Source organism: Raphanus sativus, chromosome 7 (genome assembly GCF_000801105.2).
Source record: "Raphanus sativus cultivar WK10039 chromosome 7, ASM80110v3, whole genome shotgun sequence".
In the NCBI taxonomy this organism is placed as follows: domain Eukaryota; kingdom Viridiplantae; phylum Streptophyta; class Magnoliopsida; order Brassicales; family Brassicaceae; genus Raphanus; species Raphanus sativus.
The window spans coordinates 1,960,057-2,090,036 of record NC_079517.1 but is presented as its reverse complement, the minus strand read 5'-3'; the positions used below and the strand labels follow the sequence as shown (position 1 = coordinate 2,090,036).

The window sequence follows — 129,980 nt, the reverse complement described above, 5'->3', positions numbered from 1 at the left end:
CTAATTTACTCTCATTGTTTTCTTTATTTAATTTCAATTCATCTTATTCAATTTATATTCTTTGCTCAATAAACGCAGGTTCAAGTCAAGTCATAGCTCAATACTACCAACTTATCCGACTGGGCCACGAGGTGAGCCAGTCTAGTCCTCCATTATTTAAAATGTTGTATTATTTGTATATTAAGAGCTAAACTAGTAATAGTCAAGATACTTTTAATAAGTAAAGTTGTAGTTAATAGTCATGCTAGCTAGTAGTTAGAAAATAGTCCAGATACTTAATAATTAAAGTTGTATAATTGTATTTAACAGGGTTATAGAAATGTGATGGAGAACTGCAGAGAGAATATGATCGTGTTAAGGGAAGGACTTGAGAAAACAGGAAGGTTCAACATTGTATCAAAGGATGAGGGAGTGCCACTTGTTGCTTTCTCCTTGAAAGATAGCAGTTCTCACACTGAGTTCGAGATCTCCGACATGCTTCGCAGGTCAAGATTTCAGATACTCTATGTTATCATCTAGAAGCTTTCATTGTGTTAATGATTCATGCATTTCAGAGTAAATAAGTAACTAGACCTTATTAATATTTACAAGATTATATATATTTATGATAAAGATGTACTGAATATAAATATTTTATAATGTAGGTACGGATGGATTGTGCCTGCATATACTATGCCTCCAAACGCACAACACATAACTGTTCTTCGAGTGGTCATCAGAGAAGACTTCTCAAGGACACTCGCAGAGAGACTTGTGATCGATATTGAGAAAGTGATGCATGAGCTCGATGAGCTTCCTTCGCGAGTAATCCACAAGATTTCGCTAGGAGAGGAGAAGAGTGAAGCTAATGCTGATAACTTGATGGTGACCGTGAAGAAAAGTGATATGGAGAAACAGAGAGAGGTCATCAACGGCTGGAAGAAGTTTGTTTCCGACAGAAAGAAGACAAATGGTATCTGTTAACTAAATATTAATGAATATGCTTGGACTGCTTTATTTAATAATGCGTTTGCATTGATTCGGAGATTTGAAGTTTTTTTCCTTTGTTGTTGTTGAAAAAAGTTTTATTTGAGTAACTTGTCATATCTTTTGATATGATTGCACCATTATGAAAAAATTTCTGCGTGTTTTGTTACTTGTTCATCAACCATTGCATATAAGATTAGTAAATCTAGTATCTTAATTGATCTTTTTATCCCGTAAGTTCGAAGATAACATAAGAAATTGGGTAATAAATTTTTATTGTCATAAAATTTTAGTACCATTTAATTTATAAAAACTAAATAAGCAAACACTAAATTTAAATTGTAGAAGAAAAATCAAAGTGAATTAAAACCCAAAGACGGTCTTCTCAAATAAATTTTAAAACAAGAAGAAAAACTAAAACTCCCTAGGACATCCAACACTTGAATAATTTTAACAAATAGCTAAAATCCCTGAGCCGGTGAGGGAGCCTGAAAAAGAGCCGGTGATGGAGCCTGAGAAAGAGCCGGTGAGGGAGCCTGAGAAAGAGCCGGCGAGGGAGCCTGTGAAGGAGGTGAGGGAGCCTGAGAAAGAGCTGGTGAGGGAGCCTGTGAAAGAGCCGGTGAGGGAGCCTGTGAAGGAGCATGCAAAGGGGCAGGCAAAGGAGCATGTGAAGGAGCAAGTGAAGTAGATCCAACAACGGTGGAGCAATGTAGCTTGACATAGCCGGCGAAGAAGGGGTTATGGAAAGATCCAAAGACGGTTTTCTCACAATCTTTGTTCATCTTCTTGATCACCGCGCAACATTCCGATCCAATAGCGGCTTTTCTTGTGAAGAAAGTCTTAGCGATATCATCGAAACATGTACCTACCTCCTTCTTGTCGGACAAGCATCTGGTGACTTCCTGTGGCGGGAAGACTCTTCTATCGCCACTGAACGGCCAATGTGGCTTAGGGTGAAAGCGAGGTAAGACGTGCCGCGATAGGAAGAGCTCTTGGTTAGTTGATGACTCTAGTTCTGTTGCTGTGACTCCGGATATGACACAGCTTAAGAAGAGGATCACAGCAAGAACAAGTGTGACATTCTTCATTGTTTTTTACTTTTTGAAGCTTTGAGTTTGCGGACGAAAGTATTGATGGTTATATTGAATGGTAAGGCGTTAGGGTTTATATATATAGGTGTTTAGGCAGGGGTTTTGATAATACCGAATAATTACGTATATAAATAGAATATACATATACATGTAGTGTTATGAAAATATGAATTTATGGTGATGATTATCGGATTACGAAAATTATTTATTTAGATAATCATATGGTCTGGTATATATTAAAATTATCACTATCTTAAGAAATAACACATATTTTTATGTATGTACATGGTAACTTATTTTCCGTTAATAAGAGTGTTTTAGTATAAATAAATAAGTTTGTAAGGATTTTGATAAATACAAGAAAGATTTAATTATTCGCTTAGTAATTTTTGAATATTCTAATACTATGATAATCATGTGTTAGGTCTATTAACTCTAAATTTGTAAGGATTTCGATAAATACAAGAAAGATTTTGATGACTTTGGGCCATCGTTAGCTTTCGCCCAAAACTTCGAAGGGTAATATATCACTATTAGTTTTTTTCTATTTAATTTTTGTTTTAGTTTTCATGTGTTAACTTAAGTTACATATCAAATATTTTACTTTTTGAGAAAAGGCAAGTTCTCAAATATTTTTCAAATATCTTCTACTCGCGTTCATACTACATCAAGGAATTATATTTTCTCTATTGAACATATTAAAGCGAAGTAAGTGCCGCGATAGGAACAAAGTTTGATTTTATTAGCTTGTATATATCTTATGATATTATTGCATTATTATGAAAAAGTTTTTTTTTTGTTACTCGTTCATCAACCATTGGATGTAAGGTTAATAAACCTAGTAAGCTCGTAAGATAACCTAGTAATTTGGATCTTTTATCCCGTAAACCCTTAAGATAAGATAAAAATTTGGTAATCACTTTTGTTATGATAAACCAAACTGAAAAAATAAACTCAAGCATAAACGTTGTTATCGAGAACTTTGCTTTTTTGTACTTCGCTACTCACAGACATTATTAAGCGGTTTATATCATAGGTTATAGGCGTATAGCGGCTGTAGCCGTTTACGTTTCTGGTACAGTCACAAAACCGGTTAACAGCAGTTTCGTAACCTTTAATTTAGAATGGATAAAGTACTAAATACAATTTTTGTAGAAGAAAAAAAAACAAAGTTCAGTGTAAGCAAGAGATCAAATTGAAAAAAAAAAAACTCAACACTTGAAGATTCTAATAAATAGTTAAAATCCCTGAGCCGGTGAAGGAGCAGTGGTGAAGTAGATCCAACAACGTCGGTGGTGCAATGTAGCCTGAAATAGCCGGCCCAGAAGGGCTTATTGTAAGATCCATAGACGGTATTCTTACAATCTTCCTTCATCTTCTTGATCGCGGCGCAACATTCTGACCCAATATCGGCTTTCCTAGCAAGATCATGAAGACATGTTCTTATCTCATGCTTGCCAGACAAGCATTTAGTGACTTCAGGTGGCGAATGGAACGAGATTGGTGGGAAGTCGCCTGCAGGGATCCTCGGCAATACTATTCTGGGGGCACGGACGAACCAATTTGGCTCTTCGTTAGTTGAAGACTCCAGTTCTCCTGCTGTGACTTTGGATGTGACACAGCTTGAGAAAAGGATCATAGCAAGAATAAGTGTGACATTCTTCATTGTTTGACTCTTTTGAAGCTTTAAGTTTGTAAAACGAGAAGAAAATATGATTTTCGGATGGTTATTCAATGGTAAAGCGTCAGGGTTATATAGGTGTTTAAGCAGGGTTTGATAATTTCAAATAATTGTGTCTAAATATTGGTTCTTCCTCTATGTGATGTGATGATGTCATAGTAATGATTATCGGACTACGTAGAATTTTTTTACTCTAATCATTTAATTTGGACTCGTATATGTTCACTATCTTAAGAAATAACTTATTAATATATATATATATATATATTATATATATATTATTTACATTTATGTACATATGGTCACTTATTTTCTTTTAATTAAGAGAAATTTAAGGATTTCGATCGATAAATATAAGATATATTTTAACTATCCGATAAGTACAAAATTGAATAATATGTGATAGTTTGGAAAATATTCCATTTATGATTTAACTTTTAAAAAATGCATTTTTTATTTTTGAAAACTACACTTTCTCTTATGTAAAAAGACATTTATATCCTAGTTTTATATTTAAATTACAAATTTAGTAATTAATTTATAACTTTGATTTTTTTTGGACAACAATTTATAACTTTGATTATCATCTTATAAATTTATAGTTTTCGATAATTTTTCATGTTTATTCTTTTGTGAAGATTTTCTATGATTTTTGTTAATATATTTTCTCATTGTTAAAGTTATTAATATTTGATGTCTTCGTAGAATAACAGAAAAATAGATTGGATATTTATGTTTTGAAAGTTCTATCATTTTTCACATCATAAAAAGCAAAAAAAAAAAAGTGAAAATACGCAAACTTAAAATTACATCATATGTTACTTTGTTGGACCAACGATAGAGAACAAAATGTAAGCTTATTGAAAATTTAATCTGAATTATGGTCTATCAACCTGACTATGCGCCTAGCGACCATCCATAAACCATGATTATCACAACATTTATTAATAGAAATTAATATTCTAATTTTAAATACTTACAACTACACTTAAATTATACAGCCTTTGACAGAAAAATAGTGTACATGAATACATGATGAAACTAATAATGTGTAGTTTATATGCCTTAATCTGCTTAGGTAAAAACTTCACTAACGGGAATTGGATTTTTTTTAATAACTTCGAAAGTTGTCAGAATAGTTATATACGATAAATTTTAAATTATTATTCACTAGAGACCAAAATCATGAAATTTTGGGACGATCTCGTGGCACGCAAAACTCAGTGGAGAAAATCACGAGTGGCAACACAACTAGACAGATTCTAGGGAAATGTTGGATGAGAATCATTATAGAGAAGTACATATCTCTAGTTTGTTATTATAGAGAAGTACATATCTCTAGTTTGTTATTGTTGCTTTTGGATTTGGTACACATAATTAAAATTAAGACATCTTAATCTCACAAAAGTATGCACGATATGAATTATTTATTAAAATCGTTTACCTCTTTCGAGAGATCCCGCACTGAATCTCACAACATAAGAAATGCTTCGCAGCCGTAATAAGAAAAATGTTACCAATGCAAGTCTGCAGTTTTATTTTGATTTTTGGATATGTGGTCGAGAACCCCCATGCTAAAGGGTTTACTGAAAAAAAAACTCCTTTCATAATCTGTTACATGCATTGTGATTTTAGTATCATGTTTTGAAAACTGTTAATATGACCTCGGGAGGAAGAATAGTGTGCTTAAAAAGGGTTAGTTGAAGTTGTTCATAGGTCAGAATTGTTGCAGTTACGTAGTAGAATAACACATTCATTTGTAACCAACTAAAGCTTTGAAATGGAGATACTGAAGTTAAACCACATTTACTTGTGTCAAATTTAGTTTCAAACTAGTTGATTTGAATTTTTTAAAATCAGCTATGCAAAGATCATATTACACACAATGGTATTCTGGAAAACGTATTAAGATATGAACATAAGTTATTGACATAAATTTGTTAGAAAATATATAAAAACGTTAGAAAAATGGAAAGCAAAGATCAGAGTCCCATGGGTATGGGGAACAGTCGTTCTGTAAGTCAAAGGATCCTCCAAATCAGACGAAAGGTTCCGTAGAACAATCAACCAAATCGAAAGTACGACGGAAACGAGGGACAGGTCCCACACGCAACTTATGTAAGTGGATAGAAACCTTATTGTTTTATATCTTACCATTAATTTCGCATTACTATTACTCCCTCCGTTTCATATTATATGTCGTTCTAACCTTATGCACACAGATTAATAAAACATTTAATTTTACATCTTTCCAAAATAAAAACACTATTACCAATACACATAACCATGTATCAACCAATAGAAAAATAGAAAAGAGAATATTGTCAATAAATTTTGCATTGAAAACCGAAAACGACACTTATTTTGAAACAAAAAATTTCCTCTAGAACGACATATAATTTGAAACGGAGGGAGTACTAGTTAATATTATATATATAAACCTAATCATTTCAAACTTGTAACTTGTGACATATCATCAACTGGAAGTAATAATACTATTAAGTTGCGTCGCGTCCTTCCTTCCATACTCCCAACCGGGCGGGTATTTATTTTATGTTTTTAGTTTTTTATTTATAAATGATATATTTGTAATATTTAAACATAAATTTAGATTGAAAATTAACATTTGTAGTTATAATAAAAATTAAAAGTTTAAAAAATATTTTTGATATTAATTTGAAATTCCTAACTAAAATAATATAGAGATGAGTCATAATTTTTTCCAATTCCAAAATCTTAGCATTCTTAATAACAAATAAAATAATTTATAAATACATAAAATATATAAACATATTTGAAACAAAAATAAATTGTTTTAAAAAAATCTTACGTGTTTATTTCTATAGTTTGATCCGTGGCCGTATAAATATTTGCTTTCACTTCAATTTTTTTCTTTGTTCTAATGATAATATATATATATATATATATTATATATATATATATGTAAATAATATGTATTACATAATTGTTAGTATAACATTTTAAAACAAAAATTTAATATATTACTTTAAATAATTATATTGTGATTTTAATCGTCTATTATATCACAGTGTATCATATAAAAATCTAATATTTATAACTAATTGGACTTATATTATAAAAGTGTTATACTAACAATTTATAAATAAAATATTTTATATTTTATTTATATGATATATAAATTGATTTTGATGTGTGATTTTTATTTTATTATTTTTATTAATAAATTTTGAATAATATTAAATGTTAACTAAAATCTATTAGGAAATTTATTATGGTTAAGATTCATTCTATTAAAGAAATCTATTATTTAAATTAGGAAATGACATTAAATATTTAAATCTATCATTTAAATAAGGAAAAAAAATCTCTACTATCTTTGTTACCAAACACAATTAATTTTTTTAAAGATTCCTATCCCTATTACCAAACAAAAGCTTAAAGTACTTCTACTTTAATAAGATAGATGATATGTTGATGCGAAAGCATAGTTAAGAAATTATATGTATGTGCGAGAAAGAGAACGTAACAAATACCTTTGAGTTTAATAAATTGATTATCTGAATTTAATGCCTATTTTTCCTGACATTGAAGAGGATGCAATAAAGTTGAAAATTTTATTTGAGATAATAAACACCTTAAACCAAAAAAAACAATTTCACATAAATGGTTAAAACGTTTTCGATTTACCTTCCTATACCATCCATTAACTCTTCTTCAAAATCAGTATCAGCTTTGATGCCTCTTCAGAATCCCGTATATGTCTGCAGCAAATTAAAATAATTTCAAAATTATACAATAGAAATATTTATCCTACAATTTTACTTTGATTTTGCAGCATAAATTTCATATGAACTCCGTACACATTACCATTAATACACGTACATTCTCCAAAATCACACCAGTGTCAATTTCTTCTCTACACAATTTTAAACTCGACCTCCACAATCCATGACGCAAGCAAATGACTGTATCAATTTAAAAATGACTGTATTCCGCTATGTCAATCTAAAAAATTGTTGATGGTGGGTTTTGAAGTATTAATCCAGGCAATGAACAATAAAAAAAAAATTGATCCAGAAAAAGTTACAAAGAAACCTATTTAAGATCAATACTGAAAGTTTAGGAGAGATTAAAGGATTAGTTGTTTTGCGTCGCTGAACAACTGGGATTTGTAGAAGAAAGCTTTTAATGAACATCTCTTGAAGAACTGATTTAATTTTTACCATAATTAAAAAAAACAGTTTATATGAGAGAGAAGTGGAGATCGTGGCTTGGAGAGAAACAATTTAGAAACCGATAATACAATTTCGTCTGAGAAAAAAACAGTATTAATGATGCTTTTAATTTGAATTTTAATTATTTTAAAGCATAACTACACATGTCAAAATTTTGTTGGCCATGTGACTTGTGCTTTAGTATATAAGGATTCATATTACGTGGTATGATTCTAATTTTAAAATCTTTGCTAAACCTAGTTTATGAAGTTATCATTATGCCAAGATATCTAGTATTGTTGCTGCAGTTTGGATTCAAATTCACGTAATACATAGCTTTACTAATACTTAGTATGTAACTTCTTTTTCCATTTAAATACTTCATTATGTTACGTAAGTCTATATGTAGTCGTAATGTAATATTGATTTATTTTTTGGTAAACGTAATGTAATATTGATGATAACCATACAGGAATATAAAGATTACAGTTGGATATATAGTTAACTTCTTAACACACAAAAAAAGTTGCATAACCTGTAACTTCCGTTGACAAATATTTGGTCACATAGGTAATAAGTTAGAAACTTCGTTTCGGCCGTTTACAACTTATAACTTCCATTTTTTTAAAAAAAACTTGTATAGTCAAGTGTGGTAAGAAGAAACAAAGAATGTGATGGCCATAGACTAAGTGAAAACACGGAAAATAGATTTGAATATAATATAATGGAAAGACGCGCATTCAACCATATGATGTCAACCTGTATACGCACAACTGTCTCTCCACCTTACAAAAAAAAGAACATTATAATATACTTTTCCAACAGTACTCTTCCACGAACATTCTCTTGTATATATAACACTCATGTCTTCTTGGATCTTGTCATAACTCATAACACACTTCTTTTCTCTTGTTTACAACCAAGTTCTCCTTTTCTCTCAAATAATAAACTTCAAAACCTTTCTTCACGTAATGGGAAACTACGTTTCTTCAGCTCTAAGCAAAACAACACCGTCCTCTTCTTCTTCGGCGGCGAGAGTGATTCTCCCAGACGGCGAAGTCCGTCATATCCACGAGCCGACTAAAGCCGCCGAGCTAATGCTGGAGATTCCTAGCTTCTTCCTCGTCGACGCAAAATCTTTAAAAATCGGCCGGAAGTTTAACCCGTTAGCCGCCGATGACGATCTTCAAATCAAAGGCTGCCATGTGTACATCGCTTTCCCCATGTCGCGTGCCACGTCAGCAGCTAACGCTTCGGATATGGCAAGATTATTCGTAGCCGCCAAGAAACAGCACCGCCAGACCAAATCTTCCGGTGTCGGAACAGCCGTGAAAAGCTGTCACAGCGGAAGAGTTTCGCCGGACGGAGGAGAAGATGACGTCAAGATGGTATCGGCGGGATCAAAGCTGAACTTGGAAGATATAGAAGAGTTTTCGGCGGCGGAGTTTATGCATAGGATCTCGGTTTCGAAATCTAAGAAGCCGAAGTTAGAAACTATAGTTGAAGAATCTTTGTCTTAACCAACACAAAATCAAAACATAAATGGAAATTAGATTTTTTTTTTTAAGTTATCTTCTTTTATTATTTTTATGTTCATTTATCCTCTCTGCGCAAGTTGTTTCTCGTTTGTGGTATTGATGAACAGAAAGAGACACTAGTTGAGAATGAACATGTGATCAATCGCTTCATTTTTGTGTCCATTAATATGAAATATTATTTTTAGCTACTCAAATTGTTTTTTCTGTTTCATACTTTTACTCAAATTGTTAAATCACGCATAAACTTTTCAAAGTTTGTAATCGGAATTATTCGTTGTATAGCACAGACAAGTCTTGCGACTATGTATCATTTGAACATTTAAACTTCAAATTTACGTCTAAGACTTTTTCCGTTAACAGATTAATGTTCTTTTTCTATCATATGAACTTTGATGGTATCTTAAAAAAAGAACGATCTCCAGGGATGATTTTGAGTAATATTTTAAAGAATTAAATAGTATAAAACTGTTTCTGTTGATAACATAGATAATATACGAATCTGTGACCTGATAGTATAATCATAGTAGTCATATTCACGTAGAGATGTGTAATACTAATCAGTCGTGTTGGTCATGTCGGTTAATATTTTTAGTTGGAGTATAGATTAAGTCCGTTATGTCAATTTATTAGTACAGAGTATTATTCACATTAAAGTGATGTATATATATATATATATATATTTGTATATATTAAAGTGATTCGATAAAAGAACTGTGAATTCTCACCGAGCTAAGTTAATAAAATTCATATTTGTATAAATATTAAACTAATGTATAGTCATTTATTTAATTTAGTATTGCAAAAACATAGATAGTCACATATCTTAACAATTAATATACGTAACCTATTATCTAATTTGATAAAACACTCCAAAAATTATGGTTTTTTCTTTTAACCACGCCAAAACTTATGGTTATTTAGCTAATTCAATAATTATATATACTATAATTAATAAATTTAATAGATTTTTTTTTCCGACAAAAGTACAAACACCACCGAATCGTAACGTGCGCATTGGTTTGGTCTCTTCGACACCACGCCGTCGCCGGTCGCCCCTGTTCGTGGGTTTAATAATCGGTGGGTCAAAGCCGTACATCTTCTGATTGCTACCAATTGGAAGATTCTCTCCGTAGATTCAGTTTGCCCTTAGCAAAGGTTCGATTTTTATCCTTCTAACGAATCGGTGTTGTATGGAAACAACATCGGTGACGATCTAGGGTTTTAGGAAGCGCATTGGTCAATCTTTTTAGAAGTCAAGAGTCTTACCCTATTCGAGAGGAAGAAACTATTGATTTGCTTGTGACGTTAGGAACAGTTTGAAGTATACTTTTGCTTCAGGACAAGTCTTCTTTTGAGGAGATCTAAAAGATGGGTGATGAGAATCTTGCTGACAAGGTTTCATTGCAAGGGTCTTGTGGTAAGGATGAGATTGTGGAAGAGCTTAGATACTGTTTGCCTAAATGGGTTACACAAGAACAAGTAACAGATATGGTTAGAGGGACGTGTAGGAACGTAGTTGAGATAGTCGATGATTTCTACGAACACGAGACTGTATTCTACGAGCAAGTCCCTACTGATGTTATATCTTTCACTTCTAGAGATGGGTTTGGTTCGGGTAACCACGAAGCACTTGTTTCGAAACTGGAGCTTCTAAACTGTGAAACCGAGCGAGATGAAAAAAGTTGTCAGTCATCGCAGTTTCTTAAGCTTAAGAGCATGACTAGTTCACAGAAGAGCAGCCTTTCTCCTGTGAAAAGGAACAGAAAGACCAAAGCCAAACCAAAGAAGAAAGGAAAAGCTTTTTCTAAGTTTGAATCTGCAGGTCCAAAGCAAGCTTCGATTACTAAGTTCTTCAACAAGGTTCCTTCAGATGATACCAAGACTTAAGAAGCGCGTTTTAACAACATTTTGGAAGTAATACTTCTTACTGCATCAAGAATCTTGGAAGATCTACAGGGAGCAATGAATCGTGGATTATAATTGTTTAATCGTATGGACATCTTGCTCTGGCACGTTTTTGCATTGTAAGGAGCTTTGGTGTTTTCTCCACTGGCCTCTTTGCGGAAGCTATAATCATATAAAGGGGGAAAGATTGCCATTCAGTTGCAGAGTTATCAGTTTTTGAGTTAGTGTAGATTCCAAAGAGCATTCATTGCATTTGAACGTTATCTGGTTCCTGCTTTTCATTTCCTGATCTTAGTTCTGGTAATGAACGTCTGTTACTTAATCCAGTTTTTGATTTAAGTTAAACTCATTAGCATCGCTACAATTTCAGAGATAATTCATACTATTACTGTTATAAGGCTAACAAAATAGAACTTTCTATCCTCAATATCATGGTTCAGCTACAATCTATAGGATATGTTTCCACTATCTTAAAACCTGGTCTCATATTGTCTTCTGTTCTGTGTTCTTCACAGACTCAATTAAAGATAAAACATGCGCAGTATACTTCAACATCCAAGGAAGAACGAGAAACGGTGTTTTTTATTCAAATTTGGTAATAGTGAAAAACGAAAATGCTTAAACGTTTTTGTTCCAACAATATAACTTCAACATTTACACACCATAAGAGCTTCTAGTTCTTGTGCTGCAACCTCCCACTCTCAGCACCGGCAAAAGGATCTATAATAACATTAACCACCGCAGGCTTTCTCGCAGCGAAGGACTCAGAGAGAGCGGACTTAAGCTCATCGGGCGTACCCACTATATACCCTTTGCCTCCAAAAGCTTCAATAAGCTTGTGATACCCTGCATTTGGAACAAACGATGTTGGTGCTGGATCTTCTTTATGAGGACCCGAGATCTCTTCAGGACTCCTCCTGTCACCTCCATAGACACCACCATTGTTGAAAACTATCACCACCACAGCAAGATTGTATCGAACCAATGTCTGCATCACCAATATTCAAAATACTCAGACAAAAAGACAAGTCCACACATTATATAGAGGTAATAATTACTGCGTTACTACCTCAACTTCCATGGCGCTGAATCCAAAACCAGAGTCACCTTCAACAGCGACAACAAGCCGATCAGGAGAAGCAACGGCGGCAGCAATACAATAACCCAAACCAACACCCATTGTCCCCCAAGTCCCTGCATCGAGCCTCGTCCTCGGCTCTCTCTGAACCAAAACAGATCTTCCCACATCCATCGTATTAGCTCCTTCCGACACCACAACAGGACTCGGTCCTTCCACCGCCAAGATCGCGTCTCTGATGATCCTCATAGGAGTCAAGAAGTTGAAAGGAACCACATCTCTCGCGAGCTGCGTCTCCATCTTCTCCCCGTTCTCTTTCGCCTTCTTGGAGATAGCCTCCACCCACGGATTCGTCTTCCCGAGACAAAAAGGATCGTCCTTTATCTCTCTGTTCAACAAACCCACCACCGTCTTAGCATCCCCGACGATCCCCAACCGAGGCTTCCTCAGCTCGATCTCCTCCTCGGAGACATCAACAAGCACAAAGCTCACATCTTTAGACCATTTCGGAGCCTCCCCGAAGTGTAGAAGCCAGTTCAGCCTAGCTCCAACCACCAAAGCGACGTCGCATTTCCCGATCGCAAGCGACCTCGCCGCCGTCGCCGAAAGCTCGTGCGTGTCCGGCAGCAAGCCTTTCCCCATCGGAGTAGGGAGGAACGGTATCCCCGTGAGCTCCACGAGCTTCTTCAACTCATCCTCCGCTCTCGAATACGCGGCTCCTTTACCGAACACGATCAACGGCCTCTCAGCTTTCCTCAGAATCTCAACCGCAGATTCAATCTCAGATCTTAATGAAGCACGTGCCTTCGTCACGTGCGTTCCTCCCACTTTACTCACCAGATCATCCGCCTCGGACTCAACGATCCTCTGCCTCAACACGTCAGAGGGAAGATCCAGATAACACCCGCCGGGTCGACCCGATAAGGCCCGATTCAGAACCCTAGAAACGCAATCGGGGATCTCGCGGACGTCCCTCGCCTTCTCCGAGAGCTTCGAGAAGGCCCTGACGGCCTCGATCTGATCGAGCTCCTGGAAATCGCCGCGCCCGGCGTCACGCTGGTCGCAGGAGCCGGAGATCATCACCATCGGCCACGTGTTGGCCCAGGCGTTGGAGAGCCCCGCGAGGCCGTGGACGCAGCCCGGGCCCGAGACGGTGAGGAGGATCCCGGGCTTTCCGGTGAGGTAGCCGTACGCGGAGGCGGCGTAACCGGCGGACTGCTCGTTGTGGAAGGCGATGAAGCGGATGCCGAGAGACATGGCGCGGGTGGCTAGGGAGGTGACGGGGATCCCGACGACGCCGAACATGTGCGTGACGCCGAGGTGGGATAGGGATTTGGCGACGAGGGCGTTGCCGTCTATTGACGACGGTGGAGTGGCTGCTGAATCCTCCGCCATAATTTTTCTTTTTTTTTTGGTTACAGATATTTTGTTGGATTGAGCTCAAACTTGCTTTCTCATTTTACTTAGAGAGTCTCTTTATATTAAGGCTTTCGATTTGTCACTGTAGTTATCTGATTAGTGGTAGTCTGTTTTTGCATGAAGTGTCAATTAGTACTAATTTTAAACACAGTCGTTTCTTCGCTTGTTTAGCAATTTTATTCAAATAAAAAAATGTGTTATTTATCACCTTTTTATAAACAATATAGCAGGTTCAACCATCACTGAACCAGATTAGTTAAAATAACTTATTCGCATAAACCAGTTAACTAGTCAGATTAGAACTTAAAATTATTGAAAACAATTAAAAATTATAAACCAATTAAATGAACAAAATAAAATTTATGTATATAATGTTTTATATTTTAATTATGTATCATATTTACTAATTTTATTTTTAAATTTATATATTTTAAAAATATTAAACTAGATTACTGAATTTGGTTTGATCCGATTAAATTATATTGAACCATTCAATTTTCGATTTGGTTTTTAAAACATTAGTTATTATGCTTTATTATGAGAAAGATTATCTAATACCAATAGTAAATTCAATATAATTATCACCAAACTATCCATTAAGTCTATCAACTTTTTGAGTTGTACAAACAAACTTTAAATAAAAAATGGGTGGTACTGTATGCATATCTTTGGTCACTAGCATAGCCTCCTCACCTAATCTTTTCAATAATTGATTCGAATGTGATAAAATGATAAGAATTTTTTTTTTTTTATGATAAGAAAAATTACTAAGTTCGTTTTGGTTTGTATACTCTTGTTAATGTTTGAAAACATTGTTCTGGTGACAACTTGTGTCCCTCACTCATGATGATTGATTGAATTAGTCTATGAGGTTTGCCAGTTGCCACCATAGTTAGCAAAAGTAAAACAATTCGAAATTGGATTTGTGCTTCTACACAAAGGTGGAGGATTTTGACCACGACTGAACAAAAAGCCACCTAAAGATCAGATACATGATCTTACACGCGACTCTAGAGAGACACAATGACACAAACATATTTTCTCAAACGATAGTAAAATCCTAAAATCCTAAAATTATTTTACTGATCTGCATGGTCCATGCAGCAGCATGGATAGACTTTCGGATATTCTAACTCCATACCTCCAATTCAAATACAGTTTTAAACAAAAAAATCAAAGTGGAACCTAAATAGACTTGAACTTTTTTTTTACAACATAGACTTGAACTCAAGAAAACATATAAGATATTGTTTAATAACAAGCAACGTGTGGAACCATTAACAATCAACACAGTGGCACGCACGTCTTCTAAATTCGTCCTCACGTATATTCATATATACAATACGCTCAACACATTCAATAACCAAAAGTTAGTCGTTGCAGAATCATTACTCCATTTTTGAGTTTTTTTTTTGTAACAAAAAACATGGCGAGATCGCTCAAGAAATCAGCCAAGCTGAGTCTACGACGAGTCCGGATCAACTCACCGTCGATTAGGTTCAAACCTGACTCGAGTTCCATAGAGAGAGACCAAAGAATCGAGTTTCTTGGCCAAAATGCCGATGATGCTGGATCAACAGGAGAAGAAAGCAAAGTCGTCCAAAACAACCAAAGTGAAGAGACTGAAGACAAACAAGAAGAAGAGATCGTCAAGGTAATAATACTGAAAGAAGAAATAGAAGAGGAACAAGTACAAGATGATTGCAAAAGCTTTAAGAATGGAGGCGGAGAAGGGAAGAAAGAGGCGGTAGTAGCGGTTGAGGCGGTTAAGGAGGAGGAGAGCGAAGGCGGAAACAGAGTAATGGTGGTTGTGGATAAAGCCCTTGCTTCCACGGGAGCTTTGGAGTGGGCTATAACACATACCTTACAACCACAAGACACTCTTTTTCTGCTTTATTTTGCAAAACCATTCACAAAAGGTCCTTCTTCTTCTTTTTATATACATCTTCTTGTTTGTTTGTTTTGGATTAATGAAGTTTTGGTTTTAGGCAAAAGGAAGAACCGAAAACGCGAGGTGAAAACTGATGAACTAGTCCATACTCTGAAGAAACTGTCCCAAACAAAACGACCAGGGGTGAGTTTCACTCTCACTTGTTTGTTATAGATGTGAGTAATTAGAGATATTGTTATGTAGATTTGTCTAATGTATGACAGATAGAGGTGGAGATAAGGAGGCTAGAAGGGAAGGACAAAGAGAAAGGAGCAAAGATTGTTGAAGAAGCAAAGAAACAACAAGTGAGTCTTCTAGTGGTTGGACAAGAGAAGAAGCCTCCTGTATGGAGGCTACTGAAGAGATGGGCTTGGAAGAGACGCCGTGGACACGCCGGCGTTCTCAAATACTGTCTCGAAAACGCTTCTTGCATGACTATAGCTGTTAAACCAAAGAAGCGCAAGCACGGTGGTTACTTAATCACCACCAAACGCCACAGAAACTTCTGGCTCCTCGCTTAAGGACCACCACCACCACTGCAAAGTCTTCATCCTTTTATTTTGTGTTTGAATCATCAAAAAGCTTTCAAATAAATTTTATCTTTTTCATCACAAGAATTATCAACAATTTTCATCTGTTTAAACCGTTAAATGATTCAGAGTTTCTCTGTTAATAATAAACGCAACACATTGGGATGTAAGTGGGACTTCTTGGTGTTTTACTCATCTTTTCTTTCTTGACCTGTGTTTCCATTGTAACTACTGAACCCAATGCGTATAAGCAATACGGTGAAGCTGATCGTATCCTGCAAGGCACTCCTGCTCCTGCTACTCCAAGAAGCATGTTGGCAGCAACTACTTTATACAGCGGAAAGAACCCTTCACACTTCACTATCTCTCTCAATGCGTGAACAGCGTTCCTGTACTTCACAGGCTGTCCTGATGTAAGCATCATTCTCCTCCTAACTGTGTTAAAAGGGTAAGCAATGACGCCTGCAGAGGTAGTAATGCTCCAACCCAATAAAAAGCTAGCCAAGAAGTTCCCCTGCCACAAACTCAAAGCAACCATTTTTTGTAACTATCGTTTGCTCTTTAGATTAAGCAAATGATAACATAGAAAAGATGATATTTACCTCTAAGGAACCGACTAAAACAATAGGTTTTATTTTTTATACATCCCAATAGGTTTGGCAACGATGGCTGCTGCACCTCCCATCATGAAATCTCTAGAGAATTTCTCGGGTTTTCCGACAAGAGCTATCCTTATGCGATCAAGACTGTTGTCGGAGGGATAGGCAGAGAGTTGTCTATTTGAATGCTTAAATTTCTCCAAATTCATCATCATCTGTTGCTTTTGACGTGACTCTGAAGTTTGTGCCAATGCCTGCTAAGTGCCAAGATTTTGAGAGGGCCTTGTCCAACCGGCAAAAGAGCTGAGCTGAGATTGCTCCAATGACCCATAACTGCTCGTTTCTCAACCGTTCTCCCATTCACCAACACAACAACGCATAAAACGAAGATCTTTCAACTATTTTTTTCTAATTGTCGTTCCAAACTGTAAACGTTGGAGCCCCTTCTCCATGGTAGTACATATTAGAGCCAACATTATTCGACATTACCGCTGAAAAATCTGCTTCAGGCGACTGCTGAATATACGTAAATCTCAGCAGTAGGGAAAGTATCACAGTTAACCGGGGCTGCAAATCCTTGATAACCAAGGAAATTCCCACAAACAGTAACCGAATCATCTGAAGCAGAGCTAGAAATGTCTATGCCCCCAATATATAAGCTAATATACACAAACTAATGTTAGGATTATCAGTAAACTAATGTTAGAATTATTCTTTTGAAAGCTTAACCGGCAAGCATTACAGCCTCTAATAAACCAACAGTTCCGCACCCAATAGCAGCCATGTCTTCTCCAAAAGGGAGCATGGAAAAGACGGAAAAAAACACGCGAATGAAGATTTATTACAACATGGAAAACAAACATGGAGCTCGGTAGTGACAGGACATTAAGTGGTGAAAAAGGATGAAAGGATGCTAGATTAAGCCTGGGGTTGCCATCAATTCATCACTGATTACTTGATAAGCAGTGTCTTTGGACATGGAATTGTCAGGCATCTTGAACCCTTTTCAAGATATGCAAAATAATAATGCAATCATAACATAAAGAAGAAAAACTAAAATGAGGAAAGACTGAAAGAGTTAGAGACTAAGATGCAATCTCAATTTTTGAATATATGTATATTTTCAAATGAATTTTTGATATAGATAAATTTTAAATTATTATTTTGATTTGAAATATGTATATCAAGTAACATAAAGCTCATTACGTTTTAATATAATGTAATAGATTTCTAATTTTTTTTTAATAACATAAGTTCATTATTTTTTTCTTTAATATACTACTATTTATGTTTTCAAACAACATTATAATCCTCTTTTATTATTATCCATGTTTTCAAACAATTCCTAAAGATACTTCTAATTTAATAAGATAGATATGAGAAAGATAGAGTGAAAAATACAGATATTAATAATCATCAACTTTTTTTGTTATTTTTTATGTTTTGATGTCCAAAATAAAGCCATTACAAACCGAAGTAAACTCTTCAGAACTGGAGAAGTTCTCTCCATAAGATTTGAGTATAAATGTAACTCATCAGCTCATACACATAACCCTCATTGTAAGCTACCATGGTGTTGTGAACATTTCTCTCCAAGTCCATAAGTGTCGAAGCAAAATCTTCATCATAGTAAGATATAAGGAGAGCCGTAACAAACTCCTTACAAGTAATGATGAAGATTTTGCTTCAACACTTATGGACTTGGAGAGAAATGTTATCTCTATCACTGGCTTGTTTCTGGTGGGTGTTTAGAGGGAAAAATGTATTCCACTCTGGTACAATTCTTGTACAAAGAAAAGAACCTACTAGCTGGTACCATGCAGTTTTCTATATCACAGAAAACCACAATAAGAGTGAACCAGTAGTGAAAAGTGGGCGTACCATTAGCATCCACAGTACCCACCTACAAAAGATTAGAGTGTTTATAGTGTTTAGACATGACATGTAACAATTTGAGTGATCCAAAAGAAATTACTCAAGTATCCATTCTCTGGTGTTGAATCAGCATCTTATATGATTGATCATATAACAAGCTGGAGCAAGGACATGAGAGCATTGCATGTCTTCCATAGATGAGACAACTAAAGTAGCGAAGGGATAAGAGTAGCTTGCATATAGTGCAGCGGTTGTACTTCACGATATTTCTTCATCCTATTGAAATTATCTTCTTCACACTCAGCAACTCCAACAACAATTGATTTTGGTGGAGATTCTTGATTTTCTGCTGACATGGCTGCTAATTTGATCTATCTCAATGAACCTATCTACAAACTTGAGAGCATGAAACACACAAAGTATAAGAAACAATGCTTCAAAAGACAGAAGTGAATGCAGTTTAAACTATAGTTTTTTACAATGGACCATGGAGCCATGGAAGGCACGACAAGCGGCTACAGCAGATTGTTGTGCATCAAACTGAACGTAGCCAAAACATTTTCTATGACCATCCTCTTCAGCAAGAAAGTATGGTATTAAAGGGACTAAACATCCGCTCTAAGCAAATGCTAGTGATTAAGCTGTCAAGATTCTGAACAGAGAGTTGGGCAAAATGTCTCTCATCAGACCACTGACCACTTTATTGGCATTCGATGCTAATCCCAAAAAAAATACATCGATCAGAAAGTGATTCATCAACATAAAAGAAGAGTATATCGAAGATATAAATGATTTTGACTTTACCGTTGATTGGTGAAACGACGTAAGCGCATCCATGGATTTTCCGGTGACAGAGTTGCCGGAGACCTTTATGAGGAATGGGTAGAGATGAACAATGATCCAAAAGGAGAAGAAAGAGTTTACCAAACAGACGTCCCCAAGACTGATATCCATTGTTCATAGCATCTGAGATGCATGCAACAACTCCGACAATGTTTATGATCAAGAATGTTGTCCGAGGGACAATCCGAGTTGTCCATTTTGAATGCGTACAAGTTATCCAAAGTCATCGTCATCTGTTGTTTTTGATGTCACTGTAAATTTTGTGTCAAAGCTGCTGTGATTTAGAGGAGACCTTGTACAACCTCACAGATATAAGCTGAGATTCCTCCAATGACCCAGTACTGCTCGTTTCTCCACCATTCCTCAATGCTCAATGCATTGATAGACATGAACAATGCTGTGACGAAACTCCCAAATGTGCTTTCCTAAAAGGGAAGTACACCACTTTGCTTGCCAGTTTGTAAGTTTCTTGGGCCAATGTTGCAGATAAAACAATAAAAAAAATAAGGAGAAAGATCATATAGGGCCCTGATTAGTACTACGTTACGTAGTATCTAAATTTATGAAAACTTTTCTGTATTAGACAGGAAAAAAAAAGACAAAAGTGATCTTTAATCTGAAAATTTATCCAAACTAATGGAAACTAAATCTAAGTCTTAAAAAATCTTACCAAGAAGAAAAAAAACAACTAAACAGAATCAAAAGTATCACCAACACACAACGCATACAACTAAAAGATCTTTGCCAATGATTTTTAAGTGTCGTTCCAAACTGTAAACGTCGGAGCTCCTTCTCCACCGCCACCACCACCTTCCCCATGGAAGTACATATTAGAGCCAACATTATTCGACATCGCCGCTGCAAAATCTCCTTCTGGCGACTGCTGGATCTGATGCTGTTGCTGAGCAAAGTAAAACTGGTTTCTTGCGGTATAAGCAATCTCAGCACCAGCGTAGGCGTCGCAGTTAACCGGGGCTGCAAATCCTTGATAACCACCATAACCAGCTACATTTCCACAAACAGTAACCGAATCATCCGTAGCAGAGCTATGATGATTGATATTAGTCAAGAAACGGTGCTGATCCTCCTCTTGTTTGAAACACGCCCTAGCACTCTCCGAAGACACGTTTCCTCCGTTGTAATAACCATTGTAACTCTCTTGATGTCCCTGCAATAAGCTCAAATCTACTCTCTGATGATGCTGAACCGCAACGTTTTGCCAACCGCTACCATTGTTCTCACTCTCTGAAACGTTGTTTCTGATCCTCATCATACTTGGAACCGTATGGTTAGCTTCCTTGAGACGTTTCGCGGCGCTGCCAATAGGAAGACTAGGGCTGTCGAGGATTGCTTTAACGTTGTATCTGTTCATGTCGAAGTTAGTCACTGCGGTTAATCCTCTGAATTTGATGGCCGCAATGTCGTATGCCTCAGCAGCTTCTTCTTGTGTGCCTTCATATTTAATACGTACAACTTACTTAGACATATGTTATAGTTTTTAGTTTATAATATCACTGCTATAGATTTGATAATGAACTGTGAAGTTTAGTAATTAAGAGAGAAATAAATTTACCAAAAGTTCCCAAGTAGAGGTCTTTGTTACCGGCGACTCTTCCTATCCTAGCTTGCCATCTTCCATGTTGGTGATGTCTTTTGGACCCATTAGAAGAAATATTTGTTATATGAAAAGTGATATTTTATTACTATATATACGTAACAAAATAGGATTCGTTCTCTCTAAATGAATACCTTGTTACTCCACGATAAATCGATGCACCACGAGAGAAACCACTACTTTTCCTGCATATTTAAATGTATATTATATATATATATATATATATATTGGTTTATACTGATTATTTGACGTGAATACGGAAATATTTTCAAAATATATACGTGAGTGTGATGGGTTCTTCATATAATACTATGATGTGATTGTATAATAATAGATGTCATATGCAATAAATTCAGCAGTCCATTATATACCTGCGCAGAGAGGCAACATACTCTTGCCTCGTCATGTGCTTCATATCTTCTACCTCTTTCTCATATTCGCTCATCTGCACATTATATCAACCAAAACTACTTTTTATTGTAATATAAATGTAACGATATAAACATGGCAATTAGTAATAAGGTAATATCTTATAAATAACCGTATTATATAATAAGACCAAAAGAATAAAACTGGTCAGAAGTTATGAGATCTTGTACTGCATTGATTAACTTACGGGGAAGTTAGTAGTAGTGGTCGTTCCCCAATACTTGAGAGCGGCTAAATCATAAGCCCTAGCTGCTTTTTCTTCTTTGTCATAACCTCCTGTGTGATCACATAACAAATGAATTAGATTATAGATTTACTTATATTATTAAAAGATTATATTATTTTTTCATCATAACTTTATCCAATTTATAATAAACTACTTACCCAAATAAACTGAGAAGACAACCACCAGGTGCAAATTTTGATAGCACAGGGAAAATAAACTTGATTAGTTGGAGAGTAAATAGTGTATGAAAATGATCAAATTATCGTAGATTGAATTATATACCTTGTCTTCCTTTGCGAGTTTGGCCTTCTCTTTTGCAACTATTATCCCATAAATGTGCCTCGTATCTTCCTGTCCACCGATGCCTGATCATTTAATACAAACATAGATGTCATCAAGAACAAACCATATATGACATATGTAATACTACATAATTAATTAGCTTATATACCACAATAACAGTCTCTCTTTTGATATATATATACTATCAAGGAACATTCCGTAGCACTTCCCAACAGAGCCATTAGAATGTCAAAGACTTTACCAACAAAATCACGATTCAAGCACATTGTAATTAAATAAACGAAGGGCACCTTGTAACACCGCGGTATATAGACGTTCTCTGTCCAAAACTCTCAATAGTTTTCTTCGGTGCAGCTTCTACGCTATCATTCCCTTGGGCAACAACAATACTATTGTTGTCGTTGTTGCTATCACAAGAAGTAGTTGAGTTCATTGAGAGGGACAGGCCTCTTGCGCCATTTCCATTTTCTTGATTATCAACATTAGCCACGGGTTGATTCCTCAGCCATGTATTTATCATCGAAAGGCCTAGTGAGCCACCACTACCGTCGTCTTCTCCATAACCTCCGCTTCCATCGCCACCGTTTTCGTTGATGTTGTAAAGCGTGGTGGTGCGGCCGAGGAAATTCTCAAGCTTTGGTCCATCTTGCTCATTATTGTGGATGTTATTGCATGCACTACCATTGATGTCCCAATCTATAAAGAAAAAAGAGTCAAAATGTTCTATCTTAGCATGGTTTGTTGCTTTTAATTTTCATCACCGATCTAAACTACACGAAATGGGTACTTGCTTATTATACCCATCAATCGTAAGATTGATAAACTATAAAAATTAAAAGTATTTATTATGTGATCATATTATGATACTGAATAAAGGAAATAATGTCAAATTTCACTTCATATCTATATATAATTGACAAATATGTTTTGTTTGATGAGATTTGAGCGAAGTAGCAAACACCAAAACCCACACATGGATATCCTCAAAAGAAATGAAATCGATAAATTAGCCCGAGAAAGAAAAAAATACAAAATAGGGCTACGTGCGTGCGTGAGTCTTGGTCTTTGTTCTACGCATTGGAAGAAGTGGAAAACTTAACATAATAAAATAAGTAATACTGAAACAATAACCTCGGGAGTGACTATTGGTGTCTCTTGTGAAGGCATCGAGGACGACACCGAAGGGAGAAGGAAACGATGTTTGAACGGCTGAAGTCCCATCGGAGGCAGCGGTCAGATTGTAGCAGAACTCCCCCGTGACATCTACGGCGGTTATGGGGGTGGAAGAGTCGACTTCCTGACGGTGGTGATTTTGTTCATAAGGAGAGAGAGAAAAGCCTAACCAGTTATTATTCATCGAGTTTTAGAATGATCCAACGAGTTGTGAAAGGTAAGAGAAGAAGAACTTATTAGTTAGGGTTCATGCATGAAGAGGAGGAGAGAAAGGTTTTGGTCTTAATGAAGGGAGATGAACAAGAAGAAGAAGAAAAGTCAAAGATATGATGTTTCATTTCTTCCGAGGCGACATATAATGCGCATTCATATAAAAGAATTTTAATTAAATTCAGAAGGAACAAAAAAAAAGTTATTTACTTGAAAAATGTGGAGATGTATTGGTCGGTTTGAATGGTGGGGGATGGTAATGTAATTCGCTGCCTAATCTCGTGATTTCAATTTGGTTTAATAGCATTTGAATTAATCAGCTAAAAACCCTTTCAAATCTCTCTTGAAGCGATGTCAAGTGTAAACTGTAGGGACAAAAAAAGTGTAACTCGAGGACCAATAGTAAAATCAAACTCGCTCGCTGTCGAATTATGACCAATAATGCTGTGTCTGTGAGAGACATGTGTATGTGTGAACCTATGACCGAGTGAGCGATTGCGTTTGGCGTTTTCTTCCAAACGTGACTTCAAAGATTCATGGTTTTTGTGCTGCTGGTACTTGAACTACATGACTAATAGTATGTAATCCGCTTCGTATGTGCTCTTTATCAGATACGATGACATTTCTCAGCCATACTAATAACTTTTACAAAATTGCAATATGTCATACTATTTTATTGTTGTTATTTTGTCCTAGCTTTTGAAAATAGTAGCGATAAACTTAAATAATATTTAACAAAAACAAATAATGTCTAGTGGCTGTGGTACAAGAAAAAAAATCTGATTCCCTCCCTCCTCCAACTATAAACACAGTAAACGCAAAAAACAAAAAGTAAATAAATTACTTAATACCGAGCATTAATCCAATCACATAAGATGTGGACGACTAGTAGGGGATGCTAGAGATGTGCATCCTAAGCGATGAAAGTAAAGTAGTTGAGCTTATCCGGTTAATATCGAGTTATAAATGATCTAGGGGAACTAGAGTAATTAGGGAGGAGAAAATAGGGTATACACATGGATCAATTAAACGATAGTGAGCATGTGCATGGATTGATAATCTTTCAAATGTTTATACAACTTTTTTTTTGGACTTTTTTTTTTGATATCTCTGGTGTCTGGGCAGCCACTTTCCCAAATATCCCCCGAAGGGGTCCAGCGCCCCAGCAGTAAGGATGTTAAATCGCTGTGGCCGGGTTTCGAAGCTGGGTGGCGGGCACCTCAGCCGAGGTTCCATTACCACCAGGCTACGAAGCCCGGTTAAATGGATTCTCTTTCTCTATTTTATAATTTAATTTTCTTCCTCCATTTATTATGCCTGCAATTTCTAACACACCTCCAACACACGTTTGAGAATTGCCTCGTACCTACAAACCCATACTATATTATTTTCTCAATTTTTCTTATATATGTTATAACCCCGAAACCTTTGGCACCAATTATTTAAACACTAAAACCAGTTAGTGGATCTACAAATTAAAAACTTCTTACACTTCCGATGTACGGTTAAAATTTTCTGATCGCTATCAAAGAAGCGTTATTTACTTACTTTGTACGGAAAATATTAAAATTGACAGAAATAAGAAAGTTATATAGTTCTAAAGCATATCTATCATTCACTACAAACCTCACTGCATGTGTGTTTTTGGATAAGATTCACTGCATGTATTAGTAATGCTAATCAGAAATTCAGAAATAAAAACGAAATACCGGATGGTGTTAAAGTTTTTTGCAAAACGATTACTACTTGACAAAACCAAACGATACAAAGGGGTACCCATTCCTCAAATAATTCGTTAGGTAATTTATTGAACTGAGAAAAACCTGTAGATTCCATCTGAAATTAAAGGAGACACCTGTAGATGAAGATATATACAACTGACAAGAGCGTGTGACCAAAGAAAATCTTGAAGTAAGTAAAAAATGAGATAGACTTAAAAGTGGTAAGAAACAAAAGCAAAAGAAGATGCAGAAGAGGAAAACATTATTAAAAGTTAGATGGATGAGTTTGAGATATTTGTCAGTATATTATTAAGTGCAAGTGTTCCGCTCTACCATTCTTCCACCCAATACCTTTTACTCGTGCATCTGCATGCACATTTTTACTATTTACACAGAGATATACATACATGTATACACACACAACACATTAGTAACCTGTATATATGATAAAGTCTAGTCGTATAAGCCACTATGTTTAGTTAATCAAGAGGTCTCCTTAATTAATTCTTTCAAATATTAGGTTTTAGGATTCCTATATATTCCGAGTTTATAGTGCTTTCCATACTTATATCCTAAACGACAATGCTATAATGTTTAAATTAGACTACAAAGAAAATGTTTTAACAGTAAATTTATGAGACTAAAAAATCTGGTTCACATAATCTTAATTTCTTAATTATTACATATAGACTATGATTAGTAGTACCGTGAAAGGGTACACAATGACACAAGCAAATATGCTAAATGTGGAAGAGTTTTTTTTTTGTCATCTGTTGGATTATATTGATAACATAAACGTTTTTATATGTGGAAGAGCTTAAATAATTGTAAATTTGCAAAATCAATTAATCAAAATCATGGTTTCTTGAGATCGAATAAAAAACATGAATTGGAATTGCGAAACCATTCAATTTATTGATTCCATTTATGAACAATCAAATCAGATGTCAAAAACATTCGTCCAATTAGTGTGAACTCTTCTGAAGCTATCATGTTTCTTCTTACTAAAGATATATATACTATATACCATGTTTTTCTTTTTGGGAATGTAAAGACGAATGTGGAAATGATGAGGGTCTGCAAGAGTCTGCCTGAGCGTACGAAAACCCATAACATTGTCACATTGCAATATTTGCACCAGCCAATGTCATTGTCATATAGTATTTTTATTCATAAATACCATAAAATTTCAACTTTTCATATAATAACAAGAAAAAGCTTCTTTATTTTGGTTCCCCCGGTTAAAGCGGGCGAGTTCCTTGTATTTCCCTTCCACATCAGACCTATTCTTTGCATGTCTGACATCTCATTTTAACCTTTTTTTCTTTTCAATTTCTAATTTATTATTTCTTGGAAAAGAAAAGAAAAATCATTCGTTCAGAATTTTGTAATCAACCGAATGGTTAAAACTGGCGTGCACATACACAAGGTCCCATGATTGGAGTGTTTTTACCCCTTTATGATGAAAAAATAACAGTAGAGATTCACTTCTCAATTTGGCATACTTGTGGATAATGCAACACAAATTGATTCTCAGAGGGATCCTGACTCGAGACAACTAAATAAAGCTCACAACTCAAGTTGAGAGCCCATATTAAATATCTAAAAGCCCACCTAAGTAGGCACCATACGTATATAACTCAAGAGCCCAAAAACACGGTGAGGCAAATTCGGATCCAATCGCGGATCCAGGTCCATTCGAGTAGCTCGAGTCTACGGAACAATCCACTTATTTGTTTCGAAACAAACCCCGATACTTCTGAAATAATTAATTTAAGTCCAAATTTCAGTTGGGGAAAAATCTGTAATTATTTTTAAATTAAGGGACTATAATTGAGATAGACTGAACCCTAATTTCACAAAAAATAAAAAATCTTAGTATTACCCAAATCTGTGTGTGTCCGCAGAGAAGAGAGGAGAGGATCGATCGTAAAGAGCGAAATCGGAGATGGACGCGATGAGAAAGCAGCTGGATGTGCTGATGGGAGCGAACCGAAACGGCGACGTGACGGAGGTGAATCGCAAATACTACGACCGCGATGTTTGCCGTCTCTACCTCTCTGGTCTCTGCCCTCACGAGCTCTTCCAATTGACGGTTAGTTCTATTATTATATTAGATCTTCCATTCACATGGCTTTTGAGTTTCTGCTTCTTCTGTTAGCTGCTTTAGCTCTAGAGGTATCTGATTTAGTACTGCTTAAGTCATCGTTTAGCTCTTTTATGGATATTGAATACTTCAAAGGTTCAATATTTGCAAGTTTTGTTTTACATCTAAGCCTGTGTTAGCTCACTGATTGTTAATTTTTGTTTTGTTATTGATCAGAAAATGGATATGGGGCCTTGCCCAAAGGTGCACTCTTTGCAGCTAAGGAAAGAGTATCCTTTTTTTTTTATTTCTAAAGAGACTTGAGTTTTATTCTTCTTCTTCTTCATATGCGCAAGTCTGTAGCCTTTTGGCTTAAGATGCAGAGGATTTCTTCAGTGGAACTTTTTTTGTTTTGGTTTTTGGCTTTAACTCTTCCTTTAGATATAAAGAAGCAAAGGCGAAAGGTGTTGATAACTACGATAGGGAATTGGAAGACGCGATAGACAGGCTTATTGTTGAGTGTGATAGGAAGATTGGTAGAGCCCTTAAGCGTCTTCAGGAAGAGGATGCAAAAGCTGCCATTGCTATTTCAGTCACTGAAGTTACTCAGGTGATGGTCTAAGTTTCAGTTCGTTGAGATCTTTTTGCATTTTTTTTTTAACTCGGTCTTTCCCTCATTTCATTCTTTTACTGCAGTCACCCGAGATTCTCGAACTATCAAAACAAATCAAAGAGAAGATGAAGGAAGCAGACCTTCATGGTAATATAATTATTTCTTTTCGCGCTGCTTAAGTTTTAGCAAATTTTTGGCTTCTCTTTTTTTTTGCAAATCGATGTTCGGTGGTGTGATGCTCTTGTAATTTCACATAGTTATAAATGCTTGGTCAGGTACTGCTTAGGTTTCTTATGACTAGAACTTCATTGTAGCTCATGCAAATTGAACCTTGTGTTTGCCCTTTGTAGGCATTATAGTTGCATTGGTGTTTCTGTAGACTTCTCTACTATAACTAGAGTAGTCTATCAGCTTGGAAATGTATCGGATATATACTTGATTCCATGAAAAATGTAGTTGATTGGTTTTTATCAGGCCACATGATGCGTATTTACTCATTTTAAGAACTAAATCTGCCACTTAAGATACTCAAGTAGTATGATATGTTTAGGTTTTCATCTTCTGGTAATAAAGCTGAGCCTGTGGTGTTGCTTCTTCACTTTTTAAAATTGTTCTAAATTTGAGTATCAATTTCTTTTATAATTTGCACTAGTGTCTTAGATGCCTAGCTTCAGCTGCTATGGTTTTGGTTGTATAAAATCTTGGATGCTGCTTTAATCTGTAGAAATGATTATGTCATATCGCAGATCTTGAAGGAAAAACGGATATGAAGATTAGGGCTCTTGAGTTAGTTGAAGAGATGAGGACTAAGAGAGCTGACTTACAGGTCTGTGATTACGTGCTTTGCTATTTTGTCGCGTCTGGTCATGTATTAACAGTCAAGTTCTTTGTCTTCTTTCCCTACAGGCTGTGCTGCTGTTGGAGGCCTTTAACAAAGATAGGGCAGCCTTGCCACAGCCCATCCCTGGTCAGCAGCCAGCTGCAGCATTGCCTCCGCCCGATCCTCGTACGCAAGAGATGATCAATGAGAAATTAAAGAAAGCTGAAGAGTTCGGTAAGGGGCTAACCTCTAACTTGCATCTCCTTCGCAATATGTTGTGATTTTGGATCTATAGTTCTTTAAGTGATCACTGCAGTGGTTCAATACTGCCGCATCTCCGCTTTTTCTTTTAGCTTCTTCTTAGGATTTTTACATTCTAACCTTCTTTGCCAACGTTGTGAGTTTCTGTTACTGATCGAAAAATTTACTTGGCCCGTTAACTAATTGCTATGATATATGAATGTACAAAACTGAGCTTGGGAAACATTTGTTACATGCAATTTTGGAAGCCAGTATGTGGTTGTATACCTAAATAAAAAAACGTCTGAACTTTTCAAATGTTAGAAACAGCCAATGTACAGATATAATATCTATATGTTATTTCAGGCGAACAAGGAATGGTTGATGAGGCGCAGAAAGCACTGGAGGAGGCTGAGGCTCTTAAGAAGGTTTGTATTTTTCCGTAATTAGTTTTCTGTTCGACGCTTATCTTCGTGTTACGTCACACCTCATAGGGTGTGGAGCCTTTTATGAATTCTAGTGAGACATGGATCTCTCTTTTGTCTTGTGTTTGGTAAATTGCTTGAATATTTCGGCGTGCTTTCTGTTTCCCCCATTTCAACTGCATATTTTTTTTTCTTGCAAATTTTCAGCTTACTCCTAGACAAGAACCTGTGGTGGATTCAACCAAATACACTGCTGCTGATGTGCGCATTGTAAGTTTGAAAATTCCAATTTTTATCTCCTTTTCTTCGGCATGGTAAATTAGCTTTAATTCATTCCTTGGACAGGCCCTCAAGATTCATTTAGTAGGTCTTCATTTCATAAAGTATTTTAGCCGGATGACTGGTTTAGACTGTTTAAGGGATAGATTTTTACTTTTTTGGGAAAGCTTGCTTGCATGAAGTCTTCCAAATTGTCAAACAGTTATTAGAAATTGCTTCTGAACAGAAGTATACCATGTTCTCGTCCCCGATCTGTGTAGTCTCGGTTCTTTAGTCGGTTTTTTAGTTCGTAGCCTCATTCTCTGTTACTTTTGTTATCTCAGACGGACCAGAAGCTGCGTCTATGTGACATATGCGGAGCATTCTTGAGCGTTTATGACAGGTTAAGTTTGGTTACACAAAAAAGTTTATTGTTTATGGTTCCTTGGGCATTTAAAGAAAAAGCTAGAAATAGATCTTGTGGGTTACAAGTGGCTCATTATTTGACACCGACTGTTGTACCTCCTTTTCACCAGCAGGCTATTTGGGCCCAGTTTTACGAGGATTACTTTTGCAGCTAATGAATGTGCGTTCTTTCTTGATTTATTGTTGCCTGTTAGAGAATAATAATAATAGAGCTTTTAAACTATATATCTTTGGTCATCAATCTGTGATTTGCATTTGGCAATGTCAAAAAATCTTTTGTACTGCCTTTAGTGATCGTCGGTTAGCTGATCATTTCGGAGGGAAGCTTCATCTGGGTTACATGCTGATCCGAGATAAACTAGCAGAGCTTCAGGTAATATACAATACAATTTCTCCACTGTTGGTTTCTCAATGTAGACTGTTTAGTTATATCCTCTTTGTCCTTTTCAGGAGGAAAAGAACAAAGTTCACAAGGAACGGGTCGAAGAGAGGAGGTTAAACTTTCTTTAGCTTTTCAAACACATTCGCGGTTTGCTTCCTTAAATCCTCAACATTTTTTGCTGAAAATCTTACTAATCTCAGATCAAAAGAGAGGAGCAGAGAGCGAGAATCAAGTAAAGACAGAGACAGAGGAGATAGCCGTGACCGTGGAAGAGATATTGACCGTAGGAGTAGAGATCGCGACAGGCACCGTGAGCATGACAGAAACTATAATCAGTCACGTGGCTATGACTCAAGAAGCCGACGCAGCTCGAGGTCCCGGTCTAGGGAAAGAACGAGGGATTCTGATCGCCGCAGGTAGCTTTGATTAAAAAAAAACACACGCATATTATTTTCTGCAATCCGCTTGGTTGTATTTAAACTTGTTTTGTTTAAATCATGTTACAGACGTCATGACCGCTACTAAGACACTATCAGAGAAGGGTGCAACAAGTTTGAGAGGTTTTCAAATGATGCGTTTAGGATCAATCTGGAGTTGCAAACACTTATTTTCGTATGTGTTAAAAAGATAATTTGAGATTGTAAGTTGCTAAGTTTGTAAGAAGGAGTTTCGTTCGGATTTCTTCAAGCTTTTAAAACGTTGTTGACTTCGGAGACTTTCGAGTAGAAAAGATTGTGGTGATTACATGGATACTTTTACTTATATATGTTGGGCAAAGTTGTTTATTCCACTTGTGCTGGTTACCACACATATATAGGTAATATAATTTAATCATTGTTAAAAATAAGCAGGAAAAATTGTTAGACACAGAGTTGCTTAGAATCATGAACTGTCCAACACAAGTGGCTTAGAATTTAAGCTTGATTGTAAATGTTTTAGTATGAATAGTTTGATATATAACTCGTAGAACTATACAGAATAAATAGCAAGGGTTAGATCAACATCAAGTCAGCGTACTATGTACTTCTCTCGGTTTTCTGCGTAGAACTTGTTTTTGTAAAAGCAACTCCAATGGGGTTACTTTAAAGTTCTAAAGAATTGACATATTTAAGATAGATCAAGTTAAAAATACTAAGGAGTCATACATATATACTGCCTATAAGTTCTATCGGGGAAAAAACTATTAGTGTTTTGAAATCATTTCATTTTTCTCATCTTCTTCTCTCAGATTGGTATATTTATTTACGTATCTCTCTATATAACTGATTATTGGTTTTATTTATTTACGTATAGGAAATATGGCCTGAGCCTACATGGCTACATATATTATTCATTTGTAGAAAAAGGGAAGGTCAAATATCATTGGTAACTCAACATCACACTGTTAGCAGAAAGCATCTAAAGTTCTAGCATTGTTGAATGATTTTATTCAAACAATAAGTAACGATCATCGGTCGTTTTAGTTTTGATTAAAGCATCTTATAATAGTGTTATATATATATAGTTTAATGGTTTCTGATAAACGAATCATATTAGGCAATTATTAAGACTTTATTTTAAATTAGATAGAAATGGATGACAGAGCCATAATCTTTGAATCGAAACGAAAGCAAATGCCAATAGAAAAAGGAACCTTGTTTAATAACGCCAATAAAAGAACTTTTAGCACATCATTCCTCTCTACAATAATATATACAGATTACTCCTGTCTTAGTTTAATAAAATTCGAGTTCTGATTAAAGATTACGTTGCAGAACTATTTCATCTCTCATAGAAGAAAAATGATACACAATCCATGAAAATGCATGCACGAACAAGATAATTGTTAAAATAAGACGGACTTTTTCCTTTTTATCATTGATCTATTATTGTTTCTTTTTTTTTTTTCACTTCTGTTCCTTAATATACCTTTTCTTCTACAACATTCTCGTGGAAAATAGTTATAAAATGGACCACTAAAAAAAATCAAGAAGCCTATATATATACATGGAATCTTGAATGCATGTCACGTAACTCTCTTCTCTTCTCTATTAAGAAAGGTTCTTTCTTCTCTCCTTATATATACCCACACACACGCACTCATACACATATACATATATAAACATTTACATATAGAAATATATACAAACCCATTTGATCTATAGTAAATACATAATTTATTTGGTGAAGCTTGAAGAATGGGTGCATTAGATTATATATCTAGCTTTTGTTCATATACATACTCTAATGCTAAAACCAAGCGTAAGCCATTGCAGGTTTGTTCTCCTCATAATATCTATACTACTCTATCTTCTTTTTTTTAACTTTTATCTTTCATCTTCTCTTTGATTTTGTTAACTTCAAAATGATAATATGTTTCGTACGCAGTAAATTCAAATGTCTTAGAACGTGAACATGTATTTTTATCCGTGTCTTTTTCTTAAACATGTTTCTTCAAAACTGCATCAACTTTTTCACTGTATATTATATCGGTACATCATTATACATAGGCGATATACATGATGAATTAACAGTCATAGATAATATTAAACAAAAAACTAACTTATTCTTCAATTGCCTCTTTCAAAGAAAAAAAGAGATGCTTCAATTGCCAGATTACTACTGAACTACATGAGATGAACAAGTTTCTAAATTTAGTTTGATATTTATGACTACATGTTAAATAGTATTTATATTATTACAAACATTTAAATGAATAATGATAATGAATGAATTTTTTTTGTATAGACAGTGGAAATCAAGGTCAAAATGGACTGTGACGGCTGTGAAAGAAGAGTTAGAAACGTGGTTCGTCGCATGAAAGGTTCTTCTTCTCACCACTCTCAGTGTCTTTGAATCAAAACTTTCGCCAATCTCTCTTTTTTCTTTATTGTAGCTGCTTTAATTTCTCTTTTTAAGATTCTTATTCTATCTTAAAATTACATTTTCATGACTTGCCCAAATATATAACTATAATTACTAATCATTTGCTTAGATTTTTGGTCTGAACTGATTAATTATGGTTCAAAAAGTTTGGAATATATCTTTATTTATATAAAAGTCTTCTGAAATCATTTTGTTTAAGTTTTTACTAATTTTGTAAGTTATTTGTAAATATAACAATTCTAATTACTTTAAAAACTTTAAAGCAAGATTCCCCAATCAAACTCTAGTAAAATAAATTGATATGGGAATATATCCCTAAATTTAACTTTTAAAGGGTTGAAAAGGTTTTATTTCAGCTTAGTTTTTTGTTCAAAACACAGATCGACCGATTTAGATAACTGATTACTTTTTTTTCTCATGTTTGGAACCGACCGGTACAGGCGTGAAATCGGTGGAGGTGAACCGGAAACAGAGCCGGATAACGGTGAACGGGCACGTGGATCCAAACAAGGTGTTGAAGAGAGTGAAGAGCACAGGGAAGAAGGCAGAGTTTTGGCCTTACATACCTCAGCATATGGTCTATTACCCTTTCGCGCCTGGCATGTACGACAAACGCGCTCCCACAGGCCACATCCGTAACCCCACACAAGCGTTTCCAGCCGCAAACTCAGCTGGTGAAAACTACGTTTCCCTCTTCAGCGACGACAACGTCCACGCCGCTTGTTCCATCATGTGAAATATGTAAGAAACAGAATATATATAAATATAATCTCTATATTTCTTCTGAGTACGTATAATACAATTTTACTTTTGCCACTAGTCTCATAATACAAAAAGGTCACGTGGAAACTATGTAATAAATTATACAGACAATATTTTCACATTTGGACCTAAGATAATCTATGTTCACTTTTGTGTGTTTAGAACGCAAGAACATGGTAACGCAAACATAAACATAAAGCCAAATTTGGCCGTAGTATTATGATTTATCTATTATGTATGTAAGACCTAGCTCTAAACCTAAAGCTTAATAATACTTTTCCCTTCTGCAAAATATCTTTGTGCTTTGCTCACAAGAAATTTTTTTTTTTTGTTGAGTGTGTTCCTTGAACTCAAAACAATAACTACAAGTCTACAAGCTAAGTAGAATATTAAGAGGTGAATATTGGTAGAGCATAATGGACCAAATAAGCAGCAAAATGCTGTTGAACTTGTCTAATTTCTACTGGACATGAATTGTAACTTTGACAATAATATAATTGAATAAATAAACAAAGAAGAATATTAAGAAGAGACTCAAAAATCAGCATCTTGTGATTTGTTAAGCAAATTGCTTTAATATTTTGTTCAGAATAAAGCTTCAAAATGTAAGAGTGTCAACATTACGAGTTCCAACTTTTTAACACCAAACGAAAAGAGAAAACTTTTGAAGATCAAAAGCTCACAAAGCTGTATTCTTCTCCCCCACAAAAAATGTCCAATATGGACCAAAGCATCTTTAGCTTTTCCTTCAAAGCTTCTTTCTCTTCAGAAGAAGGAATACTAAAAAGGTCCAGAATCACTCCAAAGGCAAGCTGCTTAATCACGGTACCTATTATTACAGGAATTGGCAATCAGGATGAAACAGTCACAAGACTCTTAAAAGTCATTCTTGTTGAAGCTGTTTGATATAGTTGTTGTTGTTGTTGTCTAACCATTCTTTTAACTCTATAATAATCCAATATGAATCAACAAAGCAGCAATAAAATTAATGGAACTGTCAATATGATGAGTGGGATTACATTATCTTCTATTAGTATCTTTTGAACAAAAGCAAGGAGCTTTTACCGCTTCTGAGTTTTCCTTGTTCTATGGAATTAAACTGATCCACTCGTAGAACCAACCTTTTGGCTAAGAAGGATCATAGAGAACAGAGGAGGAGAGACTCTTCTCTGCAAGAACATCTTCTCTCGTCAATAGCCTTTTTGAATGGACTGAAATATTCTTACAACAGTAACTGATTCTCCCGCGCTATCTCAGTCTGTTTTATTAAAAAATTGTATATTTTTGTATTAATCCATCCATTTTCGTTATACGATGACCTGGACTTGATTAAAGTAGTAGGGATTGGTGACGTAGCGACACTTGTCCTGATCATATCAAATATTTTATTTTGTGTCCAATATATTTCACGTACGTGTATACAAATACAAAAGAAAGTGAAAAACAGTAAACATCAATGTGAGCTGTTTTGGACTTCAGCCTCTCCATTTGGGCCAGCAACAGCAATACTCCTATGGGCCAAGACAAGATAGATGCAGGCTCAACTCCAGTTTGACCTTGTACCTAACGTAATGTTAGTCTGATGTTTAGGTTAAGTAAGCATAAAGAAAGACAGCGGATTTACGGTAACGAAAATCAGATCAATCATCGGTAAGCGGAAGTAAGCAAGAAGAAAGAAACAACAATACAAGATAAATAGGTTAGGTTTGAATCTATTTTATCTAAGGATTTTGATGTATTTTTTAGTTTTGGAATTTTTGGTTCTTTGTAAACAAACTAGTATGTAGCTAGTTTCTTTGATCTAGTGAAATTTAAAAACATGAGTTCTCCTATGAATAACTCTTATGAAACGTATCAACCAGAATTCGTTAAATTGATTGTGTCATTACTTTCAGTTTAGTTCTGGATCATACAATAACCTACGATAACTTGAATCCTGACTAAACCTGAGTAATAATCCCTACAATCAAGTAAATCAAACGAGTCGAACGACTCCGGTAATTTTTCACATAAAGTAAATCTTTATTTAGTTATTATTATATATGTCAGAAACTAATCCAGACTTGGATTCGAAACTTTTATATATTACGAAGAAAAGGAGGAAAAACATTTGTTAACCAAAGACAATAGCACAATAACGAAAGGAAGACGAAGTCAAATGGGAATAGATCTTGAGACTTTAGGATAAACAACGGTGGCTGGATGACCCATTATACGGCGACCCTTTCCGTGTTTAAATATATAGACCACCGCACCAACTGGCCATTCGATGATTCCAGTCACCAGAAAAGCTACGAATCCTAACGTCGGTCCCACCACTTTGCACCTACACGGGTTTTGTCTCGTCCCGCACTGAACACACGACGGAAACGCCATAGACAACTTGTTGGTTGGTTGTTTTTCTTTTTGAAGAAATCAAATTCAAAGAAAAGAGTGGTAAGTGATTGTGATTTGTTGAAATGAGTAAAACTAGAGGCGGATCTTTATAGAGACGAATGATATGAATTTTATTATATAATAATGTTTTTATTTCTTCCTTCTTTTCTTTCCACGTAGGGTCGGTTTGTTATTATTTTGAATTATACTACTAGATATTATAATTTTATGTCGGCTGATGATTATTTTATTAGAGCATGTCCAATAGTGAGACTGCCTTAAAAATCCTTAGGATTAGAATATTAATTTTTTTTACTTTTTGAATAGTTAAGGATCTAGTATCAAAAGGTGTGTGCAATGGTGTACTCTACATTAAAATCCTTATCATTATATCATCTCATAGTTTACATCAACTAACCAAAAAACATGAAAATGATCACACCAAATGTCTTATAAGTTTTAGTTTCGATTGGCATACATGATCAACTTTACTTTGGTTATAAATGATCTATACAAGATTGGTTAACGAGAAGCCAAATGTCTTCTTATCCTTCTCCCCCGGTGGGTTTTCAGAATGAACGTAGTCAGTTTATCCCTCACGTCACACACAGAGATATGCCCACAAGCAGCACACTTCAAATTAACCATCTGACTCTTTGTAATAATAATCTCAGTCTCAGGGTTCCCACACCCATAACACTGAACATACCTCTTAATAAAAGCCTCCAGAAGAGAAGCAAGAGTAGACGTGCTATGAGATCCATTCACAAGCGAAGTCCCGGTCTTCTCATCAAACTTGGACTGAGCACAAAGCTGATAACCAAAGTACTTGGTAGTGTAAGAAGCAGGTCTCTCCAAGGCCTTTGCAATGTCGACATTGTTGACAATGTTGGTCTTGATGCCGTTCCCTTTGCCTTCAGTCTTGGTAACCATCATAGGCATCGTGTACCTGTAAAAGGCATCGTTAGTGTTGGAAGCACCAATGTTCTCCATCTTTGGAAGTGGTCAGAGAGTTTGAAGATGCGTTCTTAATTCTGGATGTAGGATATAGTGTTTTCCAAGCAACCAGATAAATAGCAAAAGGGTGATGAATGTATATCTAGAGAAAAACTGCATCACAAGATCAAGAGAGAGAGGCGTGAGTTTGTCTGCTTATATAAGAGATCAGCTTTCCCTTTGTAAATCGAGTGACCCACATAAAACTGTGGCGAAGATCCTTCCCCTTAATCCAAACAAATGAAACATACAAAAACCACAAGTATAAAAGCTCTATGCTATCAAAAGTTCTGGACTTTTAAGCTTCCATTTTTTTCAGAATTCAAACAAAAAAAGGAACAAGCTTTCAAATTGGGTTTATTACCATTTTGTGGAGAGTATGCGGGCGAAGATGAATCACCACTATACCGAGACTTCACAGATCGTTTCACCCTCTCCGTCGGTTTCACGGCAAAGCAAAACCGCCAATTTCAAGGGACGATCCGGCGAATCAACGACGGCATCTGAGATCTGATACGATATACAGTCTTGTCAAGCAGAGAGATGCACAAGAAGAGGATAGCGAAAGGAATGAATGAAGCCATTACAGAGTGCGTCTGTCGTCTTTTCTAATAATCGAACCTCTCCGCATGAATGAGTCGCTCAAAAGTCACTCCACGCAACCAACTCACGATGCCACGTAGATAAGGATCAGCTAGGAAAAATCCTTAATAACGGATTGATCCTTAAGTTATTTAGCTTAAATAATATTATTATAATCTGATTTCCTAGGTTATGCCGCTAAGGACTCTCGACGATGTCCCGTTGCAGATGGTCTTATCTTCTCTATTTTGAAGTTTTAAAAGAGGCGTCGAGATAGTAGACATGTGTCATGAAGAGCACAAAGGTAACTAGAAATGTGGCTTAAAGTTGTTGGAACCGAGTTATAAACCTCTCTTACGTTACACTTTTTATTTTTCCCGTGACTTATATATGATATATAATATCGACTAGGTCCACGTGAGACGAATATGATTGATTTGAGGTATTTTTAACCCTTTCAAGTTTATGCAGAGTGATCTTCATATGGTCTTGTTAATAACTTTTTTTTTTTTGGTAAAATGTTAAGATTTATACCATTTTTTTGTTTTTTCAATGTTGATACAACTTATTAAGAGCAGAAAAGAGAAAATAACAACCAAACTCAAGCAAAACCTCAAGGAGGCCTAATATAAGAAAAATAAAACTACCTAGAAACAAAGCATATATGATATATCCACATATAGATATTTGAGAATCATAACTTTCTTTAGGTGAGCTGTGGTACAACTTTGATTGGAGTTCTTTAGAACAATACCAGCACTGGAGTCGGTCTGAAATGTTTTAACAGTGCACTTACACGGTCTCTAGAGCCACCCCACTCTTTCCACGCACGGGTACCTAACCAACCGTCTCCTCCATGCAGAACCCATCCCCTCTACGTTTCATCTTCTTTTTTAGCAATGAGGGACGAGCATTTTTTAGCAATGAGGGACGAGCATGCCCTCCACTGCTCCACAGACAGCTCCATAGGAGGCCACTCGGAGCTAATGTTTCTTCGCATAAAATAAACACACTATCTAACGTGTAAAGCTTTTTGCATATAATGTTAATAGAACTTATATTTAATTATCAGTTTTTGGTATCATATATAGATAGCAAAAGGGAAATCAGAATAGGCAAAACATATAAACTGATCAGCTACAATTAATTCGTATAAACTTTAGTTAATCCGAGTACTGTAAATCCCCTAGCTAGCTACTTGAATATAATTTCGTGAAAGACCAGGTCACATCCTATTTCAGGTAAAACTAGTTTTAGTTCGGACTATTAGCGTTCAACTGTTGTTTAGTGTTATTCCTCCAAAATTCCTAATTAAGAGCACATCCTCAAACTTTTTTTGTCACTCGAATGCTTATATAATTTAATAACTTTAATTCCTCGACCAAAAGAAAGTCAAACGAAGAAACTTTGAACATCATCAAGACACACGTATTATGGCTGATGCGACGGAGAAAGCCGAGCACGAGCGTATATTCAAGAAATTTGATGCTAATGGTGATGGTAAAATCTCAGCAGCCGAACTGGAAGAAGCTCTTAAGAAACTTGGCTCAGTGACTCACGATGATGTGAAACGTATGATGACTGAAATTGATACTGATGGTGATGGAAAGATAGCGTATCAAGAATTCACCGATTTTGCTGGTCCTAATCGTGGACTTATGAAGGATGTCGCCAAAATTTTCTAAGATAGAACTTGTCATTATCTTTTGTTTGAGTTTGTCTTGTACCTTTTCAATATCAGAGATTTGGTTCTTAGCATTATTAAATTTTCCTTTTTGTTTGTTGCTATTACTTCTTTTTGTAATGAAATTTATTTTATATCCTAAGAGTCCAATGTGATCATTGCGATGAGAGGTGTATGATATTTCTTTTTTTTGTTAATTTTATGGGTATGTTTCGCTAAAACGTTTTTGTTCTAATATCTGTTCATTTAATCACTCAAAGTCGAAGTCCTTCAAGCTAATCTAAGATCTCAGTTTCAGCATAACACATCAGAAAGCATAGTGTTGAGCATAATCTCTCCAAAGATAGAGATGATTAGTTCGGTAAAGCGAAGAAAATGCTCGCTAAAATGGTGCAAGTGAGCATTGTGAAGACTTTGAGACACTTGCGAGAACGTGCGCGTCTCTAGCTCGCAAAAAACCTAGCATGTCTAAGTCACGATCCATGCTTCCTATAGTCCATTCTAAGTAAATAATATATTTGATCTTGATGGTTCAAACAGAAAAATTTAAAAATATAATATTCTATCTACCTTCTTGTTAGATATTACATACTACACGATCGATGATCTCGACGTACATGTTTAGAATTTAAGGGGTTCTATATACAAAATGATAGATATACGATTTGGGATGAGTAATCTATCTTATTAAAACAGAAACATTACAACTTCTTCTAGGTGAATTTTAAAGTTGAACCTTATGTAATTAATGTTATATTAATTTACTTATTGTTAGACATGCCTTTTTATAAATAATTAAATATCAACTATTACCATAGTATTTCACTTCTTACCTTATTATTATACCCACTACGCATATTTCCTTATATTGCATATATTTTACTATAAGCTAGATACATCCACTAGCATATTATACTATAAGATAGATAATTAATAATACATCTACTAACATATAATACTATACGACAGATTACTAATAATGCAATATATTATATGTATTCATTAACTTGCATCGATCAATATTAGCAATACTATAAAGACAACTAACTCTATACTTTGAACCTATAAACCATGATATACTAATTTATAACAAAATGATATTACTGTTACAAATTAGTTTTTATAAAAAAATATTTATAGCAGTAATTTGCTATATAGATAAATTTAATCAAGACCCAAATTTTTTGTTTCCTGTTCAGAAAAAAAGAAACATACAAATATATACTGTTAAGTTAGCCAAAAATCTTCCGAATAAATAATAAATCTCACCAAACCAAAAAAATGAATTAAAAATATAACAAAAGATATTATGTTTGAAATTTAGCTCACTCGGTCGGGTATAAATCTGTTCATTTCAAGTATGAGTTCTTCGAATTCTCAACATTTGGATTTAAGTAGGTATTTGATTTTTTTTGTCCGGGTCGATTTTTTTTGGTTTCGGATCATTCTAATCTTTTTATATTATAAATATAAATAATATATAACATGTATACAAAATATATGAATCAAAAGATAAATCCGCGCATACGCGCGGGTCATGATCTAGTGACTGTTTTAAACGAGTGGTTCTCGGGGTGAATCTAAGCTTGTGATACCTCTGACAAGTAAACATGATTTAAAAACATCGGCATGAATTAGTATATCTTTTTATGGATATGTACATAATACATGTATTTTTAGAGGTACTAAGCTACCGTCTATTAAAAAATTTGATTGCTCCAATAATTGAAGATATATTATTACACATTCTAAGCAAAAACGGCTCACCCATTTGATCAAAAGCTGACAATTCAGACATCAAAAACGAAAAGTAGAGGCCGGACTCCGGCTTTTCAGTAAACTCAAGACTCGAGAGGTTAGCTTCTTCATCTCCCCCTAACATCAGCCTCTATTAAATAACCGAGTCGCTCCAAAGTCCTTGCATGCGTTAGCACATCTTTGAGGGGTGCGATTAAATAACATCAATTCTTCATTTTATTATTGAAGAACAAACACTAGCTCGTGCTTACATGCACACATTTTCCTCGTTCTCGAATCTCCACGACAATTGGGGGCCCAAAGGTAAAAAAAGTACGGAAAATGCGGGAGAAAAATTATAGGCGAAATAGTCATAAAACGAAATTATGGGGTAAGCCACAGTAAAACAAGAACATAAAGGTCACGATTTTGCAAATTTTTTTATTATATGTTTTTAAGTTCTGACAACTTATGTCGTAATCCTCTACCGCCGCCACTCCGCCGCCACGTCACTGACTTTCCACGCCGATGCAGCGATAAGCGGTTTCGTCTGCCACGCAAGCATTAGACTCCCCTCGTTCTCCTCCACTCTATACCCATCTCCGCCGCCGGACAGCGCCAGCAACAAAACTCGCTTGCTTAAACGCGTCCGATCCGAGACTAACCGGGTCAAACCCGGCGGATCCCATCCGTTTCCTCCACTGATCCATCGTCTCGTGCCTCTCCGATCCGATCGGTTCCTTCCGCAGCAACGACGTTCAGGATCTGTCTCCCTAAGTAAGCCTCCGACATGAGACGGTCTCGACTCGGTATCATGACCCCGTCCTCGAGCGAGTCGAACAGGCTCGAGTAGTAGTGGAGCGCCTCGTTGAACCGCTCCAAGAAAACGGCGCCGTTGTGGTTCGCTTCTTGCTCCACCACCGTTACGATGCTCGGTCTAACCGCCTTAACCGTCTCCAACAGCTTTTCGATCGAACCGGGTCGAGCTAAAAGCGGATGGAGCTCGAATACCGAATTAACCACTACAGTCTCTGATTCCGGTCGGGTCTCGAACATTCCGGTTCGAGATCGGTTAAACTCTCTACGGTTAGACCTTTGAACTCGAATTCGACGCCGATGGCTTGAGCCAGCTGAGCTAGCTTCCAACCTAGCTGCTGAAACACCATCACCTCCGACGCCGGTGAGACGGAACGACGGAGAACCGCCGGGACGGAGAGCTAGAGCCTGCATCAACGCCGGCCACTGCATCCCCTGGCCGAGCCCAAAATCGATCACGTGCACGCCACGCGCCGTCGCGGCTGCTTCTAGAATCGCCTGGTTCGCCGTGAAATGCGCGAACTTCAGGTAAGGGCAAGACTCGTAGAAGTGCATCTGGAGAATCTCCTCGAAGGAAGGATCGTCGGCGACGGAGGCGGCGGCGGGGGAGGGAGGGTGGATCCGGTAGATCCTACGAGCGAGCGCTTCGGCGAAGTAGGCGGCGACTTTCCCCATCGCTCCCGCCTGAGAAGCCGCGAGCGATGCCACGCGTTTCACGAGCGCGTCGGCGAGGATCGGATTCTCCTGCTGGACCGCCTCGGCGCATGCCACCAGGGCCTGGACGAGCCTGACTCCGGTCTCCTGCGAGTAGTTGACGCCGAGCATCACCGCGGGACGAGTTGACTCGCTGCTCAGCGAGTCGCACCAGGGACCGAGTCGTCGGATCCTCTTGTTGTTGTTGGTGGTGGTGGTGGTGCTGCAGCACTCGTCGTCCTCTGATCTCGGGTTGTACATCAGGGTCGGGTTGAGATCCGGAGAAGGCAGGTAGTAGTTAAGCTCGGAGAGCATGGTCTCGGCCCAGCTGGAGAGATCAGAGGGATTGTAATGAACGGTGTCGTTTAATGCGTTAGAGACAAGAACGTCATCGCTGGACAGAACCACTTCGAGCTGCTCAAGCTTCTGTGCAACGTCCGCCATGTCGGAAGATCGAACTTTGTACCCTATAGCAGACAGAAACTCGTCCATGTTGTCGTCTTCTAGCTTCTTGCCCATTGAATGAGCTTCTTCTAGAGAAGTTTCTTGATGGCTTCTCTTCATAATCAAGAATGGTTTTTTTCCTTTGGTCGGTTGGTTTGTGGTTATTGGTATGGAATGAAATTATTGGTGTTAGAATTAGTAAACAAAAGTGTGGAAACAAAGGAGAAACAGAGGAGAAGAATTTAAACACGAGAGAGGAAGAGAGAGAGGTCCAATGAGGGCAGTGAGGGACCTGGAGAGTGTGCAAGTAAAGAGATAAGGAACAGAGACAGGCCACATTATACTTAAGCCATGTGTTGCTCTTCTTCTTCTTTCATAATTCCAAGATATTTTTTTTCATAATAATTTACTAGATTTTGACCCGCGCTTCGAAAGCGCGGATATTATTTTTTACTTTTTTGAAATATATTATTTGTTTGTAATTATTGAACATATTTATTTTAGTAAAATTTTCTTTATAATAAATTTGACACACATAGTGTCTCTGGTAAACTATGTGTTTCTCTCACTTTGTTTTATTCCCTCTCCAATCAACATATCGAAGCGCGGATATTATTTTTTACTTTTATGAAATATATTATTTGTTGTAATTATTGAATGTATTTATCTTAGTAAAAATTTCCTTATAATAAATTTGACATATAGAGTGTCTCTGGTAAACTATGTATTTATCTGGTTTTATTTTATTCCTTCTCCAATCAACATATTTATTTGGCTTGTTATTTAAATAAATGATTTTAGAACGCAACTGTTTACTTTGATATTTTGTTTAAACAATGTGACATATTTCTGTATTAATTGTGTTCAATTAAATATTTACATTGTAATTTAAATTTGTATACAAATCAACATATTTGTGTAGTTTGTTATTAAAAAAATGATTTGAATCCAAATGTAAGTACTCTTATAGTGATTTTTTCAGTTCATATAATTTTTAAAATATATTTATTTCAACTGAACCAATTAATATTTTGTTAAATTGGCCCGTGAAATATATTTTTATACATCGATATTCAAAAGATCTGGTAACTAACGATACTCAAAAGATCTGGACCGAATCAGGTTATATGGTTATTTTTGTTACAAATATCCGAACCCGTTTTAGATACATTGGTTATTTAGATATTTTTAGGTTTCTATACATCAGAACCGAATTCATCCAGATCTAGAATGATCCAACTCAAAATCCACACATAAGTTTTATAATATTCAAGCGGGACTTGTTTACCAAAAAAAAAGGATACCCGAAAAGAACAACATGTACCTAAATAGACAGATAATGTTCATGTCTAAATGATTATATAAATTAATAAAAAACTGTTTTATGTGTTTTGCTAAATTAAGTGAAATAGAAAGAGTTTTTTTATCAAGTAAAATAATTATATGGAGTGGAAAATTAAGTGACAATAAATGTAGGACATTTTAAGTATTTTTGATTTAAGTTATTATTTTATTCACAAAACATATTTTTGAACTATGTTTTTGGGTACGTAATTTTCCACCGATTGTAACTAAAATAAAAATATTTTAGTAAAATAAAATAAACCAAATGTTTAATCATATGTAAAACCTAATTATTTAGCATTTTTGATTTTATAATTAGCACAAAGTTAATATTGATTAACTAATAAATAAAAATATGCACTATTATTATTATGGTAATATAATTAATGATGTAATTTATTATTAAGGTAATATAATTAATTAAATTGTTAAATTAAGTGAAATATGGAAACACAATTAATATATACTACTATTCAAGTTTCCAAACACTCCATTTTTTATAGCTATAACCAACACACCAAATTTTTTTATTAATCTTATCCAAGTATCCAAACGCACCGAATTTGTACTTCACCTTTAATAAGATAGATGCTATTATTATCATCTCTTTATGCTTTTTTGAATTTTTGATCCAAGTTACAAAAAATTCGTCGCTCGATGCTCTATTCTTATGATTATCTTTTTGTTTAATGGTTCAATGGACTGTCACAGTCTATTAAACTATTTTTTACTTTCCACTAGATGTTGAATTTAAAGTTTCCAAAAATATTTAAATTAGTGCACAACGAGATATTTATTTAATCATCTCAATAAACAGTACTCGAAATTAAAATATGCTGATTAGTCACAGCTGAAGAAATTGAGCAAATTAGTAAATTTCCAAATTAGTTTGCCTAGCTAGTTTCCAATTATATTGTTTAAATAGGTGTGATATACTAATGGAAGTCTTACTACATCATGATAATAAACATGACAGTTGACAAAAAAAAACATGACATAAGTGTGTAATTTTATTATTTTATTTAACAGCATTTTTAGTATTTTCAATAAATTCAGATTAGATTACAGATTCCAAAGGAAGTACAGCTCAGAGTATTTGAGTTTGTGAGACAACGTGACCAACCTCACGGACGACATGTGGCGGCAGACGTAGCATACTAGACGTCCACAACATTACGTTACTTTCGTTTTTTTTATTCAAAACTGCAGTTTATATATGACTATACCATGACATACATCATCAACATGCAAATCACATGAGTGCTTGAAACGAAAAAGACTTCTTTATATAATTGTTGAAATATCAATCGCCTGTATAATGAAATGCATACCGCATATAATTCAATTGGTTATAAGTTTATAACATTTAGATTCCTCAACTTTGAATCAATTTCATAAAAAATAAAAAAAAATCATAGTTATTACATTTGATGAAGGTTCACAAGTTACTTTGCCGAAGTTCCAGGCTATGATCCACTGTTTTATCCTCTTTTCTTAGAATAGATATATAATCCGAATGTTTAACATAAATAATTATCCAAAATGTGTGGTAAGAAGATATTTATCCACAATGTTCCGTAATAATCTCAAAAGAACTTTGATCATCAAACTAAAACCCTGATATATATTAGTCATTTCTCTTTAAAAATAACTCAACAAATCCCCTAATATTATGACAAAACCTTCGATTTCATTCTATATATATATACACATATATACTAGATGGTCTTGCTCAAACAAATTCACTAATAGATTAACATGGCAAACATAATCTTTCACTTAACTTTCCTTTTGTCCTTGCTATTGTCATCAATATCCCTAACCCTAGCAACAGATTATCCACTCTACACAAAGTCACGATGGATAGTCAACAAGAGAGGCCACCGCGTGAAGCTAGCATGCGCGAATTGGCCTTCACACCTTAAGCCAGTGGTGGCCGAGGGGCTGAGCAGCCAGCCAATGGATTCAATATCGAAGAAGATAAAAGAAATGGGCTTCAACTGTGTTAGGCTCACTTGGCCACTTGAGCTAATGATTAATGACACCCTAGCCTTTAATGTTACCGTTAAACAATCATTTGAGAGATATGGGTTGGATCATGAGCTTCAAGGGATTTACACTCACAATCCATCCATTATCAATACTCCTCTTATCAATGTATTCCAGGCAAGTATACATAATTAATCGTGTGATTCATATGCAAAACAGTGTTTTCCTGATTCTTGTTTTAACTAATACAGTATGTTATAACTTCTAACGCAACACTTTTCTTAGGCCGTCGTGTATAGTCTAGGGAGAAACGATGTGATGGTGATACTTGATAACCACAAGACCGTGCCGGGTTGGTGTTGCAGCAACGATGACCCGGACGCGTTCTTTGGCGACCCAAAATTCGATCCGGATCTATGGATGCTGGGTCTTAAGAAGATGGCCACAGTTTTTATGAACGTGAATAACGTTGTTGGTATGAGCTTGCGGAATGAACTTAGAGGTTATAATCATACTGCAAAAGATTGGTACACGTACGTGATAAATTCCTTTTTTTCTCTATCATAATGCCCATGTGAAGCTTAAAGACCAAGGAAATTATGCACGTTAATTAGATCATCACTGATTTTATTCCCTTGTGCTATAAATAATTAAATCCCCAAAAATTATTTAGTACAACTGCCTCTATAAAAGAATAACCATATGTATAAATATTATATTGATCGGTTGATATGGGAATCCAAGGTTCATAGATTAAACAGCAAGAATCATGGCAGAGAAAGAATTTATTAATTTACATAATGTTTAAATTATTAGTTGGGGAAAAGAATTATTAATATGGCAATTGGAAATGATATTTTCCTTTTTGCATGTACCTTAGGTATCATAGATTAAACAACAAGAATCAATGCAGATAAATAATTTATTAATTCACATGATTTTGTTGATTTTAACACATTTTCTGATATTATTGTCTAAATTAGTAATATGGGAATTGGAAATGATATTTTCACATGGTAGGTACATGCAAAAAGGAGCAGAAGCAGTGCATGCATCAAACCCTAACGTTCTGGTCATACTCTCCGGGCTTGACTTCGACGCTGACCTAACTTTCTTAAAAGATCGTCCAGTGAATCTTAGCTTTAAGAAAAAACTTGTTTTGGAGCTTCATTGGTATGCTTTTACCAATGGCACAGGTCAATGGAAATCACACAATGTTAACGATTTTTGCAGCCAAATCTTCGCTAAGGAGCATCGTACCGGAGGTTTCCTTCTCGATCAAGGCTTTCCTTTGTTCTTGAGCGAGTTCGGAACCGATCAAAGAGGTGGTGATTTTGAAGGAAATAGGTATATGGTTTAGTATTGATTTCACATTATGAAAAAGGAACAAAAGGGTCAATTGTTATTTTTGCGTTGACGTGCACTTTGTGTATATAGTTTCCAAAGAAACCCATGATTTCATACATTTTTTAACATTTTGTTTTTTTTTTTGTAAATGAAACGTATAGATTGGTGTCTTGAAATATTTTATCCAACGTGACATTAGGTACATGAGTTGTATGCTGGCATGGGCGGCCGAGAAAGATATCGATTGGGCAGTTTGGGCGCTTACGGGAGTTTATTATTTCCGTGAAGGCAAACGTGGTATAGTTGAAGCTTACGGTATGCTAGATGCAAATTGGCACCATGTTCATAACCATACTTATCTCCAGAGGCTCTCGGTTATTCAACCACCACATAAAGGTATAGACCAATCTTGTTTTGCAGCTTGTAAATTAACCTAGCTTATCATCATGGATGTATAATGATACAAGTTTGAGAAACTAATTAAACTGTAACAGGACCCGGTATAAAGCACAATCATCACAATAAAATATTTCATCCGTTAACCGGACTATGTCTAGTAAGAAAATCACCGTGCTATGAGTCAGAGCTCACGTTGGGTCCATGCACAAAGGGAGAACCGTGGAGTTATTCTCATGGAGACATGCTTGAAATCAAAGGAGGTCACAAATCTTGTGTAGAAGGCGAAACATCAGTTGGGAGAAGCGTGAAACTCGGCAAGAAGTGCACAAAGATTAAGCGAATATCGGCCACAAAAATGCATTTGTCGTTCAAGAATAAGGATGGTTTGTTGGTATGCTTAGACGTGGATTCGGATAACAATGTTGTTGCTAACCAATGCAAGTGTTTGACTGGAGATATTAGTTGTGAACCTGCAAGCCAATGGTTTAAAATCTTCTGAGGTGTATTTATTGATTTTAGTTATGAGAATAAACAAAAGTTCATAGAATAACTTAGGATTACTGGATTGTCTGTGTGTGTGTGTGTTTTTTCTGGTTCGAGAAGACAATCCAAAGCTTTTGTATTCTTGACGTTTGTAGTTCGGTGGAATGAGAAATAGTATATTATTTCCTAGAAGGATAATAAGTTTAACCAATTGTTATATTATTGTGATTCGTCATGAAAATTTGAGGCTATAGATAGTTTAATAAAAGAATAATATTTTTTTTTACAAATTTAACAATTTTTCGTATTTTTTTGGAAATCATAGGCAAATATTTCATTAGCCTATGCATATGATCAAAACTCATGTATTTAGAATCATTTAGCTTCGTGCCAGTGAAAGCTTGATAATATAAACACCAGTGGTAGTGGTAGTACACAGCTGGTCTTGACTTAAAAGAGAGTGAGGTTTTGTCCATAGCAAATTAAACAGTGGACAGAAGGAGCACATGTGGGGTGTGACAGGGAAACTGGCCAAAGAAGATGATTCACTGATGAGAAATCTACACCGGCTATCTCCCCGCTCTGGAAAGTGGTAAAAAAAAATTTAAATCGTACACGTCTTTGAGGGTTCACGTAACAAAAATACAATTTTACTATTACAATCATCCATAACAAAAACAAAACAATTCATACATACATAACAAATCCACATTAGTACATAATCTGACGTTGTCCAAAAAAAAGGGTACATAATCTTTACCTACTACAAGCTTTAGAACCTGAAGCTCTTCTTACACCTTTGACAAGGTTCGCTTATTAGATAACAAGCCACTCCATCTCCATGAAAATGAAGAACTCTATTCCTCTCAGGACACTTTTTAATAAAATTTTAACACACATCTAATTTAAGCTTACATCAACATTAAAACCGAATAATGCTTACTTGGCTTTGAGCCTGACCATCCCGGTATGTATAAGCATATCTTCAATCTAGTTGTCTCAATTATAACTTCTTCTACAACAACTTCAAACTTATGAGACTCCCTCCAGACAATGTCTCCACATTGGTCACTCACTTAGCGGCTGTTCAAATCGAACTCCCCTGCTTCACGCCAGTTCTCTTGCTCACCCGTCTCTCCGTTCTCATTCTCCTCATCATTCAAGAAATCTTCCGAAGGCTCCTTCTCCTCTCTCTGACTACTGTTTCCCCACCCATTCATCATCTCATCAGGGTTCATGCCACGTCCCTGCTCTCCCATCTCGTGACTCAGCTGAATATTACTCCCCTGATTCCCAACCGCGTTAGCCCTCAACGGGTTACGTGCCATTATCTCGGCATGTGACTGCGACTGTCCAGCCTGAGCCAAAGCCGCCATACGCAGCTTAGCCTCCTGAGCCTCCCTGCCAGCCTTCTCCCTATCCATCTCCGCTTTCAGCTCGAGCAACGCCTTCCTCTCCTCTTGCAGCAGAGCCTGCTCCACCATAAGCCTTTCCTCGGATCTGAACTCTCCCATCGCTCGCTTCCGAGTGATTATGTTGAAAGCAAGGGCTTGTTTCTCAAAGGTTGCGGTGAACTCGGCGACTTTGGCGGCGATGTTGTTGTCCCACTGCTGAGAGCGGGAAAGGGCCTGGCCTGTTGGGTCTGAATCAAGGATTCTATCGTCCTCTTCTGCTTCGTAGTCTGCTACGACGTGATAAGGCAATAACCTGCATAGGACACGTATGAGGTGTGTTCATAACAAACCATATACAGAAGGTAAACAAATCTATTTAATAAAACCAATAATATTGTAAATTTTTTTAGCATAAATATAAAAGTCAGGGAATAATTATCAGTATCAGAAGCAAGTGGTTATACTAAAATAGGAAACTTTCACATTCTTGTAATTCTAAACCAAATTAAACTCAGAAAGAGATTGAAGTTTCGCAGGAACACCAAAAGAAGCAGGATCTATTGGATCTAACACAAATAATGATCAATCAAAGGCTAATATATATCAATCACCATAATACTAAACACGAACTAAAGAAGAACATACAAATTGCATATAGGGTCAATAAGTAAGTCATTACAACAGATCACTGTTTCATTCCAAAAATCACAGACACATATGCATATATCAATTAAGTAATTTTTTGACTACACCATAGATTGAACGGGCGAGATTCTCTAACCGATTCTATCAAAGGAAATATCTCAAAAAAAAAAAAAAAAGATTAAGTAAGAACTGATGCGAAACAAACCTTTCGCAAGCGTCTTCGAGGGAAGAGAAAGGTCGTTTGAAATCAGGGTGGCAGACACGCCACGCGTCCTGATACGCGAATTGAAGCTCGATGTGATTCAACGGACGCATCAATTTCTGCTGCTGCTGTTGTTGTTGTTGTTGCATCATCTGCTGACTCGCTGCAACCTGTTGTTGCTGCTGTTGCTGCTGCTGCTGCTGAAGATTCGGTGTAGGCTGTCCCAAGCTAGGGCTTGGATTAGGGTTCTGCTGCTGAGGGGGGACAATTGGTCGGGTTTGGATTGAGCCTGGAGGTCGCAGATGGACGTCGATGTTGGAAGGGAATCTAGACATGGCGGCTTGTTGTTGTTGCTGTTTCTGCAACTGCTGTAATAGAAGCATCTGTTGCTGTCTCTGTTGTAACTGGTGTTGATAGAGGAGCTGCTGTTGCTGTTGCTGTTGTTGTTGCTGCTGCTGCTGTTGTTGCTGGGGATGATTCCCTACCAATGGCTTCGTCTCCTCCATCTCTTCCTCCGTTATTTCGGGATCTCTAGGTTATTTTGGGAAAGTTAGTCATGGTGTGATTTAGGCAAGAGGAGAAAAGATACGTGGGCTTTTTATGGGCTCATTTTGGTATCTAAAGGCCTAATATTTATAGCTCAATTACTCAGTCTTAACCCAATTGATAATCATGTTGAACCGAGAATGTTTTTTTTTTTTTTTTTTTCGGCTTCCCATCTACTTTAGATCAAGTGGTGGTTAGACGTTCCGGTTCTCCGTGGATCCCCTCCGTCTGACCTGGTCTGATCTATATGGGTAAATATACTGCTTCTACTCTTTGCCTCCTTAGCTAACGCGTTTGCCCGTCTATTTCGATCCCGGGGAATGTGAGAAATTCTCACATCCTCAAAACCTTCCTGGAGGCTCTGAAACAATTCGGTCTTTCTCGCGAAAGCAGACCAATCTTCCGGGTTTGTGATCATATCCATTAGGTCCGTGCAATCTGTCTCGAACCTCATCGTGGTTATCCTCATATTCCTAATACATGAAGCTGCCCAAAGTAGGCCTTCCATCTCAGCATGTAAAGCTGAGAGGGTCCTACTGCACGCTCGCAATCCAAAGAATTCAGAGCTCATATGATCCTTAAAACTCCACCCTAATCCATTGACGCTGCCATTAGCGATCCATGAGACATCGATTTGACAGGTAGGGAATCGGGGAATCCCAGGGGGCGCTGTTTCCATCTCCAAAGTGAGGAAATCATCGAGTTCCTCCTCTGCCGCTTCTTTTTCATTAGCCTTCCTCCAACATTCTGCCTCAAGTGATGCATGTTGGAGAGTATCCATCGGGGATACGACTTTCCCATTAAAGAACATGTCGTTCCTCGCCTTCCAAATGTACCAACAGATCTATGGGAAGGTGTCGAATTGTGGACTCATGGAAGCCACTTCTTTTCTCTGTTGAACCGAGAATGTTTGATGACCAGATTTTATGTTTTTTTCCTTAAAAAGAAAATCTTCACAACACAAAATATCGTAGGAATTAACAAATTTATAGATGTTTTAGTGTGATTCAGCTCAAGTAATAATGTGGCACTAAATAGGCGTTTTATGTAGGAACTTGGGACAAATTACAAATAACACTAACATAAATAATACATATGGCTTGGTCCTTGATACAAACAAGTAATCCCTCCCTATGTGCTTGCTTTGAAGCAAACAGTGCGTTTAAGCTCTTTCAGTTATGATCCAAAAACCAGTTCCTTCAGTGATCTAAACGGCGAGTTGTGACCATGAGCTGCTGAATCTCTCCATAAAGCAAGTCCTGTTTTTAAATCAAAACAATCAAGTGTTTTCAGACAAAGTGATGAAAACAAAGGATGATGATGTAAATTAGTATCTTTGAGTGTTATGAACCTATCCATGAGATCAAACCAATTGTGGATGCTGCAAAGAATGACTTGCTGGTGCAGTTAGACCTGCATTTTGGAGAATCCCGGGTGTTATTGATAAACTCATGTACTCGCGACAAAAAACCATTCTAGGTGTGCGAGGATTCTTACAGGTATAAGCACAGAATGTTTCCATATCCATAAAAGAGAGTTGCCCATATTGAACCAGTGAACCTATGCTCACAGCAAAGATGAATATCAAATCGCTTGTTACTATGGGATGAATATAGTGTTAAACTGAAGCTTAGGTTTACCACATCAAGTCACGGATAAATAATGCTCTAGGCAGCATAAGCCCGTTCCCCAGCATCGAAAGCAACATTGTGATTGGTGATAAGCCTTTTAGGTTGTCTGGACTTAGGAAATTAGTCCACTGAAATATAAATGAACATCAGATATCCAGTAGTTGAGAGAACGTTCGAAGAAGTGAAGCAAGACAAATACCATTTGGGAAACTGGCATCCACATGAACATAAGTGTCGCTGTCCATCCAGATAAAGACTCGACAAACTTAACACCTTCCTCTGGGAGTTTCCCCGTTCGAGACTGCATTCTTACCAGAGTAAAGTTAAGATAAAAGGAAGATTACTACCTGTCTTAACAGTTGTTGTATAAGATCTATGAACCTATGACTAAGAGGTCAGAGAAACCAAACATAGAAACAGCATTTGGCCAATCATTTACAGTGTGAAGGCCACCATTTCCCCTTTTCTATAACTTGATAACTCCTATGTCCTAACATAATGTTTTATGTTTATTAAGTCTGAAAACTCAGCACCAAAACTGAAAATAATTTTGCAACGGAAAAGGTCTGGCTTCTGCATTTAGCTCTATTTAACATCAAGGTCTACAAAGTTCAAAAGCGTCAAATGAGCAGCAGTAGAGCAATTCAATTTCTGCAAACACGATTCTTTTCATTGACTTCTATGTAAGTAGGCTTCGAAAATGATATCCAAGAGGCTAGAGTGAACCTAAAGAATGTGTAAGCAATCTATGAGGATGTAGTACTTGAAAGCTTACCATAAATACAGCGGCTACAGCAATCACAAAAGCAGTAGTCCCAGGCAAGATACTGTTTGGTACAAGAGGGACAAAAGTTGACCACATGACCTGCAATTTTAAAGTTCAGAATCTCAGCGTCGAACTAACTGAATATTAGTAGTGAGTACTCTATGTCAGTGAAATCTCTTGTACAAAGGGAAAATATTAGGTAAAGTGTAAAGAAGCTCTCACTTGAGGAAGAACGGAGAGTCCACCGACAGTGATAAAGTCCTCCCACAATCGCCACAGAGTCGTACTTAGCTTACCGAAATAGAACAAAGCGTTCAATATAATACCAACCGTGACAACGGCCGAAGTAGCAACAAAGTACTGCATAGGCATAGCTCCAGCCACTGTGAGCTGCGCAAGGACAACGTAAGTGGAGATGACACCGAGTGTTTGCACCACAGCTGCTTCTTTTTCCTTCTTCTTTACGAAATATGAAAGCAACGACAGGTTCCCTAACAAACCAGTCAACATCCCCTGTAAATGTAATTCCATTAAAAAAACGTGCACTCTAATGCAAACTGCTGCTACAGTGAAGACTATAAATCAACATATCTTGAGATTTTTCTATGTATCAGAAAAAGCTTTTACCAGCCACGGGACGGCGGAGAGGGCGGTGTTGTTTCCCGCCAAAAGATTCTGGGCATTGAGGATGATCTGTGGCAACTGCAGCATCAGAAACGGAATATTCGCTCCCCCGGAGAACTTGGCCGTCCATGAATCCCATTCTTCGTACTCCTTAACCTTCTCTAAACCTGGAGATCCCTTTGAGAGAAACAGCCCCCAAAATCAGTAAAAAAAAAAAAAAAAAATTAGCGGATTGATGTTAGAAGAGAGAGAGACCACAAGTAGAAACTTGTAGAGAAAAATTGATTCAAATTTGAAACCTCACTTCCGAGTCAATTGCACGAACAGGGACGAGTCGGCGGCGATTCGAAACAATTGGATTGCACCGAGTAAGAGCCGATCCTCGGAAGCTATCGACGCCTATACAAGCACGCTTCAGTGGGAGGCGGGAGAACCGAGATGTAGAGACGAAGGAAGAGCGAGGAGAAGTCGGGAGAATCAGGAGGCGGTTACTAGGGAGAGACATTGCGATGGTTTTAGCTTCCATTGGGAGTTTGGAGAACTATTCTCTCTACTTCACGCCTCTGTTGTAACAGAGAGAGAGAGAGATGACGACGACATAAGCAGAGGGGTTATAGGAGTGAAAATCATCTTAGAGAGTGATGTTGGGAAATGAAAAGCCGCCACGTGGATGTTATTATATCGTAAATTGTAGCTACGCGATCATGTGCTACTTTTGTATTGATCCTAGATATTTATTTTTTCTTCGAATTTTCCCCAGAACTAAAAGACAAATTCAAATATCTTTGAACACCTTTCGCGGAAAAAGCCCATAACGTTTAGTCCATTTACTCAAATAATCATCACCTTTGGGGGTTTTGGCCCATAACTACTTCGACAATAGACTCATATCACTCGCTTCTGTCGCCTGGTCTGGTGAGAGTCTATAGTGTCTCCAAAGAAAGGTAGAGGTTCTTAAATGATTTTGCTTATACAGTTTTCAATTTTTACAAGTCAGTAATGCACAGATTCTGGCGACAGAGTGGGCCAACTAATGGGATATTATCTGTAATAAAGGTTTACATTGTTCTACCATTATCTTTCTGATGAATTAACTTATCAATATGGGAACATTATTCTCAAATCAAACAATCCAAAAGAACCTGAACTGATCAAAATATAAAATAACTAAAGTATTAAGTTAATTAAACACCTAAACACAAGCTTTGCATTGCACAACGCAAAACAGAACAGAGAAAAAAAAACATGGTATCAAATGGCTTGACGAGGCCACCACACCTGTTTCAACCGTCACATCACACGACAATTTGGTGAAGACTCAAGCATATCCGGGGACCTGTGAGCATATATATACATACAAAAGTCAGCTCAAATTAATTTTTTCAAAGATCATAGAGATTCTCCAACTTAGGAAGAGAGGACTTACATTTGTCCTAGACTAGCGAAATCAAAGCCAGGATCCATCTCTTGCACAATATCGCTCGGCGGTTGTCCACACTCTTGCATCTTCTGCATAATCTCCATAATCTTGGTCGAATTGTTTGGTTCGTCCTCGTACACCGAGTTGAGCTCTTTGATCAGTTCATACTGGCGTGAATAACGTTCGAAATCTTCTTTGCTTAGACTGCTTTCATGCTCTTCCAGCCATTTCGGGTATCTCGCCCCGATCTCTTTCATTGGTTCGTGGAGAATATCCTTGGACAACAGCTGTTGCATCATCGTGTCCACTATCGACTCCAAATCCTAAACAAATGAAAATATGATCAAGATCCCTGCTGTTGCTGCTGCTTGTGGGGTTGATAACTTACTTGAAAAAGAAGTAATTTACCTGAGATCCAGTAAGATCCTCGAATTGTTTGATCCAATCTTCAACCATAGCATCATCAGAAGAAGAACCAGGAGGCTGCAGCTGCTTGGAAGACAAGGACTCGAGGCCTTTAACGGTTTCTCTAGTTTGTTCCCTGAGTTTATCAAGAGCCTCGGTAACATGGTCCTCTTTGGCAACCTTGTTCTTTCCTTTCTTCTTGGTCCTCATGTCTGGTAAACCCATTCCAAGGCCTTGAACCCCACTAGGCAATGATGACGACTCCATCTCTTCTTTTCCACCATCTTCTTTCTTCACCTCTTCACTTCTACAAAAGCTCACCACAACCACACCCCAATCTCACTATAACTCTTAAAAAGTATTTTTGATCTTTTCATGTTAAGCTAAAAAAACTCAAAATATGTAATTAACAATCTTAAACATGCTTAGGGAAATGAAGACAGTACTTTTGTGTAAGATTGAGATCCTTGAAATCATCCAAGGCGCCTGCGAAAATCCACAAATACAATATAAACGTTTTCACCAATCAATCAAAACACATAGAATTCGCGACGAAGATGATAATAAGGAAATCAAAATTTCAATTAAAAAAAAAAGCAATTACTGTCGAGAAGCTCGTCTAAGTCATCGGTGTGAGTGTCGTGGGCCATTTTTTTCTGGGAACGTCCTCTCACTGTGGTGGTTCAAAGCACTCAGATGTGTAAGAGAGAAATATCTCGCAAGAGGAGAGAAAGGGCGGTGGTGTTCTTTTGATTATCTCGATACGTCACAGGTGAACTCAAATCATTCAATCCAACGGCTGATGTTTTTTAATCAATCAAAAATAAAATCATCTGAAGTCATTCGACTTAAGAACCACCTTCCACACGCAACAAAGCCCATTAACTTGAGTGGCCCAAATCGTTTTCCTCGCTACAACAAAACTCCCCCTAAACAATATTGATCTCAAAAGTGGTCTCATCAATGGCGAACACTTTAATGGCGACAACTCGTCCACTAGCTCTCCTCTCCTCTACAAGATCGACACTTCATCTCCTTTTCAAATCCCCGAAGAGACCCTTCTCTTCGTTTCTGTCATCTCCCGCCGCGGGAAGCTCTAGTTCGAGACGCGTAAGCGCCGTTTTGTCTCGTGGAGAAACTACCACGCCGTCGTCTATTTACGGCCACGGAGTTTTCAGGGCTTCTGGGTTTGGTGTTGCTAATATTCGCAGCCGTGATTTCAGTACAAGATCCTCTCAGATCAACGATGCTGGTTCGATTGATCAAACTCTTATGCAATCCATGGAGCAAAAGGTTGAAACTTGTTTGATTCTTCTCATAAACTAGTGCCGACGTTTAATCGGTTTAAATTAGTGTAATATCCCGTTAATGATAACACCCACTCTCCCAGTAGATCGAATACTTAAAATTAGTTTATATATCACTAAAGACGAATCATATCTCAGTAGGCATCTGTTTTTACTTCTCGTATCTATCTGTGGTTAAAGTTTCACTTTTTATCGGTTTATCAACACATTTTTTTTTTGTTGCTGTGCAGATCAAAGAACAATTGAATGCAGAGTCGGTTTCTGTCAAGGATATGTCTGGAGATGGTCGCCACGTTTGGTAATTACTGTCGCTTAACTCTTTATATCTTCCGGACCATTCGTTATTACACTTACTTTTTTTTTTGAACACACGTTATTACACTTACTTAAACCAAAGTTGCAGATATATATGTTTATTGAAGTATATGTCATATTCAGACAAGATTCACGCTTTTGACCTTTTTTTTGTCTTGTTTCATCGAAGAATAAATGAAAACCGAGCTATAGTAAGAACATCGATGATTAAGTTGCGCTGTATTGTGTGGAAAACAAAAATCCAAAGAACTTTGAAATTCAGACAGTAGCATTCATCTTTTACTTTGTAGAACCATCAACATTGATGTCTAAGAAAAAAAAAACATTGATGTCTAAGTTAGAACCTATTCCATTTTCTCTTCTTACCTTGTACTTGGTTCAAATTAGATGATTCTGTTAACTAACATCAGGGTTGCTTTAATGTTTTCGTAGCATCAATGTCGTATCATCCGCTTTTGAGGGACAATCTGCAGTTAACAGACAGAGGATGGTCTACAAGGCCATTTGGGAGGAGCTTCAGAACGTAGTTCATGCCGTTGATCAGATGACGACAAAGACTCCTTCCGAAGTTTGAAGCCTCTTAAATTTTTTTTTATGATACGAAGCCAAATCTATTATTTGAACAGCGGACAAAGCTGTTTTGTTTTATCAAAAACAAATTTGGATGTTTCTTTTTGTTGTTGATGTCGGTTTATGACATCCTTTGCTCTGTTTAGTAAAATTCAGTGATAAAAGGTATGTTTCAAATTTTTTGTCGTCTGCCTCTCACATAAGTACATTTACGCAACTCCTTAAACCACACAAACTAAACCAGAAAAGCACACTCTGATCGGTGGTTACTCAAACGAGACAAATAACAAATTATTGTAATAACGGAGTAGTTTTGTCAAATATATAGTATCGGGGTCAATGTAGAATTTATGCAAAACTTAGGAGGAGAAGATTTACATTAGGAAGCGGTTCTGAGAAGATGAAACTGTTCGACGCGCACTGTCACCTTCAAGACCCCAGGATCATCAGCAAAGCTCCTCAGCTCATCTCCTCCGCTGTAGCTTCCGGCGTCTCTGCCTTCGCCGTCAATGGAGTCTCCGAGGTTTGATTTTTGTTAGCTTTTTACGTTTTAAGATAGCTCTTAAAATTGAATCTTTGGTTTTGTTTGGTTTGGTCTTAGAAAGATTGGAACTTGGTCAAAGAGATGGGTGCGAAATACCCTTCTGTTGTTCCCTGCTTTGGTATCCATCCATGGTACGAAACTCTCTGTATAATTTGAATCACTGGTAAAGTTTCAGACTTTAAGGTCCTTTTTGAGGTGGTTGAGTTTAGGTATGTAGCAGAGAGAAGTCCTCAATGGTTTGAGACGTTGAAGAGCTTGTTTGAGACCACTCCTAGTGCTGCTGTTGGAGAAGTACATCTCTCTTTTTTGGTCTCTTTTGATTTTGAAGAGTCCATCCACTGATCGTTGTTGTTTGAAACTGAGATTACTTTTGTCTTTTCTGAAACAGATTGGTTTGGACAAAGGGTCTAAAGGAAGGGAGATTGATTTCTCAGACCAGGTTGGAGTGTTTCGTCAACAGCTCGAACTTGCAAAGGAATTGAATAAACCTGCGTCGATCCACTGTGTCCGTGCGTTCGGTGATCTACTTGAGATAACAAAGTATAATCCTTTGCTGCTTCCTGTTATGTGTATCAAAGCAACAGTGAATGTTTTGTGTAGCTTCTTTATGTTCTTATGTAGTGCGATGTTGTGGAACACGCAGATCTGTGGGGCCTTTTCCTGCTGGAGTCATCCTTCACTCCTACTTGGGCTCAGCTGAGATGGTTCCTGAGTTTGCTAAGCTCGGTGCATACTTCTCCTTCTCTGGCTTTCTCATGTCCATGAGTGAGAAGAAAGCTAAGAAGATGTTGAAAGCTGTAAGATTTCAGTATTTTCTCTACGCTTAGATGGAATGGAGTCTTTGATTTCGGTTCTTGCTTGGTAGGTTCCTTCTGATAGGATCTTATTAGAGACTGATTCGCCCGATGCGTTACCAAAGTCAGAGTCAGGGACTCTCTACTTTGTAGAAGGAGATCCTTCTCTGCCGGAAGAAGGAAACTCATCTCAGGATGTCGAGTCTAATGCTTCCAGTGGTGGTGGCTCCATGAAGTTGCCGAAGGAAACACTTAATCACCCTGCTAATATTCACGCCGTATGTTCTTTGTTGTTGTTGCTTCATGACTTGCTTAAACCAATCTTCAATCTCATATAAAGATGAAAAGTTTAAGACTCTAATCAAGTACGGTTACAGGTACTCGAGTATGTAGCAAAGTTGTTGGACGTGAAGAACGAAGAACTCGCGGAACTAAGCTATGGAAACGCTGTTCGGTTGTTCTCATACTCAGGTTCGAAGCTGCTTCTTGAGACAGGTAAATCATTTTCTTTTAGTTTGTCTCTTCACATCTTTGCTTGGTCACGGAACAAGTTTTTGATCGTTGAATGGATTTTTTTTTGTCTTTAGGTGCTGCTGATGTCTCCCTTCACACTCAAAACCATTCCACAACACCGTCATGAGTTCTTAAGTCATTGTAGTCATGTTTTTCATTACTCTGTTACAAGTCTTTGAAGTTTGAATAGTGTTGTAGACTCACACTTCTCTTCGTATAAGACCTTTTATAACTATGTGAAAATTGAAATTTGACTTCATATATGTAAAAAATGTATTTTGTTACTGCACCTGTGTGGATTCGTTTGATGATGTTATTTGTGTCATTATTTTTGTTTTTTGTTTTTAAATTTAAATTGGTAACAAACATCTTAACTTGATTCCTATATCTCCGGAACAGCCATAGGTCTCTTGATTTTGTTTTTGAATTCTTTGTCTTTTGACCTATGCTTCTCTGCTTTTACCTTCCGTTGTTGCAGAACACATAAACACACACATTCCTTCAGGAAAAAGATGTCAGATTTAGAAAGGACCAACACCAACGAGAACCGGTAAGGTTTCTTAATCTGTTCTATTTAAATACTATCATCATCATTCCTAAACATATAAAAGTCTAACTATTTTCATTTTCCTTGAAGAAACTCCAAGTCAGAGCTTCACATCAACGTAAAGGATGTTCCATTTCATCTCTCCAAAGTATGTTTCTTTTCTATTCTCCATTACATTAATCAAAAAGAAAAAAAAAACTTTGTTTCCTAATTTCTCCAGAGTTCTTTTGTGTGTAGGAAACTATTGCAAAGAGATCAGCGGTAGTGAGCTCATTACTCGAGAGAAACAAGATCGATGAGCTTCAAGGTATCCTACGAGACATAGAAGCTGATCCAGAAACCTTCAAGCTCGTTGCTAAGTTCTGTTACGGCTACAAAGTCAAGTTCACCTCTGACAACATCGTCTCTGTTCTCTGCATAGCCTGTTACTTAGGGATGAACGAAGAACACAGCACCGATAACTTGCTGGGAAAGGCGTCTAGCTTCTTGGAAACACGAGTTCTCCCCTGCTGGAACGAGACAGTGAATGCTCTTCGCTCAGGGGACAAGTCTCTCGAGAAGCTAGCGGATTTTAAACTCGTGGATCTCTTCTTCGATTCCCTTATCGAAAAAGCTTCCTACGATCCAAGACTCCTCGGTGAATCGAACAAGAACAACAGAGAGGAGTATAGACCTAACCCTAGGAGAAGACTGTTTGATAACGACTGGAAGTCTGAAGATGTGATCACTCTCCCGCTTCGGTTTTACGAGCCTCTGATGATCCGAGCTATGGAGTCACGCAGCATTCCTGCCGAATACATCGTCACATCTGTATGCAGCTACGCGAAGAAATGGGTTTTTGACGCGGAGGAAGATAGCGTGTCATGCAAGAAAAGAGAAGTGGTTGAAGCTGTCGAGAGGCTTTTGCCTCACCAGAGAGGGATCATCTCATGCGAGTTCTTGTTCAAGACGCTGAAACATTCGATATGGTTAGAAGCTAGCTCCGAGTGTAGAAACGGACTCGGTGTCAGAGTCAGCAAACAGCTCGACACGGCTAAACCAACGGATCTCAAGATTCTAACGCAAGGACACGGAGAGAGTTATAGTTTCGAAGACATTCAGCTCGTTAGAGCTGTGGTCACTAGCTTTTACTCAAACTACACCAACGAAGAAGAAGAAGAAGACGGTGAAGAAGAAGTTTCACGTTTCTTCAAAGTGGCGAAGCTCTTGGAAGAGTTTCTCCTCTTGGCTGCGAGCGAGTCTTCTTCTTCTTCTTCTTCTTCTCTGAAGCTCGAGGCGTTTGTGGCGTTAGCGGAGATCACGGTGGCGATTTCGCTCGGCGTTTTGAGATACTCTGATGGGATATACAGAGCTATCGATGTTTTCTTGGAGAGGCATGGAGACTTGACTGAGTCTGAGAAGATGGAAGCTTGTAAGGTTCTTGACTGTAAGAAACTTTCTAGGCAAGGATGCGACGAAGCCGTGAAGAACCAGAGGCTTCCTCTTAGGATCGTTGTTCAGGTTTTGTCTGTTTCTCAGCGTCAGATAAGGGATACGGTGGCCAAAGAGATTAAGGGAGCGGAAGATAAAGTAGCGGAAGAAGAGATTAGGATTTGGAGCGATGAGGATGAGATGGAGAAGATGAGTGAAAAGCTGTTGGGTGTGGAGATTGAGGATCATCATCAATGTGTTGTTCATCGATGGAAGAAGACTAAGAAGGTAAGTGTGTGGAGACAAGTGAAGAGGAAGTTTGGTTGCTTGACTATTAATTCTTCTTCTTCAACTTCAGCTGATGCTTGCACCTGTGATGTCAAGAAGAAGAACAAGAAGAAGAAGATTCATCATCACTACAAATAAATAAATAACTTAAGATAAAGACACTTTGCTCTGTTCTTGTTGCTATCCTCTGTTTCTAACATTGGAGAAGATGTTTTGTTCTGTTTTTTTTTTGGTACTGATTATTTTCTCAATTCATCCAAAACCATAAGAAGTTAAAGAACAATAGAAGAAACAGAGCTACAAGAAAACAAAATCTTCTATGGACGAACTTTCATTTTTGTTCATACTCAAATAAACGTTGTTCCTTGTCTCACACGTCTATTAGGGCTAGCTTTTTTTGTTTCCAAAGCCTTTCCTCTCTGTGTTTACAACCCGAAAAAAAAAGACAATTCCATGATCATTTGTTCCCCACGGATAATCTCAAAGGAGTTCTATCGCAATCCGTATCACCGCCACTATGTTCTTGATTATCTTCGTCTCCCATCCTCATATGATCCGGAATCAGTTTATTAGTACTTCTCTCATTTACATCCTCCTCCTCTGCTGCTTTTCCTCCTCTTCCTTCATCTCCAAGAACCACAACATTCCCGAACTGCACGTGCTTCTCACCATCCCTCGGCGGCTCCACCGCAGCCACGGGTTCTGAAGCTGACATGGCGATCTCCGTGATGCTTTTATTGTTCTTCTCCTCCTCCTCCTGCTCCCCTCCTTTCTCCGGATCGAATCTAGAAACTCTTTGGCTTAGGGAGACGATGCAAGGCTTGAGGAGGCAGGAGTAGAGGTAAGCCAAGAACCAGAAGAACCAAGGGATGCCAACGAAGAGCATACCCGCTTCTAGAAACAGAGGATTTGCATCGTGTTGGAGGAGGTAAACCCCGAGAAGGACTCCTCCTGTGATGATACATGAAAGAAAGAGAAGAGTGACGATGTATATTCTTGGATCACCTGTTCTTTGATCCATTCGAATTCCCGACCACTAGATCTGAAACACGGATGAACAAGACCTAGAGATCGTGTCCCTTTTTTCGTTCTTCTTCTTCTTTTGTGTTTTTGTGTTTGTTCTTGAATTAGGCTATGGTTTTTTTTTTTTCTTAATTTCTTTCTCGGGACAAATGGATGTAACAGAAAACAGGAAAGGCCGCTAAATGAGGACTTTAGTTTTATATGTTTATCTATTTTCCTTTTTTCGCTAAATTGCTGTGAATTTTTTTTATTACAGTAATGTGTCATTATGAAGTTTTAGGCTTATATTAAAGGTGAGATACAATCATACAAACAGATTTATTCGGGGAATATAGTTTTTCTCGGTTTTTTAATATGAAGGATTGTGGTAATATATATTCCACGTGAGAAAATATTGTATTATCTTATATAATAAGACTACGTGCGATCAACCAAGATGGGATGAAAGTTCACGATGTCAAATACATGATCTCCACTTTTTCTACAAAATTATATCTAATCAAATAAACTAATGTGTAACCCTGACATTTTTTTACATTATGTTGCCTGTTAACCACAATGGTTTCTCTCCCTTGAAAATAAGTCCAAAGGATAAGACAACTGATATCACATACAAAAAACCAAACCCAACAAAACTAGATATAAAATAAAAACCTAAACAAAGAAAAATGGTGAGTTAATTTGTGTCCGTTCAAGCTTTCTGATGCTTAACACGACATGCATCTTAAACAAAATTTGTCTGAACAAACTAAAATCTGACAAAGCGAAATATAAAATCGATCATATGATCGAAGCTTCAACAAAAAATAATATTTTTTCTTTGATTGTTTTTCTAGGTATTAGAAGAGAAATAGAAGCTCTATCTCTCTAGAGAGTAGAGAGGAAATTTTTATTTTTATGTCATAGTACGATCATTATTACTTCATCAGAATTACTAGTTTCATAGACAATCAATTACAAGAATTTGATTTTTAAAGAAATATAGTTACATTTTTAAATGCATATTTCATTTTTTGTGCAGTAAATTTGTGACCAAAAAATTATCTTAGTGATATAATATTCGTTGGAATGTCTTAAAACTAAGAGAGACCTCCAATTATATTTTTAGGATGACGATGGGTTTCTCAATTGTAAGTTTTTTTGTCTTTGCTAAGTACACATTGCAATTTCCAAATTGAAATATCTATTCGTATTTAATTAGTTTTTTAATAAAGTGACTGAACGTCCGGTTCAACCAGTTGACTCTGGAATAACACTTGCGAGTATGCTAGAAGTGATCCAAATTGTTTCTTTCTTTATTATTTTCTAGTTCTTTCTTTATTTTTCTCGATTTTAGATTTTGGATGCTTATCTTCAATGAAATGACATATTTCACATGTTGTAATTTGGTTAACACCATATGTTATGATCAATTTTTCATTTTCACATTTTCATAAACTTATTCAATTATATATTTTAATAGAGTTTAAATCTAAACACAAACTATTGTTATTCAAATGATGATTTTAAATTCTGTTTTTAAATTTAGTATTATTAAATTAATGATTTAAATCCAATTTGTGATTCATCTTTCAAAGATTTTAATTTTTTTTGTATTTTAAATTGATTTCAGTTCATCTACTATGGAATATGATGAACAAATGACTGGATTCAAAATTCAAAGACATACCGAAGAGATTTAGAATTCATCAACTTAAACTATTTTAAAAAATTTAAATTTAATGGATTACAAAATATTAATAACTGATTTTATATCACTCATTGAAACTGATTTTAGATCACTCATTGAATAACTCCTAGCAAAATTTTGTTGATAAGAATTATTTTTTTTGTTAGGCTTTCTTTTTAGTTTTGACATGTTTCTTTCAGTAAGATTTGAAAACAAGGATAATTCAGAAACATTGAGATACATATGTAGTCACATTGATAATCACTGAGTAAGCATGGATGGGGGCTATTTAAGAAAATTCGTTTTTCATAAAGAAAATTCTTTTTTTTTCATATTCAAGCTATTTGGTTAAGCTATTACAGTCTTAGATTTTAAGGTGAAAATCACCAAAAGAGTAGTTCATATCCTAATAGTAATGATAACTTTGAAAAAGTATGATAAAAAAAAGTCAGCAATGATTCAATTTCTGTAGGAAATGAAATTGATGTTGTTTAATTAGACGAATATATCTTGGATGTTATTACAAACCCTGAAACCAGACTATTTGTCGGTAAAACAAACTTGGCAACACACAAGATAAAAAAAGAGTTAAAACTAATGAGATCACACAACACAGCCCTAAACTAATTTCAAGTAAATCAACCGTGACAGTTACAGACGCTCCCCTTGCTCACGAGCTATAGAGGCAGATAGGATTCCAAGGTCTCGATTGAGAACAGTTAATGCGACTTCACACTCAGATACGATTCTAGCTACAGAAGACGGCTCTCCAGCTACTGTTCCTGATGATCCAATAGTAAGTGCTGCATGCGAGTCTCTTAGGTTCTTCAAGTTCCCTAGGAACTGTCACCACCAAAACAACAACACACAAACATCTGTTACAAGAAGGCAACATTGGAAAGAGCTACTCAATTTTGGATATGATATGATCTCAAATATCAAAGAGAGAAGGGGTTCGGTTACCTTGAGAAGCATATTATAGGCCTCCAGTAAGCGGTTGGCAGCAGGACCAAACCCATGAAGCTGAGGCACTTCCTGTTGGAGTAAGCTTGAAGTTAGCTTGAGATATAAGTTATCCTAATACTAATGGGTTTAGGTTCTTTAAGAGATAAGGATCAAGTTGTGCTGTTACCATTAGGATTAGGATAAACATGGGGCTATATATACAATGTCGTGTAGGGCATTGTAGTTAGAGTTTTGTGATTGTGATTGAGAGCTTTAGTTTTTGTGATAGTTTTCTAAAGCATTGTGAGTTTGAGTTTGAGTTAATAAGAAGAGACAAGTTCTTATTGATCTTTGAGTTCATACAATTATCGTTGTGAAACAATAATTGGTATCAGAGCAAGACGATTCAATGGGAGACATAGTTGCGTCTGATTCTAAACCTAAGGAGGGGAGTTCGTCAATAAAGTGTCCTGTCCTTACTGCAACAAATTATACGGTGTGGGCTATGAGGATGAAAATTCTGCTTAAAGTACATGAAGTCTGGGACATTGTAGAAACTGATACAGATGATCAGAAGAAAAACAATATGGCTATGGCACTATTGTTTCAGGCGATACCAGAGGCACTCGTACTTCAAGTTGGAGAACTCGATACCGCGAAGAAAATCTGGGAGGCTATAAGGACTCGTCATGTTGGAGCAGAAAGAGTTAAAGAAGCAAGGTTGCAGACATTAATGGCTGATTTTGATCGGCTTACAATGAAGGAGACAGAGACTATAGATGATTTTGCAGGGAAACTTGCAGAAATATCATCAAAATCGGCAGCTTTAGGAGAAGAGATAGAAGAACCTAAACTTGTTAAGAAGTTTCTCAAGAGCTTGCCAAGGAAAAATTATATACATATAGTGGCAGCTTTAGAGCAAGTTTTGGACCTTAAGACTACAAGCTTCGAGGAGATCATTGGTCGAATGAAGGTATACGAGGAGAGAATAGGCACTGACAAAGAAGAGACACAAGAGGACCAAAGCAAGTTACTGTATGCTAGTAATGAAACACAACCTTCTCGTCCTGAAGCTCTGTCATCTCGAGGTGACGGACAACAAAACCGAGATAATTATAATGAGTACAGAGGCAGAAACAGAGGAGGACGTGCGTATAACAGAGGACGAGGACGAGGAAGATACAGTGGTGGAGCATATAACGGAGTTAGAGATGCGTCTAGAATTACTTGCTTCAGATGTGATAAAGTTGGACACTATGTTGCTCAATGTCCAGATAGACTACTAAAGCTACAAGAGGTCCAAGATGCAGAACATAATGAAACACAAGAAGCCGACGAACTCATGATGCACGAGGTGGTCTATTTGAATGAAAAGAAAGTAGTACCAAGCAGATACGAAGAGAATAACAGTGATGTTGATGTCTGGTACCTTGATAATGGAGCAAGTAACCACATGAGTGGAGATAAGCGTTATTTCACGACTATTGATGATTCTGTGACAGGAAAAGTACGTTTTGGCGATGACTCGAGGATTGATATAAAGGGAAAAGGGACAATTGAGTTTACTGATAGAAACGGAGAAGCAAGGAGAATTACAGATGTCTACTTTATCCCTGATCTAAAGAGTAATATCATCAGTCTTGGCCAAGCAACAGAGTCTGGATGCGATGTAAGAATGAAAGGAGAGGAGCTTATAATGCATGATCGTGATGGGAAGCTGATAGTAAGAGCAACAAGAGGAAAGAACAGGTTATACAAAGTGCGTATGGGATTAAAAGATACAATGTGCTACCTATCTACAAAGACGAGTGACTCAAGTAGATGGCACTCTAGACTAGGTCACATCAATCTAGAGACTATGAAATCAATGATAAAACGAGAACTGGTGGTTGGCATCCCAAACATAGATGTCGAAGCAAAAGTTTGTGGATCTTGTATGCTTGGGAAACAAGCAAGACATGCTTTTCCAAAAACAACAAGTTATCGAGCATCTTGTGTCCTTGAGCTTATACATGGAGATTTGTGTGGCCCTATCTCGCCAAGTACAAGTGGAGGAAACAGATATATACTTGTGCTTATTGATGATTGCTCGAGGTACATGTGGACAGCTCTAATGAAAGAGAAGAGTGATGCTTTCGACAAATTCAAGAGTTTTAAACGAATGGTAGAACACGAGACAAAGAAGCGGATCCAAACTTTCAGGACTGACAGAGGAGGGGAATTCGTGTCTCGGGAGTTTGATGCATTCTGCAGTAATGAAGGGATTAAGAGACATCTTACTGCTCCATATAGTCCACAACAGAATGGCGTTGTGGAACGACGAAACCGCACTCTAATGGAGATGACAAGAAGTATTATGAAGCATATGTCAGTGCCAAATTATCTATGGGGAGAAGCAGTAAGACATTCTACTTACCTACTGAATCGAGTGGCAACCAGAGTGATACGAGATCGGACACCTTATGAAGTTTTACGAGGAATGAAACCTAACATTGGTCACTTAAAGGTGTTTGGTTGCATATGTTATGCCAAGGTGGATGCAAAGCTACTAAGAAAATTGGATGATCGGTCTAGAATGCTTGTGCATCTCGGAACAGAGCCTGGCTCTAAGGCCTATCGCATGTTTGATCCAAATACAAGGAGGATTGTCGTGAGTAGAGATGTAGTGTTTGACGAGTCAAAACAATGGAACTGGAGCTCAACGACATCTGATTCGAGTAACACGGGAAGTTTCAAGATCACGGTAGGAGTTTTTGGGAATCATGGCTTATACGAAGGAGATCATGAAACAGAGCTCAAAACAGAGCAGAGTGTGGCAGAGAAAGATGATGAAGTTATTCCTCAAGACGAGGAGGAAGATGAGGATGAGATTGGTGAAGATGATGCGTTTGAAGCTGGAGGTCTGAGAAGGTCTTCACGAATGGTGAGACAACCTAAGTATCTGGAGGATTATGTTTTGTTTTTATCAGAAGAAGAAGGTGAGAGACTACTAATGTGTCTCAATAACGAGCCAACCAGTTTCGAAGAAGCCAAGAAGTATAAGGAGTGGTTGCAAGCATGTGAAGCAGAGATTGATAGTATCACGAAGCTTGACTCATGGGAACTTGTGGAGCTTCCTCCTGGAGCAAAGCCAATAGGCTTAAAGTGGGTATTCAAGATTAAAAGAAACTCAGATGGGAGCATAAACAAATATAAATCTCGGCTTGTTGCTAAGGGTTATGTTCAAAGGTATGGGATAGATTATGAAGAGGTCTTTGCACCTGTGGCTAGGATCGAGAGTATACGGTTGCTTATTAACTTGGCGGCTGCAAATAGTTGGGAAATTCATCATCTCGATGTAAAGACTGCGTTCTTGCACGGGGACTTGAAGGAGACCGTATATGTTATGCAACCAGAGGGCTTTGAAGTAAAGGGTAATGAGCAGAAGGTTTATAAGCTAAAGAAAGCGTTATATGGCTTGAAACAAGCACCTAGGGCGTGGAATGATAAACTAAACAAAATACTACTCGGTTTTGGTTTCACTAGATGTCTTAAGGAACCGTCAGTTTACAGGAAGGAGATGAAAGAGAAGCTTCTGGTTGTGGCAGTATATGTTGATGATTTATTCATCACTGGAACATGCATGAAGATGATCACTGAGTTTAAAGGGGAGATGGCAAGTAAATTTGAAATGAGTGATCTTGGAAGGCTATCATACTATCTAGGAATTGAGGTGGTACAAGGCGTGAATGGAATAACTCTGAGTCAAAAACGTTATGCACAGAAGATCTTAGAAGAAGCAGGCATGAAGGACTGCAATCCTGCGCATATACCTATGGAACCGGGTCTCAAGTTAGCCAAGTCTGAGGAAGAAAAGGAGATAGATGCAACGTATTACAGAAGGATCATTGGATGTTTTCGTTATCTTCTACACACACGCCCTGATATGTCGTATTGTGTAGGCGTGTTGAGCAGATATATGGCAAGTCCAAGAGTGTCTCATGGAGCGGCAATGAAGCAGTGTCTGAGGTATCTAAAGGGTACTATGTCTTACGGTATAACATTCGAGAAGACAGGAAGAAGTGCAGCAAAGTTGATAGGATACAGTGACTCGAGTCATAATGTAGACGCAGACGATGGACGAAGCACAACAGGACATATTTTCTATCTTGGAAATAGTCCTATTACATGGTGTTCACAAAAGCAGGATACAGTTGCATTGTCTTCTTGCGAGGCTGAGTTTATGGCAGGTACAGAAGCAGCAAGACAGGCCATATGGCTTCAAGATTTGCTCAGAGAAATCGTTGGAGAGTCAGGCGAGAAGACAGTCATACGGATAGATAACCGATCAGCAATAGCACTTACGAGGAATCCGGTGTTTCATGGGCGCAGTAAGCATATTCACACCAGATTTCATTTCATAAGGGAGTGCGTTGAGAAAGGTTTGATGGAGGTTGATCACATACCGGGAAGCGAGCAAAAGGCGGACATACTAACCAAAGCTCTTGGGAGAGCCAAGTATCGAGAGATGCGGGAATTCATAGGCGTGCGTGATGTTGAAGACAAGAACTCCAAGAACTCCAAGCTTAAAGGGGAGAATGTTGGAGTAAGCTTGAAGTTAGCTTGAGATATAAGTTATCCTAATACTAATGGGTTTAGGTTCTTTAAGAGATAAGGATCAAGTTGTGCTGTTACCATTAGGATTAGGATAAACATGGGGCTATATATACAATGTCGTGTAGGGCATTGTAGTTAGAGTTTTGTGATTGTGATTGAGAGCTTTAGTTTTTGTGATAGTTTTCTAAAGCATTGTGAGTTTGAGTTTGAGTTAATAAGAAGAGACAAGTTCTTATTGATCTTTGAGTTCATACAATTATCGTTGTGAAACAATACTTCCATCATGTGAGTCCATGGACGTATTTCCTGCAAGAACATTTTCATATCTATAAGAAAATCTTGAATTTAAACATTTTAGGTTCAGCTGATCTATAGGTTTAATAGGGAGAGAGAGCATGAAAACACAAGTACCTTTGTGTAGATTGCGTTGAAAGCTCTAGCAGTTTCAAGAAACGATTCTAAACGAGCCCTTAGTTCACATTCCACTTCCGCATATTCTTCGTCCGGGTTGTAGGCATGCTTTAAAACAAGAAACCAAGGAGGAAAAGACATGTTTAACTCAAAACAATCTTGGATCTTGGAAGACAGTTAAAATAAAGTGTAGTATTGGCCTCTTGGGTACATCTGAACCAGAAGCTAACTAATAACGTTCTCAAGTAGTGATACAGATCTTAAGCCACTGTAATTCTGTAGGGTAAGTGTGCGTTAAGTAAATAGGTTGAGTGAAATAATAAAAGACGTTACATCAAGACTGATGAAACAGAGTATTGGTCTTAGCGAGTCACGCAGTTTATAGACACACACCTTTGCTGCTAAGTCGTCGACTTTTTGCTGAAGATTAGAGAGAATCTTGGCCTGTTCTGAGAGTTTTGTCTCCAGTTCTGAAACACCAGGTCTGCAAAATAAGCTTTGATTTAAGTCACTACATCAGCTAAAATATGAACCGAGAATCTAAGAAGTAAGGACTAAGGTTTTGCGAGTATAATAGTAGTATAACTTAAAGCTAAGGATTCAAATTGAAACCTCTGAGACCAGCTAGATCTTGAAGCCATAAGTCCAGAGAAAGGGATATAAATAAATAAATACAAAAGTCTGTCTCAGAAAATATAGTTCATTACAATGGATATATGGACTGGATCTGAACATCAGCAGGGAACAATTTGCATTCCTCAGAAAATATCAAAGGTCTCTCTGCAATAGCATCTATGAGTTGGATATCTTTGGCAACCTGCTCATCAATACTGAAGAAATAAGCAAAATCCACTGTTACTACTCTCTAATAAAAGGAAGAACCAGGGTAATGAAAAGCTTATATCAGACATAGTAATATCAGACAACCTCCATTCTGGATTATCTGAGAAGAGGCTTGCCTCTACTAAATCAACAATGTTGCGAAGCATTTCCATTCTATCTTCATAGGTTCCATGTCCCTGAAAACATTGATAAGTATTGAACTTTACAAAACAAAAAGTTCAACAAGTTAGATATAGAAAGATGGGGTACTTGAATGGCTTCTATATCTACTGTTGGTGTGAACCCCAGAAACTTTGCTATCTCTGCCAAATCTGAAAAACAGAGAATTTCACTTAAAACAAACTCTTCTTAGGAGTACCAAAAGATCAATCAATGGAAGCAAAACACCATAGTCTATCTACCTATAGAAGCTCAAGCAATGGAAGCAAAACACCATAGTGTATCAAAGGAAAGTAAGGCTTACACTGAATACGAACAGTTTCTTCATCACGAACTCCTCCAGCATCTCCTTGGAGATTTTGCTGTGAGAAAGGAGATTTATCTCCTAATAACCTTCAAAACATAGCCAAAGAAGCACAATAAGTTCAACCCCAAGCAATTTAAACAGACGCAATTCTTGTCAACTTCTCCACTGTGAAAACCAAACCAAACCAACAAACACAAGTCAAGTTTTTGATCAGTTACTCCAAAACCCAAAATGTACTAGTTTGATTGATTGATCTGAAGCAGATGCATAAAAAGGTTGTGGTTTGGAGAGGAAGAAGAGAGATAATAACTTGAAAAAGAGCCATTCGAGAAGAGCATAACGTTCCATCCCAGCGAATAGGAGAGACTGAGCAGGAGCATTAGCCCTAGCGTAACTAAGCCTCTCCAGCTTCTTCTGTATCTCTTCCATCTGCTTCGCCGCCATTTCACCGATTCCCACGACGACGACTTTCAAAACACCGATGTCGAATCTCGAGATCCCGACACTAACCACGTGTCCAAACCAAAAAAAAAAACCTAATTTACCAAACTCCCATTTATAAAGATCAAATCTCGGCCGTCAAATACTAAATTTTTTATTGTAAATAATAAAAAAGTTTCAGCTTTTATATATACTAATTCGGAAGAAACACAGAGTCCAAGAACAGAGCTTTCAAAAAAAAATTATATTTTTTCCCCAACGGATCTCTGGCGTTTAGTACAGAACCAAGCCAAACAAAAAGCTCTCTCCTTTATCTCTCTCTCTCTCTCTGTTTCTGTGTTCGTAGATTGCTGTTTCCTTAATCAAATATGATCTCATTGAACCTATCAGCTTCCCTGAATCCGGGTCTGACCCGTACCCGTCAAAACCCTACCCGTATCTCTCCTCTCCACGCCGCCGCCGCCGATAAACCCATCAGCTGCAGATACCAATTAGGGTTCCCACAGATCCCCAATCTCCAGATTCGCCAAAAAACCTTCCTTTCACCACTCACCAAACGACCCAGATCCGTCTCCGCCGCCGCCTCCTCCGCCGAGGCCAATCCAGAGCCCGAGTCCGAGGAAGCTGCGGCGAAGAATAAGAAGGCGAAGAGCCTCCAGCTAGGGATAGTGTTCGGTCTCTGGTACTTCCAGAACATCGTCTTCAACATCTTCAACAAGAAGGCACTCAACGTCTTCCCTTACCCCTGGCTCCTCGCTTCCTTCCAGCTCTTCGCCGGCTCCGTCTGGATGCTCGTCCTCTGGTCCTTCAAGCTCTACCCTTGCCCCAAAATCTCCAAACCCTTCGTCGTCGCTCTCCTCGGACCAGCCCTGTTCCACACCGTCGGACACATCTCCGCTTGCGTCTCCTTCTCCAAAGTCGCCGTCTCCTTCACCCACGTGATCAAATCCGCCGAGCCAGTCTTCTCTGTCATCTTCTCCTCTTTCTTGGGAGACACGTATCCTTTAGCTGTGTGGCTATCGATTCTCCCCATCGTCATGGGTTGCTCTTTAGCTGCGGTCACTGAAGTTTCCTTCAACTTGGGAGGACTCTCTGGAGCTATGATCAGTAACGTTGGTTTCGTCTTGAGGAACATTTACTCTAAACGAAGTTTACAGAGCTTCAAAGAGATAGACGGGTTGAATCTCTACGGTTGCATCAGTATCCTCTCTCTGTTTTATCTGTTCCCCGTGGCGGTTTTCGTCGAAGGGTCGTCGCACTGGGTTCAGGGCTACCATAAAGCCATTGCTTCCGTTGGTAAGCCGTCCACGTTTTACGTTTGGGTGTTGCTCTCTGGCGTATTCTACCATCTGTACAACCAGTCTTCTTACCAGGCCCTCGACGAGATCAGTCCTTTGACTTTCTCTGTTGGGAACACGATGAAGAGGGTGGTGGTGATCGTCTCCTCGGTTTTGGTGTTTAGGAACCCTGTTAGGCTTCTGAATGCTCTTGGTTCGGCTATCGCGATTTTCGGTACTTTCTTGTACTCTCAGGCTACTGCTAAGAAGAAGAAGATTGAGGTTGAGGCTGGAGATGGTGATAAGAAGGACTAAGATGGCTACTCCAAGCTTTTGATTACTATTCCTCGGTTTTGTTGTTTTTCATTTCTGTTAAAGACTCTTTTAGTTGCTACTTGGTTCTGGTCTGATTCTGAGATGAGTTAAAACTTATTAATCATAAAACCAGTTTCTTCCTAATACAATGCCTTGATTGGGTTCAATTCAAAAACTGTACACATAAGAGTTTTCATTTGGATCACCATGAGTAATGGCGGAACCTTCTCCGGCTAGTTCTCCTGAAAGGTTTACAAGCCAAGATGCTAAGATCAACAGCAGCAGCAAGCGCCATGAAAATAGCTGCATCTTCCACACAAGTCACATGCCTCATAGCCAGCTGCACAACCGGCTTGCTGCTTTTCCCTTCCCCTTGCACTCTCGAGCTCATCACAAACCCGCCTCCGGAGACGCACTGTCCCAAACCCGAGTAGTCTCCGCTGCTCTGCGGGCTCGGGATCGGCGTAGCTGCAACCGTCAGCATCTGCTTATCAGTGTCGATCAAAAACTCCCCGCCTTTCTCGGCGCTGATGAGGATCTCTGACATCAAAACATCTCCTACTTCTTGACCGTTGGAAAGGACGTGGAACCTGCAGCAGACAGAGTCTCTGATCCCGCGTTCCCGCCAAGCTTCGAGCTTTCCCCACGGCTGCCAGCTGTTCGGGCGGCACGGGTCGGGCCTGACCACGTGCCAAGCGCCGGGGTTGGACTTTGCAACCCAATCACAGCCAGTGGATGGGACGAAAGGAGTTGTTATGAAAGCTGCAGCAACCGCAGAGCCGGAGAGATCGTGTATCTTCACTTTCCAGCCTTTTCTCTCACGTCTCTCGCTTCCAAGCTCGGTTCCATCCCCTGAACTTGACCAGTATCCGTTCAACGGATCCACCTGTGACACCCTGAAGATTCAAAAAAGCAAACTTATCACTAAATAACTTTTTTTTTAAAGGCTGGTTAATTATGCTATTACAAACTATGCACCTGTCTCGGCTAAACTTGCAGCTGAAGATAGGTTGCTTGACAGAGCCACGAAGCTGAACTATCTGAGGACTCAAAGTAGTCACATCCTCGAACTGGAAAACATATCTAGGATCAGGATCAAGCTTCACTCTCAGATGAAGCTGTGCACCACCGTCTCGCTTGTTCTTTCCAATACCTATCCAGCCATTGAACAGAATCACTGGCTTTCCTTCTCCCCATTCAGGACCTACCTCCAGCTTAAACACACCGATCTGCTGTCTTTTAGCTCCAACTCCGCAGTGAGAAGAAGAACTCTTTTTACCGGCGAAAACAGAAACTTCCAAGTGGGCGTTAGGGTTGTAGAAGCATCCAGGGGTCAGGAGAGCTCTCAGATCAGACTCTTCGAGGTAAAAGCTCGTGGAGACGCTGTGGTGGTGGTCAGGAGCTGCGTCTAAGGAAGGCATCAGAGGGATGGATGTGGTCTGAACAGGAAAGCCTCTGAGTTTTATCTCGCAGGAGCATTGGGAATTAGAAGAGTTCTTCTTCTCATCGGAGGTTGAAGCAGAGTTGAGGAGATGCTTGGGACTTCTTAAAGCGAGTGAGCCTACTGAAAGACGGATAAAAGCTTGGGGATCCATTTTTGCAAAGTCAGAGATGTTTCCCCATGGTGGTTTGATCAATCAGCCTGACAAAAGCCAACACAAGAGACCAAAAAAAAAAAAGACAAAACCAAAGTTAGTTTCATCCTAAACCAGTTTTAACAGAAACTGAAACACACAAGTTGAAAACTTTAGTTAGTAGAATCAGATAGAGACAGGATTAAAAAGAGCTTAATTACTTGCACCAGAATCAAAGTACTTTAGTTAGTTGTATGTTCTTTTATTAGTCTTGAGCTAATAATATTCTTCAAGAAACAAAGAAAAGCACATGACTTGTAACATTTGTAAACTCAATTCTACAGCTCTGTGACATCGAACTACTTGAGACCAAACAGCAACACAAACTTGGTTAAATTAACAAAACAAAACTAAAGCTGGTGTCAATTGTCATCAGAGAAGAAGCCAAAACCAATTGAAGTCAAGTGAAAAGAGTTTAAATTATATATGACAAATGAAAAAGCTACAAACTTTATGGAATTTGATACAAACCTGTAAGCATTATCTTCAAGAAACTTTGATAGATCCCAAGGAAAGCTATAGAGGACCCTTCAAAATCCTTTTAGAAAGGGAAATACTTTTTACCAATCTGGTTAGAATAATGAAATGGTAGAATCAAGAGAGACTTTAAATTTTGTAGAGAAAGACAGAGACTTTATATATGATTACGATGAGATTTCGATTTTTGGGTTTTCACAGAAGCACAAACAAAGAGAGAAGCTTTTTTCTCTTCTTTTCTTTCTTTCTCTCTCGTTCCCCTGTGTAAGTAAAAATATTCTGAGACCGAAAGAAAAAATTGTGATATTGGCTTACGAAATTGACGGGGAGAATATAAACTCAATTTAAGTGTTTCTATTTTTGTTTCCTTAATGCAATTTACGTCACACGTCCAACAGTTATTTTGGCTTTTCATTGGTCCAAACTCCAAAATATGTAATATAAATAATTAATGTCAATTAACTCGACCAGGTTCTGTAATATAAATAATTAATGTCAATTGATTTTTTTACACATTATATATATACAAAAATAAAATAACAGGTGATTTTTCAAATCAGATGAAAATGTTTATAATTTTTTGAGACGTAGACATAAATTTTACATTATGCTTTAACATATAGATATAAGTTCTTCCATCAATATAATTATAAATATTTTTCTCAAAAAATTATAAACATTTTCATCTGATTTGAAAAATCACCTGTTATTTTATCTTTGTATATGTAATGTATAAACTGGCATACATGTTACGGTGAAAATGCTTAAAATTTGTCCACTCAAATTTTATCACATTATCCTCCATTTTTATTTTTATATATATTTTTCCTACAAAAATATTTTGTATCCTGGAATATTGTCATATATTTTAAAAATAATTTAGGGTTTTAACTAGTATATATGATAATAATCAATATATCAAGCCAATATTTGTTGTATAAGTTTTTTGGGGTGGTAGTAAATATTCAAAGTATTTGTGCTTTTCTGGTTTAAGCTCAACATGATCCAATATTTATACCTTGTTTTTAGCGTATAAAACCCCATCCTCTGAACATATTAAGTTACCAGTAAGGATAGTAAAACTCTTAAAATGATGGTTGTTCATTATTTTATAAGCATTAACTTCACGCAGTCGAATTATTGAACTTAGAGGTAGGTTAATAGTGTTTGGTGGAGAACAAAATACTAATAATGCAATTGAAGTCAATAACTAAAATACTAAATGATACAATATAATAACAAAATACAGTATTATTTTTTATTTTTTAAAATAAGGAATAAACAAAAATTTAAGAATATAAATGAGAGAGGGATGGGTACGTGAATACAGCTGGAGCCATGTTTCTTCTCTTCTTTTCCATTCAATATTTACACACAAAAATACTAAGAAAATAACGAAAAGCAAATAAAAATCTAATCACTTTCAGACACATAAGCCTGACTTCATATCCCAACTGTCCACTTTATTTTTTTAGATTGTTTAAGAATGCAACTTCAATTATTTATTTCTCTGAAATCACAACTATTTGATGAAATAATGCAGTAGTAGTCTAGAAGAGGTGATCATCGAAAATTTGTATATTATTTTGATGAGTACTTGAGCAAATAATAGAGTTAAGTACAACAAAATTAATTAAATTTATAATGCTTTTTGGTTAAGAATGGTTATTTTTAACTAAAATCACAATAATCTGAAAAAAGTCTTTGACACATAAGTGATATAAATATAAATGAAAATATATATCTAAATCATCACATGCTTGTTGGAAAAAATCATCGCATGCTTATTTATATCATTTACATTACTACTATAAATCGTTATCCTATTACAAAACATTAACTAATTATTCATGGGGAAAAATATTAAACTAAATATATATGAGAATTAAACATGAACTAACATATATGACCATGACTCGACGAAATATTATAGTTTCACCATGTTTTAATGGTTGGGAAATGTTGTTGGTAAGCTTGCATCCATTAAGATCTTGTGTTCATTTATTTATGGTCTGTTTGGATTATATAAAATTTTATAATTTCGGGGAATTTAAAAAACCAACTTTCTCTGAGCAAGAAAATTGAAATAAAAACCAAAGTAATTGATTAAACAACGAAAGAGCCGCAAAGGAGGAAAGGGATAGAGATGGGTTCTCGAGGGGCTGACATCTTCGACATGTGCCTCTGCTCTTCCTGCCAATTACTTCATCAGCCACACACTTCTTTTGCCATCTTTCTCTTTTAATATGTTAAATTAATAAAATTCATGTCTAGATACTCTGGATTAATGCTCAAAACATTTCTAGATTGTGTAGTTTCCAATCTTTATTCTCGTGTATATGTGTGTTTCCATTTCTAAATGTATGGATATAGATTTTGCACCATTTGAAATTTTTATTTGATAAATGATTTTTTTATTGGGCAGTATATATAACTTTCGGTAAATTTTATAGTGGTGAAAAAGAAGATACATCCCAACAATATTAAAAAGTTTATTTCGGTAGAAGGAAATAAATATTATGCCTGCAAAATTGCTAATTGTCTTGGTTTCTTCTCTTTATCTATCAACCATTCGTTTCATGATTCTCCCTCTAATAGCATTTCATGCATTATATCTTCTTTTTGCTTTGGAGAGTTTTTTTTGTATCCACAGCTTAAGGACACTTGAATATGGAAATACACTCGTAATTAACCAAATTTGTTCGTTTTGGTTCTCTTTGAGTGACCGCTCTGAAACGACTATGGAGCCGACAAATATATTCGCTGGTAGTTTCTTGTTTTTCCATTGATCTGAATCTGAAAGACTTCCAAAACTAGACATTTCTCTTAAATGTTCTTGTTGGGATTTCTATTAGCCTTCTTATAAACGATGCCTTTACAGGATTACAAGAGATGGCGTTTCTTAGAGTTCGTAGCTAAATACTTTAATGCAATAGTTTTCATTCTTTTATCTATCTCTCAAATATCTGTTCTAAACTTAGTTTGTTCTAATATAGTTCTTTGAAAATCCGAATTTTTTAATGATAAAGAAGCTGTTAAGAAACACATGAATATTTAGCAAGCATCCATGTCAGTCTAGATAAATGAACAAGGTCAAATTGTGGTTCAACTAATCTTTTGTCATGTTCAACTTTTGTATTCTATTTATATATAAATTTTTTGTTTTGTATAAATATATAATATAAATAGGGATCCAACGCTAAGACATGTTATCATAACATGATGATTTCATTTATATTCAAACTGTAGGGGTCATATGAGTGAAAATTAATATGTACATCGATACCTCAGTCAACTAAACAACATATCACTGGATTAACATAAACTAATTCTTTCTCAATAAAAAAACATAAACTAATTCAATTCAAAGTTTGTGTACCACCCTTTTCCTTTCTACTTTTAATAGTCATATGCATCTTATTATCATGACATATTATAGAATCATCTCAAATATATTACAATGCAGATAGGTAAACTATCGAGTCATTTATAAAATTAAAACTTGTGGAAGGTTGGAGAGATAATGTTCTCTTTTGCCCAACTTTTTATACTCTTTTGGTTTTGGAATTTTTATCTTTCCACGTTGTTATTTCCTAGGTTTGGCAGCAAACTCAAAAGCATCGAGTACTCTCTAACAATCCTAATCGCATTTCATTTATGGTTTATATATACCTTAAACCTAACCGAGAAACAATCTACACACTAAACAAAAGTGGATAAGTATTAACGTGACCAATCTTTATCATACTTAACTCCAAAATAAAAGGAGAGAAGAAGAAAATGAGTGGTTAATTGAAGATTCTCCTTCAGTATTAAAGATCGTTTTCAAACAAGTGGATCATGAAGCAAACTTTATACATGAGAATATAAAACAAAAGAAAAGCTTGATAATACCAAACCGAGAAAGAAAAATTAAGACATTCTAGCCTCTTAGAGCACAATTATCCTAGATATCCAATTAGGGGTGCTTATTTTTTTTTTAAATTAAAGTGGTAAAAGTGATAAGCACTGATGCTTAAATCAAGTTTGGTGTGCTTAATTAAACACCAAAGTTTCTCTCTTCCAACTTTTGTTTATTTTTTTTCTTTTTTTTTAATCTGAAAATCACTAAGCACCTCCTCTTAAACTACTGCATTAATGGTGCTCTTAAGGCTCACAATAACTATGTAATATTCTCAGAGACTTGAACATTTATTGTTGTTACATAGTGATATATATATATATATATATATAATGTATAGTCTCTGGATTGGATCAATCTTTTTCAGGAAACAAATCACTTCCATTTCTTGAAGAATTTTCCCTTGTGCTTCCCAAATATGCCATGTTTCCAGCGTTTCCCGAACTTCCCATGCTTGAACTTACCGTGTTTGTGATACCCGTACCCATAGCCGTGACCGTGATGGTGACCATAGTGTCCGTGGTGGTGAGAACCAACTGCTGCAGCTGCCATAGCCGCTCCACCCGCGATCATCGCTCCTATACCTCCGTGGTGGTGGTGTCCTGTAACATTAAGTTGGTTTTCCTCATCAACATCATGCCTATATAATTCCAAACGTCGTTATATGCGTTTGTGTTTACAATAAAAAAAACGACTAATATTTTCGAAATATAAAACATATTCACTATTATGTGCTTTATGATCTTTGACATAAACAAATACACACAGTAACATAAAACAAAACGCAAGGTGACATTCAGCAAAACCTAAATGTGGTGACATTTGTAAGAGGAAGAATGTACATGTTAAGATTGAAAATACTATAGTGAGACTGACCGGGATAATTACCGTGAGACTGACCGGGATAATTACCGTGAGATGGATAACCGTGAGGTGGATAACCGGTTGGATGGTAACCACCGTGTGGAGGATAAGCAACTGGTGGATAACCATACGGAGGAGGAGGAGCAGGGTATGCATAAGGAATTCCATAACCATGATGACCGTGATTACTATAACCATGATGACCGTAAGGTCGGTAGTGTCCACCTGCTAAGTGGTGGAAGAGTCCTTTGTCACGCTGATCCTCGCCCATTATTTTTTAAACTTAGATCTCAGAGTAGTCAAACACTTTAAAGAAAAAAACACCTTGATATTAGTTGTGAAGAGTGAAGACAAATCGTTAGACATGCATGCATGTTCATAAGTTAAAGAAAAAGGATAAGAGAAGGGGATTAAACATAGACATAATAAAGTGCAAAACCAGCTTCAGGATTCACATACTCACAAGTCACAAAATTGAAAAGATACTTAACACAGAAACCTAGAGTAAGAAAACAAAAACAAAAGAAAGAGATTGCAGATGTGCGTACCAAAGAAGCAGAGGAAACACGCATGAGATGCTGCTGATCAAGAACATGCCGTAGTTTCCACGCACGCGCTTCCTTTTATTTATTTTCCACAAAATTCTTCAAAGATAATGTTTATTAATTTAAATATCTTCCAATATGCTTTTTTTGTTGTTGTTTTGTCTTAACAAATTAAAAATACTTAAAGCTTACACATGAAGAAAGAAACAAAAATCCAAGAGTTGTTAATTATATTATGATAGGATCTGATTCTAGACTATCTAGTCAAACTTCAGATACATAATCTATTACATGTTTGCTTATTCTATTGACTATTGCCTCCAACAAAGCTAACTTGTCTCAAACTAAAAATCTTTCAAGAGTTTTGTACTTAAATTGTGATAGAATTGAAATAAAAGGGCGTTTCTGTCAATAAATCAAACTGCTGAAGAACATGTGAAATTTTAAGCTCCCCGCTCCCAGCTTCCTCTCTTATTGGAGACTATCCATTAATATCTTCTTCTGGTATAGTCTTCTGTAGATCCTTGCACCTTCGAGTTCAGCGTGGATCTCTCGTTCAGTTCGTATACCCATCGGGTTTTCACTTAACCAACCTTCCTCTGCATCGACGGTGTCCACATGTTCAAGAACCTTTGCTTCCTCGTCAAACTGATCTCTCATGTCTTGAGCTACGTCGAGCACATCTGACTGCACAAGGATCTATTGCAATGTTTCTGTTATAATTAGCAGAATAGAATCTACCAAAGGCTTTTTGCACAAAACTTCTTAGAACTAAGCAAAGACTTTTTACCTTTCCACCTGGTTTTAGGTTTTGCAGAATGGAATCTACCAAAGGCTTTTGCACAACACGTCTCTTGTGATGCCGTTTCTTGAAATGTGGATCCGGACACTGCGTTTAAAAACATCAAAACAAGAAGTTAGATCAGCACATGATATATGTAGCCTTTTAGATGTCTCACAGCTTTTCACACTTACCAAGATTGAGACAAACTCCAACGGTCCGGGATAGCTTGATATAAGCTGATCAAAGGAAACCATGGCATTTGCAAATATGAAGTGTCTGAAACACATCCACAAGAGAAATATATATCAAATAAGTTAAAAAAATCAACAGAGTATATTTACTAAGGTCAGAGATTACGCGTTTGAAAGTCCCAGCTCGTTAACCCAAAAGTTAGCACGCTTGACCAGCTGCAAAAAAAACACATTAAGCTATAAAAGCAGATGAATGGTCAAGTGAATTGAATCAAAAGGAGCTCAGACAAGAATCATATATACTTTCTGGCGTATCTCCAACCCCAAGTAGTTTCCTGACTCAGCATTCTTCTTGGCTAGCCACAGGAGGAATCTGCCACTACCTGTAGTAATACAAATCACAAAACCATTTCACAAGGCAGAGGGAAAGTTTTGTTTTTTACGAACATATTCCAAGCATAAAAGAGGCGTTACGACCATAAACAATATAGAGGAGAGGTATTATGAAATCTCAAATGCCATCTTTGCTACCAAGAATCTCCCCAGTGTGAAACATAAACTCAACTTTAAAAGAACAGAATAATCTATCAAAAGTCCCACAAGTCTTAAGTAAGCTCACAAGTTTACCACTTCCAATATCAACCATAAGAGGTAACGATGGATCCTTGTACACTTCCTCCCAAGTAGGAACTGGAGCTGGAGTCTATCAGATATACAAAACACTGTAACTCACTCATACTGTTTCACACATCAATAAAGAAAAGAAAAAAAAAAAAAGAGAGGCTGTCATAAGCTTTAGTAACATAATCAACTTACAGAGAAAGAGGAACTGAGAGGGTTAACATGCTGTCTGATTCTTACATGACCCACTTCCTGCCCCCAGAACAAATAAAAGAACATAACTTTAAGCAGAAGAGAAGACACAATTGATGAAGGAAGGAGGAGGGTACCACCTCAGATATCTTGTACTTGAGGTTTAGCTCTGCGTACTCCAAGTCCACCAAATCAGTGCTGCTTCTCACTTCCTTTAAATCCATACAAACTGAAGCCCTGAAGCTGCTGCTATAGTGGCGAGTGATTTTGTGACTGCTCGTTAAGATAAACGGCGATGAAGCCAATGAAAACACACTCTTTGCCAGAGAAGAAGAAGCCATCTTTTTGTTTTCAAATTGGATTCGACGATAACATAAAAATGATGTCTTTGTCAGCCTTCCAATTTCAGAAACCTTTCGATAGTTTTGTACTTAAAATGTGAAACTATCGAAACTACAGGGATGATTCTGTAAAATATATTAAAATGCTTTACTTTAATTTAAGCCTTTGCACCTTTGTAGCTTCTGTATCTTCCCTTGCTACTCCGAAGTCTGGTCTTGTTGTGCCATGTCTGATGCATCCAAGACAGGTCTTGCTTTGTTCACCGTTCTCTAATGACTTTGAGAACATTTCACCATCCTGATTTGGAGTTTTTTTTTTGTTTGAAAGTTACACCAGAGTGTGAAAGTTGTATATACAAAAGTGTTAGATTGATCCATAAAAGCGTCATGAATTTTGATCTTTGAACAAGCAAAAGCTTTTGAACATAAAATCTCCACCAAATTAAAAAGCAAATACAATCTCCCAAGGAATACTAATACAACTTTGCTACTACATCATCAACTCTACACTAAGACAAAACTTAAAAAATCTTTCTCCTCTACCTACAAGAGCGCCTGTATACAAACCAATTTCTTTTATCTTTCCGGATTGTACTTGAGATGTTGCTCGTAGAACTCAATCAGCTGTCGTCAAGAAACACAAAAAAAAAACAAAGCTTTTAGAATCTCTTCCTAATGAGTAAAGGTGCCGAAGAAAAGCTATGAAAGATAATCTCACCAGATGAGGATTGTGAGCCTTGAGAAACCTGTTGTCTACCATCACTTCCTCCCCATCAGACCTATGAGAGTAGCAGCCAGATAAGTTTGAACTCAAATGTGAAGATTGACCACAAGTGTGAAGAGACAAACAAACCTCAGAGCCAAAAAGGTCACCAACACGTCTTGCACATTGTTTGTGACAGATGAAGAGAACTTCACCGGTTTAAGGATCTTCGCAATGTCCAGCTCCTCCATCTTGCTTTTCTGAGAGAGATTGTTGTCATTCTCCAACACACCAGGAGGATACTCATTCCCTATCCTCGCGACTCCTCCAAAAGAGTCTAACTCAGCCAACTCTTGTGTCCCTGCATTCTGACCAGTACCTGCTGTTGTGTGGTTCTTGTTGTTGTTGTTACTTGTGGATGCGTCTTGTTTGAATCTTTTCACAGAACCAGACTTCCTCCTCTTAGCACCAATGAACCCACTGTTCTTAGGATAAACCTTGAGAAGGCCATTTGGTCTCACATTATCACCACCTTCTCCTCCTCCTCCGTTACTGTTAATGACTGGTCCCCTCAGCTCGCTAAGCGTCGGATCGTAATCTTTCTCTACTAAACTCCTGCTGTTAGCTTCAATAACTTGGTTGTTGTTGGCTGCTGCATAAGCAGTTTCCCCATCTCCTTTTGGCAGACTGCAGAGGTTGTCGAATGGACCACCAGGAATGTTGTTATTAGTAGGAAGGGTAGAGTTGTTAAGAGATGTGAAAGAGTCGGATCTCTCAGAAGCATCATGCGATGTATTATTAGATGTTAAACGTTGCTGCTGCTTCTTCTTCAACTGAGGAGTAGAAGTAGGAGGATGTTTACGCTTCCTTCCGGGCTTCCTTCCAGGCTTCCCTGGCTTCAAACTTTTGAACAACAAAAAAAAAAAAGCAAAACTTTTCATACTTTGAAAACAACAAATCAATCCAAAAAGAATGCTAATTTTTTACCTTCCTTCAAATGCATCAATAACATCAGCAATAGACTGGAGATTCTCTTTAGGCTCCCATGTGTTGGCTGTTTCTGGCCATCCACGCCTTTATACACACACAAAAAACTTATGTCAATGAGGAAAAAAAAAAGAAAATGGTTTTAATCAAGAAGAACACTGAGTGTGTGTATGGGGTTTGAAAGAACTCACCATTTAATTAGATACTGGACCTTTCCCTATGATCATCAACCAGTAACCCAAAACGCAGAATCAATCAGTCAATCAATCAATAATCAATCCCCCAAAAAAAACAGATAAGAAGAAGATATCAAACATTAAAGCGAGCATTCAATGTTCTGCTAAAGTTAGGATTTATATATACAATTCAATAAAGCAGACAACTAACTTCTAATAAGACCAAATGTGTAAGAAACGAACAATGTAAGAAGAAGAAGAAGAAAAAGGAGCTTACTTTACGAACTCTCTTACGACGAATAGCTTCGATTTCGAAAAACCCTTCATCAAGCTTTGGCCTTTCCTCTTTCCTTCCTCCTCCTCCTCCTTCTCCTACATCTTCTTCATCTTCCTCCTCTTCTTCGTCGTCGTCTTCTTCTTCTTCTTCCTCTTCCTCATCCTCCGTACGCCTGTCATCACCCATCTCGCGAAGAACTGACTCTCCTCCTCCTCCTCCGCCGTCGTCACTGCCAAACCCGCCGCCGTCTCCACTTCTTTTCCCGCTTCCTCCGAATGTTTCCACCGCCGTCGTCTCCGCCTCGCCGGCGTCGTTGGCCACCTGGGTCTTCTTCTTAACACCTCCTGCTGCCCCTTTCATTCTCTGAGTGTATTCTCGAGCTCAATCTGTTAATCGCGTTCTCCTCTTCTTCGAGATCAACGAGTAGTGGAGGGAGGAGAAGGAAAGATTGAAACTTTCCCAATTTTTATTTTTTGAGGTTTTATTATTTTTTTTGGAGGAAGAAGACCAGACCCCCTGTGTTTGTGTGTGACCTTACCTGAAGGAAGACCAGCTTTCTCCTTTTTCTATTGTCCTTTTTTTTTGGTTTTATCTCAATGGGAAAGCAAAGCAGCAAATTTATAAAAAAAAAGTTAATTGTAACTACTTATACAAAGTTAATTAATACTGTTCAGTTGAAATTTTGTTCTTTTTTGTGTTTTATTAGTGACTTGATGATGTTAATCCAGACAGTATTTGAGAGAAAGAAAAAAAGTTAAATTAGAAAATAGCCATATAGATACAAAAAACATTCAATGAATTAAATGATCTTCTCACAGATACAAATTGAATTTCTTTTTAAGAATCATAGAAACTTTGACCAGCAAAATTAAATACATTTGAATAGACAATTTTTTAAGAAAATTCTAGTAAAGATGGAAAAGAATTATACTGTAGGTTATGGAATTTTCCATCTTTCATCTGTCTATGATACACTGTATAGTTAGGATGTCAAAATGAGTCAAAATTTTCATGAGTTAATTATGCTCAGATTTTCATGAATATGAATTATGTTTTATAAGTTTATTCATTAAATGAATTTAATGATCAAACTTGATTTAACGTGTGAATTATATGAGTGAAGTTTAATGAAACATGAATTAGTTTATGAATTTGATTTTTTCAGAACTAATAAAACAATCTGTACAGATACGCTCATCTCCACAAATTTAAAGGTTTTTCCAATGTTGGTTTCAAATTTTGTATAAGCTACTCACGACATTACATGGTTCTTTTATTACGATGCTATGTTTTTCTCATGTTCCAAATTGTTAGACTACAATATTTCAGTTCACTGGTTACCATTTTGTACATAAACATTTTTGTTAAATTGCATGAATATGAGAGAGTATATGTTCGTCAGTACCGTAATACGATAAAGATTATAGATTAATTTGCTTTATAAGGGGAAATGGTAAATAAAAGGAAATGGTGTAAAGAAATAGTTGTAATTCTCAAAAAATAGTTGTAATTCTCGAGCATATGTTTTTGAAAACATTGAAGTTGATTGGTAACATCTATTACTACAACACTTTCCTCACGCCTGCAACCATCTTAAAGCTCGACAGGGACATCCGCAACATCATCACCTCCCGTCGACATAAACAAAGCTTACACAACTTAATGACGTTACGAATTAGATGATCCCAATCTTCTTCATCCACCTATCTAATTTTTTTGTCTTTTTTTGGCATCCATAAAAAATTAGGGTTTGTAGCAACCAAATATATTTATTACTGCATCGATTAAAAAAAATTCTAATGAAAGGTTGAGGTCATATTAGTCTGAGAGCTGTGTAGCCATCATGTTTCAGATTTGGATTAATCATTGTAAATCTTGAGATTTTCGACTCTTAGATACATCGCCTTATAAATTTTGATATACAACAAGTAATATAATTTTGTTATATTATAATATGTAATATATACGGGAGAAGACAACAAATAAAACATACGGCATAAAAAATCTGTGGGTGGTATTGGAGGATGCTGCCATTGCTTTCGTTATCTTTTTATTTTCATGATTTATAGCTTTGTATCTCTCTTATACAAAGATAATTAACAGCATGTGACAAGGATTGGATTGATGTCAGTGTATTCGATTCGACGATCAAGATAGCTAGCGATTTGCTGTTTTTCATTGAGACTGATCAGTTCAAGTTACATTAACGAACGATGGAGATTCTTGATGATTAGCTTGAGATTTAGCCTCAACTTATTGTGAGCTAATAATTATACTGTTGTCTTTGTGATTTGCAAAATGTGCATATTAGACATAAATAAATGAGATTCTTATCAAATGGTAAGCGAATGAAGTTTTGTAAGATTTTGAAATATATATGATAGTTCTTTTCAAAACCCATGATTACAATGACTCAAACAATTCGATTTTTCCACAACCAAAATACATATTCAATCAAAAATCAATCTATATTCAAAGCAAGCAAATTAAAAGATTACTTAAAAAACCGAATAAAAAAAGAGTGAAAAAGGAAGATAGACCTTATTGACCTCTTTTCAAAGTTACGAGAGTTGCACTAAGCTAATAATGCAACCTCAACACAGATACTTCATTTTCTTAAGCGAATGCAAAAACAAAGAGTATTGTAAAAACTTCTTAAAATGATTTAAATATTATATGTATATGTATAATCACTTTCTCTCTTCATCTCTCGTCATGATAGGACTCGGTTCTACAGAAGGTGACTTTAGAGTCCAGGTTTCCATACGTTTGTTCGTCTTCTTTACCTGTAATTAGGTCAAATGCAACTTTTAGTATACTGATTTTGTGTTCAAATTCGAATTAATTAAAGAGTAAAATCAAAATAAATAACCTCCATTTCCCAATCAGTTTTGTAAATAACATAAGACAATATCAGTGTTTGCATACCGACTCCAGTCAACATTCCTGACCACAGTCCCTGTAATTAAACTCATATAATATTGGTTAAGCAGAATATCATTAGTTTTATAATTTACTGTGATGATAAAACTTAATTAAGGATACTACTGTAAGAGTTATGTACCTTAACACCAAAACTGAAAATGTTAATAAGGATGAACCCGAAGGGAATACCGACTCCATAATAAGTTGCTAAGTTCACAAATGCTACCATGCTTTGCATTCCTGCTCCGATAGCTACCCCTATTGATAAATCAAAAGAAATTACTTTTTGTGCTTAGAAATACTTAAAAATTTATGTTATACTCTAATGAAAGTGTTTGATTTTTTTTTCTAACCAGAGAGAATGGGCTGGACGATGTTAAAGAGTATGGATATGCTAAGGACAATGGAGAGATCAGCGACTGCATCTGAAACTCGGGGGCTATCCGAGAACAGATACGAAATCTGACCACCAAACGCTAGGCAAAGAACAGAACATAACACACCAATCACCGCTGATACCACAAGCACCACTTTTATCGAGAACCTCACCGCTTCTGCATCTCCTTTCCCTAACTCGTTTGCTACTCGTACACTGCATAGATAGAGCAACATATATTAAAGCTAGCATCAAACAAAGAATTATACATATATGATATATCTAATTAAGTACAAATTATTTTAAGTGAGTGCATATAGTTTACATACCATGCTGCACCCAACAAGCCAAAGCTTATGTTCATCTCCCAGGTGTATATATATTGGCTGCAAAATTAATTGGAACGTTGTTTTTAAATGGTATAACAACATTACATGTTTTCTTTATGGGGTTTTAAGTCATACCATATGGAAAATGCTGAAATTGCAATATTCGCATCCTCAGTATATCCAGACATTAAGACAATGATGCTCATATACCAATACTCTAAGCTGTTCAAGCAAAAACAGGGACATCAACACACAATAAAGAGTAATTATTAGAACAGGGTGGTCTGCGATTAGTTAAATTACCAAAGCATGAAGCCAGATGAAATGGATAACTTGAGCATTGGAATAAGATCAACAAAAGCAGCAGTGCTAAAGCCGGTCCAAGTATGCGGGCACCACCCCCCAAACACGTACACCAACTCGCCTATTACCATTGACCACGAGCTTATATTAAGTCCTAGAAGCGCACCATTGATTCCCATCCCCATCACGCTCACGCACCACCACGTGGCCACAATGTCCACAACCAAGGCTACGGTAGAGAGAACGCCTATGATGGCGTTCTTCATCTGTGCTTGGAGATACATCTGCATCGTCATGGTGAATACGATACTGTATAGATAAGGAATGAACAAAGGGTAGATCTCGTCTACGGTCTTGGTAATCTCAATGTTTTGGCCTAGTAACCGAAGAATAGGACCCGCGTAGATGATCAAAGGGACAAAGAGAGTGGCCGTGAAGGTGTCTACTATCCAAGAACGTTGTAGATATACCCCCATCATGTGATATTGTTGTGCTCCGTAGGCTTGTCCACATAGCGTCTCCGTCGCACTTGACATACCCGCCTGTAACAAAATATATAGCGTTATACATACACATGCGATTCAATCACACAATCTTGGTTCCATCATAACGATACTCATTCGTTGTTTATTCTTTCCTTGGTTCTTTTTCAACCACGACATTTGAATGTTCATACTAAATTTCTTCTACAAGTTGCTAATGAAAAATGTTTGCGACTGTAATATTCTAACATATCAGCTGTATTCAAAGTTTCAAACGGATTATGGATTGTAAGGTGCTTACCATAACACCGTAGATGAAACGAATGAAAGTGCTTTGAATGAGAGCATAAGCAGCAAGACCCGTTTCACTGGAGTGGCCAATAAAGGCTTGAGCTACCACTATGCAAGCATACGACATCACTCTGAACAAAGTCGATGGTAAAGCTATTCTCCACATCTTTCCTACTTCACTCCAAATCTTCTTTCTCAGGTAGAGACTTTCTCTCCTCTGTTCTGTCTCTGACCCATTTAACAGTCTCTCTTCCGTTTCTCCAACACCACTACTCATTTTCCCCCTCTTTACTTTTTATAAATAAAAATAAAACATTGTACTAGTTACTTATATATCCATGTCACAAAGATAAATTAAAAATCAAAACTTCCATATTGGTTTTAGAAAATTTTGTTTAACACAGCTATGCAAATGCAACAGCGATTAAAGAACTAAGAGCGTGCACAATGGGAGAGTAGTTCCATGAGTTTCTTAGAAACAAAATAATTTAAAAAAATAAGAAAAATGGAAGAAAAAGAAAAGAATATGATCGATTTTTCTATGAGACTTTAGTCTCAGTCTCTCTATGAGAAACTTTCAGCAAACATGTCATTTTCTTAATGGTCAGTATTTTCTTAATGCAAAAGTATATTTTGAGAAACTCCATTAAAAACTAATGGACGATGATAGCCTAATTATATCTAATTTTCCAAAACTTCTTTTTCATTTCTTGATATATAGTTTTCTTCCCCATATATATTTATCATTAGATATCTACTATCTCTTTTTTTTGTGACAAGATATCTAATATCTCTATATATATGTATATGTAATATGTATATGTATATGTATATACATATTTGTAGTATATTCTACAAGCTTTTAAAATGTATGGAGTGATTTACTTACCTGTCGAACTTGGTTCAAGTGGAAAGAGCCGGAGAAACCAAGAACAACAATAAAAAAAATATATTTTCTGAGAACCGAGAGCAAAGTTTATGTATTACCGAGAAAAAACCAAAGAAAAAAACAAAGAAGTAGAAGAAGAAGAGAGACAAGAGGAAATTAAGTGTGATCTTCTTCTCCCTCTCTCTCTCACTCTGGAAAACTGTTGTGAGACTAAACTAAAACATTTAGCTATATATATATAGTGAGAGACAGAAAAGAGAGACTGGATTTGTACGACTTGTATATACAGACACTAAAAATGCATATGTCCTCTGATGTGAAAACGTTTAGGAAAGTGTAACATATAACATAGAGTTGATAGAGTTGTGATATATGAAAAGTTTTAACAGAATTGATTTTGCTACTTATTTTATTAAAGTTGACTTAGTTTTTTCGTCATACAGTAATCTAAAACTTTAGAATTAAGCGTGATTGGATTGGAGTAGTGAAATGATGAGTGACCTATCGGAAAGCGATACCGTACGAGTGATGCTAAAGTACGGGAAAATATCATGTGGTGATTGTAGAGTCAATAAACAATGATTTCGAGTTTCGGAAAAATTAACAAACCGACGGTCGGATGTGATGGAACCCACGGTCTGAGCGAGCAGGCGTGGGTGACCCATTAACCGTGGACGGGACTTTATAAGTGGTATCAGAGCTAGTTAGTTATCTCGGTTCTAATCCGAGAGGCGTCTTGAGACCTGCCGTGGGACACAACAAGGACGTTACGTTTTTCTAGAGAAATTGAATTGTAACATCTTAAGTTGTGATAAATAGAAAAACTTAAGAAAATTGATTTGGCTACATATGTCTCTAAAGTTGATTTACCTTTTTCGTCACACATCAGTTTACAACTTTAGAATTAAGTGTGCTTAAACTGAAGTAGTGAAATGATGGATGATCTATCCGGAAGTGATTCGCACTAACGTGCGAGTGAGGGTAAAACATGGAAAAATGTTATGTGATGATTGTACGGTCAGTAAACAATGATTTCGAGCCTTGAAAATTAACAAACCGACTCTCAAATGGGATGGAACCCATAGACCGAAAAAGCGGGCATAGATATTAGATGGTCCATTAACCATGGATGGGTCGGGACTTTAGACTTTATAGAAAGGCTGTCGTTTTGTGCTAGGACAACAATAATGTGAAGTTTTAGAAACCAAGCGACTGTTCTAATTTTTGCTGATTTTTTTTCCTGTGATCTGTTACTGTTAAAACACCAATTCTTTTGTTTATTACGAATGGATCCAATCTCATATGATACTTACATCCATCTATGACAACAACTCATATATTGTTATCTCAACTACAAAGATTCAAAATAAATGTTTATATATATAGGTATATATATACATATTTTTTTAAATCAATATAAATGGTTATATGGCGCTATGTTTCTGATGGACAACTTTGCTCTTAACATACAAACTAAAAACTCTGCTGCATATAGATTCTCATTAATCTACAATAATTCATGTTCTTTGACATTCGAAATCTCTTAATATAAAGCATAGTTATGTGAATAGATTTTTGCTTTGCTGTTAATGTCCAAATCCTTATAACAAACGTCGTTAAAAAAGATAACCTATATATAAACCTTTAAAAGAATCAAAAGAACACAGAGTCCGAGAGAGCCAATCAGGCTTGTAGGTGTTATCCACGTGCTGGAAATAAACATCAAATCCATCCATCCCCAAAATCAAAAGTGTAGACTTTTGGAGTAAATAAATCTTTCTCGTCAAAGAAACAATGGCCAGTAGTGAAACAAATATATGCTTTTGCTTTAGGTTAGGTTTATCATGCCATATATAAACGACAATAGTTGGCATGGCTTTCTGTAAAAGTTCCTTTTAAGTGCTTAAACAATTAAAAATATTGTTGCCAATTTCCTTGATTGTTCTTTTTTGGTAATTACTTTTTCCTTAAACCCTTAATTTTTCCTCAAAACTAAAAAAACTACGTCAACAAGAAAAGAAGAAGCTTTTTTTTTTGTCACAGAGAAAAGAAGAAGCTTTTTTTTTTTTTTTTTGATCAAAGAGAGAAAAAAAAAAAAAAAAAAAAAGAAGCGCAGCTAAAACCTCAAAGAGAAAAGAAGAAGCTAAAACCTCAAAGAGCTACGTCCCGTGTTTGATAAGAAGCGCAGCTAATATTCCAAAAAAACAACGTCCCGTTTATCACATTGTACGCTATGTTTTAGAGACACTTTCAATGACTCGAGAGTAAACGGGGGACCCGTATTAGCTACACGTTATGAATATAAGTTTGTGACAATTCATTCCTAGCAATGTGTCCACATTTTAATTGGATACGTTCATCTGTTTTGTATTTATTCTTGTCCTACTAATCCTTGAATTAACTTCTTAAGAACAATAAAGACGACTTTTTATTATGATATGTATATTTCAGCTATTTAGTATGATTGTATTTCTATTTATTTTACGTGCCATTACACTTATGACTCATCCATCCAACTTATGGCCAGAGTTGTAACTTACATTTCTTGGTTGTCAAGTATTAAATTGTAGCATGCAGCGACATGTGGGTAGTTTTTGCTTTTGTTGAAATTTACCAGTTTCAGGCTTTCAGTTAACTTTAGAACTTGCTATTCCAATGTTATTGTTTTTCATGTTTTATATGCACCAAACATCTATGAATATGATGAGCGTTTTTTAGTCGAAATTAAACCAAATTGATGACGACGATAAACAGAGATGAAGTTTTTTTTTTTGATAAAGTACAGAGATGACGTTTTCTTGAATAGAGAACCTCGGTTAAAGTCGATAAGGAAAGTATCGATTGCACCGTTAAATTTTCCTATCTTCATCGTTCTAATTTCTTGTTTTTTTTTCACTTTTTATAAAACAATCTTCCTGCTCCGAAATAACTTTCTTTCTTGAAAATAAATGGCTTACCTAACGACTGACAAGATGAAGACGCCTTAATTTTAAGCTAATATCCGAAAGATTATCAACTTGTAATTCTTTTTTTTTTCATATATATATTGCATATATCTTATATGATCTACATATCAAGTACATCTGCGGACATCTTAAAGCAAAACTATTACAAAACAATAGTTTAAATTCAGCTAGAGAGTTATAAAACCATCAGTGTTTAGAAGTTTTAGGACTGAATAACAAATTGGAAGAAGTACGAGATTATGTAACATGTTTTAGTACCGAATATGTGAAATACATGGATCTCAACCTAAAAATTATAATGTTAAAATAGATTTATGACAGACTATCCAATTCATGAAGAATGTTTTGAAGTTTTTAGTTTTTACGATTCCAAATGAATTAATTATTTGACCTTTTGATAATATCAAAATTGACATAGCTAAAATCAAAATTATGTAATTATTTATCTATTCATAGTATATTTAAATAGACGCATATTGCTATATTTACAAAGATATTTAATATCCAATGACAGTTTTTTTTTTTTTTTTAATATCCAACGACAGTTGGGTGGAATGGATTATTATTTAAATACATAAAAATTGTTTAAAAGAAAAATCAGCATAATGTTTTTGAGAAAACAATTAGAATATTTCCAACTCATCTCTATATTTATTTATACGATAGAATCTAGAGATAAATCTATCTAAATTTGTCTTTATTTCTTTCTATAAAAAATAATTTTCATTTATATTTTGGAGAAGAAATAGAATTACTATATTTTACTTTATATTTAGGAGAATATTACTCTACTCAGACCGCTATTGTAGATAACAGAAGAACAAGCAGTGTGAAGTAAAATATATTCTAGACATGGTTCTGATCGATGTTTTGCAGAAGAGAAAAAATCCAAAAATAGTTCTTCCAAGCTATTTGGGCTGTATCAATTCTAGATGGAGAATCACTCATCTTTTCCGGAGGATGCCATGTTCTGTTTTCAAGTTATCGTCATCTGTGTTGCTATCCGTCTTCACTGCTTGTTGTCCGTGAATTCCTCTTGACTATCTTTATAAAGGCTTGGATTATTCTTAGCATATGGTATTAGCAATGGATCTCGTAATCCTGTGTTAGGACTGGAAAAGATCATTTTACACTCTTTTTGGTTCAGCTATGTGTATCTCTTGGAGTTTGTAATCATTTGAGAAACAATCAATAAATTTCAAGTGTTAAAAAAAGACCCTCCCACGAAGACTTGCTTCCCCATAGATAGACTTTTGATTTTTGATTAACTCTTACTAAGAGCATCTCAAAAAAAAAAATTGATTCTATATTTGAAGTTTTAAAATGTTATTTTCTAAAAATAAAATTTTAAACTTAACTTCAAAATTATTTGAAATTTATTCTATAGTCTTTATATTTGTGTTAATGTAGACCCACAAAACTTTTATAAATAACTAGAATATATATAAAACATATTACAACAATATTAATTAATAAAATATTAAACTACAATATAAAATTATAAATCTAAATACAAGAAAATATCACATTATTTTCTAAAATTATTTTCATAATGCTCCATCTTCGGTTACACAATATTTGTTTAGTCAATTTTTTGAGATTTTGGAGGTTCCTAAACAAATTCACCAGACCGTTAGTGTTGTTGTAATATTTAAACGTCTATAATAATTTTTTTCTTTATGTACTTTAAAAGAATATTAAATTTTTTTTTGTAATATTCTTGTTGTCTAATTCTATTAAAATAATATAAATTATATTTTTATTTTTATTTATTTTATTTGTAAAACTTTAATTTACAAAAATAAATCTGAAATAAATTATGAGATATAAAAGTTAAAGATTAAAACCATAAATGAAAAAAATACTTAAGAATCATAATTGTGTAATTAATTTTAAGGATCAAAATACAAATAAAAAAGATGAAACTTCAAATTTGAAGTTATGAAGAGTGAAATTTCAAAATAAATTTTCATTTCTGAAAATTTTAAATTTGAAGTTACAGATTTTTTTTTGGAGATATTCTAAATTAAATAGGTTTGCTAGTTTTAGCTAACATTTTAACCCCAAAGCGAAGAAGTTCAATCTGTCATTGGTATGGATTGGTGGACGGTGGAAGATGGAAGAGCCTAGAGGACTGGTGTGGATGATGTCCACTGCCTGGTATTATTAGTATTTATTAGTTTCATTTATTGTTATTTATTACGATAATGGTATATTTCTGCTCGTGTCAATAAAAATGGCCGGACCGAGTAGGTGGTTCCATTGAAGAAATGGGAGACCATATTAGCTATTAGCTACGTAGACAACTTCTTATTTCTTTTTTTTCTTTGGCTACGTAGACAAGTTCTTGAGCACATCTTCATATATCCGTGTCACCTCATTTTTGTTTGGTATTGCAAATAAATATTTGCATTTTTAAATGTGATTGCGATCAAAATCTTAGTGTCTTTGTATATTTGATTTTAAATGAACAATATGGTTATCTTTTTTTCTTTTTCAAAAAGTTTGCAATCTAGTTGATCTCCAATTCAATACAAAATCATTATCACGTAACTAATCACTCTGTTACATACAATGGATTTTAGAGTTTTCAAACATATTTTAAATAGTGCTTAGTCATAACTACATCATTTACTATAAGCAATTTATCATAGCTCTAAATAATAAGTACAATAACTAAATAAACTCATTCTTTTCAAAAAACTAAATAAACTCATTTCGTTCTTCAATATATCTTAAAATTTACGTTCAAGCTATTAATTAGTTTTCTGTCAAAACTGTTAATTCGTTAAGATTTGATTTTACAGACTTTTAAAAATTCAACAACATGGTATCTATATTATTAAAAGAGAAGTACACATATAAAATGTCCCTTAGTTTTCAGTGTTATTTACACTTCCATACCACTGATATTAAATAATACTTCCTATTTTAATGCTGTCTTTTCACTTTAATTAATGTATTTTCCAAAATTAAATTTGAATTAAATACACAATTAAATAATATTTTTTATTTTAATGCTTTGTCTTTTCCACTGACATTAATGTGTTCTAAAATTAAATTTGAATTAAATACACTTCATTAAATTCTCAATTAAAATAATGTCGAATTCAAAAAAAATACATTTTTATTGGACAAACAATTCATGAAAATTATAATATCAACTCTTCATTGAACAAATATGAACGAAAAGTATTACCAAATTTGAACCGAAACTAGATAATATCCAAACGGATTTACCATTTTGGTATCTAGAGAACCATAACTAAACCTTATCCGAACGAAATATTTCGGATATCCGAATGTATTTAAATCATATTTATATACTTCAATATGTTAGCTATTTTTCGAGTTAATATCTAACTATTTTAAGTTGATTTAAAATATAAAAAATAATCAAAAGTAAACATCTAAAGTAGATAAACAATAATCAAAACACCAAAAATACTTATATATATATATATATATATATATATATATATATATATATATATATTTTATCTTATCTAAATATTCAAGTTAAATTTATTTTAATTTTTAATTTAGGTACTTTAGCTTACATTACTCAAATTTATATGTTATATTTTTTAGATTTAAGGATATTTAAAGATATATAAATTTTTAAATTTTAAAAATAATTTAAACGGGTTATCAAACCCGCAAAGATCTAAATCAAACCGGAACCAAAGTTTATAAATACCCGAATAGAGTTAGAATCTTTAAACTCGAAAATCTCAAATCCGAATAAATTTTAACCGAATTCGAGTGGATACTCAAATATTTATCCCTAGCTTAATCAATATAAAACGATCAAATATTATAAATATAATATTTAGTATAAATAAATAAAAATTAAAACTGAAAATTAATATCAGTGCGGTCGCACGGATCAATATCTAGTATATTATTATAATTGAAATATTTTATTTTGACTAATTCAGTTTACATTATAACAAATTATTCGTAGTCTGAAAACAGAAAGATGGAAGTCAGAAAAGTAAAATAATAGAAAGATCTAATGGGCAAGTGGCTTAATGGACGATGTCCGCTATTATCACTGAAACCAAAAAAAAATAGAGAAATTTGCTAATTTGGAACAACTTATCTTAGCTATTGTCCCCTTAGAATAAAATCAACTTTTGGCAGATTTTGACTATGATTACCCTTACACTTTATAAAAATTCATATCAATTGATTGAGAAGTAAAAAAAATAAAAATAAAATACAAGCATGATCTTAACATACATGAGTACTTATGAAAAATATATCTGTGAAAAAAATATGTATGATAGAGCCATTTCAATAATGCCCTAAAAACGGTAGAAGATGTGATCTTCCATCTACGGTGAAATAGATGGTAGAATCTGCTAAAAGAACTACAATCTACATGAGTTAGGAAACGTAATATGCCAAATTGTCTTTCATCTACCACGGTGGAAAATACAATCTACTATTTGTACTAATTTCTAAAAGATGGCAGATCAGACCATCTTCTCTTTAATCTTTCTTCTACTGTTGGTAACGTCTACATTCTGCCGTTTTCTCTATCAACCAGTATCAGTAGCATGTTGGCTCTACGTTGTCTTCTATAGATTTCCCCCGGTAGAATCCTGTTTCTGCCGAATTTATTTCAAAATTCCAAAAAATTAGCCCAAAAACGATTAGTAAATTTCTTTACTTAAAAAAAAAAATTACCAAACATTTGACTGCAAATCGTAGAAGGAAGCCTTCTTCCAGAAAACGTAAATACAGTAGGTGTGAGATTAAAGGGCACAATAGGTCAACGTGTGATAAAGCAATAGAGACCTCTGGATTTTCTTTGTCTTTGGATATCTGTTTTACTTTGGATTTGAATTTCTCTTTGTTTGATCATTAACTCAAAATATCGAATGGGATTTGAATTTCACTTTGGATTTTTGGTTTTCTTTGTTCTATCAATGACTTAGTATTGCTTTTTCTGAAAAATGATAAAGAGTTTTATTACTAGACTTTAATCTTAGTTACAAAATCTTTCAAAAAGCCATTGAAATGCCTATACAACCAACATCAACCGCATGATGATGGTTCGTAAATTCTTCTTCGACTGACTTCTTCAAACACTTTTTCAAATCCTGAGTCTCTTCTTCAATTATAGCTTGTTGTGCATCAGTCCTATGAAGTCCATCAAACAGATGGTCTTCTGTCTTCCTCTAAATCAAGACCAAAAAATGTAAATCAAGATCAGAAACAATTAACATTCAAAGATAATCAGAATCAAAAACGTAAATCTAGATCATAAACCTGTAACCCAATCTCACATTTGTAAAAACGTGTGGAGGAAGAACAAAATCAAAAAAAAAATTGGGGATCTCAAAACCCTAATCTTCAATTTCGAAAAGGATGAATGGTGTGTGAAGAAGAATAAAAGGATATAGGTCACAACCGCCGAATATTAGTTTGTTCTGAGACCAATTATCAACACCTTTTCGTTGGAGGAAAGAACAAGGTCAGTGAGTTCTGAAATCCGAAAAGAAGAAGTAGAGAAGAAGGAAGATGAAACAGAGAAGAGGGAAGAGAAAAGGGTTCGCTGGTGCTTACGAGTTCACGATGGAGAGCTGGTGGCCGGGAGAACATGATGACGACAATCTCCATAGGTTTCTATGTGAAAGAAGAAAAGTTTACTTTTGTGTAATTTTTTGCCTTTGTTGTTTTTTAACTTATGTAAATATTATATTTAAAATAATATTAATTATAATTATTTTATGCCAAGTTTTTAATTAGATTATAAGGGTCTTTTCGTATTAACACTACATAATAATTCTAAGGGGACGACATTCTCAAAAACAATTCTAAGGGGACAATAGTTCTATGTTTTGGTTCCAAATTAGCAAATTTCCCAAAAAAATATGTTGGTCATGAACATTATCATAGAGAAAACTTATTATTAGAGTTGAGCATGGAACGGATAGTACCTTAAATTTAAGTATTTTTATTTGCTTCATAATTAATAGATATATAATTTTATGATTTGCTGTGCTTCAGAAAATACGGATATCTAGTTTTTGGATATCCAAATTTTTTTTACAAATTTTTATAAATATTTACGGATATTTATGAATATTTTGTTCACTTTGTTTAATACAAGAAAATCTTAAAAAAATATCTTTTACATAATATAAAACAAAACAAATATGTTTCATAAATTTAAAAAAATAACTAATCTATTTATAAAACATAAATTTTAGAAAAATGTAGTTTTATTTATATTTATTTCTAATTTAATAATATATAAGTAATTTTGTAAATGATATTATACATTTTTACATAATATAAAACAAAACCTATATGTTTCATAAATTAAAAAATTAACTAATCTTTTTATAAAACATAAATTTTAGAAAATGTAGTTTTATTTATATTTATTTTCTAATTTAATACTATATAAGTAATTTTGTAAATGATATTATACATTTTTGTCATCAACTTAAAACAGATTCAACCTGATTCTATAAACCAAAATGGTAACTCCACATCCATGTGAACAAAGAAAGACGGTTGTTTTCTGACACTTCGTGCTAGGCTATATATATGTCCTCAAATTCTACGTTCGTGGTACATAAATGTCTATGAGTTGAGGAAGCTTCTTGCAGAGTTTGATATCGTCCAAATAACTTGCAAAAGCGAGATATTCTTCTGGTTTCGAAATCATCTTCATCAATTGAAAATAATCCGTTGCAAACGTGACCTGAAACTGATACAAATTCTTCATACATTTTATTGCTCAAATCAGAGCCTCCACTTTCAAATGAAGGGGGGAGAGACTAGCTCTGACATTTCTTGCTCTCATCAAACTATCAAAAAAATTTAGAGTACTATACCAACCTTGTATTGAGAAAACATCATTATCTTTCCACGAACCGTCTGTAAAGCACCAACGCCTTGGAATTGACGGTAGAATGACTACCTCTACATGTTGTACCATCCGCTGTATATTCTACATTTGTGCATGAGCCCAAAGCGTTTGATCTGTCTCTGTCAATTTGAGCGGATCTCTGGGATCAACATATAAACTACTAATTACCTTATTATTTACTTTTCAAATGTATCATAAAATCCAAGAAAACTGATGATCATCTATTTTTCGGGTGCACTCCCCAAACTAAATGTTTCATATTTGTAAAAAGAGATTGAGAGAGGAAAATAATTGGATTTGAAGGAATCTGTGAAAGGGTTCAGACCTGACGTGCTGGAATGCAATAAAAAAACACATGGTTTATTGATTCCTCTGAAACTCCACATCTAGCGCAACATATATCCCCTTCTAGCTCTCTCGCTTGCAAATTCTTCTTGACTGCTATACACTCCAACACCAATAGGCATAAAAAATGCCTGATTTTTGGTGGACATCATACTTTCCAACAAAAAATTCAAAATACCAATTGTGTGTCCAAACACTGCTGTTGATTGTTCCCTATCGGATAAACCCTTTCTACTTAGTATCTTGATTGTAGATATATTTCAAATGATATTATACATTTAAACCACTCTATTTAATTCTAGATATATTTTTATTAATATTAGAAACGGAGCGGATTGGATATTAGATATTTACTTTACATTTTTTCTGATATTTGATATCCGAATTTTTCGAATCAAATCGAAGTAAATAACGAATTAAAGTAAAATTTAATGGATAAACTGCATAACCTACTTGTTACAACAACAAAAAAAATTAGCATAATTTTCTTCTCTGAAAATTTAATTATGTTTCTTTTTCTCCTTTAACTGTTGTGGTGCAATTGGGTATTTATGAATGAATATGAAGCTTAGGTTCAGGACCATTTTGCGTAGCCAATAACAACAGTCCTTCGTGCATATTTTAATGTTTAAGTTGGGTTATATTAGACATATATAATTAATCATATAGAGTATAGGTGTAGTAGGACCAATAAGCAGTCAAAATGTTATATGCATGAATCGTGATATGAAAGCAATGTATTTTGCATGAATCATGATTAATCAACGGTATCAATATAAATAATTAGCATAACCACGATTAAGTATCATACAAACGATATTTAAAAATCAAACGACACTTAACTCTACGTCTCTACCTCATTTAAGTAAATGCGCTGGATTTAAATCTGCTTCGCTTCTATTTCTCTTATTAGGCGTACTTTGGAGTGTGTTTCGTCATTGTTGTCTGGTCCTTTTTGCCTTTGATGAGCTAAAGTTACCTTTTTATATATTTTTCAACTTTTTTATCTGAATTTGTAAGTTCCTGCATCTCATACGTTTAAACCACTAAAAACCCTAAACCTTTTCTCTTATCGTTATATGACAAAGATAAATGTGTCTCTGTAGATTGTTGGTAAAAAGTATAGACAAAGATAAATGTGTCTCTGTAGATTATAGAAAGAAGAATTACAAGAGATTTTCAACATGGTGCACATAAATCTGGTCAGGTGTGGATCTTCATAGGACGGTTCAGATGATGCAGTTAGCCGTAGATCTACATAAAACAGGTAATATTGTCGGTTGTAAAATTGTCTATGTAATCTTCCTAATAATTGTAATATCGTAATAAATCAGCGTTAAAAAAATGTGTCTCTGTAAATCATTTAACTGATCAATATTATATTGAGTCTTATTATGTTTGCGTATTGTCGTATTGAATTCACTAACCCAGTTTTGTGAACTAAACTAAAAACTCTTTAAATTAATAATGTTAGTACTTTGGTATTTTTTAATTTACAGAGCTATTAATTTACAAAATGTTTCCTTCTAGATTTTTTTATTTCAATATATATATGTGTTCTTTTTTATAAAATAAGAAATATTTTGTAAATAGAATATATTCTTTTTCTATAAAATCTTTATAAAAAATAAGAAACATTTTGTAAATAGAAACACTTTGATATATATATATATATATATATATATATATATTATTTTTTATAAAATAAGAAAAATATTTGATTTTGATGTACCTGTATTAATTAATTTTTTGGAATTCGACACTTATAATAGTTTCATTATATTATTTGGTGTATATAAAATATGTCACATAGAATTTAAATGCGATTTTAGATATAATTTTGCTAAATCTTATCAAATATATATTAAGTGTTAAGATATAAAATGATAATTCCTTTATGAATGGTTGGTTTATACTTAAATGAAATATATATACATATAAATTGTTAATTTATAATTTTAATGGGACCATATATTTACATAGGATTTTCTAAAAAGAATATTATCTTATTATTTTATCAAGTGTATCATATTTTAAACCGCTCCAACTTGGAACCGAAAAAATTATTAGTTTATGTTATTTATTAATTTATTGAGTATTAATTTATAAAATGGGAAATCGAACTCATAATTGATGTGGATACACACAAAGCTCCCAAGAAATTGTCAATAGACTACCACCACTTGGTTAGTTTATCCCTTTCATAATACGTACTAAGAGTTTTTGCATGTTATTGTATTTTAGCTCTTCACTACTTATGCAGCAAAACATAAAAAGCACTATAGATAAAGTATACAGAGCAGCAAATGTTCTAAGCCCAAACAAAATGACGTGGTCGATTTTGATTTCCAGAGGTAGATATCACGAACTCAAATAGGTTAAATATGCACCTCAAAACTCTGTCTATTGCCGTTGATAAGATCCAAAACCAGTTTTTGTTTTTGTAATTACTAACGTAAGTAACTAGCTAGCATTTTTCCTCTACGTGTTACCGCGTTGGCATATGGGTTTGCTCACTTTGCTACAGCATTCAGGTGTAAGCATCTTGTCCTGGTTCATCCAAAATGATTCCCTCTCAAACCTTGAAAGTCATAACTCTACTCCATGACAAACCAATACTTCTATAACACCTTTTAACCCATAACCGGACACCGATATTTTCGGTTCCTTTCTGGCTAACACGTTTCTAAAAACGAAAACGATAGCCTAACCGGGACAGGACTAAAAATTATTCTGGTTCATTTGCTAAATACTGTATATAAGTGTACACAATAAATGCGTGGTTGTCCTAAAATAGAAAGATGGACTGGCATAATATTCCACACGCGACACACTCACGTTATCCAAATTTCATGTGATATTTTAATGTTTGTGGTGAGATAATCTTATAGATTGCGTAATATATGATTTAGACTTTTAAATGTTAACTAAATTTGGTTTTCTTCTCTTCTGTGTTTTAATATTTTTTTACATTTTTAAAATTTTAAATATTAAAATGTATGAATATATGGATATATATTTATCACACACGAAATGTTTAATTTTTTTTCATCTATCACAAAAAATATGTGATTATTTATTTTTAACAAAATAAGATAAGATATTAGAATCAAAAATAATTATATTCAACATTTAATTGATTGGATGTATATGTCAAAAAAAATGATTGGATGTATAACTACCATATTCAATATTTTTAGATATATGAATCTGAATCTTTATTATTTTAATAACATTATGGAAAATAATTAAAATAGCTTTAAATTCTAATGGCAGTGAATAAAACTTTCCTTTGGTTCTCCGGACTGCATCATCTTTGGGTCTATCAAATCTCAACTTGTTCTGGGACTCTTTAGTCCTCGTCTCTGCCCTCTTGTCAGGATCCGATCTGAATGAGATCGTGGATATCCTCTGTGACATTAAGAATCTTGCCTCTCTCTTCAATCACTTATCTTTTTCTCATATCTCTTATACTTGTAGTATTATGGCAGACTCCTTAGCTAAATCAGCCCTGGCAAAGCTTTGCTTTTAGGAATAATTGTTATATATAGACCAGTATTGACTTCAGGGCGTGTCACCTCGAGATCTATATGCTTAGCCGGCTTTGATTTCACCTCTCCCACCTAAACTCGAATTTTGAAAACTCACACATATTGCATGTTAATGAAAGTACTGTTCTCGCAGATTGTGGTAGATTCACTGGACTTGTTGACCATAATGGTCTTGAATCTGGAAGATTGTCCTGGCTTTAAAATTGTGTCATTGTGTGAGTAGGAAGCACTCGGTAAGTACTTTCTAGAGTTCGAGATTGTCCAACATCCTGAGAAAAATCAGTAAACTATAAATACTTGGTACAAAAGAAATGGATATTATCAATACAGTCAATAAAAGAAAAAAAGTGCATTTGTGACTCGATATTGATTTAAACCCGTTTCCATATAACCCTAACAACAAGAATATACAAATCTTTGGTAGACAATAACTTCACCAATAGTACGCAAAATACAGTAACCTGACCCATAGCACTTTCTAAGCAATAATGATTTGACCCACTGATACCAAACATTTTCTCTGCTTGCTCCTAATTTTTCATGCTGCATACAGATGGCAAAATCAATTATCTTCCAGTATTAAATTAAAAAGAAATAAAAAACAATCTCGATAGAAAATCTCATTCTATTTTCGCTAAACTCTGTAGAAATAATTTAGTGTAACAACAACAACAATGCCAATAATTAAATCTTAACCAGACCCTTCTCTCACTCTCTCACTCTCTCTCTCTCTTACGCACACCACAAAACTGCTTAGTCTTGATTGTCTGTTCATTCAAGATGAAGAAGACGCTTCTGCTTCTGCTCCTTCTGCGCTTCCTTGTGCAACGGCTACTTCTCCTTCAGTTTCACCTGGCTTTTCTGGTCCGGGTCCAGCTGACACTTTCACCATTGAAGGACGTAAAAGTCTTTCCCCTAGCAAGAAACCTTTCCTGTATTCTTCAAGTACTATACCCTCTTCGTATTCCGCAGAATCCTCCCTCATTATTGCCTCGTGTAGCTTTTAACACATCAAAGAGAAAAGCAAAAAGGATGAAAAGATGTCAGTTGTTATCTGGAAAGATCAACAAACAAAGGCATTATTTAAAGTTCTGAAACTTTTCACCTAAAATGTAAGCTTAGTACTATACAAATGAGCGCTTTAACTTTCTAATAATTAAAAGACATCTCACTAAGGTTAAGTCACTATCAGTATCCACATCTATATTTCTAGAGAAATAAATCTCTAGAAATAAGCATTATAGCTATGCAACTTACCATCGGATCAAACTGCTTGCCGACAGTCTCCACAGTGACAACACCAAGCGAACCTAGAATCTCAACAAACTGTTTGTATATGCTCTGGTAGCTGTTTGTGACTTTCTCTTCTCCCTCGGTCTCCACCTTGATCTGGGACTTAGCTCTCTCGAAATTATCCAAAACCGCCAACAGATTCTCAACAACCTCCCCTTGAGCATTTGAAACAAGGTTCAGCCTCTCCCTCTCGTTCCTCTTCCTGAAGTTGTCGAAGTCCGCACTGATCCTTATCAGCCGATCCCTCTCTACAGTTAACTCATTAGATAAAGAGGCGGCTTTCTCCTGGAGCTGAAACTTTTCATCTTCGATGGACTTCAGTGACGCTTCTATCTCAGCAATCTTCTCCTCGTTGTTCTCTGCTAAAGCTTCTTTGTATGAACTCAGCAATGCTATGGTAACCGCCGCTTCTTCTTCCTCACCGCCAGCGTTTTCACCCTCAGCACCATCCGTCTCCTGCTCCATGGTTTCAGAAGAAAGAAAGCAATCAACGTTACACAGACATTTCAATTTCCGATGAGCAGAGACATAACAGAGTCTCAACTCTCAACACACCATCACAATCTATTGACATGAACAATCACATTGATAGGCTGAATACGAATCCTTCAGGAGTAAGGAGCAATCTATTGACATGAACAATCACATTGATAGGCTGAATACGAATCCTTCAGGAGTAAGGAGTAACATAATCAACCAAGCTTAAAACTTTAAGCAAAGAAGTTGAGACAAAACAGAGGTTCAACATTCAAAGCTTAAGACAAAACAGAGTCTCAACACCTAAAGCTTAAAATTTATGTAAATAAGCTCAGGAAAAAAAACAGAGTTTCAATGGTATTGTCAGAATACCAACATAATCAATTGACGTGAACATTCACATAGTCACATTAATAGTCCGAACACGAATCCGTCAGGGAGTAACATAATCAACAAAAGCTTAGAACTTTAAGCAAAGAAACAGAGTTTCAACATACATACAAAACCAAAACAATCTATTGACCTGAGCAGTCACATCAATAGACCGAACACGAATCCTTCAGTCAGAGGCTAATGTAATCAACAAAGCTTAAGACTTTAAACAAGTACAAGAGCATCCAATTACGAAACCCTAAACCCTAATCACCCAATTAACATTTCTAAAGGCCACCAGAAGGTATGAGGCTTAATCGAAAAACCTGGACTTCAGGTTCGCTCGATTCCACCTCAGTCTCAGTCGTTTCGGCTTCTCCAGAAGCAAAGGGTACGAAGTTAACTAAACGGAGAGGACAGCCACCAGAGACGGAACGCAGAGAAGCTCGGCGAGAGAGTGAGAAGCTGGTTCTCCTTCCTCCGGCGAAGGAGACGCAGAAGGGCTTGAAGGGCACAGAGGGTGCATGAGTGAGAGACGGCGTGAGGTGTAAAGACGGCGTTTTGAGTAGACCGGCCATTGTAGAGTGGCGGAGAGAGAGAGAGGGATAAGGAAGAGAGAGAGTTCCACTTCCAAGTCCGTTTATATCTTTTTTTTTTGTATCGTTTGGTTTTCTCTAGCCGTTGGATGTAGTTTCGATATTTTGATCGGACGGTCCTTGTTTAACTGAAGTATGTAGAGAGTTTCCTTAGAGATTGGTAACTTCTGAACAGTTGTATGCTCTGAAAATGTAGAATAACTTTTCACAATGCGCCAAGGTGGTGTGGTTCAGTAGTGTTTGTCTATGTGGTAGAAGAGTCCTTTGATGGCCAGCACGGTCTCTAGTTTTTAAGGCTTTTTGGCAATTTTTACAAGCAATCTTGCGGTTATTATTAACTAGATTTTACAATCTGGAAGTGGACTATATGCACAGAGAGGCCCTTCGTCGAAGCAAGCCCAAGGAGATGTACTAAGATAGTTTATTTGCTATGAACGAGTCAGAGGAGAATATGTGTATTTGGGCTGACAAAATATTGAGAGGAGATTGTGTTTCCCATGTTTCAGCAAATTTTTAGTAGCTCTATGATTCTGTATAATTAGCTGTCTGCGTATGGAGTCTTTGAACAAAGTAATAGATTGTGTTCCATCGATAAGCTGCATAAACTGGCAAGAATACACATAGACACTTACGGGGTCACGTGAACCCATCTCTTTTCCAATTTCCTTTCACTAATTTACATCGACTTTGTGTAATGCTTTCAATTTCAAAATTAAACATGATGAAAATGTATTATATGACCCCGTCTCAAGATCTATATGGTGAAACTCGAAGATCCGTTTCTCCCTAATTTTCTGTCGCCTTTTACCATTGTCGACGGCAAGATCTGTGTAACCCAGCTGTTCTCTTTTTAATTGTATCTCTATTTCATGCTCCATTAAATATAAAAATAAGATTGATTTTACAAAAAGTTGTTTAATCAAAGATTATTGTTTGGTTGATCTGGAATTTGTCAGATGGATGAGATTTTGGTGTTCACCAACGTTAGGTTAGTGTCCACAATTCATTATTTGTCTTAAGTTTAGTATCCACAATTCATTATTTGTCTAAAGTTTAGTGTCCACAATTTAGTGTCCACAATTCACATGATCTAACTTAATCAAAGATTAGTGTCCACAATTCACAATTTAGTGTCCACAATTTAATCAAAGATTATTGTTTGGTTGATTTGGAATTTGGCAGATGGATGAGATTTTGGTGTTCACCAACGTTAGGTTAGTGTCAACAACTCATTATGTCTTAAGTTTAGTGTGCCCACAATTCATTATTTGTTTAAAGTTTAGTGTTCACAATTCACATGATCTAACAAGTGTGTCCATAAAACATATATTCATAAATTTTCCATCCACGATTGGAGATAGTACTTGTTTCTATATTTTTAGTTTGAAAAATAAAATAAAAATTAAGCATGATTAATAATTTTTCCTTATTTCTAAAACACATATTGATAAATCTTCCATCCACAATAGTAGCTTATTTTGTTTTTAGATCGTGTGGTTACAAATAGATCACAACAGTCAAAACAACCATCTAATAAATGCACACAATTGTAACTAAACCAAACGCTTTATAACTATCTAACTAATCAACTAACCAGAAAAGAATGAGCTCTCCTTTACAAGGGTATTTCCGACAAATGAATACTTTCTATACAAGAGAAAATATGCTACCAGCAGAATGAAGCTTTGAATGTAAACAAAAAACAAAAAGTGGTCCATTATGTAACTTACTCAACAAAAAATGTATCTCTCATTTTAAGGACCGATCAAAATCTAGTATTCTCTTCATCAATAATACACAACCAAATCATAAACATTAATTATAAGTCAATATACCGTGAACGTGGCCATATTGTAAGGAAATCCACTTTAAAATTAGCTATTCAACGAAAATTTGTTGTTTTACACTCTAAAATACATGGTATAAAAGAAAGGTCTGTTAAATAAAAAGATATACGATAACATCTAGTTTAGCATTTTTCATGCCGTTGACCACAAATCATGTCATTGCCTTATTAGACTATAAATTATTTTATGGTCTTAAATAGTTACATGTTTTTTATTATTGAAGAAAATTACACGTTTTATGTACTTACTTCTTATTAAAAATTTTGAAAATTCCTTTCTAATGATTTATGATTTAGAAAAATTATAACCCATAAAGCATGATGAACTAAGCCATTTAACAATGTTAAAAGTTTAACGTGTTTATTTTTCTAAACTTATCCATTTATAAATAGTTTCAACTTTCTATTGCATAGTCGCAGTTAACAACATCACGATTTCTTGCAACATCAATTAGTTACAAAGTTCTGAACAAATACTAGGAAGTTACATAAACAGTCTTCTTTTCAATACATAGATAGTAATCCCAGAAAATAGCTAGAAGAATAGGCAATAATACTTCACGTAGCCAAATAGTCAACACTTTCGGTGAATTTTACTTCAAAAATCTATAATGGGCAACCATAACTTTGTTGAGATGATTTATAATTTTACTGAAATTGGATATATTCTCATTACTTTGAACACAACCATGATAGTTTCTACCAGTAACGGGAACAATATACTTCTATTGAGACGACTTAGACTTCTTTCTTTGAAATTGCCATACTCATCACACTATTTTTCTTAGCACCATGAGCTTTCCAGCTCACCAACAACAAGAAGGGATGGAGATCTCTAAGATACTTCAAAGGATTTTAGATTAATCAAATAATCAAGTCTCCATGTGATCCACTCATACACTAATTTTGTTCACCTGAGTAGACTTATAACAGAATCAGAATGTATAAGTCGGGTCTTAACTTAGGTTTCAAAAAAAAAAGTCGGGTCTTAACTTTGACTTTTGTGACCACAAAATTTAGACTGTTAAATTTAATTTATTTTTTATCATGATCATTCACTAGAAAAGTCTGTTTTTACTTCCATAACTTTATACTTTTGTCATAACATAAATAAACAAATACTAGAAAACATTGTAAATTTGTCAATTAGGTATAACAGAATTTCAGGCATTAATAAAATTAAACATTGATCAATTTTATTTTGCTTTTTGTACACTTTGAGTCATATACTAAGAACAACTTGATCAAAATTTATCTTTAGTTGCCTGAAATTTTATTTCCACCTAATTAACCATTTTTACATTAGCTTTCTAGTTTTCTCTATTATTCTTCTAAACAGAAGGGCAAATTTATAGAAATAGAATTATACCTTTGGGTGTATGAACATTAATTAAAATTAACTAAAAAATGTTATTGTATAAAAAACAAGTAAAATAGTACCTAAGGATCTTTTCTTGTTATTCACTTGCATGAGTTGATGACGACTATACAGATAAACACGATCTTTGGAGAAGGAACTTTACGTGAAAAAAAAATAAAAAAAAAATGCTCAAATACACACAACCAACTATAGTAACTTCAGTTTCAAAAAAAAACTAATAGTAACTTACTATAAAAAAATTATCAGTTTAACATTTTTACTCACTAATTAAAGTCTATAAAACGCTGTGTTAAGAGATGTTTTTTTCATTCACCACTCAACAGTCTCTTTCTCCCTCTAAAGGTCGCTACGATGATGGCTTCAACCTTCCAAGAAAACTGTATTTCAGTAATCAACGGAGCTCCGAGTAAGGCTGTCTTCTTCCTTTTTGACCTTCTCGACAATTTTCTCTGCATCGTTTTCAGATTCCTCGACCAAGTTATGGAAGAAAAACTAGAGTCCTGCCAATGCAACAACCCTCAAGAGACAGCAGAGTTCTCCGGATACGAGTTTCTTCAAGACCACCAACACTTGTCCGAGACTCTTTACCGTAGGAGAAACGTTTTCCGAGAAGCTGGTTTTCTCCGGTTTGCGAGAAAACTCCCTGAGATCACCAAGAAAATTGGTATCGCACTAGTAAAAATCTTAGCCATAGCTACGAAGTTGCCACGAAAATTTCGTAGCAAATTTGAAAATGCTACGAAAATGCTATGAAATGCTACGAAATAAAGAATGTGGCTTTTCGTCCGTGAAACGTAGCAAAAGAAGCTACGAACTTGCCACGAAACAAAACGTAGCAAACAATACCCACGATTTTGCTACGAAATTCTTGTGGCAGCATTGCTACGAAGTAAATCGTAACTGTATTCGTAGCTAGTTTACAAAAAATATCTTTTTGCTACGATTATGCTATGAAATATTTTATGGCTATTATAAATTTGCCACGATTCTGCCAGGAATAGCCACGAAATTTTGAATCCCTAAACCCTAAATATACATTTTAAAACCTTAATTCTAAATACAAACCCTAAAACTATTATTTTAATTTTAAATCTCAAAACTTAAACTCAAAATTTAATCTTTTTCAAACTTTACTTTCAAATCTCAAAAGTAACCTCAAACACTATATCCACACCATACACTCTAACCCTAACATTATACCCTAATCCAAACACCAAAACTAATATTTTCAAACTTTAAAATCAAATCTTTAAGATAAATTACAAATCTTGTGTTTTCAAAATTTATTCTCAAATCATAAAATTTAAACCATAAATTATAAATTTTTAAACACAAACCTTTATTCTTTAACCTATACCCTAGATTTGAAACTCTAACATAAAACATAAACTTGTAAATTTTTAATTTTTAACAACAAAAAAATCAGCATTAATTAACTTGATACATAATCATGTAAATCATAAATTTTAATTCAAACAATTTAAAATGCAAATCAAAATTACTCTAAACTTCATACTCCAAACATTATTTCATAAACATTAAACATTACTCTTAAATGCAAATTTTAAATAGAACTCTAAACTTTGAAACTAATATATATATATATATATATATATATACACCTTAAATACCCAATACAAATATTAAACTCTTTTTCTGAAATAAGTAATAAATGAGTGAACAAAAAAAAAAGAAATGAGGGGGAATCTTTGAAAGTCGATGAGGGAAAACAAATAAATAAGGGAAAAGTTAGAAAATAATGTGATTGGTCTATGTCAAAAAACATGGATAACTCCTTCTCATCTCCTATTGGTTAATATAATGGTGGAAGGATCACAATCTAAACCGTTGATTAGATTGAATCTAATGGTCCAGATTAATATTTTTGTGTTTCTTCCTCCCTCATCTTTCTTCTCTGTCTCTTTCTCTCTCACACGATTACAAGTCTCTTCTCTTCTCCTTACTTCCATATCTTCTCTGTCTATTCCTTCTCTTGACCTGTAATAGTTTGGCTCTGTTTTACTTAAACTCGTTACATTATATTTTGTTACAATGAAGCAGGCATAACAGTTTATTTCTTCTGGATATGTTTAGGTCTTCTTGCTCGACGCCACCTGCAGGGCTTCTCGGCGGAGTGGTAGAAGAGGTAGAGGAGATTGATGGAGGAGGACAGGTGGTGGTGGCTCGTAACTCATGAGCAGAACCGGCTTGAAGGTTGAAGAAGAAGAAGCTACAGTGAGACAGCAGAAGCGTGACGGCGGAGGAGGCGTGACGCGTCCCTTCATCGGTAACATCTGTGGCTCCAGCAACGAATCGATTTGCCACTTCTGGCGTAGTATCCTGAGGCAATGGAGGTGTCCGTGGTGAAGCCGGTGGCGGAACCGGTGGTGGAGTGACTGGAGTCGGTGGTTGAGCCAGTGTATATATTTGTGTGTATATAAATGTAATATATATATCTATATTCATAATTTGTATTTTATCAATTAAATTAATAAAATTATTATTTTATTTTTTATTTAGTAAATTTTTTTTTATTTTTTTTTAAAATTTTTTTTTAGGAATGATACGTTTTGCTACGATTGGTATTGTAGCTAGATTAGCCACGAAAATTCCGTAGCAAAACATAGCAATTACTGTCACGAAAATTCCGTAGCAAATCGTGGCAACTTGCTACATTTTCTGATACGGTCAATTTTTGCTACGACCCTATACGTACGACTTCATTTTCGTAGTATTTCGTGGCATTTCTTCTATATAGCCACGAAAATTGGATCATAGCTACGAAAAAAAACGTGGCTGTAGCACTTTTTTTTACTAGTGTCGCTACTTTCCTGAGAAACTTCCTTTTTCCAATCTTAGACTTTTTAGATATTTCAAATATTTTGTTTCCGGTTGTCATTCTACAAACTGATTGATTTTAAAAACAATATAAAACTTATTATTAATTATTCCAAATTTTAGCAAAAAAAAAAAAAAAACTTCCTTTTTCCAGAGAAACCGAAGAAAGTCCCTCGTGAGGTTGCAAACCGGTGGTCTGATTGTGGTTGCAAGAATTGTGTTTCTTGGACTAACAGCGATAAACTTAACGTGATCGTCAAGCAACCTTCAGTATCTCCGGGTAATTGTTATTTAAACTTTGATCATTTAAGTTGATAAATCTTTTTTTTAAAACGTGTTAAATGTTTGTTTTTATCAGATTTATTGATGAGCAACAAACCGATAGAGAGCGTTATATTCATACACGGTATCTTAGCATCTTCATCGTATTGGACCAACACAGTGTTCAAATATCTACCCGAGACCACCGAGAAAACTAACTACAGATTCTTCGCGGTCGATCTTCTAGGGTTTGGAGACAGTCCAAAACCTAGAGACTGTCGGTATACGTTGAAAGAACATGTTGAAATGGTCGAGAAATCGGTTATTTTACCATACAATTTGACTTCATTCCATGTTGTAGCACACTCCATGGGAAGCATCGTTGCAGTAGCCTTAGCTGCCAAATTCTCCGGCAGTGTCAAGTCCGTCGCCTTAGTAGCTCCGGTGAGTTTTCCCGATTAAATAAAATCTGATTCAACTAGAAAACACGTTTCCAAACAACGTTATCTGAAATTTGTTATTTTTTAATTTTTATTTTTGGATTTAGCCGTACTTTGGTGATAAAGAAGGAGCAAGTTGTGATGCTCTTGATGTGATCGCCGAGAAGAAACTCTGGCCACCGACTTCGTTTTTCTCAGCGATGATGGTTTGGTACGAACACATTGCACGTGGTGTTTGTTTCATTGTTTGTAAGCACCACCGCACATGGGAGAAGATCATCAAAATTATAACTTGGAGAAGGTATAATAAATATGACTAAAGACTATTGCTTGTTTCTTACGAAACCGGTTTTGAAACGTTCTGTTTTTTCGATGTTTAGTAAAGTACCAATGGCGGTAACCGAACTGACCAAGCACACGCATCAGTCATCGTGGCACAGCATGCATAATGTGTTATGCGGTGGAGCGAAATTCACGGATAAACACCTAGAAAGTTTGATAAACTCTGGTGTTAAAATCAGTGTGGTGCATGGGGACAAAGATGCTGCCGTTCCTATTGATTGTCTATGGAACATGAAAGCCAAGTTTCCCGAGGTTGAAGTTGAGGTTATCGCCGGAACTGATCATAGTTCGGTGATAATGAGTAGAAAAGAGGTCTTTGTTGCAAATCTTGTAAGCTTGTGGGCTTCTTCCGGAAAGAAACAAAACTAGCAGGAAGTATCTAAAACATTTAAAATTTATAATAAAGTCTTCAAGCATTTAAAATTTATAATAAATTTTAGTTTTTCTTCTTCTAATTAGTTAGGTGTATTGTCCCTTTTGTGACAAAAAAACAAATTTTTTTTTTCCTTGTATTAATCCAGTTGTCGTTGTTGAAGGAGAAAGTGAAAGCGAGAGATATATACATAAAAAGGTTCGTAAAAACGTAACTATTGTTCGAAATATAATAAGTTTGTAAAAACAGAACATAGGATATCTCAAGCACTAACACATGTATTTTAGTCACATGATCTTCCGTTTTAATGATCAAGTGAACCACACTTTATTAGAAAAGCCAAATGTTAAATACGGCGAACCACACCTTATTTAACATTCAAACATTTTTTTTCATATAGGTAAATTAATAATGTGCATTGTATAACATTCTTAGTAATGTACCTCCAAAACTATCAATTATTATCAGCAATTTCTATGAAGAAAAATAAAGTTCCATATTTCTTAGTGGGTCTACAACGATTCACAACCCTAAATATATAGAAAATAAATAAGGAAATTTAAAAAACACTTAATTCATATCATCAGAGATTTCCAAACCTTCTTGTTAACTTTTACAATAGTAAGGCTCTTCGGTCTATTTATGTCTTCCTCATAATCTTTCTTATTTGAGCTAATACTGGATCATAGAAAGTTTCTAACACACTGTCTTAAGTCCAAAACAGAACAAGTTTCTTAATCTTTTTGCTGTTCTTCCTCGGAGAACCCTCAGCATCACGCTTTAATGTCATCTCATCCATCTCCAATCTACCCTCCTTCTTAGCCATCACCTGACTCGATTCATCAGCAGCTTTAAACCTCATCTTCTCTAAAACACTCACCAAACCCTCAAGCGCCATGTCAGCATCCTCACTTTTCATCAGCTCCTCTGCCACTTGTGCCGGCGTAATTACATCCCCTTCCATCAGCCGCTCTATCTCCGGGTAAAGACGGTGTGGCATTGTGGTTGTGTCGTTCAAGCCCAAATAGTTCGAGGCCAGAGTCTTGAATCCTTGGAAAGTGCAATGTCCCATGTAAATGTGCATGTCCATACGACCAGGACGTAGTAAGGCCGGGTCAAGCCTGTCTTTATGGTTCGTGGTGAATATTATAATCCGCTCGTCTCCACAGCTTGACCATAACCCGTCTATGAAATTCAGCAGCCCTGATAACGTCAAAGGTCCCTAACCACAAGAGAAAAGAAACACCAATTAAAAATACACCAATAAAAAGTCTAGTTAGTATTGATTTCGGTTCGGTTTGGTTTGATTTGGTTAAAGTACCAAAACTGTAGAGACAGAACCAAACCTGAGACTCGCCACGGTTCTTGCCTTCACCACCAGGCTGTTGCTGCTCCACTCTATTGGGCAAATCCACCGCACAGTCGATATCTTCAATGACAAGAATCGAGCGGTTACGCGTCGCAAGCAAGAGCCTCCTCAGGTCAGAGTCACGCATCACGCTGGCCAGCTGAAGATCATAGACATCAAACTTGAGGTAATTCGCCATGGCGGCGACAAGACTAGACTTCCCGGTACCCGGTGGCCCGTACAGCAAGTAACCCCTCTTCCAAGCTTTCCCCACCCTCTTGTAAAACTCTTTCCTCCTAATGAACCTATCAAGATCGTCTATGACGTCACGCTTGAGCTGATCCTCCATGGCCATCGTCTCGAAGGTGGAAGGGTGCTCGAGGATGACCGACTCCCACCGGAGGGAGTTGAGAGAATGCAGCATCAGGATCCTCCTCTCGTCTCGTATCTCTTTGGCTTTGGTCTCTACGTGAGGGATGTAAGAGTTGAGGATCAAGTCTTTGTGCTTCTTGTCGAAACTCAGCTCGAAGTACTCGCTCTTACCGTCGTCGTCCACAGGGCTCCTCCTCCCTCCGCCGCCTCCTCTTCTTCTGCCGCCTCCACCACCGCCGGCGGTTTTCTTGTCTCCGCCTCCGTCTGTGACGAATATCCATTTAAGCTCCACGTCTTGGTACACGTCGGTGACGATCTCACCGTCGCTGAGGAAGAGGTTGACGTGTTTGTCTTTGTGCCCTTTGCTGATTCTGAGCCTGATCGCGTCCGGACTGATCTTGGTGGAGAGGTAAGTCTGAGCTGCTCGGTAGATCTCGTTGCTCATGCCCATGTTGTCATCGTCGATGGTTAGAGTCAGAGTCGTGGAGGAAGAGCGGTGGAACAGAGACCGGAGAGAAGAGTAGATGAACTCTTGGATCGGTGCTGGGATGAGCTCGTGAGCCATTGATCGTATCATCATCATGTAACCCGCCATTGATGCGTACGCTGTGAAGATCGATGTAGGTGAGGGAAGATCCTTTGAGAAAAACATCGTATCTCTCTCTGTTTCTACTGTTGTGTTTGTTGAATAAGATGGAGAGAGTGAAAATGAGGTTAAAAGAGATATATAAAGAAGGAGAGAAGCTTAAGGCAGAAGGTTACGCTTGGGGTTAAAAGACGTTATTAGTCCTCTTAACACTTGAAAGACAGTATTAGTCCTCTTAACACTTAAGATCTCATTGTCTTAATTCAATGGATGTGTGTATGAAAGTGACCCCTAAAATGGCAAAATGAAATAAATAAAAAAGTAGAGAGATGACAAAAGAGACTCTTGGTAATTTTCCACGTCTCTTTCCACGAAGAGTATGACCATCTTTTTCCTATTTTAACTCATATGAAAGGTCTTTCTTTAATATTTATTGCTTGACCAATCAAGACTTAAAAAAAATTGAAATGTAGGGATGGATGGAATCTCTTGTAGTTTGTTTTCAGATTTGATACCTTAACTACTCCCTCTGTTTTTAAAAGATGGATGTTCTGGAAAAAATATTTGTTTCAAAAAGATGTATTTTTTATGTTTTCTATATAAAAATTGCAATTTTCAATAAAATTAATTGAATTTATTGAAAGACTATTGGTTAAAATGCATTGAAATTTGATATTTTCTAAAAACAATGCATGATTAATGTGTTTTCTTAATATGTGTGAAAACTCCAAAACATACATCTTTAAAAAACAGAGGGAGTATTTTTTATGTAACGCGGTTCAAAACCCTTAAATTGATTAGTTTGGATTTGTTTCATCGTTACTTATCGATAATGTGATATAACTTCTTTTGTGATATGTCACAAACCATGTACGTATACTGTGAACAAAGAAAGTTATCTAATCATACGCAAGTGAATAGTCTAATCGGCATGCATCATACAAGATGACGACAACATCAGTATTATACATAGAAAAATGAATATGATACATGCATCATGTATAAATATTCATATTAATAAATGTTTCCACGTAGATTCAATAAATGTTAACAAAAAAAAAGTTCTACTAATCACGAAAAGGGAAGTTTTCTGTTCTGTTTTCTTGTTTGGTGAGAGTGATATATGAACATCCTTGTTTAGTTGTTATGTTGGAAATGTTTGCGGCTTCACAGAAAACTTTATTAATTGTAGTTATATGATAACAAACTTACGGTAATTAGTATTATATCGGTTATACATATTGGATTTAATTTGCTTACTTTGTTCAGGTGGATGATGACTTGTAAGAATATATACCAAAACAACCCAAAACTTCTATTATCTTTTAAGTCATTTCTACCAATAGCAAAACCTATTAGGCCGGCTGATACTTTTGGCCTTGGATAACAGTTTTGGAGATGTTCATATGTTAATAAGTTTGGATATTACAGTAACTATCTATGGTGGATTTTAACTTTTTTTAACATTTGTATTCATGACATTTGATGATTGACCCATAAAAGACCAGAAAGCAAAAGATGTGCTACGTTGTCGCGATGTGGCATGTGGGACTTGTTATTGCGTGTTGTAATTCCATCAGTAAAGAAATGTAAGAGGAAGAGGTACGTGTCAGAGTATGGATGGATAATGTGATTCATAACCAAGAAGAGAAAAGTAAGTGTACTACTGAGTCATGAGCTCATCTTTCTTTTTGGACCGTTGCGTACCTACTTTAATATCAGAGCATGCTTTAACAATATCGAAACCACGCAAAGTTCTCTATCGTTCACCAATACTTCAAAAGTAAGTTTATATAAAACATTTTCTTCAATTCTCTCAATAACCAAGCATTATTCATCGTTCACCAACATTTCATTTTATAATGTCGCTAGTAGTATGACTATGATGTCAAGATAAAAGTTTGGTTAGATGATGCTGATGATGAGAGAAGGAAATACTTTATTAAACTTTTGTAACACATTCACATCCACTTTATTTTTTGAATGATATAATACATTCTTAACAAAAATGATATTTACATGGTTTGCAATTTATTAACTACTTATTGGAACATCTTTCACTTCATTTTTTGAAACGATGTGTACATTTTTAACTAAAAACAGAGGAATAACTTCATAAAAGTATTCTACTATTCATAAAGTGTTTGAAAAGAACAAAATAATTGTTCTTTATAATAATAATTTTTCGCCAAAAAAAATCAATTTCAATCAGTACTTTTTATAGCAAATGCTATCAAAGTGACTCATGATTCATGCATGCATAGTAGTAGGGCCAGTCGCCCAAATTGATTGCTACGGACCAAAACAAACATATAGGGTAGGTCATGTTGGTGTCGATGTCCATGTCACTATCAAGTCTTTATACGAATACCAAAAACCAAACCGGTATACGTAAACCACATGCCTAACCAAATCTTTAACCAATAAATAAGAATCCAACGAGATAACAAACCGTCAAACAAACACAATGGTTTATGAAGCTTCTAATAGAAACAACAACTCTCACTCAATTAAGACAGCGAAACTATCATTATTGATCAGAGAAACGAGTTTTTTTTTCCATTTTGTGTAAGAAGCAATTTGGATCAGAACTGGAACTGCATCTCTGGAGAGTAACCAAGAGCTTCAAGGTTTGCAGCCATGGCCTTGTTCATCGGCGGTGGTCCACATCTCAGGATCTGCAATTCAAACAAATACACCAACCCAGTGTTCATCACTCAAAATGTTTCATTCACTTGCAGCGTTTCTTCGTTTTGTTTCAAATAAAGATTAAGAGTTGGGAACAGTGATGATGACTGTGGTATGTTCAAGATCAAGTAGCAAAGGGAAAAGGTTTGTTACCTGAATATCAGATGCTGGTGCAGGGCAGTGGGCCTGAATCATTTCCTTAGATACAAATCCAACACCACCATCCCATGTTTCTGGAGGCTAATCATATTGCCACACAAGATTGAACCAAAAGCATCAAAAAAGAGCTACTCTAGAGGAACGACAAGACATTTGGATTTTGGTGGCTAACCTGGTTCAGAACATAGTAGATTTTGAACTGGTCTGGGTAATTGGATGTAAGACTCTCCAATTCTTCCTGAAAGAAGTATTGAATCACGTAATATTTAGAGTTTTTAAACAGTCTATGGATACACAATGTTTTGTTCTCGACTCTTTCACCTTTAAGAGAATGTCTTCGTATGTGACATTGGCGTAAACGAGGTGCACCTTTGTCTTGTCTGTTGGGTTTTCTAGAATTGCTCTTGCCACCTTTCAAGATAAGTGAAAAATAAAACGTGGTTTAAAACATATACAAAATGGCTTTAGAAAACGATATTAAACACGAAAATGTAACAGAGACATACTTGGAACATGGGAGTGATGCCTGAACCTCCAGCAAGCATTCCAAATGCCCTAAACTGACCTGGCTGATACTTGAACCTACCCTGGCAAGTACAAAGTAAACAAAACAAATAGAAAAGTTTAATTATTTAATAACAAAATTTGATGGTAATAACATCTGAGTAAATAAAGTAAGTAACCTTTGGTCCCTTGACAGCAAGATGGTCTCCAACACGCATCTCCCTGAAATGATGAGACATCCTTCCTTGCGGATACATCTAGAGAGTTGGCAACGTGGTTTTCATAGTTGAGTTAGTGAGAATAACAAAAAACAAAAAACCGAGTGAAGCTGAGTGAGAGAGTAAGCATATATATACCTTGATAACAAGTTCAAAACGTCCAAGGTCAGAATCTAAGGTTGTGGGAGTGTAAGGCTTAATAACATCCTCTCCTTGAGCATCCTTTCCCCTATAGACAAATTCATAAATAATATCATCACAACATCCATCAAAGCTTTATAAAACCTCAAAGTTTAAAAATGAGTATGTTCACTGTGAAGAGCAGAACCTGCAGCTGATGTGTTGACCAATGGGAAGACCCAAGAGGGAGGTAGGAGTTGGAAGCTCAAACACGAATTTAGCCACATTGTGACTGAGCTGTTGCTTCGTAACAAGCTTAAAATCCTTGAAGTTCTCTGGATCCAAACACCCTGTATATATATAATCCAACAAAACCCATAAGACTTTTAGCTGAATCAAGTAGACAATTATACAAAAGACTCGATTTTTAACAACCTACCAAAAGGACAAATTCTAACTAAATCTTTGCCTAAACTTACACAAAAAGTTTCATACGCATTGTGAAAAGTGAAAAGGTTTTGAATTTGGGGAGCGTTAACCTCTGCGTTTTTTGGAGGAAGAGAGATAGTAAGCAGCACCGGCACCGACGGCGACGAAAGCGACGAAGACACCCAAGAGAATCTGACGATCTAGGGTTCGGAGGAACTCTGTATCCACCATGGCTCTTAACCAAGATGCAAATGAAAGTAAGGAAAGAGAGAATGAAGAAGAAAGAGGTGCAAAGTCTGTCTCTTTAGCTTGTTATCTCCGCCATTAAAAAGGAGGGGGATGGGATCTGGTAGACCTAACTAACCCCATCCCGTTATTAGTTGCCTTTGTTTGCAATATTATTCCATAATCTAATTACATTTAATTTTGACCCAAGTTAAAAAAAAAAAAATGGATACATTCTTTGCTTTCAGTACAAGATCTCGAGAGTTGTTCAGGAGTTCCAGTTCGTTTAGAGTTCACTCTGCAAGGAACTTTGTATTGGTATTGGGTTGTTTCAAGAGTTAAAAGACTCGTGTGTGTTTCATCTAACTAGAACCTTTATCTACATGAACACCAAATGCTCTTCAATTTCTCAGCAAACTCTTCTCTTCTACCGCCTATAACACTCTCATGATCAGCACCAACAACAATCTCGACTTCCACCGCCGGAAAATTCCTCTTCATGTCTCCAGAGCAGTGCAAAGGAACGAGCTCATCAGTATCGCCTTGCATCAAGTGAATCTTAACGCCGTTGTTTACGAGGGTTTCAAGATGTTCATCCGCGAATTTGGAGCCACCGCAGATGACATTGTGCATACTATGCCATGCTGAGTGATGTGTGTGTCTTGTTATGTCCTTTATCTTCCAAGGAATCTCCCTAACAAAGATAAAAAGTGTTGATTCTTTAAACCAAAACAAAGTAACAAAAACGGTTGAAATGTTTTTTTTTACCTTTTACCAGTGCATAGCTTGATGACCCACTCCCATGTCTTGTGATGCTTGCAGACTATGAAACAAACGCATCTACCGACATGTTCATACCACGACATGACCGCAGTACCAAACGCTAGTGGCGGCCAAAGCCGCTTACCAGCGATTCGAGTCAAGACTGATTCTTCAAGTGACGAAGGAAAATAAGGCTGAATTGTTCACAGAAACATTAGCTCACGAATTATATTGAAACATAAAGATTAGACAAACAAAACTAATCTGAAATCTCTCACCGGTGCGACGATAGTAACCGATTTAACGATGGTTGAGTGTTTAGCAGCCAAAGCAAGAGCAACCAAACACCCCATCGAATGTGCAACCACGTGAAACGAACCTAACCGGTAAGGCTTGACGACAGATCTCTCTATCGTCTCCACATGTTCCCTCAACGTATAGAGACTGTCTCTTGGCTTAGGACTCTCCCCGAATCCCAAAAGATCCACCGCGAAGAGCCTGTAACGTTCTTCCTTAAAGTGTTCGAACACAGTCTCCGTCCAGAAATGCGATGAACCCATGAAACCGTGTATGAATATTACATTCTCCAACGGTTCTTGAACAGAGTCCTCTGTTTTTTTTTTAAATCCAACATGAAAAAAAAATCGTAAGCAAACATATAAAAAACGTATTTTTAAATAATAATATTTGACCTTGAGGAGTTGAATCTTTGACTACGACGTGAAGATTCCCATCTTCTTTCTTCGTCCACGAGCTGCAAGTTTGACATCCACAATCTGACCATCTATTCGCCGGCTCGTGATGAGTCTTTTCGGACTTCTCCATTCTCCGGGAAAGCTTGAGCTTTCTCGCGAATCCCCGGAAAACGTTTGTCCTCTCGAACAAAGTCTCTGAGACCTCATTTTCACCGGTGGTAGTACGAGGAGACGCGTCGCAGTAACAACGGCTTTGGGAGTTTCCCTCCAGAAACTCGTCGAGGAGCGCGTAAACGACGCAGAGCATCGCGTCGGCGAGGTCGAGGAAGAAGAAGACGAGGAAAGATAGAGCGGCGTGAATGGCGGTCCCGGATTGTCTCGCCCATTTCTTCGTGGAGATTGCGAGGTAAGACATGGAAGCAGCAGAGAGAGAGAGAGAGAGAGAGAATCTAGAGCGCCAGAGAAGTTTGAGATAAATGGTTAGGCCACGTCGAAAAGAGAGAAGAAGAAGCTTTGACTTTTATTATATCGAAATGACGTCGTATCGGTTAAATGGCTTCAAGTGTTGGTTAGGATGCTCTTTGCATTATACCTTAATTGTTTTATTACATGAAGGTATTGGTTGATGCTTTCTTCTAGTCTCGGGCTTACTCTTTTGTTTTGTTGAAAATGTTCTAAATAATTTTGTTTATAATAAATCTCATAGTTTGTAATAAATAATAAAATTGTGGTCCTGTAAATTACACTGCAAAATTGTTGTGTTATACAAAGTTCATGTATCTCTGTTACTAGCTGGATTAGAATAGGTGAATGGAAGAGGGTCTCTATGTTGGCGTTGAGAAGCTAAACGCGGTTGCAGTGGAGTTTTTCTTTTGCTGACGACAAACCTATTCACTCCTCTCCTCATTGGCATTATCGACGGGAAATCTTCGTCAGGGATGTGACTTAGCTCTGATATGTTCTTAATCTCAGCCACTCGCTTAAAACATCTCTCTGCTTTAGCTTCCTCCGACATGTCCAACATGTCAAGCTCCTTCACTAACGAACCCTCCAAGCTCTTTCCATTTCTTACCTTCCCTGGTTCAGGATTGTTGCTTGAAGGTTCTTTTTGTACTACCTGAGAAGCATTTCTTATCTGTGTGTCTTCCTTATCAGCCTTCTTGGCAAACATATCGGAAGGTAGTGGCACCGGCACGAACGGGACAAAGTCAGAGTTAACTACCTGAGAAGATTCAAACCTCCTGGAAGAAGAAGGCAAAGAGGATGATGTAGAGCCGAGAATCTCATTCAGGCTCCTATTCGAGTTTCCATCTGAAGCTACACTGTTCTCAGCATTAGCCAACCTTCTCTCAAGAGGTGTTTTTCTCGTGTTAACAACGTATCTTATTCACTCCTTTCCTCAAAGGCATAATCTCCGAGAAATCTTCATCTGTACTATAAACACTCTTTGCATCAGAACCACCTCTGTGCTTTCTCTACGTTTTCCACCACTCTTCTCTCAAGTTCAGGATCATCCCTGGAATGAGAAGAGTCGGCTGAAGTGAGTGAGAAGTCCCCTGGTCGCTTGCAGTCGCATCTTAAGCAGGCTATGTTCCTCCCGCAATTGTAGAAATCGCATCTGATGGGTGAAACCAAACCAAAAAGAAAGTTAACACTCACCATTCGTTGTCTCAATAACCATAAAGCAAACAGAGAAACACAAAAAAGCAAAAGTTGCTTACTGGGGACACTCCCATTCACTATCAGTTAGCTGTCTTTTTGGTCTTGCTTCATCACACTGGAAGCATTTCACATTTCTCGCAAAGTTCAATCAAAGGCACAATCTCAACACCAAATACTAAAAGAGTAAGCTTTTTTTTTTAATACCTTACCAATGCCCTGAGGACCAACACTAGTTAGGTAAAGGCTCATCCTTTCGAGAGAATCAGGAACAATCCTAAACAGTAACGGCTTCACATTCTCCACCACCACTTGGACGTCTCTCCTCGAAACCATTCTAATAAAACATCGACATGAGAACTCGAAACGAAATGAGAGTTTTGAACGAGATGGAAACGGCAGTTAAAACTTACTCAAGCAACTCGGGACGATCGCGAGCTAGAGGCAAGCAAGCAATACCTTGACGGAGGAGCTCTTCCGGTAAACCGGGAAAGAACTCGTTTTCAAAACCGGAACTTGGCGCTGAGGCTGTAAAGTAACCAGCTTTGGAGAGAGATTTGATCAGCCCCGCCCATTCAGGGAGCAGCTGGTGGTGGTGGTGATGAGAAGGAAGAGAGACGGAGACGGAGACGGAGACACGAACTCAGTGACTATGGAACCGCTGGAGCGGAAAAGACAACGGAGAACGTCCATGGAGACGACGGAGCTTGGTTAAGGGGCCGATGAAGAGGGCACGTAAGATAGGAGGAGAAAAGAGGGAGAGGAATCTGGTGGAGTGGTTCATCTTCTCTCCTCTTCGACGGTGACTTTGTTCGGCGGAATATAGATTTTCTCGGTAAACCGTGAAATATTTGTTTTCTACTCTTTTATTTATAAAGAATGGGCCTATATGGGCTCATTATGGGATACATTGTGAAGCAAGTCCATGTGTTGTTTGTAGTACCATATGGGCTTTAACATCATTAATGTACTTAATTACTTATTTATCTTTCTTTTTCTGAATGAATGTTGAATTTCAAATCAATGAAACATTAGTACAATAAATGTGTCATTGTTTTTTTAAAAGGAAATGCAGAACAACAAATGTAGAACTATAATTCTCTCATCTTGATTCACTCCAAATTGCAAAAGCATGACCATATTGGCCTCTTCCAACTCACTCGAAGATCATCAATCCTAATCCTCACAGCTCTATCCATAAACCTGATCATGGTAGCTTGATTATCTTTCTTATCAGCGGTTGCGTTGTCAAGATTCTATTAAATCATTTGATTTGTGACTCTTATGAGCTCTTCTTTTGTCAATTTCTTTTTTTTTTTGTCATCTTGTGACATGAGTTATGAAGAGATATTGATGATATGTGAAGATTTTATTCAGGTCAGCTAAATTGATATCCATTTTCGTGACTTCAGAAGTTTGAAATATACAACATGATCGACATTCGTCCAAACAATACTTTCACTTTAGACCGTTTAAATAATTATGCTTTTTCTTTCTTAAAACATACATCCTATCTTTGTTGTATATTATACTATAGTGTTTTGGTTAAAATCACAAAAACTGATAAATTTATTTAAAATTCAATAATATAAATATCAAGCAAATTAACCAATCATGTATAATTTAAACTAGATAGTGACCCGTGTAACCTTTTTTATTTTTCTTTGTCCAGTTTTGTAATATCTAATTTGGTATATATTTTAAAGTTTTATTAATATTTTTCCGATGTTTAATATGATTTTATAATTTATATGTAGCAATTGTATTAGTTGTTTTGAAATGTTAATTGTTTAAATATTTTTATATATTTTATCTTGTTGGTTACCATTGATACTATATTCGTGTATGCCTCTAGATAAAAGAGAAAGTGTGTCAAATTATTGACGATTATGTGTTATTTTTTCGTTCGCTTGTTTATATAAATTAGATTACACACATTTAAACTACGAATGATTTGTTATCTGCTCTTGTAATTAGTTGACCTGTTAGGCTTATATACATATAGGTCTACGAATTATGTTACACAATTGCTTTGAAAATGCTTGTTTGATACCATTGGTTCTATTTCCAGTATAATTGTCTATTTCCAGAGTAAGGTATAGAAAATCTAGATTTACTAACACAATATAATAGCATACAATAAGAATGTAGTTTAAAAAGGTGTATTCGTATATTTAGTCAAGTCAAACATGATTTACACGTTATGGAGATTTTGTTAATAATTTTGCTAGTTTTAGTTAACGTGATTGCTTAAAGATAAGAAAGGTATTTGGAATGTCATTGATTTTAGGAAATCATGATCTTTTGGTTTAGTAAGTACAGTTAATTAAGCTGGTTGTTAATGTTGTTAAAAGACGCAGTGATTTTAGGAAATCGTCATTTTTGGTTTAGTAAGTACAATTACTTTAGCTAATTATTAATGTTATTAAATGACGCTAAAGGAGAATGGCAAATTCTGTAATATTGAACCTGAAATGAGGGTTAATTCTCAGATGTACTTCAGTTTTAATAGATTAGATATTATAGATCATTCAGTATTCAATCGAATTAAAAAGTATTGAAACATTTTATATACTGAAATATTAAATCTTTTCTAAAACATTTTACATTGTAAAAAAGGAAATATATTCTATATATATTAAAACATTAAGGGATTTCGCATACTGAATTAATTATGATTATAGTAGTTATCATTTTAATTTACTATAAGTTCTTACATGGTTAGGGATTTTACATACATAGTTTATTTTAAACTTAAATTGGTAATGTTTCATTGAACTCTATCTATATGGTATAAAAAGTATAAAAACGTTTTAATAGGTTTTTCGATGATGTTTTATTTTACATAATTGCTGTTGAGAATACAATGTAAATAATCTAAAATCGTCTCAAATAATTTGTTAGTTTGAAAACGTGTACCATATAAACTTAAAATTGATAATAACAATAAAAATACATTATAATAACAATAAAAATACATTATAGATAAAAATAGTAGTTCAGGTAAAAGAATAGATATAAAACATCAATGATTCAAAGGTAGTAAGGGAGATGATAATAGTTTGTTATTTTCGACTTGGAAATCATTGTGAGTTAAAAATTGGGTGCGGTTAGTTGCCGATAATTGCCGTCAACTTTTGACTAATGCTTATTTTGATTAATACTTTTTGCTTACATCAAACTATTTACATTGGATTAACTAAACTTGTTATTTGGATCCATGTGGACTAACATATTGGTGGGTGCGTGTGGACAATTAACTGCCTCGATAATGACTTCCAATTTAGTCCGTAAGGTATAAAACCTCATTAATTGCCCCATAATGCATTTACAATCATAATTATTTACAATGTACACTGATGTGATATGTTAGTTATATAAGTATATGATACAAATGCAATGAACCCGCTAACAACTTTGACATGATGTATAATTAAATTCTATTCATATAAAGAGACTTTATGTCATTACATCATGCATGAGATAAAGCCCTAAATTCCTCAAATTAGTTAAAGTGTCCTCTTTAAAACTAATCAATAAACTTTCTCTAAGTGAATGAAAGTAGTGTGGCTTATCTCATGATTACCGAAATTTTATTCTTTTAGTATTTTGGAGTTTCGATTTTTCGTTCTCTCTCCGCCTTTTGTTTTGTGATTCCATAGTTGCTAAAAATCTTATACAAGAAAAAAGGATAAGAAAAATATAAGTCCCTTACCAAAACTACACAAGTGAGAATGGTAGAAAACAGAAATATGATCATATAGATTTCTGGCCGACAATAACATCGACCGACGAAAACCACTAGATTGATGTGCAAAATCACATATATAAACTTTAAATTAGTAAACTTAGTATGTAAAGAGAACTGGTTAATTGCCAACAAATACATAGACCAATTTTATCAAATAACGAACTTATTAGAGAAGCAATCAATCCTAATCCACGTCCAGAA

General features: G+C 35.9%; 36 protein-coding genes and 1 long non-coding RNA gene across 45 annotated transcripts in view; 14 read left to right on the top strand and 23 right to left on the bottom strand.

The window, feature by feature from the left end:
* Positions 1-1,143, top strand: part of LOC108814303 (glutamate decarboxylase 1) — a 4,082-nt gene extending 2,939 nt beyond the window's left edge. The window contains exons 6-8 of the mRNA XM_018586844.2: positions 79-131; positions 310-485; positions 645-1,143. Coding sequence (XP_018442346.1) covers positions 79-131; positions 310-485; positions 645-963 — 548 coding nt within the window. The 3' untranslated portion in view covers positions 964-1,143. The remainder of the gene's footprint in view (positions 1-78; positions 132-309; positions 486-644) is intronic.
* Positions 1,144-1,295: 152 nt separating this feature from the next.
* Positions 1,296-2,134, bottom strand: LOC108814302 (uncharacterized). The gene has a single exon (XM_018586843.2). It carries the CDS (start codon positions 2,052-2,054, stop codon positions 1,428-1,430), a length of 627 nt encoding a protein of 208 aa, XP_018442345.1. The 5' UTR covers positions 2,055-2,134; the 3' UTR covers positions 1,296-1,427.
* An 877-nt stretch (positions 2,135-3,011) lies between these two features.
* LOC108816717 (uncharacterized) lies at positions 3,012-3,723 on the bottom strand. The gene is made up of 2 exons (XM_018589284.2): positions 3,420-3,723; positions 3,012-3,169 (listed from the first exon to the last, which is right to left on the bottom strand). Exons 1-2 carry the CDS (start codon positions 3,721-3,723, stop codon positions 3,012-3,014), a joined length of 462 nt encoding a protein of 153 aa, XP_018444786.2.
* Positions 3,724-8,761: 5,038 nt separating this feature from the next.
* On the top strand, positions 8,762-9,660 carry LOC108814697 (uncharacterized). Its single transcript, XM_018587315.2, has one exon. The coding sequence runs from the start codon at positions 8,906-8,908 to the stop codon at positions 9,452-9,454; it is 549 nt and encodes a 182-aa protein (XP_018442817.1). The 5' UTR covers positions 8,762-8,905; the 3' UTR covers positions 9,455-9,660.
* Positions 9,661-10,433: 773 nt separating this feature from the next.
* LOC108817707 (DNA ligase 6) lies at positions 10,434-11,762 on the top strand. The gene has a single exon (XM_018590466.2). The coding sequence runs from the start codon at positions 10,841-10,843 to the stop codon at positions 11,357-11,359; it is 519 nt and encodes a 172-aa protein (XP_018445968.1). The 5' UTR covers positions 10,434-10,840; the 3' UTR covers positions 11,360-11,762.
* Positions 11,763-11,940: 178 nt separating this feature from the next.
* LOC108817706 (2-hydroxyacyl-CoA lyase) lies at positions 11,941-13,934 on the bottom strand. The gene is made up of 2 exons (XM_018590465.2): positions 12,447-13,934; positions 11,941-12,365 (listed from the first exon to the last, which is right to left on the bottom strand). The coding sequence occupies exons 1-2, from the start codon at positions 13,848-13,850 to the stop codon at positions 12,051-12,053; spliced, it is 1,719 nt and encodes a 572-aa protein (XP_018445967.1). The 5' UTR covers positions 13,851-13,934; the 3' UTR covers positions 11,941-12,050.
* A 1,325-nt stretch (positions 13,935-15,259) lies between these two features.
* On the top strand, positions 15,260-16,443 carry LOC108830992 (uncharacterized). Its single transcript, XM_018604550.2, has 3 exons — positions 15,260-15,793; positions 15,863-15,948; positions 16,029-16,443. Exons 1-3 carry the CDS (start codon positions 15,301-15,303, stop codon positions 16,323-16,325), a joined length of 876 nt encoding a protein of 291 aa, XP_018460052.2. The 5' UTR covers positions 15,260-15,300; the 3' UTR covers positions 16,326-16,443.
* A 119-nt stretch (positions 16,444-16,562) lies between these two features.
* Positions 16,563-16,966, bottom strand: LOC108830990 (ADP,ATP carrier protein ER-ANT1; the record flags this gene model as incomplete). Its single annotated transcript, XM_056990880.1, is given in 3 exon segments — positions 16,563-16,616; positions 16,618-16,848; positions 16,937-16,966. Coding segments are annotated over 3 exon segments (315 nt in total), but the record flags the coding sequence as incomplete, so codon positions are not given.
* A 2,652-nt stretch (positions 16,967-19,618) lies between these two features.
* On the bottom strand, positions 19,619-23,581 carry LOC108815131 (AP2-like ethylene-responsive transcription factor BBM2). Its single transcript, XM_056990242.1, has 9 exons — positions 23,356-23,581; positions 22,515-22,920; positions 22,204-22,286; positions 22,080-22,088; positions 21,883-21,971; positions 21,638-21,711; positions 21,401-21,451; positions 21,225-21,301; positions 19,619-21,103 (listed from the first exon to the last, which is right to left on the bottom strand). The coding sequence occupies exons 1-9, from the start codon at positions 23,579-23,581 to the stop codon at positions 20,406-20,408; spliced, it is 1,713 nt and encodes a 570-aa protein (XP_056846222.1). The 3' UTR covers positions 19,619-20,405.
* A 3,616-nt stretch (positions 23,582-27,197) lies between these two features.
* Positions 27,198-31,368, top strand: LOC108814358 (uncharacterized). Its single transcript, XM_018586913.2, has 13 exons — positions 27,198-27,423; positions 27,652-27,704; positions 27,856-28,024; positions 28,111-28,174; positions 28,774-28,853; positions 28,934-29,081; positions 29,454-29,515; positions 29,720-29,782; positions 30,115-30,173; positions 30,488-30,569; positions 30,647-30,690; positions 30,779-30,994; positions 31,085-31,368. The coding sequence occupies exons 1-13, from the start codon at positions 27,277-27,279 to the stop codon at positions 31,101-31,103; spliced, it is 1,206 nt and encodes a 401-aa protein (XP_018442415.1). The 5' UTR covers positions 27,198-27,276; the 3' UTR covers positions 31,104-31,368.
* Positions 31,369-32,627: 1,259 nt separating this feature from the next.
* LOC108814612 (heavy metal-associated isoprenylated plant protein 21) lies at positions 32,628-34,369 on the top strand. 2 transcript variants are annotated; one of them, XM_018587220.2, is made up of 3 exons: positions 32,628-32,833; positions 33,306-33,381; positions 33,884-34,369. In XM_018587220.2, the coding sequence occupies exons 1-3, from the start codon at positions 32,756-32,758 to the stop codon at positions 34,177-34,179; spliced, it is 450 nt and encodes a 149-aa protein (XP_018442722.1). In that variant the 5' UTR covers positions 32,628-32,755; the 3' UTR covers positions 34,180-34,369. The 2 variants fall into 2 exon arrangements, with proteins under 2 accessions (XP_018442722.1, XP_056846177.1); XM_056990197.1 differs by having other exon boundaries at positions 32,685-32,833; positions 33,310-33,381.
* A 1,899-nt stretch (positions 34,370-36,268) lies between these two features.
* Positions 36,269-36,690, bottom strand: LOC108830038 (uncharacterized). The gene has a single exon (XM_018603648.2). The coding sequence runs from the start codon at positions 36,579-36,581 to the stop codon at positions 36,360-36,362; it is 222 nt and encodes a 73-aa protein (XP_018459150.1). The 5' UTR covers positions 36,582-36,690; the 3' UTR covers positions 36,269-36,359.
* Positions 36,691-36,943: 253 nt separating this feature from the next.
* LOC130497572 (probable eukaryotic translation initiation factor 5-2) lies at positions 36,944-38,064 on the bottom strand. 2 transcript variants are annotated; one of them, XM_056990482.1, is made up of 2 exons: positions 37,942-38,064; positions 36,944-37,691 (listed from the first exon to the last, which is right to left on the bottom strand). In XM_056990482.1, the coding sequence occupies exon 2, from the start codon at positions 37,572-37,574 to the stop codon at positions 37,104-37,106; it is 471 nt and encodes a 156-aa protein (XP_056846462.1). In that variant the 5' UTR covers positions 37,575-37,691; positions 37,942-38,064; the 3' UTR covers positions 36,944-37,103. The 2 variants fall into 2 exon arrangements, with proteins under 2 accessions (XP_056846462.1, XP_056846463.1); XM_056990483.1 differs by having other exon boundaries at positions 36,944-37,530; positions 37,942-38,053.
* Positions 38,065-39,592: 1,528 nt separating this feature from the next.
* LOC108816771 (probable calcium-binding protein CML29) lies at positions 39,593-40,008 on the top strand. The gene has a single exon (XM_018589337.2). The coding sequence runs from the start codon at positions 39,593-39,595 to the stop codon at positions 39,842-39,844; it is 252 nt and encodes an 83-aa protein (XP_018444839.1). The 3' UTR covers positions 39,845-40,008.
* A 1,906-nt stretch (positions 40,009-41,914) lies between these two features.
* On the bottom strand, positions 41,915-43,895 carry LOC108814113 (DELLA protein RGL3). The gene is given in 5 exon segments (XM_018586608.2): positions 41,915-42,208; positions 42,210-42,305; positions 42,307-42,641; positions 42,644-42,741; positions 42,743-43,895. Coding segments are annotated over 5 exon segments (1,584 nt in total). The 5' UTR covers positions 43,654-43,895; the 3' UTR covers positions 41,915-42,064.
* A 2,735-nt stretch (positions 43,896-46,630) lies between these two features.
* Positions 46,631-49,252, top strand: LOC108830042 (glycosyl hydrolase 5 family protein). Its single transcript, XM_018603651.2, has 5 exons — positions 46,631-47,043; positions 47,152-47,399; positions 47,887-48,213; positions 48,413-48,609; positions 48,708-49,252. The coding sequence occupies exons 1-5, from the start codon at positions 46,636-46,638 to the stop codon at positions 49,109-49,111; spliced, it is 1,584 nt and encodes a 527-aa protein (XP_018459153.2). The 5' UTR covers positions 46,631-46,635; the 3' UTR covers positions 49,112-49,252.
* Positions 49,253-49,729: 477 nt separating this feature from the next.
* On the bottom strand, positions 49,730-51,887 carry LOC108814436 (uncharacterized). The gene is made up of 2 exons (XM_018587007.2): positions 51,340-51,887; positions 49,730-50,802 (listed from the first exon to the last, which is right to left on the bottom strand). The coding sequence occupies exons 1-2, from the start codon at positions 51,840-51,842 to the stop codon at positions 50,172-50,174; spliced, it is 1,134 nt and encodes a 377-aa protein (XP_018442509.1). The 5' UTR covers positions 51,843-51,887; the 3' UTR covers positions 49,730-50,171.
* Positions 51,888-52,848: 961 nt separating this feature from the next.
* Positions 52,849-55,564, bottom strand: LOC108815846 (maltose excess protein 1, chloroplastic). Its single transcript, XM_018588364.2, has 9 exons — positions 55,208-55,564; positions 54,907-55,080; positions 54,502-54,792; positions 54,289-54,378; positions 53,713-53,814; positions 53,523-53,641; positions 53,380-53,442; positions 53,234-53,295; positions 52,849-53,141 (listed from the first exon to the last, which is right to left on the bottom strand). The coding sequence occupies exons 1-9, from the start codon at positions 55,427-55,429 to the stop codon at positions 53,059-53,061; spliced, it is 1,206 nt and encodes a 401-aa protein (XP_018443866.1). The 5' UTR covers positions 55,430-55,564; the 3' UTR covers positions 52,849-53,058.
* A 478-nt stretch (positions 55,565-56,042) lies between these two features.
* LOC108818274 (peroxisome biogenesis protein 19-2) lies at positions 56,043-57,530 on the bottom strand. Its single transcript, XM_018591187.2, has 5 exons — positions 57,333-57,530; positions 57,175-57,214; positions 56,732-57,035; positions 56,330-56,646; positions 56,043-56,239 (listed from the first exon to the last, which is right to left on the bottom strand). The coding sequence occupies exons 1-5, from the start codon at positions 57,376-57,378 to the stop codon at positions 56,194-56,196; spliced, it is 753 nt and encodes a 250-aa protein (XP_018446689.1). The 5' UTR covers positions 57,379-57,530; the 3' UTR covers positions 56,043-56,193.
* A 119-nt stretch (positions 57,531-57,649) lies between these two features.
* LOC108818275 (protein BOLA4, chloroplastic/mitochondrial) lies at positions 57,650-59,099 on the top strand. The gene is made up of 3 exons (XM_018591188.2): positions 57,650-58,021; positions 58,266-58,333; positions 58,783-59,099. The coding sequence occupies exons 1-3, from the start codon at positions 57,692-57,694 to the stop codon at positions 58,922-58,924; spliced, it is 540 nt and encodes a 179-aa protein (XP_018446690.1). The 5' UTR covers positions 57,650-57,691; the 3' UTR covers positions 58,925-59,099.
* A 137-nt stretch (positions 59,100-59,236) lies between these two features.
* On the top strand, positions 59,237-61,055 carry LOC108830040 (uncharacterized). 2 transcript variants are annotated; one of them, XM_018603650.2, is made up of 8 exons: positions 59,237-59,443; positions 59,522-59,595; positions 59,674-59,755; positions 59,853-60,004; positions 60,108-60,261; positions 60,330-60,536; positions 60,636-60,753; positions 60,846-61,055. In XM_018603650.2, the coding sequence occupies exons 1-8, from the start codon at positions 59,321-59,323 to the stop codon at positions 60,896-60,898; spliced, it is 963 nt and encodes a 320-aa protein (XP_018459152.2). In that variant the 5' UTR covers positions 59,237-59,320; the 3' UTR covers positions 60,899-61,055. The 2 variants fall into 2 exon arrangements, with proteins under 2 accessions (XP_018459152.2, XP_056846785.1); XM_056990805.1 differs by having other exon boundaries at positions 59,304-59,443; positions 59,526-59,595.
* Positions 61,056-61,174: 119 nt separating this feature from the next.
* LOC108830036 (BTB/POZ domain-containing protein At5g17580) lies at positions 61,175-63,269 on the top strand. Its single transcript, XM_056990804.1, has 3 exons — positions 61,175-61,321; positions 61,409-61,466; positions 61,556-63,269. Exons 1-3 carry the CDS (start codon positions 61,284-61,286, stop codon positions 63,152-63,154), a joined length of 1,695 nt encoding a protein of 564 aa, XP_056846784.1. The 5' UTR covers positions 61,175-61,283; the 3' UTR covers positions 63,155-63,269.
* A 67-nt stretch (positions 63,270-63,336) lies between these two features.
* LOC108830037 (uncharacterized) lies at positions 63,337-64,268 on the bottom strand. The gene has a single exon (XM_018603647.2). It carries the CDS (start codon positions 64,035-64,037, stop codon positions 63,474-63,476), a length of 564 nt encoding a protein of 187 aa, XP_018459149.1. The 5' UTR covers positions 64,038-64,268; the 3' UTR covers positions 63,337-63,473.
* A 1,912-nt stretch (positions 64,269-66,180) lies between these two features.
* LOC108815130 (AUGMIN subunit 7) lies at positions 66,181-73,559 on the bottom strand. The gene is made up of 10 exons (XM_056991315.1): positions 73,280-73,559; positions 72,967-73,055; positions 72,753-72,814; positions 72,588-72,679; positions 72,368-72,490; positions 72,054-72,144; positions 71,661-71,768; positions 71,530-71,555; positions 66,672-66,744; positions 66,181-66,551 (listed from the first exon to the last, which is right to left on the bottom strand). Exons 1-10 carry the CDS (start codon positions 73,411-73,413, stop codon positions 66,360-66,362), a joined length of 990 nt encoding a protein of 329 aa, XP_056847295.1. The 5' UTR covers positions 73,414-73,559; the 3' UTR covers positions 66,181-66,359.
* Positions 73,560-73,632: 73 nt separating this feature from the next.
* LOC108817623 (xylulose 5-phosphate/phosphate translocator, chloroplastic) lies at positions 73,633-75,151 on the top strand. Its single transcript, XM_018590358.2, has one exon. It carries the CDS (start codon positions 73,779-73,781, stop codon positions 75,000-75,002), a length of 1,224 nt encoding a protein of 407 aa, XP_018445860.1. The 5' UTR covers positions 73,633-73,778; the 3' UTR covers positions 75,003-75,151.
* Positions 75,106-77,420, bottom strand: LOC108817622 (uncharacterized). The gene is made up of 3 exons (XM_018590357.2): positions 77,108-77,420; positions 75,981-76,644; positions 75,106-75,898 (listed from the first exon to the last, which is right to left on the bottom strand). The coding sequence occupies exons 2-3, from the start codon at positions 76,595-76,597 to the stop codon at positions 75,205-75,207; spliced, it is 1,311 nt and encodes a 436-aa protein (XP_018445859.1). The 5' UTR covers positions 76,598-76,644; positions 77,108-77,420; the 3' UTR covers positions 75,106-75,204.
* A 3,839-nt stretch (positions 77,421-81,259) lies between these two features.
* LOC108815931 (glycine-rich protein A3) lies at positions 81,260-82,558 on the bottom strand. 5 transcript variants are annotated; one of them, XM_018588468.2, is made up of 3 exons: positions 82,427-82,558; positions 81,891-82,184; positions 81,260-81,616 (listed from the first exon to the last, which is right to left on the bottom strand). In XM_018588468.2, the coding sequence occupies exons 2-3, from the start codon at positions 82,147-82,149 to the stop codon at positions 81,390-81,392; spliced, it is 486 nt and encodes a 161-aa protein (XP_018443970.1). In that variant the 5' UTR covers positions 82,150-82,184; positions 82,427-82,558; the 3' UTR covers positions 81,260-81,389. The 5 variants fall into 5 exon arrangements, with proteins under 5 accessions (XP_018443970.1, XP_018443971.1, XP_018443972.1 ...); XM_018588469.2 differs by having other exon boundaries at positions 81,903-82,184; positions 82,427-82,557; XM_018588470.2 differs by having other exon boundaries at positions 81,915-82,184; positions 82,427-82,557.
* Positions 82,559-82,626: 68 nt separating this feature from the next.
* LOC108815859 (uncharacterized) lies at positions 82,627-84,579 on the bottom strand. Its single transcript, XM_018588375.2, has 8 exons — positions 84,352-84,579; positions 84,215-84,271; positions 84,026-84,101; positions 83,702-83,781; positions 83,565-83,614; positions 83,399-83,483; positions 83,214-83,312; positions 82,627-83,122 (listed from the first exon to the last, which is right to left on the bottom strand). Exons 1-8 carry the CDS (start codon positions 84,550-84,552, stop codon positions 82,895-82,897), a joined length of 876 nt encoding a protein of 291 aa, XP_018443877.2. The 5' UTR covers positions 84,553-84,579; the 3' UTR covers positions 82,627-82,894.
* Positions 84,580-84,933: 354 nt separating this feature from the next.
* LOC108817823 (chromo domain-containing protein LHP1-like) lies at positions 84,934-87,264 on the bottom strand. The gene is made up of 6 exons (XM_018590632.2): positions 86,696-87,264; positions 86,434-86,459; positions 86,243-86,329; positions 85,406-86,158; positions 85,271-85,331; positions 84,934-85,176 (listed from the first exon to the last, which is right to left on the bottom strand). Exons 1-6 carry the CDS (start codon positions 87,053-87,055, stop codon positions 85,129-85,131), a joined length of 1,335 nt encoding a protein of 444 aa, XP_018446134.1. The 5' UTR covers positions 87,056-87,264; the 3' UTR covers positions 84,934-85,128.
* Positions 87,265-89,214: 1,950 nt separating this feature from the next.
* On the bottom strand, positions 89,215-92,596 carry LOC108817822 (protein DETOXIFICATION 25). Of its 2 annotated transcripts, none has more exons than XM_018590630.2 (9): positions 92,291-92,596; positions 91,412-91,692; positions 90,629-91,170; positions 90,461-90,547; positions 90,326-90,382; positions 89,974-90,212; positions 89,760-89,878; positions 89,568-89,654; positions 89,215-89,481 (listed from the first exon to the last, which is right to left on the bottom strand). In XM_018590630.2, exons 2-9 carry the CDS (start codon positions 91,676-91,678, stop codon positions 89,386-89,388), a joined length of 1,494 nt encoding a protein of 497 aa, XP_018446132.2. In that variant the 5' UTR covers positions 91,679-91,692; positions 92,291-92,596; the 3' UTR covers positions 89,215-89,385. The 2 variants fall into 2 exon arrangements, with proteins under 2 accessions (XP_018446132.2, XP_018446133.2); XM_018590631.2 differs by having other exon boundaries at positions 91,412-91,687.
* A 14,055-nt stretch (positions 92,597-106,651) lies between these two features.
* LOC108817880 (uncharacterized) lies at positions 106,652-108,807 on the bottom strand. The gene is made up of 3 exons (XM_018590701.2): positions 108,513-108,807; positions 107,302-107,793; positions 106,652-107,044 (listed from the first exon to the last, which is right to left on the bottom strand). The coding sequence occupies exons 1-3, from the start codon at positions 108,762-108,764 to the stop codon at positions 106,820-106,822; spliced, it is 969 nt and encodes a 322-aa protein (XP_018446203.2). The 5' UTR covers positions 108,765-108,807; the 3' UTR covers positions 106,652-106,819.
* A 3,494-nt stretch (positions 108,808-112,301) lies between these two features.
* LOC108816529 (probable lysophospholipase BODYGUARD 5) lies at positions 112,302-116,326 on the top strand. Its single transcript, XM_018589101.2, has 5 exons — positions 112,302-112,673; positions 115,002-115,127; positions 115,206-115,552; positions 115,656-115,849; positions 115,929-116,326. Exons 1-5 carry the CDS (start codon positions 112,361-112,363, stop codon positions 116,257-116,259), a joined length of 1,311 nt encoding a protein of 436 aa, XP_018444603.1. The 5' UTR covers positions 112,302-112,360; the 3' UTR covers positions 116,260-116,326.
* Positions 113,877-114,229, top strand: LOC130497762 (uncharacterized). Its single transcript, XR_008936749.1, has 2 exons — positions 113,877-114,009; positions 114,104-114,229. It is a non-coding gene; the product is annotated as an uncharacterized LOC130497762 (long non-coding RNA).
* A 487-nt stretch (positions 116,327-116,813) lies between the features above and the next one.
* LOC108818195 (AAA-ATPase At5g17760) lies at positions 116,814-118,705 on the bottom strand. The gene is made up of 2 exons (XM_018591092.2): positions 117,610-118,705; positions 116,814-117,485 (listed from the first exon to the last, which is right to left on the bottom strand). Exons 1-2 carry the CDS (start codon positions 118,633-118,635, stop codon positions 116,973-116,975), a joined length of 1,539 nt encoding a protein of 512 aa, XP_018446594.1. The 5' UTR covers positions 118,636-118,705; the 3' UTR covers positions 116,814-116,972.
* Positions 118,706-120,970: 2,265 nt separating this feature from the next.
* On the bottom strand, positions 120,971-123,043 carry LOC108814112 (NADH--cytochrome b5 reductase 1). Its single transcript, XM_018586606.2, has 9 exons — positions 122,798-123,043; positions 122,467-122,608; positions 122,277-122,367; positions 122,100-122,177; positions 121,923-122,003; positions 121,738-121,827; positions 121,589-121,654; positions 121,411-121,497; positions 120,971-121,247 (listed from the first exon to the last, which is right to left on the bottom strand). Exons 1-9 carry the CDS (start codon positions 122,916-122,918, stop codon positions 121,155-121,157), a joined length of 849 nt encoding a protein of 282 aa, XP_018442108.2. The 5' UTR covers positions 122,919-123,043; the 3' UTR covers positions 120,971-121,154.
* An 82-nt stretch (positions 123,044-123,125) lies between these two features.
* Positions 123,126-124,870, bottom strand: LOC108814111 (probable lysophospholipase BODYGUARD 4). The gene is made up of 4 exons (XM_018586605.2): positions 124,367-124,870; positions 123,953-124,284; positions 123,681-123,868; positions 123,126-123,606 (listed from the first exon to the last, which is right to left on the bottom strand). Exons 1-4 carry the CDS (start codon positions 124,782-124,784, stop codon positions 123,288-123,290), a joined length of 1,257 nt encoding a protein of 418 aa, XP_018442107.1. The 5' UTR covers positions 124,785-124,870; the 3' UTR covers positions 123,126-123,287.
* A 216-nt stretch (positions 124,871-125,086) lies between these two features.
* On the bottom strand, positions 125,087-126,876 carry LOC108815930 (zinc finger protein VAR3, chloroplastic). Its single transcript, XM_056990648.1, is given in 6 exon segments — positions 125,087-125,753; positions 125,755-125,827; positions 125,829-125,987; positions 126,091-126,146; positions 126,236-126,365; positions 126,442-126,876. Coding segments are annotated over 6 exon segments (1,401 nt in total). The 5' UTR covers positions 126,813-126,876; the 3' UTR covers positions 125,087-125,141.
* Positions 126,877-129,980: the final 3,104 nt, after the last annotated feature.

What these genes read in the sequence shown, in the direction of transcription:
- LOC108817623 (XM_018590358.2), top strand. Translation starts at nt 73,779, where the DNA reads ATGATCTCATTGAACCTATCAGCTTCCCTGAATCCGGGTCTGACCCGT.
- LOC108815846 (XM_018588364.2), bottom strand. Translation starts at nt 55,429, where the DNA reads ATGGAAGCTAAAACCATCGCAATGTCTCTCCCTAGTAACCGCCTCCTG. An exon ending in TTCGTGCAATTGACTCGGAA is followed by an intron (nt 55,081 to 55,207) that starts GTGAGGTTTCAA and finishes TTTCTCTCAAAG; the next exon opens with GGATCTCCAGGTTTAGAGAA. An exon ending in AACATTCTGTGCTTATACCT is followed by an intron (nt 53,296 to 53,379) that starts GTAAGAATCCTC and finishes TCCAAAATGCAG; the next exon opens with GTCTAACTGCACCAGCAAGT.
- LOC108817823 (XM_018590632.2), bottom strand. Translation starts at nt 87,055, where the DNA reads ATGAAAGGGGCAGCAGGAGGTGTTAAGAAGAAGACCCAGGTGGCCAAC. An exon ending in GTCCAGTATCTAATTAAATG is followed by an intron (nt 86,330 to 86,433) that starts GTGAGTTCTTTC and finishes GTGTGTATAAAG; the next exon opens with GCGTGGATGGCCAGAAACAG. An exon ending in GTGACCTTTTTGGCTCTGAG is followed by an intron (nt 85,332 to 85,405) that starts GTTTGTTTGTCT and finishes CTACTCTCATAG; the next exon opens with GTCTGATGGGGAGGAAGTGA.
- LOC108816529 (XM_018589101.2), top strand. Translation starts at nt 112,361, where the DNA reads ATGATGGCTTCAACCTTCCAAGAAAACTGTATTTCAGTAATCAACGGA. An exon ending in CCGTCGCCTTAGTAGCTCCG is followed by an intron (nt 115,553 to 115,655) that starts GTGAGTTTTCCC and finishes TTTTGGATTTAG; the next exon opens with CCGTACTTTGGTGATAAAGA. An exon ending in AAAATTATAACTTGGAGAAG is followed by an intron (nt 115,850 to 115,928) that starts GTATAATAAATA and finishes TTCGATGTTTAG; the next exon opens with TAAAGTACCAATGGCGGTAA.
- LOC108830040 (XM_018603650.2), top strand. Translation starts at nt 59,321, where the DNA reads ATGAAACTGTTCGACGCGCACTGTCACCTTCAAGACCCCAGGATCATC. An exon ending in GATCTACTTGAGATAACAAA is followed by an intron (nt 60,005 to 60,107) that starts GTATAATCCTTT and finishes TGGAACACGCAG; the next exon opens with ATCTGTGGGGCCTTTTCCTG. An exon ending in CTAAGAAGATGTTGAAAGCT is followed by an intron (nt 60,262 to 60,329) that starts GTAAGATTTCAG and finishes CTTGCTTGGTAG; the next exon opens with GTTCCTTCTGATAGGATCTT.
- LOC108830992 (XM_018604550.2), top strand. Translation starts at nt 15,301, where the DNA reads ATGGCGAGATCGCTCAAGAAATCAGCCAAGCTGAGTCTACGACGAGTC. An exon ending in TGCAAAACCATTCACAAAAG is followed by an intron (nt 15,794 to 15,862) that starts GTCCTTCTTCTT and finishes TTTTGGTTTTAG; the next exon opens with GCAAAAGGAAGAACCGAAAA. An exon ending in CCCAAACAAAACGACCAGGG is followed by an intron (nt 15,949 to 16,028) that starts GTGAGTTTCACT and finishes AATGTATGACAG; the next exon opens with ATAGAGGTGGAGATAAGGAG.
- LOC108814111 (XM_018586605.2), bottom strand. Translation starts at nt 124,784, where the DNA reads ATGTCTTACCTCGCAATCTCCACGAAGAAATGGGCGAGACAATCCGGG. An exon ending in CAAAGATTCAACTCCTCAAG is followed by an intron (nt 124,285 to 124,366) that starts GTCAAATATTAT and finishes AAAAAAAAACAG; the next exon opens with AGGACTCTGTTCAAGAACCG. An exon ending in CGGTTACTATCGTCGCACCG is followed by an intron (nt 123,869 to 123,952) that starts GTGAGAGATTTC and finishes TGAACAATTCAG; the next exon opens with CCTTATTTTCCTTCGTCACT.
- LOC108814436 (XM_018587007.2), bottom strand. Translation starts at nt 51,842, where the DNA reads ATGGAGGAGACGAAGCCATTGGTAGGGAATCATCCCCAGCAACAACAG. An exon ending in CTCGAAGACGCTTGCGAAAG is followed by an intron (nt 50,803 to 51,339) that starts GTTTGTTTCGCA and finishes TGTCCTATGCAG; the next exon opens with GTTATTGCCTTATCACGTCG.
- LOC108815130 (XM_056991315.1), bottom strand. Translation starts at nt 73,413, where the DNA reads ATGGCGGCGAAGCAGATGGAAGAGATACAGAAGAAGCTGGAGAGGCTT. An exon ending in CTCGAATGGCTCTTTTTCAA is followed by an intron (nt 73,056 to 73,279) that starts GTTATTATCTCT and finishes TATGTTTTGAAG; the next exon opens with GTTATTAGGAGATAAATCTC. An exon ending in TCAACGCAATCTACACAAAG is followed by an intron (nt 71,556 to 71,660) that starts GTACTTGTGTTT and finishes ATGTTCTTGCAG; the next exon opens with GAAATACGTCCATGGACTCA.
- LOC108816771 (XM_018589337.2), top strand. Translation starts at nt 39,593, where the DNA reads ATGGCTGATGCGACGGAGAAAGCCGAGCACGAGCGTATATTCAAGAAA.
- LOC108815931 (XM_018588468.2), bottom strand. Translation starts at nt 82,149, where the DNA reads ATGGGCGAGGATCAGCGTGACAAAGGACTCTTCCACCACTTAGCAGGT. An exon ending in GTCTCACGGTAATTATCCCG is followed by an intron (nt 81,617 to 81,890) that starts GTCAGTCTCACT and finishes TTAATGTTACAG; the next exon opens with GACACCACCACCACGGAGGT.
- LOC108830042 (XM_018603651.2), top strand. Translation starts at nt 46,636, where the DNA reads ATGGCAAACATAATCTTTCACTTAACTTTCCTTTTGTCCTTGCTATTG. An exon ending in CTCTTATCAATGTATTCCAG is followed by an intron (nt 47,044 to 47,151) that starts GCAAGTATACAT and finishes CACTTTTCTTAG; the next exon opens with GCCGTCGTGTATAGTCTAGG. An exon ending in GGTGATTTTGAAGGAAATAG is followed by an intron (nt 48,214 to 48,412) that starts GTATATGGTTTA and finishes ACGTGACATTAG; the next exon opens with GTACATGAGTTGTATGCTGG.
- LOC108814612 (XM_018587220.2), top strand. Translation starts at nt 32,756, where the DNA reads ATGGGTGCATTAGATTATATATCTAGCTTTTGTTCATATACATACTCT. An exon ending in CCAAGCGTAAGCCATTGCAG is followed by an intron (nt 32,834 to 33,305) that starts GTTTGTTCTCCT and finishes TTTTTTGTATAG; the next exon opens with ACAGTGGAAATCAAGGTCAA. An exon ending in CGTGGTTCGTCGCATGAAAG is followed by an intron (nt 33,382 to 33,883) that starts GTTCTTCTTCTC and finishes CGACCGGTACAG; the next exon opens with GCGTGAAATCGGTGGAGGTG.
- LOC108814112 (XM_018586606.2), bottom strand. Translation starts at nt 122,918, where the DNA reads ATGGTGGATACAGAGTTCCTCCGAACCCTAGATCGTCAGATTCTCTTG. An exon ending in GTTTTGAACTTGTTATCAAG is followed by an intron (nt 122,178 to 122,276) that starts GTATATATATGC and finishes CCAACTCTCTAG; the next exon opens with ATGTATCCGCAAGGAAGGAT. An exon ending in GCATCACTCCCATGTTCCAA is followed by an intron (nt 121,828 to 121,922) that starts GTATGTCTCTGT and finishes TTATCTTGAAAG; the next exon opens with GTGGCAAGAGCAATTCTAGA.
- LOC108818195 (XM_018591092.2), bottom strand. Translation starts at nt 118,635, where the DNA reads ATGTTTTTCTCAAAGGATCTTCCCTCACCTACATCGATCTTCACAGCG. An exon ending in AGAACCGTGGCGAGTCTCAG is followed by an intron (nt 117,486 to 117,609) that starts GTTTGGTTCTGT and finishes TCTTGTGGTTAG; the next exon opens with GGACCTTTGACGTTATCAGG.
- LOC108817707 (XM_018590466.2), top strand. Translation starts at nt 10,841, where the DNA reads ATGGGTGATGAGAATCTTGCTGACAAGGTTTCATTGCAAGGGTCTTGT.
- LOC108817822 (XM_018590630.2), bottom strand. Translation starts at nt 91,678, where the DNA reads ATGAGTAGTGGTGTTGGAGAAACGGAAGAGAGACTGTTAAATGGGTCA. An exon ending in GTTTCATCTACGGTGTTATG is followed by an intron (nt 91,171 to 91,411) that starts GTAAGCACCTTA and finishes ATTTTGTTACAG; the next exon opens with GCGGGTATGTCAAGTGCGAC. An exon ending in AAACTGATTGGGAAATGGAG is followed by an intron (nt 89,482 to 89,567) that starts GTTATTTATTTT and finishes ACCTAATTACAG; the next exon opens with GTAAAGAAGACGAACAAACG.
- LOC108814302 (XM_018586843.2), bottom strand. Translation starts at nt 2,054, where the DNA reads ATGAAGAATGTCACACTTGTTCTTGCTGTGATCCTCTTCTTAAGCTGT.
- LOC108814358 (XM_018586913.2), top strand. Translation starts at nt 27,277, where the DNA reads ATGGACGCGATGAGAAAGCAGCTGGATGTGCTGATGGGAGCGAACCGA. An exon ending in CTGCTGCTGATGTGCGCATT is followed by an intron (nt 29,783 to 30,114) that starts GTAAGTTTGAAA and finishes TTGTTATCTCAG; the next exon opens with ACGGACCAGAAGCTGCGTCT. An exon ending in TTCTTGAGCGTTTATGACAG is followed by an intron (nt 30,174 to 30,487) that starts GTTAAGTTTGGT and finishes TACTGCCTTTAG; the next exon opens with TGATCGTCGGTTAGCTGATC.
- LOC108817706 (XM_018590465.2), bottom strand. Translation starts at nt 13,850, where the DNA reads ATGGCGGAGGATTCAGCAGCCACTCCACCGTCGTCAATAGACGGCAAC. An exon ending in TCAGCGCCATGGAAGTTGAG is followed by an intron (nt 12,366 to 12,446) that starts GTAGTAACGCAG and finishes TTGGTGATGCAG; the next exon opens with ACATTGGTTCGATACAATCT.
- LOC108815131 (XM_056990242.1), bottom strand. Translation starts at nt 23,581, where the DNA reads ATGAATAATAACTGGTTAGGCTTTTCTCTCTCTCCTTATGAACAAAAT. An exon ending in ATATACCGCGGTGTTACAAG is followed by an intron (nt 22,287 to 22,514) that starts GTGCCCTTCGTT and finishes TTAAATGATCAG; the next exon opens with GCATCGGTGGACAGGAAGAT. An exon ending in TATGTTGCCTCTCTGCGCAG is followed by an intron (nt 21,452 to 21,637) that starts GTATATAATGGA and finishes TTAAATATGCAG; the next exon opens with GAAAAGTAGTGGTTTCTCTC.
- LOC108818274 (XM_018591187.2), bottom strand. Translation starts at nt 57,378, where the DNA reads ATGGCCCACGACACTCACACCGATGACTTAGACGAGCTTCTCGACA. An exon ending in CTTAGACGAGCTTCTCGACA is followed by an intron (nt 57,215 to 57,332) that starts GTAATTGCTTTT and finishes GGATTTTCGCAG; the next exon opens with GCGCCTTGGATGATTTCAAG. An exon ending in GATCTCAATCTTACACAAAA is followed by an intron (nt 57,036 to 57,174) that starts GTACTGTCTTCA and finishes GAGCTTTTGTAG; the next exon opens with AAGTGAAGAGGTGAAGAAAG.
- LOC108817622 (XM_018590357.2), bottom strand. Translation starts at nt 76,597, where the DNA reads ATGGATCCCCAAGCTTTTATCCGTCTTTCAGTAGGCTCACTCGCTTTA. An exon ending in TGCAAGTTTAGCCGAGACAG is followed by an intron (nt 75,899 to 75,980) that starts GTGCATAGTTTG and finishes TTGAATCTTCAG; the next exon opens with GGTGTCACAGGTGGATCCGT.
- LOC108817880 (XM_018590701.2), bottom strand. Translation starts at nt 108,764, where the DNA reads ATGGCCGGTCTACTCAAAACGCCGTCTTTACACCTCACGCCGTCTCTC. An exon ending in CGAGCGAACCTGAAGTCCAG is followed by an intron (nt 107,794 to 108,512) that starts GTTTTTCGATTA and finishes ACCATGGAGCAG; the next exon opens with GAGACGGATGGTGCTGAGGG. An exon ending in GCAAGCAGTTTGATCCGATG is followed by an intron (nt 107,045 to 107,301) that starts GTAAGTTGCATA and finishes ATGTGTTAAAAG; the next exon opens with CTACACGAGGCAATAATGAG.
- LOC108815859 (XM_018588375.2), bottom strand. Translation starts at nt 84,552, where the DNA reads ATGGCTTCTTCTTCTCTGGCAAAGAGTGTGTTTTCATTGGCTTCATCG. An exon ending in TATGGTTGATATTGGAAGTG is followed by an intron (nt 83,782 to 84,025) that starts GTAAACTTGTGA and finishes GTATTACTACAG; the next exon opens with GTAGTGGCAGATTCCTCCTG. An exon ending in TGGAGTTTGTCTCAATCTTG is followed by an intron (nt 83,313 to 83,398) that starts GTAAGTGTGAAA and finishes TTTTAAACGCAG; the next exon opens with TGTCCGGATCCACATTTCAA.
- LOC130497572 (XM_056990482.1), bottom strand. Translation starts at nt 37,574, where the DNA reads ATGGAGAACATTGGTGCTTCCAACACTAACGATGCCTTTTACAGGTAC.
- LOC108830036 (XM_056990804.1), top strand. Translation starts at nt 61,284, where the DNA reads ATGTCAGATTTAGAAAGGACCAACACCAACGAGAACCG. An exon ending in ACCAACACCAACGAGAACCG is followed by an intron (nt 61,322 to 61,408) that starts GTAAGGTTTCTT and finishes TTTTCCTTGAAG; the next exon opens with AAACTCCAAGTCAGAGCTTC. An exon ending in TTCCATTTCATCTCTCCAAA is followed by an intron (nt 61,467 to 61,555) that starts GTATGTTTCTTT and finishes TTTTGTGTGTAG; the next exon opens with GAAACTATTGCAAAGAGATC.
- LOC108814697 (XM_018587315.2), top strand. Translation starts at nt 8,906, where the DNA reads ATGGGAAACTACGTTTCTTCAGCTCTAAGCAAAACAACACCGTCCTCT.
- LOC108830038 (XM_018603648.2), bottom strand. Translation starts at nt 36,581, where the DNA reads ATGGCGTTTCCGTCGTGTGTTCAGTGCGGGACGAGACAAAACCCGTGT.
- LOC108818275 (XM_018591188.2), top strand. Translation starts at nt 57,692, where the DNA reads ATGGCGAACACTTTAATGGCGACAACTCGTCCACTAGCTCTCCTCTCC. An exon ending in TGCAATCCATGGAGCAAAAG is followed by an intron (nt 58,022 to 58,265) that starts GTTGAAACTTGT and finishes GTTGCTGTGCAG; the next exon opens with ATCAAAGAACAATTGAATGC. An exon ending in GGAGATGGTCGCCACGTTTG is followed by an intron (nt 58,334 to 58,782) that starts GTAATTACTGTC and finishes ATGTTTTCGTAG; the next exon opens with CATCAATGTCGTATCATCCG.
- LOC108830037 (XM_018603647.2), bottom strand. Translation starts at nt 64,037, where the DNA reads ATGGATCAAAGAACAGGTGATCCAAGAATATACATCGTCACTCTTCTC.
- LOC108816717 (XM_018589284.2), bottom strand. Translation starts at nt 3,723, where the DNA reads ATGAAGAATGTCACACTTATTCTTGCTATGATCCTTTTCTCAAGCTGT. An exon ending in CAAGAAGATGAAGGAAGATT is followed by an intron (nt 3,170 to 3,419) that starts GTAAGAATACCG and finishes TCTAAATTAAAG; the next exon opens with GTTACGAAACTGCTGTTAAC.